The sequence below is a fragment of the Thermobia domestica genome, chromosome 18 (genome assembly GCF_964235325.1).
Source record: "Thermobia domestica chromosome 18, izTheDome1.hap1.1, whole genome shotgun sequence".
NCBI classification, from domain to species: domain Eukaryota; kingdom Metazoa; phylum Arthropoda; class Insecta; order Zygentoma; family Lepismatidae; genus Thermobia; species Thermobia domestica.
The window spans coordinates 1-117,071 of NC_137471.1; the positions used below are offsets into that span (position 1 = coordinate 1).

Consider the following 117,071-nt stretch of genomic DNA (forward strand, 5'->3'; position numbering starts at 1 on the left):
CTGGTGTTCCTTCACTCATGCACGCAAAGAAAGCCTTGTTGATATTCTACGATATAGAATCTATGCAAGACACGAATATTGGCGATAATACGTATGTACACATTCCAAATTTATTGGTTGCACAACAAGTATGTTATGCATGTGTTGAAAACAATAATATCCAGCAGTCTTGCAGTACGTGTGGTCAGCGCCAGCATATTTTCCAAGGAGAGGATCCAGTTTATAATTTTCTCCAGTACTTGCGGGAACGTCGTCCCAATATAAATAGGATTTTCTGTGTCGCGCACAACTCGAAGGGCTACGATGGACATTTCATCCTAAAGACCATGGTAGAACAATGTCAATGGAGACCTGACGTCATATTAAATGGGACCAAGATACTGAGTTTAACGTTGAATAATCTGACGTTCATTGACTCGTTGAACTTCCTACCTATGGCATTAAGTAAATTGTCAAAAGCGTTCAATTTACCCGCAACCAAAGGCTACTTCCCGCATTTCTTCAACACCAAGGAGAATCAATCGTATATTGGACCACTTCCAGAAACAAAGTATTATGGTGCAGATGAAATGGCCGTCGAAGACAGGAACAAGTTCATGCAATGGTACAACGATCATCGTAATGATACGTTTGATTTTCAGAAAGAAATTCTCAAGTATTGTATTCAAGATGTCAATGTACTGCGACAAGCATGCGTTTCGTTTATGACGTCATTTGAAACAGAAACCAAAGTGAATCCCTTCTTGGAGACGATCACGATTGCCAGTGCTTCCAATTTAGTATTCCGCCGGAATTTCCTTAAACCCAACACCATAGGAATTCTACCGGCACATGGCTATCGATGGAGAAGTACCCAATCGATCGCTGCAATGCAATGGCTGGCCTACATTGAAAAAAGCGAAGAAAAACAAATCTTACATGCGGCCCGACAAAAGGAAGTGTTTATTGCGGGATTCCATGTTGATGGCTACTACCAAGATCCTGAGACGTTAGAGGAGCACGTCTACGAGCATGCCGGCTGCTTTTACCACGGGTGTAAAGTATGTTTTACTACAGGCCGTAATCAGCCCATCTACAGCAATCCAGAAGACACCATGGAATTCCGTTATGAACGAACGCAAAGAAAAAATGCAAGACTGCGTGAATTGGGCTACATTGTACATGAAATGTGGGAGTGCGAATTTAATCAGTTCTTAAAACAAAATCCTGCAATGGCGACGTATCTGAAGAATCACCCGTACATGAACCGCAGACCATTAAATCCAAGAGATAGTTTTTTTGGAGGAAGGACCAATTGCGTGAAATTGTACCACCAAGTCGACGAAAAAGCGGGGGAAGTAATAAAATATTTCGATATTGTCTCGCTTTATCCTTATGTAAATAAGTGTGCTAAATACCCTGTAGGCCATCCACGAATTTATCTACAGGGTGATGAAAATATACCACCAATAAATAAAGTCAATGGTCTAATCAAAATGACGATATTACCAAGTCGCCATCTTTATCATGGTCTCCTGCCTTACCGATGTAACAAGAAACTACTCTTTCCACTGTGTGCTGCGTGTGCCGAAGAAATGAACCCAGACCCTACAGCAACGTGTACGCACAACGACCAGGAGCGGTGCCTCACTGGAACATGGGTATCATATGAAATCCAGAAAGCAGTAGAATTAGGATATCAACCAGTGGAAATTTTTGAAATTTGGGATTATGACATTGAACAATATGATCCCATCACGAAAACAGGTGGCTTGTTCACGGAATATATCAATACGTTTTTGAAATCAAAAATGGAAGCGTCTGGCTGGCCTAGTTCCTGTGTCAGCGAAGAAGACAAATCAAAATTCATACAAACCGTCCTGGAGCGTGAAGGTATTGCATTGGATCCGTCCAAAATTGAAAATAATCCTGCACGAAGAAGTTTATCTAAGCTTTGTGTGAACTCTCTTTGGGGAAAGCTTTGCCAAAGATCAAACTTTAGCCAGACCACAATTATTGATCGGCCGGAAGAATTTTATGAAAAACTCACTTCCCCCGACATTAAACTCCATCAAATTGTACCCATCAATGATACGATGTTGTATGCGTTCTGGGAGTACAATGAACATGTGCCTGTTCAAAACCGAAACACCAATGTCGTGTTAGGTGCATTTACAACATGTCAGGCACGCCTGGAACTGTACAAGTACCTGGAAATGTTGCAGGAACGTGTTTTATATTTCGACACGGATTCTGTAATATTTACAGAGAAGCCCGGGGAGCCAACCATTGAACCTTCAACGTACTTGGGATGCTTATCGAATGAGATGGAGTCTTACGGACCACGAGCATACATCAAAACATTTGTCAGTGGAGGACCAAAAAATTACAGCCTAGAAATATACAATCCGGATACCAACGTCACCAGTTACATATGCAAAATTAGAGGATTTACATTAAATTACAATGCAGGACAACAATTAAATTTCAATACGCTAAAAGAAATGATTACAAATCAATGCCGTGGACAAGTCACCATCACTATCCCCCATAAGATATGCAGGACCAAAGACCATACCATCGTCACACGCAAAGAAGAAAAAATGTACAGTATCCAGTACACAAAACGTCGATTTAAAGAATTCAATTCCTACGATACGGTTCCGTACGGGTACGTTAAAAAACAGAAGATGGAACTGGAAAAAGAAGATGAAGAAGAAAAAACTGTAAATACCCAATAAGGCCGCCATTTCTTTTTTCCTTTTCCTTTTCTTCTCCTTAACCACAAAGCAGCAACACCAAGAAGAAAATGAAGTACCCACAAGAGTTCATAAATCATCAACATCACCATCAGTGGAAGAAATGCAGTCATCTCGTACCGAAGGAGGAACCTTGACCATAAAGCTGCAACACCAAGAAAAATGCAGTACCCAGAAAAAGTGCGTAAACATCCATCAGTGGATGAAATGTACCCGAGGAGGAAGATGAGCCTAAACAGATCCATCATTTACGAGTAAGTTTTATTTCTCTCTTATCAATATTGACTCATTTTTATTGTTTCAGAAAAAAGAAATTCTTAAAGTAATCCGTCGTTTCTTCTTTTTCTTTACAGGATACGTCTACAACATTCGAAGATGATGACACGTCCAACATATTCATTAAACTAGATCCTGTATTTATTATGTTAATAAACTTGTATGAGAAGAGCACATACCTTTCGTTAAAATACAACAAGTTGAAAAAAAAAATATGTTTTATTATTTCTTGAAACCCTGAACACTTGTTTTCAAATAAATGGTAATCTTGAAAATTTAAGGTGGAAAATATATCCAAGATTTGGTTTACATGATTTTGTTCGAAAAATAATTAAAGAATTTTTTAGTGTCCAAAATTTGGTTTTTAATTTAGTTCGAAAAAAATTTGGATTTGAAAACTTTCAAATGTGGTTTACAACTTTAGTACGAAACTTGTTTTTAAAAATTGGTTCGAAATTTTTTGTTTAAATTTTTAGTTCGAAAAATTTTGATTTGAAAATTTAGTTCGAAAGTTTTTAGTTTAAAATATTTTTCGAAAAATTTTTAATTTTTTTAGTTCGAATTTTTTTTGGGTTCGAAAATTTTTTAGTTCGAAAATTTTTTGATTTGAAAATTTAGTTCGAAAGTTTTTAGTTTAAATTTTTTAGTTCGAATTTTTTTTGAAATTTTTGTTTCAAAATTTTTAGTTCGAAAATTTTTTGTTTGAAAATTTTTGTTTAAAATTTTTTTAGTTCGAAAAAATTTTTAGTTTAAAATTTCTTGCACTCTGCGGAACCGTTTCGAAAAGAATCGGAGCAGTTTAGGTAAGAAAAATCTGGCAACACTGTTTCCATAATTGAAGCGCTTACTGAGCGTTTAAAAAATCGCTTAAACTCACAACAATGTGTTATAAGAAATCTACAAGCGACAACCCTCTTTCACCATTGTTACTTCCAGAGACATAGGCTACTAATTCAAGGACAGGATCTCCATCAAGGTAAGAATCATCTTATCTGCCAAAGAGAACGATAATATTTAATGTAAACTTCAGTACAATATCATGATACCAAAAAAGGGTTATTTAAGGAGGAGGTTGAACACTTCATGGGAACTTTACACATAACCATAAAAAGGGAACTAAATTCTAAGATCCCGGTCTAGGATGGATCGCCGTCATATCGCTCTGTATTTCCCTCATGAACTGGAGGGGCTAAGATCATGTGACTTCTATCCACCAATCAAAATTGAGGTACCAAAACACGCATCTTACACATAAACAAATAAGTAAGGGGTTTTCCCATGTAACCTGTTCACTGTGTGGCGGGTCTAAAATCATGTGACCTCTATCAACCAATCAGAATCGAGATACCAAAGTATACATCAGAAAGGATACCCTAATTTCAAAAATCCTAGGACCTAAAATCACGTGATCTCTATCATCCAATCAGAATCAAGGTACCAAAGCACTCATCTTACCCGTAAAAGGAAACGAATTAGTAATGGATTTCCCCGCAAGGGTAAAACATGACGTCATACCATGTGACCTGTTCACCGTGTAGCGGGTCTAAGATCATGTAACCTCTGTCGGCCAATCAGAATCGAGGTACCAAAGCACGCATCAAAGAGGATACCCAAATTTCAAAACCCAGGGTCTAAGATCATGTGACCGCTATCAACCAATCAAATTCAAGGTACCAAACCACTCATCTTACCCATAAAAGGGAACGAATTTTAAAAAATCCCTGAGCCTAAGATCACGTGACCTCTGTCAGCCAATCATAAACACTCATCTTACCCGTAAAAGGGAACGAATTTCAAATATCGCAGGGTCTAAGATCACGTGACAGCTGTCAACCAATCAGAATCACACATCTTACCCGTAAAAGGGAACAAATTTCAAAAATCCTAGTCATAAAAGAGAATGAGGGATTTCCCCGCGGGGTGACTCATGACGTCATACCACGTGACCTGAAAATTTGAATTTCCCGCGTGGGCGGGGCCTAACGTCACGTGACCTCTCTCAGCCAATCAGAATCGAGGAATTTTTGCTGACTCAGTTCGCCATACGTCGACCACTACTACTAAGCTATTATCAGGGTGATTTTCTTAGTGAAGACTGAGCAAAATGTATCAAAGTTGGAAGAAGTTGCTCATGAGGAATCTGTTACTATGTAATTGTGGGGCTGCTACTAGGGTCCGAGACTAGTATTCACGATATCAAGAAATATCTTGGTTTGGTTACAAAGACTAAGACTATGGCTATTCGAGGATGCGTTTCCAATGCGTTATTCCCCGCAACGAATGCGACCTAGGTGGCTACTCGGTAATTTTACTTTCGCCAGAGTTATAAAACATACTGTGAGCTAGTCAGGGTTTCCAGGCCTTACTGTCATATCCTTATTCTCACTCATGCGAATCACGAGAAATAACCCTATTGTGTTACATGGATTTTTCTGTGATTAGCTAATGTTCCGGAATTTCCTTGTATTTTTGTGAATTTTCTTTTGTTTTACACGCACATACTTTAGAATAGCAGAGTTCCAATATTGTACACAAAGCATAGTCCAAGCAGCTGTTTCTTGCTAAAATCCCCTTGCCTGGTAACACGTCTTTCCTTTTTTCCCTTCCTTTACACATCTTTTACTGATTCCGAAACAACGGGCGGTATATTGTACCGAAACACACCAAATACGCTCAAGCCGATGTATTTTGCGTATTTTTATTGCTATCGCGTGCGGAGCGCATTGTGATTAGCTATTCACATCTGAATACATGGTCAGCATATTCCAAGCATACGCATGAATCATAGAAACACGTTGCGAACGCATCGAATAGCCGTGTACTAAACAATCTGCCCCATTGTCTGAAAAGGTACAGACATAAAACGTCACCGCAAACGGACGGCTGCAAAGCAGGTAGCGAAATCATGTGGTCAAACATATATTGTAATAGATTGTGAAATTTTACGTGTCTGTGATTCTATCAGAACTCTATAAGAATATTCTGTATGAAACAAAAGTTCCTTGCCAGTGACAGGCCATTGCTCAGAATGGTTTCATCAACAACCCTTCATTACTAACAGATCTTTGAATGGCCAGATCTACTTGAAGAACCTTTTTTTAACATGTCACTTTTTAGCGGATAAAGGCAACTCCTATTTTGGACTGATCTTACAACGAACTTCTATGCGTCTGACGTTCAAACAATTTCTGGCGGTTCGTACCTAAAGAGAATAATTCACCGAATGACTCCTTTCTACACCGAACCGAAAAATTGTGGGCGCTGTGCAAGCGTGCACACTGGCACAATGGCAAGAATATTCCAGACCTAGCAGCGTTCAAACGTGTATCCAAAGACAGTGAGAGTCGAACATGGGAGAAATATGTTTTCAATCTTTCAAAGCGATTTTCACAATGTGGGTACCATGAGGTCGAAGCACTGGAAAATTGATGGTTTCCTTCAAACAAAATGTTGTTTGTTTACATGTGTATCAGTTTGCTCATATATTGTCATGGTCTGTCCTTATATTTATGTTCCCAGTGTGTGATAGGAATTCCTGCGTTCCTTTGTATATACTTGTAGATCTATACAGGGATAAAAATGATTCTGAAAAGGTAGGGGAACGCATGATGTCACGCCGTCCCCCGAGCCTATCTTTGCCCATTGTTTGTTTTTAGAAAGTGGGGGGACGCCACAGATATTTTCTAGAAGTGAGGTGACGGCGTCCCGTCCCGTTCCCTTTCACTTTTACCCCTGCTTGTATATGGATTTACAGGTACATTATATATGACACATTGAAACCTTCATATGGAATGATTCAAATCAGTGATAATGTGGAACAGGCCCACAACCAGAGAGGAGCTAGGGGGACTGGCCCCTCCAGACCTCAATACAAAAAACACAATTTAGATATTTGTAAGAGAATTTTTAATGACTTGGCCCCCCTAACATATTCATGCCCTCCCCCAAACATCTGTGGCTTATTTCGGTCCTGATTTGGGGGTCGCGTGGAGGCCATTTTTCGAAGAGCTACAAATTTTCTCCACGGGCAGAAAACAGATCGTGGTCAATATAGACTGAAGTATTTCCACGATACTACTATTACTCTATGTGTTCTCTTACTCCAGGTGAAATATGAGGTAATCACTGATTCTAAGCATAATCGTGGTACGTTAAACTCAAAAACGAAAAACAAATGATTTGAAAATATATGTATTTTAAAAACTGAAAAAAAAATGTAAAATCTTACCGTCATCAGCATACATATTGACTCTGTAATGGCACCGCAACACCCAAAGAATGAAGTTACTACGACGATGACTCCAAAGAATATAATGGCGTACACAGAGGCTGATCCTGTTACTCCATCAACTCTGTCAAACATCACTTTGGTCTCCAAATTCATAACTCCTACGATAATCAGTGCAATACCACATAGCTGAAAAAAGAACAAACAGTTTGTATTTTAATATTGAAGTAACGTACTATTTATTGACATGGAAAGACTGTATATAGGAAATAGGAATATCTTCTTTTCCACAAATTCCTTGGTGAGTCTTTTTTCTGACATTTGCAGGTTTACGAGAAATTTAATCTTCTCTCATACATAGTATGATTCAAAAGTCTCCAGACTCTGAATTGATTTCTTTAAATACATATAACCAGTAAATGATACAAGAAGTTTATTGTGATTGATATACAAGTACATCGTTTGGCTATTTTTCGACGTAATCACCATCAACATTGAGACATTTATTCTCTGTGTAAAAACCTGCGTCCTGAGGCAGGGGCGTCATTTCAGACTTCGCTTGGGGGGGGGGAGCAAGAGCACCACCGACGTAAGACTTTCACGTTTTGTACTAGTATATTAGTAGGCAATCTAGTAAAGTATATGTATTCCTCAAACTCTTTGGGGGGGGACAATTGCCCCCCTAAATGACGCCCCTGTCCTGAGGGTGCAGCAACTCCGGGTCTTGAGCACTGCACTGTCATTGAAATGCTTTTCCGCTTGAAGAAAAAGAAAGAAATCTCTGAGGGCAAAGTTGGGTGTGTAAGGGGGAAGATTGAGGAAATCTTTGAATTGTCTCAACAGTACGATGAGCTGTGTGTGGCCGGGTGTTATCATGGATCAGAAGAGTTCCAGGGCGTACGATTTCTCTGCGTCGATTTTGGATGACAAGTCCCAGATTATTCACTGTTCGGCAATAGTTCGTCCTGGTTCCAAGAATTTCACAAGAATCACAAACTTTTGGTACCAAAACACAGTTGCCACAGTTTTGTAAATTGAATGTTTTAATTTCTTCTTTTTAGGAGAACCAGATTGCGCCATTCCATTGATTGTTGCTTCGACTCTCATCGAGATTTCATCCCCCGTCACTGTTTGAAAAGAGAGGTCATCCCCTTCCTGCCCTCTGTGGGACAAAAAAAAAAAATACATGCAGCTGTCATTCTTTCCTTATTGTTAGCTTCTGCCAGCATTTTTGACATCCACCTCGCACACATTTTGTGATAACTCAGCTTGTCAGTCACAATTCGATCCACTGTTTTCGAAGACACTTCTGGAATCTCTTTGGCGAGTTCAGTTATTGTGAACCGATGATTGGATCGCACTTTCTCGTTAACGCGTTCCATCAGCGTGTATCTGAACACTAGGTCTTGCCTTATACTAATCGTCATGAACATATGAACTCCCTCTCGAAACTCTCTGCACTATTGCCTGACCTTCCAGGGGCGCCTGAAGAAAATTTTCTAGGGAGGGGCCCGTCTTCATAGTTGCTATATTACTTCTGGTATTTAGTATACGTAATTTGCTATATTACGTATATATTTTCGTGAGCCAGAGGGGTCCAGAGCCCCACCCTGCCCTCCCCTTCGAGCGCCCATGTGACCTTCCCTTCATTCATTACCGCGGGCCCGTAAATTGCCCATAATTCCTATGAATGTCAGCTGCATTCTGCTCTTTGACCATTAGAAGTCGTATGACATATCTCACTTCATTGTGGCAGCCATTTCACCTTACAGGTATTTGCACTTGCGGAACTCCACTCGATGATTCTATATCTGTTGCAATCATAGAATAACACGGTATGCTCAACTTGATCAATTTCGCCAACCTCGCGAAAAAATACCAGTTTTATTTACATTTGATGTGCATATTCAAGGGAAAAAAATGAAATGAAATCTTTAATTTTTACGTCCCACGGTTATGCCGGTTAGGCTAAAGGAGACGGTGATGATGAGTAATGAATGAAATGGTGGAATGAAGAAAGTGGGAGGAAACGGGAGAACCCCGAGAAAACCCACGCACACGGTGTTTGTCCACCACAAAGTTCACTTGGCGGGGGCTGGGATCGAACCCGGAACCCCAAGCACCAGAGGTGAACGCTCTACCACTGAGCCACCGCGGCCCCTTCCATATTCAAGGAGTGTAGTGATGCATAATGTAAATTACATTCAGTAAATTACTTACGTTTTACTTAAAATATAATACATTAATATAATATACTACAGAAGGTTTATATTATTTTTACAAAATGTTGAAAAAGGCCCCTTCTCCTTTTCAGTTCAAGACATAGCTCATCGATATACGTATGTTCGTTGCTACTTTCATCAATATGTTAGCTGAGACGTCCTCACGGCTATGAGTAATGACATACCGCAAATCTCGGATCAGTACATCTTTCCTCATCAGTCGATCTTCGAACCATTCACACACACATTTCCACACTTACGTTTCACATATGGTTATTTGCCCGTTCCGCTGGAGCCAGCAATAACGTTATCCTCTCCAAAGATAGCCTAGAACACAGTGAATTCCGAACTCCAAGCATAGTCAAGAACTCAATGAACTACGAAATCCAAACATAGCCTAGAACTCAGTAAACTACGAACACCTAGCATAACCTAGAACTCAGTAAACTACAAACAGCAAGCATAACCTAGAACTCAGTGAATTCCAAACTCCAAGCATGGTCTAGAACTCAGTGAATTACGAACTCCAAGTGTAGCCTAGAACTCAGTGAGCTCCGAACTCCTAGAATAGTCTAGAACTCAGTAAATTCCGAATTCCAAGCATATTCTAGAACTCAGTGAACTCGAAACTCCAAGCATAGCCTAGAACTCAGTAAACTACAAACTTCAAGCTTAGCCTAGAACTCAGTAAACTCTGAACTCCAAGCACGTCTAGAACTCAGTGAACTCCAAACTCCTAGCATACCCTAGAACTCAGTAAACTACGAACAGCAAGCATAATCTAGAACTCAGTGAGCTCCGAACTCCTAGCACAGTCTAAAATTCAGTGAACTCCAAACTTTCAGCATGATCTAGAACTCAGTGAATTATAAACTCCAAGCATAATCCAGAACTCAGTGAAATCTGAACTCCAAGCAAGTCTAGAACTCAGTGAACTCTTAACTGCTAGCATAGCCTAGAACTCAATGAACTCCGAACTCCTAGCACAGTCTAGATAGAACTCAGTGAATTCCAAATTCTAAGCATAGTCTAAAACTTAATGAACTCCAAACTCCAAGCATAGTCTAGAACTCAGTGAATTCTGAACTCCAAGCATGGTCTAGAATTCAGGGAATTACAAACTCCAAGCATAGCCTAGAATTCAGTGAACTCCGAAGAACACGCATGCCCTAGAAATTGTGCTGGGCGACAACGACCGTTTTGTGAAGCCCCCTGGTATAAAAATATCAGTCGACCGGCACTAAAAGACAACGCAGCAACATTTTCACAAGATTTTTTCGCATAATTCATTTCCACAAAATCAATTCTCTGTTTTTGCGTAAGATTCATGGTGGACTGGCTTCCCTTTCTTGCTGATTTTTTTGCGATCTCTAAGACTAGCCTTATATTAGTCAGAGCACAGTGCAACAAAGCCAAGGAAGAATGAGGGAGGTAAAAATGCGGAGGAAGAGAGGTCTGAGTGCATTAACCGTGTGCCTCAATCACAACGCATTGATGGTAACATGTGAAAAATTTGGAAAGCCCCCTGCATTTTCTGTTTTTTTTTTTTTTTTAACATTAACTTTTGGGAAAGAGATAAAAGTGATTCTTTGTCGAAATTATTAACACATCTGGAACTTCCATTTACATATCTAATAATACATGCAAACAAAGTTGCATTGGTGAAAAGTCGTAACTCGAAGTCTTCTCGCCGGGTGGGACACTTGGTCGAAAAGGTGTAAAAACTTCCTCATGCCAGCTATCTTGAGTAAGGTTTTTCTGGGTTTTCCACGTTCCCACCAGGCAAATGCCGGGACGGTGCCTGGCCGCTTCCTTCCTTTCCTTTCCTCGAATAGTGTGATCGTCAAGCGACGTCATCCCTCACCCTTGACGGATTCTGAAAGCCCAGAAATTTAATCGAAATCTTATCTTTGTTAGCGAGAAAGTCCGCGAACTCCGGAAATTGTTTGTGGAGTGATTTACACATGTTTGATTCTTTAAAAAAAAAAAAAAAATCAAGCGCACAGGATTAGAAATTGTGCTCTGTTATTTAAGAGGGAAAAGAAGAAAATAAACAGACAGAATGGAAGAAAGAAACAAAACAAAATTGTAAACAAAAAGTAATCAACTTTCGAATCGTTCTACAGGAAATGGGTGAGGAACGAAATTTGTAAAGTATTGTTACACTCAGTAGAAAAGAGAGGGCGCACCCACACAGCAAGTTCAATGGGTCCAAATCGACACACATTTGTACATTTTCTTAATAAACTGTACTTGTTTAGCATAAAAATGATTGATATTGCATAAAGATCTGATCTTACATTTCATCTGCATACATTCTTTTGTTACAAAAACAGGCTAATTCTGGATTTATTCTTACAATATCTTACAATCACTTATCATCTTTTCGGCTACAGTATAACACCAGCTGAATGCTACATAGCGGTTTAGAGGTGCACTTACACCCTCCATTCCAAAAGAAACCGAACGTTTTAAAAAAGCAAAAAAGCAATGTACATTTTGGAACAAATCATTTTTATTAATCAATGTATTCCCCTTCTGCATCGATACACATATTTGCACGCTCCAACAAGTTGTCAAACGACTTCTCCATGTCCATTATTGGAATGGTCTTTAGGACGGCGGTCGTCGCCTTCTCAATGGCATCAATCGATGCGTGCCACTTTCCTTTCATCGCCAAATGCAGTTTCGGGAACAGATAGAAATCGCAGGAGCGAGATCTGGTGAATAGGGCGGATGATGCAACCGAATAATGTGATTTTTGACCAAAAATTCAGTTACAAGTCGCGAACGATGTGATGGTGCATTATCGTCCAAAAGAGTCCAACTGCCGATTTCGCGATATTCGGGCCGAATACGACGAATTCTTGCCAGCAAACGTGAAAGAAAACAAAAAAAAAAACAAAATATGTAAACGAAGAAAATTCAGTGTAGAGAAGAGGAGTAGTCGCTAAATATTAACTTTCTTTTTATTGAGAACGATTTACGAAACATCATCTACTGATTGAAATCATGATTATTCTCCAATAAAGTAACTTCCAATAAATCTTTTGTTATTGTTAATTATTCCATATCGGACTCCCGAAGAAAACTCATCGAAACAACTTATTGACCGTGCCAATAGCGACTACTCTCAATCATGACTCCGTTTTCTTTCAATTAGAAATAGAAAAGAAAGAGAAGAAAGTAGAAGGGTAAAAGAAGGAGGTAGGTAAGGAAGAAAGAAAAGAAATAGGGTATTTTAATGAGAAACAGATTACTGGATAATTCCGGAAATATAGTAAAAGGTCGGGAAAGTCGTTGAAAGATGAATCATTCTAAATGTTATTAACAACTAATCAATTTTGGAATGCTTCGGAATAGACACATGTTCCCTCATACCACCCAGACCTAGCTCCAGGCACCACGACCGTGGGGTTGCCCAGACCTAGACCTGGAAACGAGAAAGGTGAAATCATTCTTTGTACTGTTGTTCCAACCGGTGATTGATAACCATCCAGCATCTGAACTCTGTTCTCTAGGATCGACCACACATATGAATTAGCCAAGGAAAGAAAAAAAAAATCAAACTTATAAACTCAATATAAATTTATGTATCGTATCAATCGAAGTCTCAACTTCCTGGAAGAAAGATGTCGTATTTAGGCTTATTCTTGCTATTTTTGCTTCACTCCTCGAGCCGATTTAAACCGTTAGTGACGGTTTCTCATGACCTAGGTTATTTACCTTAACACATATATTAAAACATGACACATATATTACAGATGTTAATATGACAAAGGATATCACTAAAATTACTTAAATTAAATCTATCATGCATTCACACGCTCACTCACTCAGGACAGTGTATATATGTTTAAAGGAAAATCAACTAGCTACAAGGGTACAAATAGTTTATTACATTCATAATGAAAAGAAAAGACAAAACAAATAATTATGAAAAAAAAATATTAAAAGCACAAATTCTTAGTTATATATTAATAGAGTACATAGTGTTATATTTTAGTAAATTTTTATATATTCAATCATATTGACAAAAGAAAAGAAAAAGGAATTATTACATATATCATATCTTAGGCATGCTAAAGCAAAATTATGATTTGCGACATACGCAAAGAAGACACTTATTTCACTTAAAAAAAATTGGACAAAGAGGAAAGAAAAAAAACTTTTAAGTGTATCAGAACTTATGAGTCTCTACCTCACATCGGGTAATAAAATATTAATGATTTTGAGCGTTCAAATCACAAATCACGCACTACTCATAGTGTCCAAAACATTTCGCTCCATTTAACTTAGTTTGTGGTCATTTATATATCTCTATATGTATATATATATATCTATTGGTTTACAAAACCATTCGTCGTCTATATTTGGTTTGTAACTGGTAACAGTTTATATCTGCAATCGCACACTGCTACGTCTATACCCATCTAGGGATTTCGAGAAAATAACTTTCACTAGAGGAAGTTTCTCCTCTTAGACGGTCTATTTCCAAATTTATTAATCGAATAATTTCAAGTTATTTATCCAACACTGGGACACTTCACGAGACCTTTCATTAGGATCACTTTCGTATATGTTTATACATGGTTCGGATTTAAAAAAAAAATTATCTTCCACAGGTGTACGGAGTATGATGGTTCAAATTGAGGATAAAAAAAAACTGGTCAAGTCACAGGATACATATGAAGGTGAGACGGATTCAAGGTACACTTTCCACAATGGTTTTAGGTTAATTGTTCAGGAATAATATTTGTTATGATGGGGGTTACGTTTAGACCTGCCGATATTTTTTCAATGCATGCCATTATATAATTACAGAGGTTATCACTTACATTGATTCAAAAGAAAAGGAAAATTACTTAAGTGCACGGCGGTATTCTTAACAAAATCTACATTTTTAAATTCGTCGGAAGACTTCTGGTAAACTATAGCAACCAATACACGTCTAGGGGGACAGACACGAGCGCTCTTACATATATTCATAATACATTTAATATCATACTTTTACTTTAACATCATATTCACATACTAGTTACACATACATTTCGAAGTATTTATTTCTCTATATATATATATATATTTATAATCAATGCGCACACATTTAAATTAATCACCCCTACAATAAATTCTAAGAAGGTTGCAACATTGTCCAAGAAAACAAATGACTTCCAACATTACATTTGGAAACAAATTAAATTTTATCTGATACCGCGCGTCTATAAATTTTTAACTTTTATATAATCAATTCGTGTTTAAATCATGAAGGAAAAAAAAAACTTTGTGAGGCAGGCACGTAACACAGAGCATTTCTAGATATAATTAGGTAAATCAAAATACAATTTCTGGGCCCAGATCAACTACAAGGTAATCGAAAACCAAAACAGAAAGGAAAGTGACCAACGGATTACAAAAAAAAAAAAACTTAAGAGGAACGACGGTGAAAGAACGTAATCGAAGTGTCGTCAAATACTAAGTCTTTATTCATTTCAGCGATAGGTCAAAATGTGATGGAGGACCCAATCATTATCTACTCCATTCATGAATCGTGTCTTGCAACGTCTCAGCTGGTAATTTCAGATCAGAGTTGTACGTTAAATAAATTGTAAGCAACAAGTTCAAAATCTTGGGGGGGGGGGGAAGGTTGAAAAAATTAAAAAAAACCTTGAAGAAATGAAGACAGAGAGAGAGATAGAGAAGAAGGAAGACGAAGAATAGGGGCGCCAAAGACTTAAGTGAGAAATAACTAACGCTACAAAGTTAGAAGTCGAATTTCGCTCTCAACAAAATCCATAGCCAAAATATTCTTAACATGCCAAAAAGGGTTCGGCTTACCAAATAAATAGCCGATAAAACTGTCTGCGAAGATGAGACAAGTCTGTGTCCACAATGGGATTTTCGGAAAGACAAAGGCTTTAGGGAAATCCCACCACTCACCGTATCCGGTCAACACCCTTGCAGACCCCGAAATCCTCCGGAAGGTTAGAGACGGCGTTAATTTAGGATTTCAAAAGGGAGAAAAAAAAATCATCCGACCTCTTGGAAACTAGAAGATTCCAGGATAGTAATGAAATTAGAGTAATAGTTAAGATATCCCTAATTAGTGATTTGCCAAAATAAAAAAAAAATTAAATAAACTGAATTTTGAATCGGTGATTTCTATGCCAAACCTCACCGATAGCTACCCTGCGCAGACACGCCACGGTCTGGGATGTCGTTAATTTCCCTCGTCTAATTAAACTAAGAAAAGAAATGAAAATACTTAAAGGGACTAGGGGTCGACATCCGGGTACGCGAATAAATTTCAATAACTAATTGTTTTGATACAGAGCTGTCGCCTCCATGAACATTGTAAGCTAGCCTGAGTAGGTAACGTGGAGAAAAAAAAAATCTCACGGAGCAGGATATTCTATTTAAAAAAAAACCGACCAGAAAATATAATTCACTACAGCCCTGTTGTATAACTGCTACTGTCTTTTCATAATTTATTATTCAATATGTCTAGTCTGCGATTATATGATGCTACCCATTCTATCAGATGGTATTACTATGGTTGATTATTATTATGACACATAAAACTACAAAGTACTACCATAGTCCGACTATATATCACCCTCCGGTCCGCGTGATACTATGGTGCAGGGGTCGGAACCTGAGATGTTTGTAGCTATACGTCTCTATTCAATCTCTATATATCAACACGCGGCGAAGTATTCACTGGGCTACTATATATTTTAAACTATATGGGTGTCCTATATTCTATATTCATTTACTACAATATTCATATACTTATTAATATTCATATTCACATTAATATTCATTTGCCACGACGCTATATTCTACAAACACCCTGTTTCCTCTATCTACGCCCAGCCTATTTACACATTTCATCATAATACTTTAAAATCTATAATCACTACAAACATTTCCCGCTCCGATCACCGCACGACAACCTCACTCGAACCCGAGACTCTTTCATCCCACACACAATACTATGTAATACCTGGTAGCTTTATTAAGAACGAAAAAAAAATCCTATGTATGTTCACTGAAAATAGAATTATCTGCGATAATGTCTAATGTTTATAAAATTCTGCATCAACAATGAAATTCTACAGCCACGAAGAAAAATGGACATTTAATATATTTTCAAAGCGAAGAACTAGCATCATATCGCCCAACTTCTGTTAAAAATTTACGTATTGTTTATTTACTTAAATATCTCAGGTTCTAGACTAAGCAGAATGTTGAAATTTTCAGAATATATTAATTTTGGGTCACTTGACCTAACTGTACATTCATATGGGCTGTGAATTATACCTTCTAGGTTTTATTTCGAAAAGAAAGGTCAATTTCACGGAAACTAAATCACTAAGCACCTCGACAGAAGAATGGCGGTTAGTACTGACTTTTGACACTAGGGCTAGCGACGATATAATGAACCCTTGAACAACGGAATGTGACCTTGTACACGGAATTATTATACTATATTACGTTCACTTAATGACGGAGTAATAAAAATTTATCGCATAGTAAATACTACACTGTCCGTATTTAATTATCTCACACACTCTTTCATCACTTAACTACCACTACCACTGATACTACATTACAAATATACACATACTACTCAAACTACAAGACACATCATGCCAATACACACCAATTATCACTATCATTAATACATGTTGTACTGATAAATACACACAGGAAACATTCATATTCGACCATTTTAAATCGGCTCGAAAGGAAAAGGAAAGAAAGGGACAGGGCCAACTGGCCCTTTTATTCACTGAATCACATTCTTAAGTGTTTAATCAACGCCCCCGAGGGGACGTATCGAAGTATTAGCTAACAATAGGACCCCTGCCCTGAAGGGGCAGGAACCCGGAAACAAACTAAATGTTTAACTCATCCCGCTGGAAGCCGTACTCCCAATTTGGGAGTCAGATAGGAGCCCTTACTGAAATTTACACGTGCATTGTGATTACTGGACTGACTACCACAAAATTAAATACCGCCATGTATGTTAAAAAGAAATCACTCGCTACCTACATAAACAAATCTATAATGGACAGGTCTTGTAACCCTCAATTAGTAGGAAAATTGGGAGGTAGAAATATGATGGGAAACACTGATCTTCTGAACCGGTTTTAGGAAAGAAAAACAGAAATCACACTACTTCTGAATCCTGTCCATATCGATCGGCAGATGAAATCATGGCGTCATTATCTTATGGTTCCTATCTTTGCTTTTTTGTCCAGTTTTGACTAGGAAATTTAACAGTTTATGGCTCCTCGGACTTCCAGTGATTTTCTATACGTTAATAACGTCACAATATTACCTTTATTTGTAGTTTCTCTCACTCCGTTGCGACCTTTTAAGCTCGACGATCAAATCCAGTGTCTTCAATGAGACGTTCCGGCATGGAATGGAATAATTGCGCCCTAATATCATCGCGTGGGTTTATCATCCAATCAAAACTAAGCATTTTGGCGGTGGGGCTTTGAAGCGAATAAAATCTGGTAAAATCTGGATTAAACTAGATTTTAGAAGGACCTAGGTATCTAAAAGAGAGGTGAAGGGTGGTCCTGAAAATTCTGTCGAATTTTAGATTGGTTATTTGATCTGGAAAGTTCCGTCCAATAGTGGATCTATATTTTCGGATAGCACTGACACCGTAAGAATTGTAATAATCCATTTACATATCCATATACAAAACTTATAACTAATTTAAAATATAAATAAAGGTATTGATTCCCAAAACTATAATTCCTAATGAATTTTTTACAGTTTTCCATGTTAATTTGAAATAGAACAATGAACAATATTACGAATTATATGAACAGCCAGAAATTTTTTGTTAAACGTCAGGTACAGTCGGTGCAAAAAATTTCGGGCACCCTCCTATTAAAAACATAATTTCACTAGACTGTAATGGTATATTACAAACGCTTCATGACGCCCAAGTAAAACTCTCCAGTGACTGTCTGGCCGGGCTGAACAAATTCTTTGTGGATAATTCCTTTTGAATCGTAAAAACAAATCAGCATCACCTTAACTTTTGACTTCACCAAGCGACTTTTTTTGGGTGTTCCTTCATCCGGCGCTCTCCATTCAGCACTTTGCCGCTTTGTTTCGGGCTCATATTCAAAACACCACGTCTCGTCACCAGTTACAATCGATTTCAAGAAGTTTCGATCCTGCCGAGCACTTTTAACGATGTCTTTGCAATGCGCAATTCGATCAACTTTTTGGTCTTCGGTGAGTTTGTGTGGTACAAACCGCGAATTAACCTTCTTAAGGCCCAAAACTTCGGTCAAAATGCGGTATGCGGTTGTTTGAGGAATGCCTAATTCCATTTCAATAACTTTCACCGACGAGTTTTTGTTATGTTTGATGAATTCACGCACTTTTTCGATGTTTTCTTCCGATAATCCGCTTCTGGGACGGCCTGATCTTTCGTCATCATCCAGCGTCTCTCTACCCGATTTGAATCGCCTGAACCACTCGTAAACTTGCGTACGGGATAGACACTCATCACCATATGCATTTTGTAGCATTTGGTGCGTTTCACTAAAAGTTTTACCCAGTTTAACACAAAACTCAATTGCAGCTCGTTGTTTGAAACTCATTTTCTGACCGATGTACACAACACATTGACAGTTGAAACGCAATAACTTTGTTGCCGTGCATCCAAATGTCATGACATTTATACCAGTTGTCAATGAGGGACTACGCCATCTACCGGTAAAATGTTACAACAGACGGCACTAGTGGTACTATTTGTTTTCAAAAGTTCGGTTTCTTTTGGAATGGAGGGTGTATATTGATAATTGCGCATGGATTATATTCTTCGGGGCTATTTTGTCTTGCAAATATTTCTCTAATACAATTCTATTGTAAATGTGAACCCCTCCCAACAAAAATTTCTGAGTACATGCCTGGTAACAGGAGAAAGGAATGATGGCAACACTGCATTACTGACAAATAAGGAAAGCACTTATTCATAAACTTATTTATGAAAATGAAAGATCAAAATGTAGAGATAATTTACTCAGGTAATGAAAAATTTTAGTAACAAAAAGTAGTTTGTTTTTCCATATTTTATAATTATTGTAATTAGTGTAGCATGGGATGTTCAAAAGTAAAATGGACTTCTTCCTTCTAGAGATTGGACTTTATGATGTTTCAGGTTGGCATCAATATCATAACGTGGCACGGGCCTTTATCTAGCACGTGCGGGGCGGAACAAGGCTTTGTTCCGTTGTTTACAGTTTCCTGTGTGTACAAACATCTCCTCGTCTTCTCCTTGTCAATATGCGACCACCCTAACGTATGTGCTGTCCCTTGCGCTACTATCTATCGATCACACATTATTACAATTTTCGCATTACATTTTAAACTCAGAGTTTACTGAACTCCGAATCGCACTAATGTAATAAGATGAAGTTCTACAAAACCAATTAATTATTGAAATTTGAATTAACAACAGTAAATTGATTTGGGTTGAGGAAAATAAGGAAGATTTAGAACAGTTTTTTTAATCATTAAACTATGTATTCCATTGGATTGGTTTGTTTCGAATTGAATCTAATGTCCCTTTCAGCAGCAAGGCTATATGAGACAAGGGCCTAGTTTAACGTAGGATCCGAACCAGATGAGCTCCTCTCGAATCTCCCGCACCACAGAAAACATTCAAATACCAAGAAATAACCATTGAAATCAAATTTATCCTAATACGTGTATATACAATTGAAAGTAACTATGTTGTGACTTCATAAGTGTTGAACAACCCAACCGATCTCGATCAAATTTTCAATATAGATAAGGTTCCAGCCTGCGATGGTTTTCATCAGTTCACTTTGACATTAGAACTTTGGAGAAGGGAAGGGGGATATTTAATAGTCGCTTATGTTAGTGTCGAACCCATAGTTTCCGGATTGGTGACATGAACAGTGACACTTCCGATGCCATATAAATAAAAATTCAGCCCCCATTGCTCTTTATGTCCAAAATGAAATTATCCTCCCCGTACGAAGAACGGGTAATCTGCTAGTAGCAGGTAAAACAAAATTCTCAGACACAATACACTTCATCAGTCCAAATATTGAATAGAACACGCTTCACCTGAAATTCCATATGTACTGCATCCCTTTCCAACTTTCCGACATATTGTCTGAGGTTGTACTCGATTAAAATCAATAGGCCAAATGAAGGTCAAATCCCCGATCACGCAAGTTTCAACATACATATACAAAACAATTCTGCACCATGAACTACGAGAAACTCGTTCAATTTTAGTAGAGTATAGTATCTTCTTGTTCTTCTCAACCATAGGGTGGTGGGCAATAAAGAAATTTTAGAACCTCTGTCTTCCTTGGGAGAGCTGTTTTATACCTTGATAAGGTCTTTTCTTCGTAGCTGCATCTAAATATTCTATCCTTGGTCTTCCTCTTCCTGGGTTCCCTTCTGCCTTTCCCACTATCAGCACGGTGATGAAATCGGAATGCCGAATAAGATGGCGAATCATGCTGTTTCTTCTTTTTCCTATTATTTCCATGATCTGTCGTCCTTCATTAGCTTCCTTTAGTACGTCTTCATTCCTTTTCGTTTCGATCCATGATATGCGCAGCATCCTGCGCCAACACCACATTTCAAATGCTTCCAACTTGGATATTTCACCTTTTCTCAATGTCCAGGTCTCTGATCCGTAAAGCGCCACGCTCCATGCCAGGATCTTAATAAATCGTTTTCGAACGTCGAACGACACATTTCCTGATGTTAGCGGTCCTCTTTTTCTATTGAATGCTTGTTCAGTCTGCGCTTTTCTGGAACTTACGTCTTTTTCACTTCTTCCATCCGAGGATATTAGACTTCCTATATAGGAAAACGTCTTCGATTTTCTCTCCACTTAGCCATATGTTTGCCCCTTCTTGTCCTGCTCTTGTGCACTTTATCACTTTGGTTTTCTTCTTATTTATCTTCATTTTGCATGTTTTTTCCAGTTAGTCGTTCAGGTTTGAAAGTGCTTCCTGCAAGTCCTTTTCGTTCTCAGCTATATCATTAGCAAATCTTATTGTGATGAAAACCTGGCCATTTATTTTTACGCCTTTCTCGTTTTTATCAAAAAATTCTTTCATAGCCTCTTCTATTGTATATAGACGTTGAGCAGGAGAGATGAAAGTCCACATCCTTGCCTCACTCCTTTACTTATTGTTGTTTCCTTCTGATCTCTTTCTATAACAGCTGTCTGGTTACTGTAAACTGGTAGATTATTCTTCTGTCTCTGTAATCCACTTTCAGATTCTTCAACGCTTTGAACATGATATTCCAATCTACGTTGTCAAAAGCTTTTTCTATATCTGCAAATACTATCACAATTGGTTTGTTTATTAGTTCCTTTGTGGCATTCTGATTATCTTCAAAACTTGGGGTTAAAATTTGAGAAAAGAAAATGGTTAATCACACTACCTCCCAATTAAAAAAAAAAAAAGTGATCCACAATAAATTCCGTTCTAAAAAAAAGTTTGATTTTAATGCTATATACTCTATTTTTCCTCGGGGTACCGAATCATCCCCGTCGATGGAGAAACATCATTAAAAACATAAGGAGATTGATGAACTCCTTTTCCCTTAATTTTTAATCCTTTTATGGTCTTTTAAAACAGTGGCAGATCTGTCTTGGGGCCCGGTCTAGAATCCCCAGTTTTTCAGTGACGAAAATAATTTAAGCCATTATTTATATATTTTGAAACTTTATAGTAGACTCGTGATATACCTATCATAGTCTAGGTTGTGACTCACCCATCCCGTTTTTACCTTTACTATCTGCCACTACTTTAAAATTTCCCGACTTTGTTTGATTTGGTTTGAATGAATTTAGCACATGACAGCATTTCATATGTAATGATAGGCTTTCAAAGTTAAAACCAACTACATTAATGCCATCTATTGAGACAGGGTGAAAGTCATGACTTAAAGATTGTCTACCAGTTGTAGTATAATATCAAATAATCAGGCTACTAACATTCGCATTAGGCGAAATTAAGAGTATGTCGAACGTAGCTCGACATCGGTCTAGTATGGACAAAATTAAAGCGAAACCTACTCGACAAAAGATCGCAAAAGGCTAAAAGAAATATTTGGTATTTAAAAAAATCGATTCCAATACAGTATTATGCATATTTTCTTTGTGGCTGAAATCAGAAACAGTCAAAAATGAACTGTAATTTTAGCTCCGTGACAACTCCTTGACTACCATTACCTCCCGATAGAAAGATACGTTTCACGATAACTTTCATATAAGAAATTTTTAGATTTTGAAGATTTTCTTTCTTGTTTTTAGCTCTGCATTTATTCACACTCATTGAATTTAAAATAATTTCAGAACAAAGAAGTTAAACGTCTCCTCAGACGCGGTTTTAAAAATATCTGCAATAATAATAATAAATTTATTTCATTTCGACGAAATGTTTGTTTATCAAGATTTTCAAAAAAAAAAAAAAATTCAATATTTAGAGTTGAAGTCGGTTAGATTTAAGGTAATACTTTAACTCGTATGAACGAAAGAAAAGTTTCATGAAAGCATCCCTAAAAGAAAAGAGATTCAATTTAGATGTTTTTTTCTGAGGATTCCTTAACTGATCCTACTAATTGATGTTGAAATAAGTTAATAATAAGTCTGAAATCTCCCCAGTTGTAAATAAGACTTAATGTGTGTTTTGTTCGAGTTTAGAGACTTATTCGGACAGTTTGACGTTGAAAATAGTGCTAACGAAGGAAATACACGATACATATCATAATCGAAAAAAAAAGAACAATGCTGTTATATTTCCGTATTCCGTTCAGATATGAGCGGCTTGGGGCAAGAGAATGGTATGTCACATTTATTTTTTTCTAAAATGGAAAAGCAAATTCAACATTCCCATGCAATGCTATGTAATGGCACGTACTACACAAGTTTCCACTCCCAAATGCAGGAATATTTCGAAATTAAACTACCTACATACTATTCTGTGATCCGATTCCAACTCGTTCCACCAAATAACTCAATATCAGCAGGAGTGGCGTTTGCCGTTGTCTTCCTCCGAGCCTCTCATACACATTCTCGACTGTGCACACATACCGAACAATATGTTATTGACATATGCAAATTATTCTAGTGTTTAAAAGTAAGACGTGGAAAATTTACGGGAAAAAATCTAAGTATGGAATTGCATTGTGAACAACGTACAAAAGACTTTGCTTCAAATTAACGTGGCTTTCCGTTCGAAAACAGAAAATGAAATTTGTACCGTTAAGTTCCACGGTATAGTGCTTAAGGCTTTAAAGGAAACAGGTGATAAAAGAAAGCAAATGATTATTAAATAATTTGGTGGAATGAGAATCTGGGAGATAAAAAGAAAGAACTCCGAGAAAACCCACGGACCCGAACGATAATGATAATCACAAACTCATGTCACCTGGGATCGAATCTGGAACCCCTTGAACCAGGTGTAAGTAGTCTAGCAGTGAAGTACCGTGTCCCCTTTAGCTTCTGCTACCGCATTATACACTATTTGTTTTATACAGATTTAATTGTCTATACATGTATAAATATATTATGCCGTTACTGAATATCTTGATCGAATTGGGAAGATTTCAGATTACTTTGTTCTGTACCTTTTTTTTTGTCGTTGTTGTTGTTGTTCGGTGCCAATTTGACACCTTTTTATTTACTACACTATATGTCTAGGCTTTTTTCTTTCTTTCTTTTTTTAGGATTATTCTGTTTCATCTCTCTTTCTTCATTATACCGTTTTCATTCATTTTTTCTCTCTCCCTTAGAGTTGAGGCGTAATCACGGAACGTTAAAGTAATAATAATAATAATAAAAAAAGCAGAACGTAACGGAACAGAAATTTGGGAGGACAGTTTTCTTTAAATATCGAAAACATTTTTACTGCTGTATTAGTTCACTATATTACATGTGTGAGGAATATATCGAGGGCTGAGTGTGTTCGCTCGTCCGTTGTAACGCTATCTCTGATGTAAAGTCCACTAATCGACTCCAAAAGGGGAAATTTCTCCGCAATCATGCATTGCCTCCTCCCTTAAAAAGAACAATTGAAGGATACCTACTGGCGATGCTTGTTTGTCTCCCAAAGTATATACGTAGTAAAATTTCATTCTCGTTTGTACTTTTATGTAATTTGATCTCCTGTCTATATTCTGAAATGAAAAATATCTCCATATTTCGTATCCTGTAGTCTTACACATATTGCTACTACCAGTCTCGGACTGGGGAGTATAGGGCCCCCGCAGGAGCCTCACTTGAGGGACCCATTTTCTCTTCCCATGTAGTGTGTAGGAGTCTCACAAAGTGAAGTAAGTTTATCCTTCTTTATTTTTATGGCTACCGGATACCGTATACTGGCTTTTTCAAATGAATACCGGCTTATTATTATTATTATTATTATTATTATCATTATTATTATTATTATTATTATTATTAGTAGTAGTAGTAGTAGTAGTAGTAGTAGTAGTAGTAGTAGTAGTAGTAGTAGTAGTAGTTGCAATAGGGAAATGGCTTTTCTTCACAAAGCTTTCAGCTTCATTTTCGCATGGTAACGGGGCCCCTGGGTAGGGACCTGTTCTGTTTCTTTATGGTGTTGCAATAACTTGTCAGACGACTAACAGAGGGCCCCAGCAGGACTTTATAAAAGTATGTCTCATTTCGACATTCATGGGGCCCCATTCTTCGTATTGTTGAAATATATTCTTACTAGGCCACAAACAAAGAACCCCAAACAGGACTTTATAATATTATTAGTTTCGTTCTAATAATGGGACCACGAGACTACATTCAATGCTGGGGGCCACCAAACTCTGGGAACGGAAGAAACTACAACGAGTAACTATGCTCCAACACAGCAATGTTTTATCTTATTTTCCACGTTATTTAATATTCATTATATGTATTTAGAGAGGGCCCTGGCAGGGATCTTTGCCCTCCTGTCCTGGCCAGTCCGAGCCTGGCTACCACCAGAGATGCACGCAGAAATATATTTTGGGGGGATCCAAAGCTTTTCGGTGGGTTCGAATTCAATGAGGGTAAATCATATTGAAATTGGTAAAATTACACCTATAACTAGGCTAAATCGAGATTTAGGAGGATCCGAACCTACCCTCTGCATACATCCCTGACTACCACAATGCACAAACGCACTCTGTGGTTCTTTCGTCTAGTTTAGTGACTAGAGCGTTTGTTTTTAGTGCAAGTGGTCCTAGCTTCGATTCCGGTTCGGAAGGCACAAACGATTTAAGTCCTCAAACATTCGATTTTATTAATCCTCCTTTACCTAGAGGGCTTAAACGTGAAACGTGAATCGTATTAATTTTTCGTGTTGTCACCGTTGCCCAGTTTATTTTATTATGCTTGTAGTTGTCGCTTGCAAAATCATATTCTCACGCCCTTCAATTCGTAGTCCGAAGTGAATTTGGATAAATATATAAGTTATTAAGTCGGTCATTTTGAGTCATTGCACCCTCCTTCCTCTGTGTTTCTGTTCGATCTCATTTCACCCTTCGGAATATCAATAACGTAATTCACTGGTTATAAAATATGGACATAAAAACTTACCGTAAATATGAAATTGAATATAAAGAGAAGATATTTCGTGCACTGAATACCACAGGAATCCATTTTTGTTCTTTGTGCTACACACTCACACACTCCACAGAATGAGTTTAGGAATTAAAGAACTAGAGCTTAACAGGAACTTTCAATATGACTGTTGTGACGCAGTTGAGACGCAGGAAATCCGTCATCCGATTGTTTCCGTCAACATATTCCATCTTCACAAAACAAAACCCTTAAAGATAAAAGAATAGCAAATTATGGAATTGTATTTTAAATAGAGGGAGAGGTACCCTACACCTTGAGTCATTTTCTCTAAGAATAACATCAGCATTTCCTGTACAGTCAACTACAAAGCATAGACTCTATTATTTTTATGAATTAATAAAATAGGGTAGGGAATTAATAAAATCCTAAGAGTACACTTTGTACACGGGAAGAAAAATGGAGCGCATTTAGAAATAAAACTCATAGATTTTGGCTACAGACGACTTCCTTGGCGTTGCTCTTGGATCGATAGGAGAACTGCAATCTGTGTCGTAGTGTAGATTTCTCATACTGCGTTGAAAGAAGTAGAGCTACGTCAGCATAGATTGTGTACTCGTTATCTTTGCATGGACGTTTCATACATATTTTTTAGATTTTCCTAAATTCCTTTCCTCGTAAGTTACGTACATATTTTCTGGATGAAGTTCGTTGATGGATCAGTTCGTTATTCAAGGAAAATCTAAACCGTGCACAACAATGGGATTAAATAATGTTTGTACACAATCAGATAATATTTATAAAAGTACATAACTGGAAAATTAATTTCATTTCATTTCAAACTTCCCGGATTTGTTCTGCTAAATAACAAACCTACACAATAGGTAGCCTGGTACAAAACAGAATCTTGCTGAATTTTACCTCCGGATTTTCTAGATTGAAAATCAGTTTTTTTTTTTTCTGGGAAAATGGAATTTTATGGGAAAAGTCTGCTGAAAAGATTTTAAAATTACGCACCAGTTTTAAATGCTTAAGAAGAACTCGTTAATTTTAATAAAACAAAAGTTACCTATTCCCCTAGGGGACGAAACGTTTAACATATCTGGATCAAGTTCTACTTACTTGTTTTTGTCTTTTGGAATTTTCTTGCTACCACTTAACATAAGAGTAGTTGACTCAATGACTTTGTTTATTTTTCATTAACAATCAAGGAGTATACGCCATTACTCCTTGAAATCTTTGAGTTTAACGTCTGATCATTATTCTCTTTATTCTGAAAGACACGGATGATTAAGCCAACTAAATGATGATGATGGGAGCTCTGGTGAAGTAGGAATATAGGAAGAAGTGGGAGTACCCCGACACGATGTTGTGCACCACAATCTTATTTGGGCGTGGATCGAGTCAGTTACCACTGCAAAGTCCAATATGGATAGTTTATTGTTGAAGTTCTCGACATTTCTTCTCAAAAATGACTCAAACAATTTTATTCATATTAGTAACCATAAACTATAGGATAAGTCATTTTTCATGGGAAAATTCACAAGAATAGTTTACTCTCGAAAGTGACTTTTATTTGGAGAGCTTCCTAAATCACCATCACTTACGGCAGCTGAGAAGGTTCTATGCTCCACGGTCTCCCTTCCCTCTAACCTCTTCGTCTTTACACACGATTTTTTGCCTTTTCAAATCATCCATCAATTGTAGTCTTCTTCGTCCCCTTCTTCTCGTTCCTGCTACCATACCCTCTTCCACGTCCCTCCTGATACAATTTCTTCTTAACCCATGTCTCAACGAGTTTCTCTTTTCTTTCCCACCTCTCTCATTCCTTTTGTGCTAATTCTCTCTATTATTCTCCAGTCCCACACTTCGAAAACTTCCAGCGCTTTTTCAGTACTTTTGCGTAATGTTCGCGTTTGTTGCCCCATGCGATACAATACACCAAACATTGTTAGAGTATTTTCCTCTACTCTTTACTCAAGATCCCTCAAGTTTCTCAAAAGCTGTTGATAAATTTGTTTATATTTTGTAAATAAATAATTTCGTAATAACTGAAATGGTTTAATTTAAGAACTAATAGAAGTAGACAGTGGCGTATTAACGATTTTGTTTCGGGAGGGGCTTTGCTAACTTTCGGGGGGGGGGGCTTTGCCTGGAAATGTGAAAATTCTGCAAGATATTTCATTTACTTTACTATACTAAGTAAGATTTCGGGGGGGGCTTAAGCCCGGAAGCCACCCCCCCCTTAAAAAAGCCACTGGAAGTAGAGTAGCATAATGGCGTGTGTCATTTATTTTTATTTTATTTTTTAACAGGACTTTGGATTACTAAAACTCCTTTATATAGTTATCCTGTCTGTTTGACCACCCAGTAGACAAAAAAATCTCAAGAACCAGTCAATACATCAGCGTCAACTTTTACCAGAATACACTGAGGAATAAAATTGTAGGTGGCGTGCTTAAAAAAGTAGGTTACATGCGTAATTCCTGTAGTTTTTGGCCTTAACGTACAGCAGACGCATGACTGAAAATGCATGTTTTATGATACTTTCCGTATAAGTCTTCCATTTACCACGTACTTTCCCTATGAAAGAATATAGACGGTCAGGATTTCACATACAAATGGACGTATATAACATATAGCTGACGAAGGTAACATTCATATATGTACGTAATATAAGGAAGACTGTTAGATATCAGACATCCTACAACGGCATGATGTAACATCTAAGGGCAGTGCCTATGTAGCATACGGATAACCTATGCTCTGTAGTGATTTCTATAGTAAGCAAGAGGATACCGTATATTTGTACAGTATATCGCTCAGGAGAACGCATTTTTCTCAGTGTAGATGGTCGAAAGCTAGGAATTGAGTTCGTCGATAGAGGTGGTCCATCCACCGGAAATAGTAGAAATGAACTATTTCCGGTTTTAAACGTTCATCACTATAGAATAAAAACGGTAATAGATAGCGGGAGGCAGACTCCTACAAATACTCTTCTGCTGCCCCGTCAACTAAGTTTGTGGTGGACCAACACCGTGTTCGTGGGTTTTCTCGTTTCTTCCCACATTCTCATTCCACCAATTCAGTTGCCCTAAAGGATATTAAATTCAAAGATTTCATTTCATTCTCTACTCAAAGCGGAAATAATAAAAATCCAGTGAAACTTCCGCTGTGAATAGAGGAACAACGATAAGAAAATGTTATCTTTTAGAATCGATTCAGCGTCTTAAGAATAGGCCTCATCTTGCTTCTTAGTCGTTTGTTCTAACCGGAAACGGCAGAAATCAACCATATCCGGTTTTGACGCTGATCGTTATAGAGTAAAAATGGGCAATAGACAGCGAGAAGCGGTTTTCCCACAAATATATTCCATATTCACTCCAAAACCGGAAATGGCAAAAATGTATTGTAGTACTACTTCCGATTTCAATATTAATTGGGAAAATATCAAACTTCTTCACTTGGTGTAGTGTACTGCTAATTGTTTTTATAGTAAGACTTACTTGAAGTGTTTCAATACTAGTCGCAATGTCAATAAGAATAATTAAATGAAATCTTCAGTTCAACGATACATTTAAGAGCTCCTCCGTGGCTAAGCCTTTGGCGTGGGAAACCTGGGTTCGATTCCCGGCGGGAGCTCATGTGGTTCGGATTCCACGTTAATCAGTACGTCCCGTCTCATATAGCCTCGCTGCTGAAAGGGACGTTAAACTCAAAATCAACTCAACTCAACGATCCATTTCTATGTAATGTTTGAATTGTTTTGAGATTAACGTCCCGTTCAGCAGCCAGGCTGTATAAGACGTGGACCTACTGATTAACGTGGAATCCAAATCACATGAGTTGCCGCTGGGAGTCGAACCCGAGTATCCCACGATAAAGTCGTGTACGATAACCGCTTAGCCACGAAGGAACTCAAGGAAAATGTTTGTTAATGGGTGTGACAGATCATAAATTCACTTGAGTCTGGATGGAACCAAGGACCCCTCACACTAGATATAAACGTTCTATCACTTGTTTTAAACTCTTTTCTTTGTCATGGGACCCGGATTCGATTCCGGGCAGAGCTCATGTGGTTCGGAACCCGCGTTAACCTATAGGTCCATGTTTCTTACAGTCTCGCTGGTGAAAGAAACGCTGAACTAAAAAATCAATTCAAACTCTTCTCTTACTCTTCGTAAGAGTTTAACTTTCTTGCGCTTTTTTGTGACTACGATACCCGATAGGAAAACGAATGGGGACACAAAGGGCCTCACTTCTGGTGCGAGAGTTCGATCCCAGGCCATGGGACTATCTGGTTGACAATATAATGTAAGAGGATTTTTTCGGGCTTCTCCCGCATTCTAATTGTGCCAATTCTTTCATGTGCATTCACTTTCCTTTACCCATTTGTTTCCTTTAGCTTACAGGGCAAAATCGTGGGATGTAAAACTGAAAATGTTTTCGACAGGGACATAAACACAATCAAGAACAATTAACAACGTCCAAGCTCTTCAGAGAGGCTCAAATGCTGATAGAATGATTGCGCCTTGAAATTCGAAGAAACACGCTCGAGACTCTGGCAAACATCACCAGCTAGCACTGAGCCATCATGGCCCTTAAGAGAATATGATAGGATAACTTTCTAACGTAATTTGTAGTAAGAAGGGGTACTACGATATTATTATTATTATTATTATTATTATTATTATTATTATTATTATTATTATTATTATTATTATTATTATTATTATTATTATTATTATTATTATTATTATTATTATTATTATTATTTCTGCTGAGAACAGCTTTTACTGTGCGTGATAACTTCGCAATTGGTTTTCTTATAACATTTATCTTCAAGTAAGTCGCTTTAGTGCGCAAGGAAATTTTACAGATTATCACAAAAAAAAAAAAAAAAAAGATTAAGCGGATGTGGTAAATTTTTCCTTCCTCCTTAGCACTGAGAAAAGTTTTATTTTGTGATGTAATCATTAAAGAAAACAAAGAAAGGAAGGTGTGGTTGCTCTGATTTCCTTCTTACTTGATTAAGAGAACGTGGCTTATGAAGATTTTTTTCCTTTTCCATTTCTAAATAACTATTTAATTTACTTAGGACTCTTTTTCAAGGAAGTCACATCAATAAATATTAATCTTTTATCGCTGCAAATAAGGAAGAAACATTTACCTAATCTTTTAATTTATTTATACACGGGGGGGGACACTGAGGCCTGAGGCCCGATTCCCGACTTGAGAGATGGAGCACTGCGCTATTTCTTTGGACCGAACCGGGCCAGTTAATTGCAATTCATTAAGAATTGAATCGTTTTTTTCTGAAACGACACATGTCAAGTTTTGTCAGACACGAAATTAACAATATCGTGTTTGCTACGCGTAGATACACATTTTGTAAGATATCTGCACCTGTCAAGCTGTTGCCTACACTTGGTATACATTATAAATAAATATACGTTTTTGGAGAAACTGCATTGTGTAGTACAGTTTTTTTATTATTTTTCTCAAAACAGTTTTTCTGACATGAGTCGTTTTACAAAAAAAAAAAAAAAAAAAAAAAAATCAATTATTGATTTCAGTTAAACGATAATCGAAATAAAGCCAAACTTTGAAGTATGTGTACACACAAGTGGAGTTAAAAGTATTATAAACTATGTAGTATTTACATTAGGTATTGCTTAGCGGCAGACCGAGCTCAGATCAAAGTCTTCAAAAATTTTCCGGTCCATGACTGAATTAAACTTGGGCAGAGAATTCGATCTGTGCATATCTCTAACGCCGAGTCTAAGCCGCTTAAGCTAGAAACTTCAAATTTCAACAGTGCATAGGATTTGTAACGTAAGATACCGCTAAGGAAGGATTTTTGAAAATTCGACGACGAAGATGGGAAATAGGTGTGGAAATTATTGTATTATGTCTCGGAATCTTTAAATATAAGAGACATGAAATTTTGTACATGGACCTCTCACTACAATAATGAGACTCATACTTTATTTAAGCGCTTTTTAAAAATATATATTTGACGTAGAAGGAAAGAAAAGAGGTGAGAAAGAAAAGGAGTGGAGTTGCAATTATTACAATAAAATGTTCATATCTTGGAACCCCATAAGAGGTCTGGAACCTCAGAAGACTTTTCGCCTAAACACACACGGTTCAGCGTTCGAGGTCTGTGACCAAGAGTGAAAGGAAAAGGGGTGGGGATGCCACCTATATGAGGCCTTCTAATTGTGTGCAAGATGTTGAATTCAGACGAATTCTATATGAAAGATGTAGAAGGAAGAACCCAAAATACTTCCCCAGTAACACATCGGGGCAGAGACGCCTGCAGGATTTTTCCAAGGGTGCACAGACCACTAACACACAAACGAAATCGCAAATATACCGTGTACACCATGATGCACATAATAATTACTTGATGTAAAACAATTAACATCTTATTATTATTATTATTAACGCAAACTGCATAACTTTATTAACTACAGCAAATAGACTACACTAAATTCCCTACTTGGTGAGTAAACAAATCCAATATATTTTGACATGTACTTTGAAGAACCAGACGCCTTTCGAAAAGATAGGCGGTATATATATACCGCTAAGGATATATATATGGTCGAAAATTTCCTGAAAATTCGATTTTTTATGAAATATTGTCATATTGGTAAAGAATGAAACCAAGTGAATCTGGTATTAAACAAACATAATAATGATAATAATATTAAATAAATAAACTTTTGCTTGCTTTAATGATAATAGCAATAATAATAATAGAAAAATAAGATATTACAAAAAGTGACCATTCCAATAAAATATACGTAAAACCAGGTTTACGTGAAGTTCAATCGTTGGTTGTACACGTAAATAAATTGATGGAAAAGCTAACATATCGAGCGATTTGCAGAATCAAATAATGCGAGGTCACGTGATAACCTTAATATTAACTGAAGCTCTTGAGTAAGAATTATACATAAAACGCACCACTACATAATCATCATCGGATTGATATGCACTAAAGAACGGCAAAATATACATGCAAACATGCGCTAAAAATCACAAAAGTATGCACTGAAAATATGCAAATATGCACTAAACAGGGTAAATATGCACCAATCAAAATCTAAAGTTAAATGAGGAATTTGATTACCTTTAGAGAAAAAAGTTGTATTATTTGAACTACATATAGACCTACTTGGTGCATAACTATGATGCATTTATGCTACAATACACAACTGTAGTTTTTCGGTGTTTTCTCTCAAAGAATTGCATTTATTAATCAAAACATTACTGTACATCGAAAATGTTCTTCCGTGTCACGGCTAGTTAAGGGACAGTATTTCAAAGAAGCAATGTTACTTGCCGATAAATCTGAAATTCGTGCAACGTTGTTCCTAGGAACACTATTTAAATTAGACAAGAATTTTATGCCAGGATTTTCCGCGTCTGTTGACTGTGCGTTTCGAAGAAATGTTTCTCCGAATGGTCTTGGTGACGTCTGTTCTGTTATTGAATCAAACAGCTCACATGCACTACACAATCCTAGTCACTGCTCTTCTAATCTCGTTAGCATCTTTGAAATTCAACTGAAATGAATATTGATAAACGCAAGGTCGCTTTTAATGTTTTCAGCTCCGCAAGTGTCCAAGGCTTCTTGAATACATTTGGTTTCTTCGGGTTCAAACAGCTCCAAGTCAGTAAGTGAAATTAAAATACATCTACTTGTATAACATATATATAAAAGAATGCGCCAAGTATCTGTGAATAAAGAATAAATATACTAAGAGAAGTAAATATACATTTCTGGCATAAGCATATAATGAAATCTGCCTGGCGAAATTGAACAGGGTTCGTAAAAATTTCCGTTCAAGTTTTAAAGTTAACGAAGACAGGTGTATGCTTAAAAAAATAAATAAGGTACATACATATAATTGGCATAGTGAGATAAAATAAAATATTGTACATAGGCCTACCGTTTTCAATTACAGTATTTATTTATGCTATGAATTAATACACATCAAGCTTACAGTGAAGGCCTTATATGGCGGTGGATAAAAGGTTAAATGTGTAGGGTAACAAGTAAACGAACACCTTTACAGACAACGTAACTCATATACCTAACTTCTCACAGAATGTCTAAAAATTTCTCTAAACGCTGCATTCCGGAACTTTGAAAATTTCCGTTAGAAAGTATATTTTAACATCCGTTGTTCGCAACACAGGTTCCTCCTAATCAAGAGAATTTACTTTTTTTTTTTTTTTAATTCATGGAATCGTGAAATATTTCCGTTTAATAAGGGGCCTGTTAAAGGCAGTTTTTACTGTATTAAAAGCCTGTATTCAAAAACCTTTTGTTCTGGAATATGCTATAAGGAAAATCAAAGATAGCAACCAGGGCCTAGAGTTGAACGGTAATCACCAGGTTATGGCATATGCTGATGTAAATTTAACAGGGGATGATAAGAGAACAATAGAAAGAAATGCAGAGATTTTATTAAACGCTTGCAGAGACATGGGTTTAGAAGTAAATGCAGAGAAAACTAAATACATGGAAGTGCGTCGGGACCGTAATACAGCAAGTTATAAAAGCTTTAAAATATTGTATAATACTTTTGATAAAGTGGATACTTTCAAATATCTAGGATCAGTATTAACAGATGAAAACCATATTCACGAAGAAATTAAATGTCGACTAAAACCAGGGAATTAGTGTTACTATTTGGTTCAAAATCTCTTGTCGCGAATTCTGTTGAGGAATTTGAAACTTAAAATATATAAAACAAAAATCATGCCCGTTGTCCTCAATATATATAGTGGGAAAAACTTGCTCCCTAGTAAATAGTTTAATTGCATCGGCAAAAAGCTCAGCTAAACCTATGTATTAGGGCCGGATTTAGGGGAGTGCAATCATGTACGTGGACCCCCTCTTCGTTATAAATGTACACTATCTAAAATAAGAAAGTAGCAATGAAAATAGCAACACTTTCCAAAACTTTCTGCCAACGGCTTAAAACAAAGCAAAAGTTGGTCAATTTTCGAAAGTTTGAAGGAAAGGATTCACCAAACAAAACAACATAGTATATATATATATATATATATATATATATATATATATATATATATATATATATATATATATATATACCGCGCTGTAAGCGACAGTGGACTACTGATGAGCAACTAGCGACATCTACCCCAAAATTGGCGGCTCCGCAGCGACGATCCTCAGTGACCCCACTTCCGTTTTGAAAATTATACCACCAGTGGTAGAGACGCGACGAAACGGCAATGAACAACAAAATTACTTCCCCAAAATATATTAAATCGCCTATATGCGTAATTAGTTTGCATTAAGGTGAGATTGAAAAACACTTTTAAAAAAATTAAAGAAAAGTACACCGGGGTTGGTGCGAACCACAAACCTTTTGATTGCTAGGCTCACGCTCTTCTGACCTGGCAACGGAGGCGATGAAGGAAACGTCGCTTGTAGAGGGATAAACCGTTGAGATCTTTTTAATTTCGCTAATCAGAGTGCTCCTGTAACCGTGTATATTCGACGACAACTGTTTGGGATCAGATAAAAACCGCTCGTCATGTAATGCTCTTTGATGTACCGGACTACTCAGTGTTATAATTAGAAAAAAGTATGCAAACTTCTTCGTAACTATTAACTGCTATCGTGTTCCTATACAGATAGACGTCTCTAGATGTTACTTTGAATCCAATTTACTTTGCAATACACTGACACCTAGACAGCTGACTGGTTCTTCCAGCTAGATTATTTCTTCAGTTATGTGCACAGTCCTGCGATGAGATCTCGCGAGAACTGAGCCAAGGTTTCCCCCTGGCAACGGCCGTCACTCTCGCGCATAATGGCTTGGGAAAATGTATATCAGAAGGAAACGAAATTCCTCGTGAGAGAAGAGATAACATAAGGGGAGTATATAAACATTAGCTTAAGGTGAGAATCAAGTAGGACTCGGGGGTCACCAGTTTTGATCGCTAATCGATGACCAACTTCATTAATGAAATTAAATCCTTCGTGAGCCCAAGACTCACTGGTTTCTATCGCTACTGTTACAAACCAATATTTGTCCAATAAGTTTGTGTATTTTAGTCTGTCTGATTCTCTGTGAGCGCCGACGAGACCTGCCTGAATTCAAGAATAGGGTATGTTAAAAGGAGCAAATGTATCGGAACATGTGAAATCCCAGACTAGTGCTTTTCCGTTTTCTCACGGTACCAAGGTCATGCCTCAGGCCTTTTACCATCAGAGCGGCAACAACCATTTGGTTCTTTTATTGAAAGAACTCCCGCTGATAAGAGGGCTGTACAAATGATGTCGTTCACATTATGGTGTCGAGATTATCTTCCTGCACTTTTTTTTTTTTTTACATGAAAGACCATGTAATCCTTTATTATCAACATATGCGTTGCAAGCAGACAGTGGTGAGGCTCACAAATATTAGCACCTAAACGCAGAGTTCTAGCAATACGAAAGCTCTCATTGGAAAGGTGTAGGCCGAGTGAGTGAGAAGGTAGGGCTTGAAGCTATGCACCGTTTTTGGAGTAAGAGACAGCTAACAGCCTGGCTTTGTCATCTGGACTATTAGTTGATGATAGGAGTGAAGATAAACGAATCTTAACTATGGGTTCATTCCAAGCAGACTGGATATGTCTTTTATCGCTAGGTAGGGGATCCATTTCAACCAGACTAGTCCATTTATCGATACAGTCTTGTATATCTCGAATCAAGTCTAAGTCAACCTCCTGTTGAAGAAGAAATCCAATTAGTTCTCGTGAGCCATACAATGATGCAAGGAAAGAAGGTATGGCGATATCCATGGCTCGACGAATCCCAAGGCCTCCATTCTCCAGTGGTAAGAAAGCTTGTAACCATGAACTGTCTTTCAAAGAACAGTTTAGAATGGATTCCAGTCCTGTTCTAAGAGTGTGGTCAAACTAGTCAAATAATTTATCATCCTGCCAGGAAGGGGAGCAACGGAGGAAATACAGTAATCTTGGAATTGAAAGTGAAGCTCATAGTAAATAATAAGCGAGGTGTGCAGAAGTTTTTGATCATTGACAAAAGAAGAATTCTAATTTTGATATCTTGTCCAATAAAATTTTGCTTCTTGATTCGGCAGGGATGGCAGCGCCTAAAAGTTCCGCATTGGTAGATGATAAAAGTTTGATAGCAGGTGCTACTTCGTTAAACCTTTTATAAAGGTCATGAACTTCATCATCTCTGGCGTTCAGAAAACTTACTTCACATTTGGAAGAGTTAAGAAACAATCCAATAGATAAAGCTTCTAGACGAATTTTATTGAAAGCGCGTAGTATTACGTCGATATTTCCAGCTATTGTACCGTCGTCCAAGTACCAGATATTTAAATCTGTTTTAATATCCTTAACAATATAATGGACGGTTAGGGCGAACAGTGCTGGTTCAAGTGGGTCGCCTTGTTATACTCCACGTTGTGAGTGAATTATGTTATCACTTATAAAAAGATTGCTTGGTTCAGAGTAGCATTGGTAGATATGAGGATAGTAAGTTGGAAAGTTAATTTTAACAGATTTTAACATTTTATCTATACTATTTATTTTTGATTCGAAAACATTCGCTTTTCTAAATTTGTATCATATGGTGCAGACAAGAATCCTTATCACCACTTTCTAAATACTATGCGCTGTAGTGTAGATTCGGAATAGCGGAGCATTACAGCATTATAAGAAAATGACACGCGTCTGTTTACTTTAGTTCATTCTCCCATATCCACTTTCAAATGATCGGCTACAGTTGCCATCTAAATTCATGCAATTATACGCACTCGTCTCAAGACTTTTCACTTCATGATGTAGAGACTCTTGACCCCTCGAGGTCATTTTAGGAACAATTCGTCAAGAAAAAGTAATATATAATAATAACCGCATTCACATGACTGGCGATAGTTCGTGTTGATTCCTTCGCGATTCTCCGCGACGAATCAAAAGAGCGCGCACCAAAATGAACTCCTCGCTGGTATGCGGTAGTAACTTCAACGGGTGACACAAAAGTCTTCTGACATTGAGTAACTCTGTTATTACAACAGTTACAACAAAATGTAAGAGGGTAAACTGTCTCCACATATGATGTTTTCAATCTAAAGTGAAGTAATTTCTTAAATTGGACGAGCCATTTGGGCTGTACACTCTTTATGCGCCCAGTGTTAAATGAAAATGCAACGTTCCCATTTACCTGGGCCCACGACTTAAGTGAATGAAGTTATTGTCTTTTAGGCTAACGCGTCGATGGCCACTCCCTTTTCAAACATCCCACCATTCACTTTATGTTGTGGTCCAGAGAAATGGCAACGTTGCATTTTCATTTAACATTGGGCGCATAGAGAGTGTACAGTCCGAACGGCTCCCCCGATTTTAAAAATTCCTTAACTTTAAATTGAAACCATCATATTTGGAGACGGTTTTCCCTCTTACGTTTTGTTCTTGTAACTAGTGTTGTAAAGGTCTGGGAAATTTTGGGTAAAAGAACAATTTTTTTTACCGTTTTTTCCTGAGCTTGGAAAAAAACGGAAAAATTAGGAAAAATTGAAATTTTCGAATATTTTACTACATTATGCTTTTAAAATGAAAACTATTTTATATTTACTAGTTTACAGTTAAGATCATTGAGTATTGAGGGATCATTTATGTTTCTTGTATTAGAATAGGTTAATTTTGTGGCAACAAATATATTTGCACCACTCCTTTAAAGTAAGCACCATGGTAGAATGGAGTTATGGCTACAAAAGATACTAAAATATAATCCTAGTTACATTAATTAATATAAACGCATTTAAATGATCTTAAGTAATTTAATAAAGTTACCATTTTATAACAGGAAAATGTTAAAATAACAGGATCAGAATAATTTTAGTTAATACCAGTATGTTAAAATCAAATATATATACTGTGTAATATATTATGCTGTGTAAAATTTCCGGAAATTTTGAACCCATTAGAAAAAACTTTTGTTCGGAAATATTGGCAAAACCTGTAAAATATAATTTAAAAATTATTTCTTCGCCTGATGCAAATCTTATTTGCTGTAATGTGTCTGCAGCATATATACAACGTATTTCGCTATCAGGAAAAATACTTAAAGCAACAGCTTTTGATTTTACTTTATAGTTTTCTGATATCTGATAAAAATCCCTCTTTATTATGTATATTTTTCGAACAACTCAAAAAGAGAGATGGACTTATTTACATATATAAACATACACCGCACAAGTGCGTAAATTTGAGCAGGACAAATATATTAAAGAATTTAACATGTGAAATTTCCATTCCTTATTATTAAGGACTAACGGAATGCCCGTTCTTCGCACGGGGAGAATATGTTTCATTTTGGGTATAAGGGGCACCAAGACTGTCACCAATGAACTTAGGAACCACAAAAACTATGAATTCGACACTAATGTCAGTCATTTTTATTCCTTCCCTCTTGCCCGCCCCCAAGTTGCGAGGATGAGTTTTGTTTTAAACGGCAGCGGAAGTATTACTGTTCATTTCAGCGACCCCAAAAACCATGGATTCAACACTAATATCGGTCATTTTGCATCTTTTTTATATATCTCCCCCTCCCTCAATTTGTGGGGATGAATTTTTATTTAAACAGCATCGGAAGTGTTATTGTTCACCTCAGGAACCAATGTTTATCACTGCAACCCGAAAAACTATGAATTTAACAATAACATCGGTCATTTCCGATCATTTTATATATATCTAACTCTCCTTCCTCCTCCCCTAAGTTGCAGGCCTGAATTTTTATTTAAACAGTATCGAAAGTGGCAACCACGAAAACTATAGATTTGACACTAATATCGGTCATTTTCGATAATTCTATATATCTCTCCTCTCCTTAACCCAAGTTGCAGTGCTCAGTTTGAATTTAAGCTTAATCAGAAATGTGACTGTTCATCTCAGCAACCCCGAAAACTATGGGTTCGACACTAAGATCGGTAATTTTCAATATATATCAGCACTTCCTTCCTTGAAGTTGAACCTTCAAAGTGAAATGGTAAAATCCATCCCAGGGCCGAACCCCATCTATGTTGAAATTTTTTATGGAGATCAGTCTGGTTGTTCAAGAGTTGTTAAGTTACAAATATAGTCACTTTCAATTTTGATATATATAGATAATTTTTCGCACTAGAAAACAGATGTTTGTTTGCGTACAAAATTTTGTACATAAAGTTTATATTAAAGTCTGTATTTGAATATTAAATAATAGTAACTATATGACTTAATACGTGAGTATTAGTGACATTTGCCTACTGCTCTTTCTTTTAAGAAGTAATCTGTTTAAAATTAACAAAATTTCACCAGATCGAAGAGTATATTAAGAACTCAGTTCTATTTGTTGCAACAGAAACGCTTCATGATGGTAGATGTGTATGCAGTTGCAAAAGTTCTGTAATTAATGCATAACCAGAAGTAAACGACTAAAAGACGCATAAAGGAAATGAGTGCAGACTATTAATTTTCAAGAATAATTGCAAGTTTTATTTTCGAATGCTTCTTTTTTAATTATTCACAATATTGAAATTTCTTACCTTACATTTTTCTCGCGTTCGAAAAAAAAACTTCCATTACTAGTAAAACTAACCTAATACAAAGGTTTTTGCTATTTTTTCGGAAAGAAACCGGAAAAAAGTTTTTTTTTTTTTTTTACCAGCAGGTTCAAAATTTCCGGAAATTTTACAACACTAGTTCTAACTCTGATAATAACAGTTACCCTATATCAGAGGACTTTTGAGACACCCGGTGTTAATGAACTATACCGACAAATTGTAAGAGGTGATTCCTCACGTCAAAATAAGATAAAACGTTTATACGGACCTATGGAGGGAAAGTGCATAGTTTCAGGGCTTAGGCTGTCGAAAATCGTGAAAAAAGAACAAATTTCAACAGGCCCTATTTCGAATTCGAGAAACTATGGATTGTGGTAGTTATCAGCATAAAGGAAGTCACGCATATGCAATCCAAAAATGCATAATGTGTAATGAGTGTACAGAGGTAGGTTGTAATTCCCAGACATGCCGTCAACCGAATTTGCAAAAGTTCCCTAGCTTTATGCTTGGTCCAAAGTAGGTAAACGATAAGCTTCGACAGTAGTGAACACGGGGTCTTTTGCGGAATGTCGGAAATGATAAGGACCGTCAGCAGCACGGTCTCTTGTATTTGCGAAAAGACGTGCTAGCATGTTTTCTTTCACACTTATAAATGCAAAAAAGTATGAAATATACCATGACGAATTGCATCCCAGCACACGTTATTCTGAACACTAAAACCCGTAGAGCTGCCGGTTCCTTAAATTTCCGACTTCCCTCCGAAGTATTGAGTGTCCATTGTTGTCAATTCTTACATTTTGCCTATTTGGATCCACCTTGTAATCAGGGCATACCTAAATACACTGTTGAGAGCATATCTCAGAATAGCGCCCTTTGGAGAATACCCTGCACCCAATGAACATTGATGAAATATGCATTTTCGGATTGCATATGCGTGGCTCCCCTTACGCTGTTAAGGACCAACATTCACATTTTTCGAATTAAAAATAGCGCCTGTTGAAATTTGTCATTTTAGAGATTTTGGATAGCCTTAGCTCTGAAACTATGCACTTTTCCCCATTGGTCCATATGAACTCTTTCTCTTTATTTGACGTGAGGAATCTCTTACAGTTTGTCCGTATAATTCATTAACACCCTGTATATATATATATAGAACCATTTGTTAAAGAATTAAAATAACACAAGGTGTGTTGCCACGCAAGTTGTGTTTGCGAAAGTATGATAGAAGTTACTCAAAAACCAAGGGAAATGATGTCTCTATTCGATCCGAACAAATGCATAAATTATTAGGAAAAGATATCATCATGTTTATTTCCGACATCTCCACATACAGTAATTATATTAATGTTTATATCATGCAACAAAATCCACAAGTAATAAACCTTCAGGGATATCATTATACCGCAAGCAGCAATTATAAACCAACATAGAAATGCCTTCATATTCCTCATCGTTAAGTACTTTGATAATTAATAAACCATAATTATAGAAATCATAATTTGCGTGATCTTGATAATATTTATAATGATACCACCACATTCAGTAAGTTTTACTTTCTTTGTTGGAGTGTTAAGCATTTGGTAGACGTAGATTTGGGAACATAGTAGCGAAATACTAATGTTAGTTGCGCCAGTTGCTCCTTGTTCGAACCACGGCATGAAAGTTTGTGGTGGACAACATTGTACCTATGTTTTTTTTTTGGATGTTCTCTTGTTGCCTCACGCATTACTATTCCATCAGTTTATTTCGTAATCATTAAGTTTCATTAGTTATCCGCTTCTTTAATCTTTAATAGTCTATCAATAGCCCATATCCCATGCATAAAAGCGAATTTATGATTTCAGTTTTTGCCAATACATAGGTAGAACCATTATTTTGGCTGAGTTCTTTAATGAAGTCAGTCCGATTACATCTTAACGGGTAAAGGTGATTCTAATAGTGGCTATGGATAACCGATACATATAGTTCACGCAATCCTCTCTATTGTCTTTACCATATAGTATATTTTATCTAATAGTTTATGTAAAACTTGTTTCGTATACTTTATTAAACTTATTTAGGTAATATGTATATTGTAATGTAGCACGTGCTTGTGTTTATAAACATCACACGTGCTCCTGTTTCTAAACAACAACCACATCTATTGTCGATAGAATACATCTGACGTTGGAGGAACACCAGCACCACTACAGTCACATGACAATAATGGAGCAGCATCGCCACTGCCTATTTAACGGATATGCACCAGTCTATGATTGGTTATCCCTTCTCTAGCTTGCTTGGAGCTCTGTCGGGATCCCAACCTCAGTTGCTGAGCCTGCTTCGGGGCTCTGTGACTCTTAACCCCCTCACTGCTTGCTTCGGAGCATTGAGGTTTCCTACTCCACTCTACTTAGCTTGCCCGGAGCTTTGTAGAGATCCTGTCCTAAGGCTGCAAAGTTTTGGACTACCTTTTCTCTACCTCGCATTAGAGAAAGTTATATTGCAATATTTCTGTAAATACTGTTGTATTTTTAGAAAAAAAAATTATAATAATATAAAGTGATAGTTGACTTTGGACTATGATTTACTCAACCAAGCTTTTTACCTTCCCTATAAAAGGAAGAACTTTACAACATTTACATACGTATAAATTTTATATTTGTATATACTTACATATTTGTGTATATTTATACATTTGTCCATATTTATTTATTGTATATTTATAGATTTGTGTATTATAATATTTCAGGTCATAATGAAAGTACTTCCGGAATCAGTTGCTCTTCTAATCACAACACTCTGGAGCACGAACGGTGATATATTTCCTTTTGAAGTCATTCCAACGCAACTGAAGGATAGTACAACAATCTACCTTGAGAATATATTAATTCAATTGTCAAAGACTGAAGATAAGTGTATGACACTATTATTTGACAAATCTTTTAGGAACTTTGAACTTCTGGAGCTAATATTACAACAACGAAACACGAAATTACCCAATGTAGTTATCGATATATCAAATACTGAAAATTACAAGCATATCAAGACTTATTGTATTAATATTGTAGCAATAAGTGGTGTGCAAAATTTTATGTCTTTTCTAACTGAAGCAGAAGAAGACAATAAACTAACAAATGGTGGTAATATATTCCAAATAATAGTTAATAATACTTGTGATGTTAATTTTGATAAACTACAAGTCGCTCAAAGAATGAGATTTGCTTGTGTATCCTTGACTTATACAGATAAAGAACTGGAAGTTGGAAATAGTAAATTGCCAAACTTTAAACAGAAATTTTCCATTGACAGGCCTCTAAAAATTAGTTGTTTCAACTTCCCACCGTTTACTATATTTTTAGAAGACAAAGGGAAACAAAGCATATCTTTCGAAGGCATTGATTTCCGTTTACTGAAGGAATTATCCAAAACTTTGAATTTTACTTGGGAGGTGAGAGTACCGCGTGAAAATCACTGGGGACGAATTATGTCTAATGGTACCATCACTGGAATCAAAGGTGATCTAGCCCACAAAAGAGCGGATCTTGGATTATCCGCTCTGTTCGTTAACTACGATCTAATCCATTATATGGACTTTACACTTCCTTATGATAGAATGTGTATGACATTCCTTGTCCCAAAACCTTCACCATGGCCTCAGTGGACATCTGTTTATGCGCCTTTGAAAACAAAAACTTGGGTATTTGTAGGGGTAACACTAATCTTGAATTCACTGATATTGTTTCTGTTCTCCAGGATAAAATTTTACTTCCGAAATTCGCACGATCACAGATTACTGACCCTCCAAGATAGTTTCTTCTGTACGTTAAGAATGATGACTCAAGTGGCTTTCGAAAGCCCTTCGGACAACGTTACTCAATGCATTGTTGTAAACATGTGGTTCTTTTACTTACTTTTAATGGTAGCATATTGTTGTAGTCTGAACACATATTTAACTGTACCATACGTTCCACCACCTTTGCATTTCATTGAGGACCTTGTTGATAGTGAACTGCAATGGGGAGCTCCTGATATGTTCCTCCCAAGTTTGCTACGAAACATTGACGACCATGGAATGAAAGGGTTCTTCAATCGCTTCCAGTACACAGCCGACAAAGTATTGATGAATTATCGTCTTAAGAAAGGCGAATACGCAGTGGTAGTGGAATCTTTAGGCTCAAAATACGTGGCAGATGCAGAATATATTATTGAAGATGTGTGGAAGAAACTCTTCCTTTTACGGGACTGTGTAATGCAATTCAGCATTGGTATTGGTCTTCAAAAACATTCTCCCTTTAAGGAAAAATTTGATGCGATAATAAGTGCTATCTTCGAAGCGAACCTTTTTCAAATTTGGAAAGAAGAAGTCGTTCGTGAGTTCACTGAGCAAGAAATGCACTATGTTCTGTCTCCTAAACTTACTCATGAGTATACAGTTACAAAATTGACAGTTCATCATCTCGTATCAGCATTTAGAATTTTATTGTGTGGTTATGTCATAGCTTTTCTGGCGTTTTTGTTCTCTTTTATAGTGTTTTTTGTGAAGAAAGTAAAATCAGTTTGTTACAGCAATTTCATAAATAAGAAGAAAAAATGATTTAGTGATTGTAGCATGACGTGAGGTATCAAGTAATCAGTGACAAATAGTGCTGGGTGTGTCATTAAGCACACAAATAAAAATTCTATAATTTTATTAGTGTTTGACAGCAAAGAAGTTGTCCAGAGATGAGTCATAGCCCCTATACCAATTGATAAAATATATTAAGCTAAATAAAATAATATAAACCTTCCAAAAATGATGCTGTATGAGAAATATGCCACTTAGTAAGAGGAATATAAAGCGTATCCTTCAAAGAACGCAACTTTGGAAATGCCTGCCCTTTCTGTTCTAGTAAGTTGGCAGCGCTGAACGCTAAACGATTTTTCATTTGTTGCTTTTATAGTTAGCAGTCACCGAACGCCGAATATTGCATGAGTTCCAGGGAGCTCGCGAACAGTCTTTGCATCACATTCACCACATTTAATACGTTGTTCCGTCGTGTGAAGCGCTCTTTTACAGAAAACAGATGACAATCATATGATATTAGGCTCTCCGTCACTAGTAATCACAAAGACAAAGAGATGAGTTCAGTGCTGCCAACTTACTAGAACAGAAATGGCGGGCATTTCAAAAGTTGTGTTCTTTATGAGACACTATGCCTTCATTAAGTCCTTCACTATGACACTAGAATGACGTCAGTGCATAATAGAATTAATGAGATATAGCCTTAAAGTGTAATAAACTCTTAAGTTTTAATTTCTGTTAATTAGTTGATGGATCACATCGAGGTGAACAAATTCATATGCGTAGTTTTCGAAAAAGTCGGAAAAACGAACTTTCGTGGGGTGTTAGGGGGTGTAGATAAGTCACTGGATGTAACTTACGCAGATAGAGGCAATCAAGCACTCCAAGAAGATGATGACTATGATGAGATCGCTGATCTCTTTGAGGTGGATTCTGCGGTACCAGATTCAGAACGAGAGAAAGTTCAAAGAGATCAAACATGTGACAAGAAGAAATTCTGTACTAAATGTTTATTGTGCTTTTCTTGTCATCTTCAAGTATAGGCTGTTTGATGCACAATTCGATGCTATGTTCAGAGTGTACAAATTCATTTTAACCATTCCTGTTACACAGGTTTGTTGCGAAAGCACCTTTTCGAAACTAAAAATAATAAAGAACTGTTTAAGGAGTTCATTGAGTCAGGTCCATTTGTTAATAATGAGATATTAATGAGTTTCGAGAGAGAATTCACCAGTAAAATCGAACCACAGAAAGTGATAAGACTATTTGTGTTCTACAAGTAAAGAGATTGCTATATATCTTAACCTGTGACTATTTCCTGTGTAAAGTAAGAATATATATATTTAGAAACCTTTTACTTGTTATTTGTATTCTACCAAGTAATTACAAATGTAAAACTATATGTTTTGTAATGTATTTAGTTATATTCTAATACGTAATAAAGCGTATAAAAATACTGGTTCTGTATAAGTTTGTATCAGTTCTCTATCAGATGTAGATTGCGTGTTTGTTATGTGATAGTTTGTGCGTAGAAACTATTATTTCTCAGGCTTTTGCCACACTATTCTATAAGTATGAAAGTACTCGGATACATTGTTTGCTAAAAGTTTCTAAGTACGTAATGTGTAACTTTTTGTAATGTCTAATAAACATTTTTGTAATTTGATCATATTTTCTGAAGAACAGTAAAGTAGAAGAGAGTTAAAATTAGTTGAAGTTTCACAGTACTCTCGAAACATTTGTTATTTACGAAAATTGTGCCTTTTTAAATACATTTCTAGTGCTACGCCCCCTTCAATGCAATTTGCCCGATTACAAATTTGGAGCCAGTACGGGCCTCTGGGATCTCTTAACTTTCTCACACTTCTATACTTGCGTGTCATGAGTTAGGACATTGACTTCAGATATTTCACTTCACTTGTCTTCGTATATTGTGATTAATAATTTTGTTATGATCGAATCTGTGCTTAATAGGTTAGACTTTCATTAATGTATTTCTACGTAGATACACATCTTACAGGTAAGATTACAACATATCTCGATTATCTACACACTGGCCAATTTTTTTTTAAAAAAAATGTAAATTTGTCCAATAAATTTTACAAATATGAGGATCCGTATACTAAATCTGTACCAAAATCTTTTTTCTCGAAATCTACACATGAGGATTTACTCACTGTATCATTCTGTTGAGCTGCATGAGTTTTATCGATTGATATAATATTCCCTTGTAAGCATTTTTCTTCGTTAAACACTAATCATAGACGGTGGTGCCTAAGGAAAATTTTCTAGGGGGAGGCCCATCTGCATGGTTGCTATATTACGTCTGGCATTTAATATAAGTGGTTTGCTATATTAGGTATACATTTTCTTAAGCCAGGGGGGCCCATGATCATAGAATAAATATCTGTTAAAGGATATACATGTGTTGTTGTCCGAAATTAAATAAGTGCACAATATATCAATTTTATTTATGTATGAATACATTTCAAAAGTCAGTTGTTATCACAAATGTTTACGTGAGTTACAAAGCAACATATCTACAAAACGTTAACAATCATTTCTCCTTCGTCTCCCGCGCCACTGTTAGAACTCCCAGTAGAGCTATCGATCGGTTGTCTCCGTAATTTGTGTTTCAAAATGAGTAGATTCCACAAAACACAGCCAAATATAATCATTACAATCTACAAGAAACAAATTGACATTTTGTTACTTCATGCAAACTTAACTTTGTAGTTTTCATTAGATATGATTATAGTTTCTTTTTTGTTTATTTCATTATACTTTTTACAGTGGGACATCGATAACTTCGAGTAAAGGGAATAGACAAAACTTCGAGTATCGACTTTTTCGAGTAATCAAGGTTCGAGTAATCGAGGTGGCCACAATAAAAATTCGAGATATGGAGATTCCGCGACTATAAAACCTCTATAATTCAAAGTTTTATTCATTCAAGCTCTATAACTCGAAGTTTTATTCATTCAACCTCTATAAATCGAAGTTTTATTTATTCAACCTCTATAACTCGAAGTTTTATTCATTCAACCTCTATAAATCGAAGTTTTATTTATTCAACCTCTATAACTCGAAGTTTTATTTATTCAACCTCTATAACTCGAAGTTTTATTCATTCAATCTCTAGTACTCGAAGTTGTGCAAGTTTCTAGAATTAAATAATATGACTAGTAAAAATAAACTGTCGGATGTTCCTTGTATTTGGTTTTTAATTGTCTGTCTAGGCACATTTTTTGTGTAGTTTGTTCGGGAATCACAACATTTAGCACTATTTGGTTGTTCTCCATTTGTATCATGATGATGATTCGGATTTCATGTGGTTTTGTTATGTTCAATTTTGTTTTTGTGTTCCTTCACCATTTCACTCCAGCTGCTGCATTGTTACGACATTGCACTAACAGGCTGCAATTCCACACACCTTGTATCACTACACCGATTTATCTTAAGGTATGACACTTCCTCATTTAGAATTGCAATGATTGTACGAAGGATTGCAATTTCTTCGTAAATCTTCATTATTTCCTGGGAAAAGTTTTTTTTTATGATTTGAGCGGTTTTTTTTTCGATCGTCATTTGTTTGAACTTCACTCACAATACTTTCAGTAGTTTTTTGGCTGTTGATAAGAATATAGTTACCTACGCTACTCATGTTATTTTCTTGACCACTAACCACATGCCTATACCATTGTCTAGTTCAATTATTACTTGTGCTCAGTTTTATCATCATTACATCTACCAGATAAATCTCCTCTTCTACTGTCGGACGCCATCTTGGCTCGTTATTTTCCCTAGATCAGGGAAATATCCCTCAAACTATGAAGATTGATTTTTATCGAAAAAGAGACTAGTGCATATCGTATTTCTGTCATCCTTCCTTCGTGGCACAAACAGGGAAACAGTAAAAACTCTCCAAATTGTCCTCTTTGCAGAGTTCAATTCATAGGCTTAGAGACCAAAGTAATTTAGGCGAAAATAGATTTCAGGTTTCGATTAAGAATAATTATTGAATTATTGCTAGTGTTTCAAAATATACAATCAGGTCATGATAAATTGACCTGGAAGTTACGTTATTTATATATATGATATAGATATATCTATCAGAACATTGGCTTGAGTTAAACGGACAAATTATTCGTGGCCATAGTTTAGTGTATAAATACTTATAAATAAAATTAAATGTGAGGTGTTTGCATATTAAGAAAAACACACTAAGAAACTCACGTCCCAAACTAATCCACAAAATAGAACGCGTTATTATAGTACTCGCGCAGAGTCGTGAAGCTTGACCTAGATCTACCGATTTCAGCACCCAATAGAACGCGAGGGTGTGTTTCGGTCGTCAACCCCTACCCATCAAATTTGGTCAGTGTCTTCTCTCGCGCAACACGGAAAACATCTCCCGAAAGTACAGTGTTGTCGGATTGGCGTCAAGTTCCGTTTTGTTAATTCTTTTTTGTTGCGTTATGTTTTCGTTGTTACTATTTGTGCTATTGTTACCATTTTAGAATAGTAGTTACAGTAGTTATTGTTGTGCAGTGTTGTTATTGGTAATTTTTAAATGCTTTTTTATATACTCGTTCACTATGTCTTCAAAGTTTGGCAACATTGTTCATGAATTTCAGCTGTTTGACGTACAACTATAATACTTATTAGTTAGCTGAAATCTTATGTAGAGCTGAAGATAGAGTTTCGGGAATGTAAAATTTCTTATGACAATTGACAATATTATTTGATAAACTATAAAGAGCCTCGAAATACTGGGAAACACAAATGAAACGGGCAATATGTAAGCTAAGCAGAATATAGTTTTGATATCATTGTATTAAGAGGGACTTGCCACCAATAGATCTTGCTTGATAATTAAGAATTACGATTCCCGGCGGGAGTTTATGTGGTTCGGATTCCACGTTAATCAGTAGGTTCCGTCTCATGTAGCCTTGCTGTTAAAAGAGACGTTAAACTCAAAATCAACTCAATATTAAGAATTACGCTGTTGCTTGGGACAGAAGTGAATCATTGAATTCACTCCATTTTTGCGCTTAACGCTATCCTTCCTAAATTTATTAAATTTTATGACACGTTCCTTGAGTACATGAATGCTTTCGTGGTATGCGCTTTCTTTAACCCCTTGAATCCCAGCCCTGTGGATAGAGTACAAACCCTCACGACCATGCTAAGCGGAGAGCATTAGGCACTGGCGTCTCTGGCATCAAGGGGGGCAAATTTAGGGGGGCATTAGAGAAAGTGATTTAAATGGTACTACCTAACCCAGCCTACACTACATGAAATATAGTATCAAATGTGTTCATTCCTTCCTTTCGTCGCCGTTTTCTTTCTTCGATTCCGTTTGTTACGTTTCTGCTTACCTCCACGGACCTCGTGAGAACTCTGAACTCTGTTATAATCGTTTCGCAGAATGAATATTGTATTCCAAATAAGTACAATTATTATCATTTATACGTTATTCTGTCGTTAGTAAATAAATTAAGTTAGAATAAAATATTGAATAGTTTCTATTTCAAAATATTGAGGGGACGCGTCCTCTCGTCCTCCCGCCAGAGACGCCCGTGGCATTAGGCAACAAACAGTGCAAACAAATCGTAAACCACATTGGTTGTTAATATCATAATTGTTTTAAAATTATTGCAATTAACATTTGGGTCTCCTGTAGTCGGTTAGAGTGTTTGTCTCACTGGAGCCTAATCTGATTTACTATAACCCTCTTATTTCTCCATATTCTATTGCTTTTGTGATACAAAGTTCACAAGTACAAAAGCGCACGTCTCATAATAGCAGGGATTCGTACTCTCAGCAATAGATAGGCATAATGATCGCACTTTGCTCATTGCTTGCGAAGGTCACGTATTCTAATGAAGTCACAGAGACACATGTAGATTTGAGTCCTTCCCGACCAGAGTCATTCGTACGTTTTTGCGGCCAAAAGCAAGAATATTTTCTCTTCTGCCGTTGGAACCAGCTATGTACGGGCCGTGCGTAGTGGTAGGGAAGAATTCAGGCTCGACTACGTATGGGCCGTACATAGTGGTATTCAAACGGTTAATGCTCCCAATGAACTCTAATAATTGATGTTAAAATCAGTGGATGGTAAGTTGAAATCTTTTAACATAAATGATAATAATTTTCGCTCGTTTCAACAGTAAACGCGTTACAATTATCGTTATTATTAGTTAAATTTCAATTTTAAGCTTATCTTACCTCAATTGGGAAACACGTTAGAACAAAATAGAACAGAGTATTTGCTTCATTGACAATTGATTCATGTAACAACTTTAGACAGCCAGTGGAAGTCCAGGCTTCAACACAGGGACTCAGACATGAACTTTCGACTTCACGAGTTCCATTATAAATGCCACAGCATTTACCCTGTAAAATCGAAAATCAATATAACGAATTGAATATTGAAAGAATGGATTGGCATGGATAGTTCGAACGTGTACTTCTGCTAACACTTCTGTAATAACTTGTTTGCGAGGGGTGTAAAAAAATTAGATTCATACTGAATTTATAGATCTTTTCGCACTGGGACCTCAGCCCGGGATCAGCAGGCTTTCGTGAGTGCTAAATCACCAGTGCTGATTCGAGCAAAATCAGACCAATGCATTTCGAACCGAACTGTGCTTGACCCAGATATATATGCGTTCTAATCCGTACCGTAAATATCACAGCAATTCTGTGTTGAATTTTATCTGTTTGTTGTTCAAGAACTGATTAGTTATTGCTGTAATGATTTGTTGTGGTGGGTGGCTTTCATTCATTATGCAGATAAACCGCATAGCGAAGTTGTTTGATTGCTAAATGACAAACATATAATGACACTTCAATAGTGTGATACAGTGTTACATTATACCTAAGTATAAGGTATCATGGTCCGTGATTTTTTGAACCACCTGTATATTTATTTTCATACTTAGTTTCAGAAAGACAATTGAAAATTATTTTAAATTATTATATTTTAGGGTTCAGTTTCAAATTGTGATATTTCGTCAAAATAATATAGTTGTAGTGTCCATAAAATTTACATATAACAATATTTTATTATTATTGAATATTTTGTCCTTATTATTAAGTTATGTGGGTTCAAAAGTGTATATTTTGTAGTTTTTTATAGCTTTTGTACTATTTTCAAGGGAATTTACATGTAGGGAATCTTCGCAAGGAAACTTAAAATTTAATTGTGTAATTTATTCAAAATTTCATTCTGAAATTCGGCCTTGATTTTTTTTTTTTTTTTTTTTTGCACATCCCTTTATTTAGGTAGAATTTATTTCTCATTGAAGCAAAGAAATCTGAGTTTGGTTTGAGGCTCATTCCAGATTTTATCATTGGTTCGGTTTCCTTTGATGTGTCGAGATTCAGGTATCATCATTTTGTTGCGTCATCAAAGAAAAAAAATAGCTCTCTTGTCCTTGGTATTCTGTCTTTACCAACAAGCGTGTTGGAGATCGGACGTACAATCTAGTTCTTCGTCCATAAATTGTGCAGAAAGTGGGAAAATTACCTCAGAGTTTCCTGAATTTAATGTGAACTGTGTTTTAGTGTTCGTCTAAATTGGACTAAGTAGTTGGATTTGGTGTTGAAACGCTCAATGGGCGGTGGAGTAGAATACCAAAGCAAATTTCCTTGGGGAAGCCGATTGGCGGAGAACAGCCAGGACTGTTTGGCCTACAAGTAGTCATAGTTGGGAATTATTTTGAAAGCACTACTTAAGATTTTCAGGAAGAAAATCGGTGCAAATTGCAAAGTAAATAAGAAAGCATATTTATTATGATTCAGTAAGACTGAAAAAAATGCAACAAAAATCTGTGGTTTAGTGTGCTTTTAACCTCAAAATTTTGTTTGGACTAGAGTGGTGGCTTGTATGTCCATAGGCCTAGTGTTCGTGTATGATATTATCATGCAATTCTAAAACGAAAATTCTGTTTCCGTAGAGACTGCGATCAAATCCATGTATCATGTGAACACAGGTCCTACGTGGATAAGCAGGGGAAAAGGGTTAGAGGTGCTGGCATGACACAAAAAGTTTGTAGTAATACGCCTGTGCCTAGAACTTGAAAGAACGTTTTGCTCAATGGTGAAAACAAGAAGGAACTCTTTGATCTACTTGCAACTAAATTCGTATCTCGAGTCGGGAAAGAAGTGGTGACTACAAAAGAAGCGATATTGTGCAATACACTATTATGTACTCATGAAGATCTTCAAAGTGGATACAAGAATTTTGCTTTATGCTAAGGAGACGTATCAAGCTGGACAAAAATCTATTATCATTCGGACAATGGACACTGATGGTATAGTGCTTTCTTTGTCTAAATTTAATCAATTACAAGCAGACTTCTTACGGATTCCATTTGGCGCTGGAAAGAATTCAGAGGACATCCCAATTGATCTACTATTTACCAAGCTTGGAGTCGAAAACTCTATTTCCCTTCTATTTCTTCATGCATTGTCGGCTTGCGACACAACTTGCTCGTTTACTGGTTATGGAAAAAAAAACGCTTGGGAAACACAGAAATTTCCCGAAAATCACACAGACATTCTAGATTTTGTCCTAGCAACATACAGAAATTGAGATGCTTATGGACGAAGTTGACAAATTTGTTGTTTTGATGTATGATTAATCACCATGTCATAGATGGCTGATGTGTGTAGGAAAGAACTCTCTACAAAGAAAGGACATGCCATGGAAAGAATATCACCAACAAATCAGCTTTATTTTAACATGTCTTGAGGAGTGCTTATCAAGCTGGCTATTGTTGGGGACAATGTTTGGTTAAACAATCTACCCTACCTGATCCAGGCCTTTGCGGTTGGCACAGAAATGAAACTGGGAGCCAACATGGACAATTCCTGAAGCAGCTCGTGGATGCAGGGAATTATTCAGTTATTCTTGCAAAACGTGCAACACTTCTCGTTGCATGTACCAAATGCAGTGTACAACGCTCACGAATACAGTGTACAATGCTTTGCAAATGTACTGAGAAAATGAAAGTTAACAATTCGAACTTCCTACTTGTGTTGACACTAGCGATTATGATTTTGACGAACTTGAGACTGACATTTAATGTGGTTTGTTACATTACATTAGTTTTACCTTTATTTTAAGAGCTGTTTAATCTCTAATACTTCTTCCCGTTTTGTTTCTAACGTGTCAGGACCAAAGGTGTTTGTTGTGTCAAAGTAAGAAAATGAACGATGAAGTCCAATAATGCAAAATTAAATGAAATAAACAAATTTAAATGTTATAAACAGGGACCGGATCTTGTTGACAAGTCAACTTTTTTCTGTTACGCATAGGACAAGGCAAGTTCAAATAAAAACGTTATCCGTCAACTCTAGGGTCTAAAAATATTTCTTTTTAGGTTCAACTTTTGGTCACTTTTTGCCATTTTGAAGTTTTTGCTCACTTTTTAATATTTTAAGGTAACTTTTAGGTCACTCGTGGTCTTTTTATTCTTTTTCTTCTACATAAGAAAATCTTAAAATGAACACTGTTTACGGATTTGAAAAACACGAAGGTAAATAATCTCTTTTCTTATTTCCTGATGATTGGGGTTGAAAAACTGCATTGGTTGACGAGAGGTGGGGGTTGGTAGGTGGCCAAAGCAGATGTGATCACATAAATGATTAAAAGACGTATAGATTTTAAACGGGGCTTTTATTTATTGTTCTCGTGTATACAGTCTACACTTGCGAACTTTTATTCTTTAAGTGTGCTTCCTAGTTTCAACTCACAAGTGAATTGACTCTTTCAGTACGTACAATGCCGAGGCCTAAACCATCTAAAGCTTCTTATGTAAAACAGATTGTTTCTAAATTTGGTGAGGATTTTTTTAGTACTGACGGTTCAATATTGTTTTGCAAGGTATGTGAAGTAAAAGTGACAGCAGAGAAAATATACATTTTGCAAAAGCATATCAGCCGCAAGAAACATTTACGCGCAGTAGAAAACAAATATACAAAGAAGTGCTCACAGTTGTTACTTGTGGAGAATGCTTCGAATAGTAAAGGCAAATCCTCAGAGTTTTCAAAAGAGTTGTGTGAAATTTTCGTGTCTTCAAACATTCCTCTTTGGAAACTCAACAATGTGAAGTTGATGGGTTTCCTGGAATGTCATACAGGTCGTTCCATTCCAGACGAATCTACTCTTAGGAAAAATTACATGCCAAAGTGTTACGAGGACACAATAAGAAAAATAAGAGAGGAACTTCGGAATCAGAAAACTTTTGTTTCTATAGACGAGACTAGTGATGTGGAGGGACGGTATACAGCCAATGTTATTGTTGGATCAGTGAGTCGTCAAACCTAGCAAAATAATTTTGCTAAGTAGTGAAGTGTTGAAATCTGTCAACTATTTTACAATATGTAGATTTTTCTATAAATCTATGTCCCTACTTTGGCCTAAAGGTGTCCAACATGACCATGTTCTTCTTTCTGCAACAGATGCTGCTCCGTATATAATTAAGACTGGTAATTCAATAAAATCGTCTTATCCAAAAATGATCCATGTAACGTGCTTAGCTCATGGTTTACACCGAGTGGCAGAAGAAGTACGGGCATATTTTCCTAAAATCGATTCCTTGGTTTCGAATGTCAAAAAAGATTTCTCCATTTCACAGAAGACCCCATCCCGCAGAAGGGCATTCAAATCTGCCGCTCCAAACATTCCTTTGCCACCACAACCTGTTGTTACCAAATGGGGAACGTGGATCGACGCTTGTGTGTATTACTGCGATAATTTTGACGTAGTACAATGTGTCGTTAACTCATTTGAATTACAAGATGCAAAGGCCCAGGATTTGTTTTCCGACAGTGAAGTAGAGTGTCAATTGGCATATATAAAATCGAATTTCGGTTTTCTGCTTACATCTATCATGCGTCTTTAGGAAAAAGGTGCTTCTCTTGCTGGAATCCTTACTTGTAGTTCAAGAAACAAAAGCGGCGTTGAAAAAGTGTCAGGTGATGTTGGCAACAGTGTTCTGTGTAAATTGAAACATGTTTGGAAAGATACAATGGATACAATACTTTGTGTGCAATTTGAAGTGTACTGCAAGGTGAAGTGTTATCCTCCGAAGTTGAAGATTTAAGCCCCAATGACATAGTTCATTTCAAGTATGCGCCTATAGCTTCTGTTGACGTTGAAATGAGCTTTTCCAAATATAAAAGTGTGTTAGAGAACAACAGGCGCTCATTCACTCAAGAGAACTTGCGCATGTTTACAATTATCTACTGCAATGCTGAATAAGGTATGAGCTAAATTTTGTGACGATTACAAAGTAAGTTCCAGAGTTAGTTTGTTGTGTCACAGCTTACAAAATGTTTATATGTTGCTTAACTGGATACAGCCCTATATATCTGTAATGCAAAGAAATGCTTAAGTATTTACTAAATTGTGCAAAGTTTAATTTTAATATTATTGCTTTTTTTTAATACCAAAGACACAAATGTTCAATGGACTGCAACTAACTGAAACAAAATTTTTGAAAATGAGTGAGAAATGGTAATTAAAATCCAATAGATATTCAGAAAATGCCAATGTTTTACTAAATAAGCGTTTCAAAAAACTCAAGTTTTAAGGTCAGTTTTTGTGAATTTTAGGGTCATTTTAGAGGAATTTTAGTGTCATTTAGAAAATTTTAGGTCAAAAAGACCCGGGCCCTGGTTATAAATAATTTCTCTTTATATCTCAATTTTTCAAAATAAAGGGTGTCAAAAAAACACCCTAATGTATAATTAAAAGGATGGAGAAATAATTTTTCGCAACGTTACTATGTATAGTATCGGAATGATATTTGGCAGAAATATTATCAATACTCCAACGTATTTTTCAGGGTACATTAAGGTCATATGCTTTCACCCGGGATTATTTTACGAGCAGAAAACCTATCTTCAAAAAGGTTTTCAGATATATTTCCCGATTTCCCACAAATTTCCCTTTTCCTGTACCTCACAACGGCATGGATAATATTACAATTGAGAAATTGTATCATTTTAAAGAAAATGAAGTAGCCATGAAATTCGTTGTAATATTAATTTATCCAGAAATTTTTGATCACAATTTTCCCTGTTAGTGTAAATTTCCTACTTACAAGCAGGATTAGGTAATAATTTTTCTCATGCCATTATATAGGATATTATAATGTTATTTGGCAAAGAGATACCATAACTCCTTTGTATTATTTCAGGGTATATTATGTTCGCGTACTCTCCCCTGGGGCGGGTCTAGGGGGGCTCAAACTTCCAAAAACGAAAATTCTTAAAGAAAAATTCCCGATTTCCTCCACATTTCCCTTTTCTTGTACATCATACGCACATGTGCCATGTTGCATTTAAAATCCTGTTTTATTCTCAAGAGAATGACGTATCAACCATGAAATTCGGATGAATAGTAGTAGCTACTTAAAATGAATATTATGAAAAATAGCCCTATTTTTCAAGATGGCGGCCATTTTCCAATATGGCGGCCAAAAACTTTGGGCCCTACTTCTAGATTTCTTCTGCCGGGTGTAAACAAGTATTCCTGAAAGTTTCGCCTTTTTCCCCAGAAGTGCACAATTTTTATGTTAACGTCCCTACTATCTGGTTGTGACAGTTATTGTGCTGCCAATATGTCTTGAGCCGTGGCAAAAATGCGAACTAAAGCTCATACCGTCGCACACCTACGCGTTGAGCCAATAAGGTTTCAGCTGTTGCTAAGCGAGAGAATCTCAGCGAAAGGGAGTGAATTCCTTCAGCCGATAGCAGCGCCTGGAACAGAAGACTAGGTGTCAAGTCAATGTTGTATATTTATACTTATGTGTATGCAAGTTTGATATTTTAAAGAGCATAATAAAGCATAATGTTTCAAAATAAAGCATAAAGTATAATGCATGATTCCTTTATTTGAGAACTGTGTTCTCAATTACTTTCTACAAAAGAAAAGTTTATTTAAAATGGCTTATTGAAAAGAATACTTCAAAGATAGTAACCACCTGACAGTTGCTTTCATACTTGAATTTATGAAGTATAATATATATAAAGTATATGTAATTTAGAAAGTATAATGCTTACATACTAGAGTCCACACTACATTTTTCTTCTGAAAGCAACAGCTGAATAAGACGGTAATTTTGAGAGAAGGTTATTCTGGTAGTATTCTCAAAAAGTTGCCATAATCTTATTTAAGTATTTTCTGAAGTATACAGGGTTTGTCCGGAAAGTAATAGGACTGAGTCGATTTAAAAAAAAAAAATTATTGAGCCAATCGTTACAATTCTTTAAAAACTTTCAAAATAGGCTCCTTCTGCGTCGATGCAGCACTGCCAGCGCGATTTCCAAGCATTGAAGGCGTCACGGAAGTCATTCTCCAGAATAGCCTTGAGAGCCGCGGTGCAAGCTGCTTGGATCCCCTCTGTCGTCTCAAAATACTTGCCTTTCATCGGGCGTTTCAGGCGAGGAAACAAAAAGAAGTCCGGGGGGGAGCACATCTGGGCTGTAGGGCGGCTGCGGAAGCGTTGGGATGCCGGCCTTGGTCAGGTAGCTGTTCACAAGAAAGGCGGTGTGAGCCGGGGCGTTGTCGTGGTGCAGCTTCCAGTCGGCTCCGATGTTTGGTCAGACTCGATTGACCCTTCGTTTGAGTCTCTTGAGCACTTCCACGTAAAACTTGGCGTTGACGGTTTGTCCAGGAGGAACAAATTCATGGTAGACGATGCCTTTGATGTCAAAAAAGACAATGAGCATCGTTTTCACTTTGGATTTGCTCATTCTTCCCTTTTTTGGGCGAGAAGACGCCGGCGTGTGCCACTCGGAAGATTGCCTCTTTGTCTCGGCATCAGACTCAAAGATCCATGATTCGTCACCTGTGATTACGTTATTCAAAAATTGGGGTCACTTTCACACATGTTCAAATTTTCTTGGCACAATTCCACTCGCCGCAAATTCTGGTCGTCAGTGAGCACTTTTGGGACAATCTTCGCGCACAGCTTGCGCATGTTCAAATGCTCCGTCACAATTTCATGAACCACAGTTTTTGGTAAATTTAACATCTGGGCAATTAAACGAATACTTAGTCGACGGTCTGAGTTCAAAACTTCGCGCACACGAGTCACATTGTCGGTGTTTGTCGAAGTCGAAGGTCTTCCAGCACGGTCTTCATCGGCGACCTCTTCCCGGCCCTCCGAAAAGGCCTTGTGCCACCGAAACACACCATTTCTTGCTAAAGCATCATCTGGGTAAGCCTGCTTGATCATATCAAACGTCTCTGTCGCAGATTTACCGAGTTTAACACAGAATTTAATCGCGTACCTCTGCTCTAACGAACGCTGCATTTTGGGCTTGCACCACTCACAGAAACACGTCGCGCGAAAAAGCCTGTCCTGACTCTCCGTGTGCTCGGAGACAACTGACCAGCCGCTTGTTCGTTAGCTAGGAACGCCCTCTACCGGATCCAGTCGGTGCGCGCACGCTCCGAAATACAGTCATGGCGGAATAAAATCAGTCCTATTACTTCCCGGACAAACCCTGTAAGGGTCTAAGTGTTACCCGCATTATAAAAATTTGCCAAAGCTCAAGCAAGAAATATATAAGATCGGCCATGTAAGGATTGCTTCTCAATTGAATGCGTTACTGTACTTCTGCGACTTTACGTTAGGTAATGTTACATTAGTTTGCATTAGAAAGGATTACTTATGATACCAGTAATGTCTTTGGGCCTTTTAATTTAAAAAAATGCTATAGTGAAGTCATAACATTTCTTCAAACATACTTGCACTTGGCAATGCTCTGGTCTCGGTTAATTTTTTGTTACATATCGATGTTGTACTGAGGAATATGGTTAAGAAAATTCGGTAACCAATAGGATGCTTTATTCTATTAAGAGGGATGGAGTTCTAGGAATTCCTAGAATCTCCAATATTGTATCTCTAGCAATGCTAAAAATGGGCCATAGATGGCAGAATAATTCTGACTCTATTCTTAGATCTTTATTTCATTCAAATCGAATGGATGTTTTCCTACAGAGGAGAGCCTCCAGTTTCCAAATTAAATGGCCGGGTAATATAAAGAAAATAAACCTAACGAAAGTTTAATTGAAGAAGAAAGAATTTGATGGTAGGGGAAAAAAATAGATTTTCAGGGTAAGGGAATCGATCCATTTGGAGATGACAAAATTTCTAACCAGAGCTTATTTGATAATAGGCTAATGTCGGAGTCCAGGTTCATCGATTTCCTTAAGTTAGCATTAGGACAAATATGTTTGGTACAAAAGTTGCTATAGCTCAAGCAAAACCAAATAAAAATGGGATGTGCTGTCGCTGCAATATTAAAAATGAGACTCTTGCTCATGTATTATGCGAGTATATAGGCAACAAACAATAAATCATAATAAATTAGTATAAATTATTAAGAATGAATTACTATCAAATCAGTACAATTTTTTTCTTGAATCTATAATTTCTTGCGACAGTGAAAATCTTAAACCAGACTTAGTTGCAACAAATGACGACGACACAAAGATAATTGAAGTTACAGTACGATTCGTACAAAATGTGTTTGAGAATATTGCATTTAGGGAAAAGGTGAATTAATATAATAGGATTAGAGAAAAAGTAAAGACAAAATTAAAAGTGAAGAAAATTAAACCATCTTTGTGTTGTTATGGAAATACAAAGTTCAAGAAACAGTAGGGGGAAAGTAGAAACAGAATTTCACAAATTAAGTCAAGGTTTCATAGATAATTGTGGATTAAATTGGCCAAGGTTTTAATACCATGAAATCTACCATAATTTCCCGAACATACTGACTGTACCATTTTTCGAAAATACAAGTATGGTTTCCTCTCAAATTCACCACGCAGCTTTTTCTAATATATAATATGTGCAGTGGCGTATTTAGGGGGGCCTTCCGGGCTTAAGCCCCCCCCCGAAATCTTACTTACTATAGTAAAGTATATGAAATATCTTGCAGAATTTTCACATTTTCAGGCAAAGCCCCTCCTGAAAGTTATCAAAGCCCCTCCCGAAACAAAATCGTAAATATTCCACTGAATATTTGTGTCTGTGTGTAACAAGGGCTGGAGCGTATACCCACCTAAGAAGTTAGCATTACATCACTGATTACAAGTGAATTACTGTAAATGATTTGCAAATTTCTGACAAAAGTGTCATTTTACTCATTCCCCAGTAAATAATTCCTGGTGGAGGAATTTTCTTTCGAAATTATTAAATGGAAGAATTCTTCCCAATCTCCGTCTCTCTAAAATTTCTCATCCTGGTACTATGTCATATTTACAGTGGTGGCTCTTGAGGATGGCAATCGTTTAAAATTTAAATTCTATTCCTACAGCTAAAAAGAAAAAAAGCTTCATACTTTTTCAGAAAACCGTACACAACCATTAGCTTATTACGTGATTTGAATCTTTTGTTTCCGGTTTTGAGAACATATCTGTTCTTCTAGATTCGTTACCGGTATCGAGTCACGTCACTCACGTGATTACTTACTGTTGATGATATGGTTAGGTTAGGTGAGTAACTAGTTCCTAGTGATATTTAATGAATTGTTCCAAGGAACTGGTTCCCTATGAATCGTTTCATTGAATGAAGTGACAAAAGTACAAACTTATCATTTTTAGAACAAACGTATTATTTTGTTCACTGACTAGTTTAAATCACATTTAAGTCTATTAAAAGCAAAGTTTGTACAATATGAAATAATTCAAGAATGTTCATTGGATGCCTAAAAGTAGGCAATAGTCTCCTAAATCATAATAACGTATCTTACCCATTGCTCGAGATAAGTCCAATACTGAACTGAAGACTCGTTACAGTCGTTTAACTTTACATATAACACTGAAGCAAGATGTTTTTCCGATATTTTTTCCAGATCAACTAAAGTGCGAATTAATGCGATTCCCAACGATGCGCATATAAAGCAGATTAACACAAACTGGGGAAGAAAAAGAAGAAAACATCTTAATATCATAAATAATGACAATATTTAAGGTGTGACATAATATAGTTTCCGAAATTTCTGTAGCGTAACACTATGGTGGTGGATCACACAGATATTTGCCTTTCGGTTTGTTATGGGTGTGGGACATTTTTGAACATGTGCTCGACTGGGTCGCGAACTGGCAGTGACGGTAAATTCCCACGGCGTGCGGGTATTTTGTAACAAAAATCTTAAAGCCGGATACAGGCCCGTATCCAGAGGGGGTCTAAATTTTTGCTGACCCCCCTAAAATTTTCACGGTAGGCTTGCAAATGAACTATATGGTGATGAATTATAATAAGGTTAGATCGGGCCCCCCTAACTTCAGCTGGGCCCCACCTACATTTTTGGGCTGGCTATGGGCCTGGCCGGATAAGAGGATGAAAAGTGCCCTTACACGGATTGCTGTTATATTTATACCAAAGGTACCTCATTCGAAAGATAACTTTGAGGAGAAAATCAACTTCAGATTCCATAGAATTTCAAAGTTAAAATTCGAAAATCAATAATTCTTCATATTTCGGAATAGAAGATGGTCATTCAAACATACAGCGAAAAAAATTGAATTCAAATCTTTTTGGCGCGCTTTTCGCTAGAAATTTGAAGGGGAAAATACATTTTCTTGTTTCCTGTTTGCTGTTTCCTGTTTCTTGTTACTTGTAAGGTCCTTCGAGCAAAGTGTATTCGTATATTGTGTGAATATTGCTCGAAGGACTTTACAAGTAATAAGAAACAATGTATTTCGCCCTTCAAATTTCTAGCGAAAAGCGCGTCGAATATATTCGAATTCGATTTTTTTTTTTTTTTTTTTTTTTTTTGCTTTATGTCTGAGTGATCAGCTTTTACTGTATTTACCAGCATAGAAGCATCACCAATCCAACTAAAATATATTTTGACCATGGTTTGATGCTTGGTGTAAAATGAGAAGAAAAAACAGTGAGGACACTGTACTTTCGCCTGCAAGATACGCCCCTCTAACCACCAATTAGATTTTTCTTTCGTTTTAACAGGAATAACTAGAGGTGACATGTATATACCACTTGGTCTGTATTTCGTCAGTTTTTTTAAATTAATGTTGAAACCGGAAGTGCTTATATATCTCCTGAGATGCTTAATTGATTGCAGAAAACTGCTTCTCTCTATCCGTTTCCGTTTTTAGACTATAGCGATCACTGTTAAAACCGAAAGTGCTTGATTTTGTGCCATTTTCTGTTTTAATAGAGAGATTAGATTGAAGATAGAATAGATATATATTTTTGCAACGCTTAATTGGTTGTAAAATACCGTTTGTCTTCGTGTATTGTTTTTTTATTATATGCCAATTAACACTAAAACCGGAAGTGGTCTATTTCTACTGCTTCCGGTTTGAACATCGGCTTTACCATTGAACTCAATTTCTAATGTCTTCCGGACAGACATAGGCGGAGCTAGGAATTGTTTGCTGGGGGCATTGGGGGACAGACCTTTTGGTCGGTCTCGGAGGTCTTGGTAGGTGGCCATCTTATAGGTGGCATTTTTATTTTTTGTCGAAAATTTGGGGGGCAAATGCCCCCATGCCCCCCATAACTCCGCCCATGCGGACAGACAAGGTAAATATATAAAGGAGGCTTTATAAATGAATTTCCTTAAGTCATCATCATCATTATCATTGTAGGTATTCTGCCATTATTGACAGGTCACTTACTGCATCTGAGAAGCTTCCATTCTCCACGGTCTTCCGCTAACCTCTTCGTCCTCAAGTGCGATTTCTCTGCTTTGATCCTTCATTCTCCTCCGCCCTCTCCCTCTTTTCTGCCACAATACCATTTAGCACATCCCTCATGATACAGTTCCTTCATAGAAAATGACCCAATCAGTTTCTCTTCCTCTTCTTAATAATATCTAAAATTCTTCCTTTTCCCCCACCATTTCTAACAACCTCTCATTCGTTTTCCGCTCGACTCAATTCTTCACCACACTCATAGTTCGAAAGCTTCCAATTGTTTTGCAGTACTTTTGCGTAATGTCCATGTTTCTGACCCATATAGCACAATACTCCACACGAAGCATTTTATGAGTCTTTTTCTCAACTCTTTGTTCAAGGTCCCACAAAATAGCATTTTCTTCCTCTTAAAGGCTTTTTTCGCCACTTCTATACTTGCTTTTATTTCACGTTCACACTTCATAACATGACTAATAAGAATACCTAAGTATCAAAAACTAATCATCAGTTCTTTCACCCCTCCTATTTCTATATGTGATACCGACCACTTCATTCCAATCACCATGGCTTTGGTGCTTCTAACATTTATTTTCCTCCCATATTCTTCACAGTCCTTCCTCAAGTTTTCTAACATCTTATTGATTTTCTCTTCAGATTCTGCAACAAGCGTCATATCATCTGCAAACGTTATACATCTAACTTCCTTTAAAAATGAATTTTTTATAATAGTAAAATTGAAATAAAGGTTCTTATTGGTTGTTAGAGTTGACCACAAAAATTATTCCTATTACTTTGACTGTTCTTACTTTTTAATTGGGTTAAGACCGCATTTGTAGAATTTACTGAAATTAGAAATTTAAAAAAATGTACCTAGATATAACCGTAAAAATGAAAGAAAGAATTTTATTACTTGTTGGAAATGTAGAATGTTCCTTTCGTTTTCACAGTTCTTAATTTTTAAAATAGGAGGTCTCAACTCTACAGAATGACCCATAATTATATATATATATGATGTTTCAAAGAGTAGCAACATAATTTGAACATAAACACATTACTTTCCTACCTTTCCTTACAAGATTTTTATCTCTGTTCTTCATGGTATGGTCCACCAATATACCATCCAAATCAATACATGCCTGGAGACGAAGAGCCAACGTTGTAGCAAGTAGCTTGACAGACCCGGACTTTTATCCTGTGGAACTCTTCTGTGATAGCTTGCAGGAAGTTCGGCCAAATTGCATGTAATATTGATACACTTTATCCTCTTAACAAAAAAAAAAAAAAAAAAAAAAACCTGCAAACTGAACTGCTATCCTCGGTCTCACCTCCGCTTAATTGTTTGTTGCAGAATACAAACGCAGACATCCTTGAGTTGAGTTGATTTTGAGTTTAACGTCCCTTTTCAGCAGCGAGGCTATATGAGACGTGGACCTACTGATTAACGTGGAATCCGAACCACATGAGCTCCACCGGGAATCGAACCCAGGTCTCCTGCGCCAAAGACGCGTACGCTAACCGCTTAGCCACGGAGGAGCTCTAAACGCAGACATCCTGTCTAGCATGCACATAGCATAACAGTTCTAAGTCCAGTGACCGTTATCCCCACTTTCAGGCTACACAGTGTTGCCATATCAGAACTTTTTGTTTAGAATTACAATACTACAGTCACTCAAACATCATATATATAACTATGGGACACCATGTAGAAATGAACAATGAAAGAAACTTTGAACTGTAAAAATGAAACAAAAAATCGTATTGGTTTTTAGAAGTGATTTCATCTCATTTCCCAGTATTTCTAATTTTTTTCTTTTCATTCTATCTTCCTGAAGAAGATAGTCATATCTTGCCGAAACAGTAACTCATGCTATTAATAGTGCTGGGTAAATTCCCGGGAATATTCCTGGGAAGATTCCCAAAATGGGAATTTTTCCGGGAATTTATGTACAATCGCAAAGAAAATTGCATTCGATTACTATATTATGATTTCAAAGTTAAATTCATTTTTATTACAGTATATTATTACAGTTGTCTCCAGAGGATTCTTTAAAATGTATATTATTTTATTTATTTATTTATTTATTTAATTTTCCGCCGTAAGAACTTAGCGTTCATGGCTTCGTCAAGAGATACAGTTACTATTACAATTAATAATAATAATAATTACACGAGAAACGCTACAAAATACAATATATATAATAATAATACAAAATATATATGTAACAATAAAACTTAAACTAAAAGTGTATTTTTAGAGAAAATATAAATTGTACCTTATTTTATATATTTCAAAATTCAAATAAATTTTAATATTTACATTACAAAGAAAGATCACACTGAAGATATTCATCTAAACCGTAGAAAAGATGTTTAAGTAACAGTAACTTGAGGTGCCTTTTAAACTGCAAGTTTGGCATTCGTTTGACACGATCTGGTAATTTATTATAAAGTTTTATTCCTATGTGGTGTAACGAATTTTGAGTTCTTGTCAGACGGAAATTTTCTGAACGGTACTATGTTACTTTATTAATATTTTATTATATTTAGAGAGTACGCATAAATGTATATTTACTTACAATATGTTCTATACAAGTAAATATGTGGAAAAAATCGTATAGTAAGTCCACATATTTTTAAACCGCTAACAGTTTAAATTATGAAATGAAATTTTTGAAAAATGAAATGAAATCTTTGAGTTTTACGTCCCACGGTTATGCCGGTTAGGCTAAAGGAGACGGTGAAGATGAGAAATGAATGAAATGGTGGAATGAAGAAAGTGGGAGGAAACGGGAGAACCCCGAGAAAACCCACGCACACGGTGTTTGTCCACCACAAAGTTCACTTGGCGGGGCCTGGGATCGAACCCGGGAACCCAAGCACCAGAGGTGAACGCTCTACCACTGAACCACCGTGGCCCCAAATGAAATCTTTGAGTTTTACGTCCCACGGTTATGCCGGTTTAGGCTAAAGGAGACGGTGATTATGAGAAATGAATGAAATAGTGAATGAAGAAAGTGGGAGGAAACGGGAGAACCCCGAGAAAACCCACGCACACGGTGTTTGTCCACCACAAAGTTCACTTGGTGGGAGCAGGGTTTGAACCCGGAACCCCATGCACCAGAGGTAAACGCTCTACCACTGAGCCACCGCGGTCCCCAGTTTAAATTATAAGTAAGTGGATTTTCTAAACTTCACTCTACTACTGATATTATAAACATATTAAATTTTTAAATGTTATAATCAAATTAGATTGGGTAACTACCAGAAGATACATGTCTCACCAATTTATCAACATTTGCGCATACATTTATGTTCACAAAATTTGCAAGATACTGACTTATCTTTTTCATTTAGCACGTAACATTGCCACACACGACCTCATGCGTTAATTCGAAGTTTCATGCGTTAATTTACATGTAAGAAAGGTCCGAGTATCTCTTCAAAAATTCGAGTCAGAGACAGGAGACAGGCCGACGTCTATTACTAACGATGGTTTGGGGTGTATTAATTAGACCTCATCTCTACTTCTACATAATTTCTACATTACTTTACAAACTGGTTCCTTTTCATAATTTGTAAATTAATACTTTGCTACTTTTTAGTGCAAATGGAAATGGAACTAATAAATCATATGATTAGTTATAGCTACAAAGTACAGTCAACGACTTTATTTTTTTTAACCTCCAAATTATTTAAAGCCCAGAAGTAAATCATAATGAATGAAAATAAAGTAATTAGTCATGCGGTTCTTATAATTTGGGAGATAAAATAAAGTAATGGAAATAAATTCCTTGCCGGGAATTTATATGCCAGGGGGAAAAACCGGGAATATTCCCATTTTTTATTTTTCTTCCCACCGGGAATATTCCCACTGCCCATCACTGGCTATTAATATATGTTTGGTCTGTTCAGATTTTATTTCTATTTTTTTAATCATTATTTTCTTTTATTTGCATTATATGTTTCAATTTAAGGCACCGAGACTAAGAGAGGCGATGATAATGCAACAAATTATAAAAGTGGAATATTGAAAGTAGGAGGAAGTGGAAAACTCCCGAGAAAACCTACGTGCATGGTGTTTGTCCACCATAAAGCACGCTTGGTGGAGTTTGGATCGAACCAGGGAGCTCATGCACTAGATATGTGCATTCTACTTCTCAACCACTACAGCCTTATTGTTTGTTTAGTTGATACGTTAAAATATAGAATTTTCAATAAATATATGCCTTTTAAATATGAGCCTTAATATTGGACTAAGGAAGAACTTGCTCAATTGTTACTTATGGAATACTAGCAGCGTTCACCCCGCTTCGCTGCGGTCACCCCGGAACGCAATAAACTTTGTTACTTAGATAATTTTTACTTTTTCGCTTTCAAGTGATATGATAAAAACCATAGAAGATTGCAGTAAATGTTAACATTATATCGCCTGTCATTTATGTTAACCCGCCCCGCTTCGCTGCGGTCACCCCCGAACGCAATAAACTTTGTTACTTAGATAATTTTTACTTTTTCGCTTTCAAGTGATATGATAAAAACCATTATAACGCCTGTCATTTATGTTAACCCGCCGAGTGACACGGTCATGCGGGTTGCATATACATACGTTTATTTTTATACCTATGATGAACTAACAAAGGATTTGTACGTAATGGACACCTGAATGGTCAATTATCTCAAGACACTGGTAATTGAAAATTAAAGTGATATGATAAAAACCATCTAGGGTCCAAATCCTAATAACCCCCCAAAAATAAAAGAAATTGGTTCAGCCGTATTAGCGTGATGAGCGGACAAAGGATTTGTACGTTCTCTTTTATATATATAGATTGGAATGTATGGGACATTACGGAAGTTAGAGAAGAAATGTTTAGAAAGCTTCAAAATGTGACATTAAGAGAAAGTAACAAACGACGACGTTTTAAAAGGGATAGGAGAGAAGAGGATGCTTTTAACCAGCATCCATTGTGGGAAGACCAATTGGATTGGACACATCTTGCGGGGAAATTGTCTTTTTCATACCGCCATAGAAGGAAAGATGGAAGGAAACCGAGGAATAGGAAGAACACAACTAATCGTTGATTTGAAGAATATTAAAAAAAAATATATATATATATTGAAAGTTAAAAGACATTGGCAAACATGGCAAACATATTATAATTGGCAAATATTGGCAAACAAGGAAGAAATATTTCCACACCCAAACTTAATAAAAGAAAAAAGAAACTTGTTAGTTCCAGGACCTGCAAAAAGGCGGAATACTTAATAATAATTATAATATTAATTTAAATATTATGTTACTATTCAGAGCTACAAAATTCCCGTACGCCATGGCAACTGGAAATATGAGGATTGTGCCTAGGCTAATTTAAGATAAAGCACATACACCGATGCATCAAATTGGATGTGTATTATTGTAGCCCCTATGTCAGATTTTTTTCGAACACTACTATTAATGATGTCTGTAGCTCAACAGATGAACAGATTATGATAATTTTACAAAATGTTTCCATATTGAAAAAATTGTGTTATTTCCTTCTATTATTTTGTACTGAATCTCTATCAAATACAAAAATAACTCCGTTTTCATTCTTAGGTTCAGTAGTTAAAGAACTTACCAACAGCATCAAACATTTGCGTTCTGCTAAAGCACCCCAACATCCAGAAAATGCTGACACCGCCAGAAACGCCCCAATAGTAGTAAAGAGGGCAGATAAGTTTAATGTTCCCAGTTCGCAATACAGATCATTATTGTGTTGTAAATCAGCTAACTTTAAGTAAATACCAGCTCCAAGGTTCAGAAGTCCAATGCCCTGCAAGACAGAATGCATAGAAATTTAGAATATAGCAGAAGCAATGACACATAAACAGCTCTTTCTAAATTATAGATATCAAATACTATTGGTCAGGGCCGCATTTCCACTTAGGCACGCTAAGCATGTGCCTAGGGCGCAAAAGATTTTGGGCGTACAAAATTGGAGGACGAACAAAGAAGAAAAATTAAAATACGCGGATGCAGAAAACGTTATTTCCGTTCCGGGTGAGCTATCTTGTTACAAACAAACTAGATCTCTGCGGCTGATGTAAATGTGATACGTATAATTTTACTTTTGTTAATTGAAAATAGATTCCATAGGTGACGGATGATGGAAAGACTCTCCGAAGAGCAAAAACAAATAAAAGAAAAAGAGTAAGAGAGTTAAGGGAAAATCCCTCCCGAAACAAAACTGGCAAGGTAATGGTTCTGGAAGGAGAGGGGTGTTCTGGAAATACTGGGAGACGTAACAATTTCAAGTGCCTAGGGCGCCGGGGAGGTTAACAACTGCCCTGCTATTGATATTACTTTGAGATTACAGCAGTAATGGCTCAAGTTCGTAACATTTCAGTAAAGATTCACAGACAGAAATTTTTTTGACGAAACGCTTTTAGTCAGATGATATGGCACTCAGATGTTGAGATTTTTGTAGCCAACTTCATACAGATGGTTTAATAACACTGCTTGGTGATGGATATTTCGGTTACTGCCGATGTCATGACCGCTTACATGCTATTCTTGCTCGACTTTTGCCATAATTGGTCACCCCTGCGAGGAACATTTTGGACATTGAAATTTCCAAAACGAAAGCGACTGACGAGGAAAGGACGCAATATCACTCAGAGATATTTTCTCCAAGTTTGATGTAGGAGTAGGTAATAGAAAAGAACGTGTGAAAGCATTCGTTCCGCAGACGTTCGAAATCAGAAATAATAGGCCCTACAGTTCTGAAGAAGTATGCTCTGTCAATCAGATATTGATGGGACTGAACCTTTTCTCGCTGTGAAATAAAGTAGAATGAAAACAGAAAACATGAGCTGAACAGAAAATGCGCCAATGTCCGACCTCAGTCCCACCAGGCGAATGCTGGGATATTGAATCACCAACTGTCCTTGCCATTACCCACCTTATCTCTATAAAAAGGAATTGAAATAAATTTTTAAAAACGCAATCTCATCTGTTTCAGAGTGAACGTGTGTTTGTGTGTGTGTTTTTTTAGTATATTTATTTTTTGAATACAGTTACTGGTACAATGTGTAATTGTTATATTTTTAATGCTTCCGTTAACAACTACTTCGTTGTCAAAAAAAGAAGAAAAAAGGAAAAAACAGTATATAACTCACTGTACACTATACTGATTAACTACGGTATTTTCTAATCTTGTTGAGACCAATTTGAAAGATAACTTTACGAACATGGCATATGTGTAGACCTTGAAGAAGTTCTGTCTCATGTGTGGTAGGCAACAAAAGTGAAACGCTCATGTTCAGTTTGTGTTCCCACTATTAAAGTGCAGTGTTTGTGAAATATGCGTAAGTTATATTTGAAGTCTTGAACGCAGTTCTTTCTGTCCAATATATTTGCTGCTTTGAATTTGCTAGTGGTGAGTAGACCAAATTCAAATATTTCCTTTATCCAATGCGTTACCATAGTTGTGTTAATAAACAGTCTTGTATGTATTCAAACGGTTATTTTGTTATGGCCGTTCACAGTCGTTTCCATTTTAAACATCACTAATCCCGAAATATATATTTAAATTCGCCTCAAAAACACACAATACTTTAATTTTGGCCACGTCGTAGATACCAAACACCCGTAAAAATGAAATCAGTTAATAATGGTGGGTTCACACTTTTAATACTTGCGCTCTGACAGCATCTTATAGTGTAAAGAAATACAACAATTTCATTTCGACCCCATTCTTAGAAAACTTTTGGCGACGCCCATGATTAATTTCTGTATATATTTTCTTTATTTTTTAATATAATTTCATTAAGGTAATTAGTGATGCACACCCAATTGGTAAAGGCAAAAGCAGGGCAGTTTATAGATTTAGTATCCCGGCATTCGCCTGGTGGGACTGAGGGCGGACACTGGCGCATTTTCTGTTCAGCTCATGTTTTCTGTTTTCATTCTACTTTATTTCACAGCGAGAAAAGGTTCAGTCCCATCAATATCTGATTGACAGACCATACTTCTTCAGAACTGTAGGGCCTATTATTTCTGATTCTGAACCAGGGGCGGATCCAGGGCGCCCCGATCGCCCCCCCCCCCAGAAGAGGAAAATTTCTTATTTTATATATATAAGTAAAGCACATCCCAAAGTTTGGAGCCCTTAAAAGTAGCAGTATGACAACCTACCGCTCCCCCTGAGAAGTCGGTCCTGGATCCGCCCCTGTTCCGAACGTCTGCGGAACGAATGCTTTCACATGTTCTTTTCTATTTCCATTACCTACTCCTACATCAAATTTGGAGGAAATATCTCTGAGTGACATCGTTCCCCTGTAAGCCATCTTTCTGCTGTTTCCTTTGACGGTTTATGTTTGGATGAAGGTAAGTGCTAATTGAAAATGCCAAACCTAACCTAATATTAACAGAAATTAGCGCGATTGTTACACTTAAAAAAAAAAAAAAAAAAAAAAAATTGGCCTGTCAACTAAACAGTGACCGGAAAAAGTTATAAAACGTAGCCCAGTTTTGCCGAAAGTTCACTGATTTTCATGCTGCAATACTTTACGTCTGATTCTTACAATTCCAACAACACTTTTTGCACATCTCTACGTTCAAGTGAGTACGCCTGACCTGCTACAACTCATATACCCTGAGATTTGGAATATTAACGCCATCTCGTGCGCAAAAGGATCAATACTTTTTAAACTATTGGGTTAATTCTAATTGCGGGGGGCCAAAAGTAGGTTAAAAAAATACAGGAGAAATGAGTTGTTTGTAGTGAAACGTACAGCTCACAGATGATGAGAAGAACCCTAAAACAGGGATAGCGGGGAAAGGTCAATGACACGGTCAAGTCCATTTTCGGTTTTTGAGGTGTGGTCAATACTTAGATGTCGTCTACTACTCCAGGTAGTTATCTGTGTTCTATTCCGTGGTGTCATTTGAAACCCCCGTGCGAAAAGTGGGTGAGCCCATACCTACGTCACACTACTTCTGCTAGGGTTCTTCTCGTCATCTGTGAGCTGTAATTAATGTGGGAGTAATATGTGAAGTAAATGGAATAGAAATGCAGTGTGTGCAATGGAGAAACAACAGTGAAACAAAATAATATACTGAGTGCTCATCTTTTTGAAAGCCATTGCCAATCTATACAAACCACGAAAATTAAGTAGAACGTAATGTAACCTAACCTAACCAAAATTAGGCTATAGCTAGTTATGAAAAAGTGTGAATTTTTAGGAAAAAAAAATTCTGGCCCCTGTAATTAGAATTGTCAGGTAGTCCTACTTGATACCAAAACAATGCAGGGGATAGTTTTGGAATTGGGGGACCAAAATCAGGTAAAATCACCATGTTTACAGAAGAAATGAGTTGATGTTACGTAAGGGCAATTACTAAGTACTAACATCACATAATCTAACACCTACCGTATCCTAATCTAATCTAGCCTACCCTAAACCACCAAAAAAAGAAAGTATAGGAAGAAAGTACAAATTTTAAAAAAAAATTCGGCCCAACAAATCCAAAATTCCTAATGTAACGTAAACTGACCTAACCTGATCTAAACCATAAAAAAAGTACAGAAAATACAGCAAGAAAGCACTAAATTTAAGCAAAATATTCTACCCCCCCCCCCCCCTTCATCGACCAAAACCCAAAAATATGCCAGTACAGTTTCTGTTTAATGAATTCTGTGCAAAAAGATGCATTGGAAAGCTAATGAAAGTTTCATACTATGAGTCTCCGACTATAGGACGAAAAATGAAATAATTTCGGAATTAATTATTAGTGATTGCAAGTAAGTTTACCAAAATGTAAAAAAGTAGCGAAAGTACTCACAATAAATATAAGGCTAATGAGAAATATGCAACAACGAAGATAACGTAATGCGGTCCACATGCTCTCCCAAGATGCTCCACTTCTACTACACCTATCGATAGATGTTAAAAATTGAAGAGTGCAGACTTAAGTCTGTTTCACCCACATCCTTAGTATGAAAAGCTATGTAAAATTATGATTGTTATGGGGCGTTTACACTTAGTCGATTTGCGTTCGATTCAGTTGAATTGACGTCACTTTCAACTTAATCGACCGTGTAAACAGGACTTCAACTTAATCGCTTGTTGATCGAAAGCGACTAATCGACTAGCAACTGAATTGAAAGACGTTCTATTTTCTTCTGCTATAACCCCGCAAATTGTACCAATTACTTTTTGCTTGGACATCTTTAAAATTGCTAGTCGATTTCGAATCGACCAGAGGAGAGCGAGTCGACAAGGAGCATTTAATTTCGGTTGAAACAATTGAACACATCCATCGATCTCATTCGGTCTAGTTGCTTCGATTTAGTCGCAAATGCATCGAGTCGATTTAGCCGTGCGACTAAATCGACCAAGTGTAAACGCCCCATTAGTTGAAAGGTGTGCTATTAGGCCTTTTCCTGTGAAATTGAAAAAGTGAATTTGAATTACAGTTCAGTTTGGTAATAAAATCTGATATTATAATTATCAGAATATAGGTCTCTGTAAAGTGTAATTAGGCAATTAGATAGATAGATAGATAGATAGATGTGTGTGTGTGTGTGTGTGTTAAAGTATAATAATCAATATTAGATTCCAGATAAGAATGCTATGCTTCTTCAGAGTGCAAGACCATTATCTTGAAAAAAGATAATGATGTACTGCAAAATGTCTATTGTCAAAAGTTGTTTAATTGAGAATGGACCGTAGCCAAGCTTTAATGTAAAACTTTCATAACTATTGTCCTATGTTTAGACCAGAGAGAACAGTGAAAGAGAAGATGATTCAAAGTGCCTACCTGTTCATTACAACAACATAAGGGTGAAGTAGTTCTGCGAATTTTGTACAGGAGGTAAGATGTGATTGCTGTGTTGAACCCAAGTCTATAATATAGGATAATTTTGGATCTACACCAAGAGCGCAGGGCATTCCAGGTGGTAGAACGAGCGGGATTAATTTCCCAATAATAAGTTCCAGGACCTGTTCGGTTTTTGTTTTTCCATATGACAGATTGCTCAGAAATCATCTGATCAATGTAATATTTAAAATTTACTGGTAGAGGGGGAAGTTTTATATTGGCGAGAAGTCCTGTGTCTCTTGCTGTTTTAGATAGGTTATCAGCGATTTTGTTTGATTTTATATTGATATGGCTGAGGGCGTGAATGAAATCTGTTGTGTGACCCATGGCGAGTAATTTGCGATAAAGAGATTTGATGCTAAGTAAGGTTCAAGTATTTTTGATATTCCAATGAATAGAAGAAAGTGCATTCAAGACACTATAGGAACCCGTACATATACATGCGTGCTGGATATTGTGACGTTGTATTAATAATAATGCATGCCGAATACCGAAGGCTTCGACCTCAAAGATAGTTGTAAAAACTGGAAGTTTCAATTGTTGAATAATTTTGAGTTGTGGAATAAAAACTGCAATACCAACTGCCAGGTTTATGTTCGACCTTTGATGCATCAGTGTAGAGAAAGATAATGTTTGAGGGAAAACGATCAATAAAACTATACCAAATATTTTTATTTAAATTTTGTGAGAGTTTTTTTTTTAAGTATCAACATAAGGCGGAAGAATGGATTTGATAGTACAAGATGCTCTGTTTGCATTAATTCAATATGAAATAAAGTACTATTTCTTTTCCCTATATGTTACACCAGGGATTTATTTGTAGCCAGGGAAGCCTGGGAATTTCCCCCTTTCTAAATTTTGACTTCCCTGTCTCTAGGTTTAATTCAGCCTTCCCAGCCTGGGAAGATATTTTCTCCGTTTCTTAAGCTATAAACTATTTTGAAGTGCAATGATTCAACTTCATGTTTTAGTAGCGATTCTTTATTTTTTTTTCAGTATGCTTATTGTCGCGAGCTATGTTGTTTTTTTTTTGTTTTTTTTATAAAATTGCTTTCTGAAGAATTGTTCATAGAATTGCTTTCAGTTTCTTCTGCAGAGTGTAAGAGAGGCTTTCCAACTTAAACTTACAGCATACTGACGCTAGAAACCATTTATTTCTAAAAACCCTCAAATCTCTTCTTTCCATAAACGTTAATGGGCCAGACATTACTTCTTTCAATGCAGGAAAGTATGCCTTCAGCTCGATAAAAAATGGACATCATATTGCTACCGACAAACCAACTGAAAAAGACGGTATCCGATGTAACCAACCTCGTATTGCTTCACTATTCTAAAGTGGGGTATGCTGTGAAAATATTGTTAATTTCTAAAGACAGTGTTAGATAAGTCGTGCTTCAGCTTAACTCAAGGTGAAATCGGCAGTCAGTCCTTTCTCGTTATTTTGTTGTAAAAACTGTAAATATTGTAGGCTACAATGGCTGTTTCAATTTCGAGAGTAAAAGTGAAAGAAAAGGTATTTTTTTCCTAGATAGCATCATATTGGTGTTTGTTTAATACATGCTCATGATTCTTCGGAGACCAGATTACAGTCTTTGTTCAATTCTAGATTCATTTTAATACCAGTGTGTTTTGTTGACCAGAAGTTCAGCAGAACAATGCTAGGGTCACACACCCCTGAATCTAATTTTATTAAATAGAGGAGCAAGTGCAAAAACTCATTTATGATATGACGAATGACATTTAATACCGTCTTTCCCCTTCTATTTAATAAAATCAGGTTCAAGTGTATGTGCACCTATCACTGTTCTGCCCAAAGTAAACTCTTACCTTTTATCATATTTATTGTTCGGGTGAGGAATTTGGTTTTCAAAGACCAAATTAGAACGGACTAAAGAATTATTAGTCATAACAAAACTGTTTTACGTAGGAGTGTGACACTTGTTACGACAAGTTGTGCAGATTGCAATGTAACTATAGGGCTTTTACTGGATGCTGCACACTTGTCTTCAGCAGTAGGACGAAAAGTAGCAAGGTAACACATGTAAACTAATTTACCTAACCAAATCTTATCTAACGCACCTACCCATGTTTATCATAAAATTGTTTTTAAAAAGGTAAAAAAGGTAAAGAACTTGGGGACCGCCTATTAAACTAGTACCATAATTTTAAAGTAGATGGGTTTAAAAATAACGTTGTCCCAACCCAACTGTAAAGTTGTTCTGTTATACGGAACACAATCTTGCATAAACATTCCCCCCTTCTACAAAATCCACAAATAAATCACTGTGTTACACTAGTTTCTTCCATGTCTTGTCTTTGGAGTTTAAGTATTTGGTGCACCAACAACTAAGGTCAAGTGCGCTAAAAATGCAGAATTATTAAATTATTTGTGTAGAAAATGAATTATTTATATAAAATTGTATAAAAAAATTACAAATGTCGGACGCCGCCATTTGCAATTATTGGTCGAATTGAAAGTCGAAGTGCCTGAATTATATTGTTAAGAAATTGATAAAAGTTAAAAATCGAATTCAGTATAGTTATGAAAGAAGTAAATAAAATGTCAAAATCAGGAAAAGTATAAAATTGTAATAGTAAGGAAATATTAAAATCAAAATCGGGATGGAAGTCCAACGGGGCGAAGAGGGCCTGTTACCCAGAGGTCAGGGTGTAAAAGTAGGGAAAAGTGAAAATAAATTAAATATAGATGAATAGGGTTGTAGTGGATGAGTGTAAATGTATTTGTGACTAAATATAAATGTGTTAGTTTCTTCCTTGCTTTCATTTATTATTCGATGTTAGTGTTTTTCATGCATCTTTAACTTTCACTTCTTTGTTTTTTCTTTCATTTTCACCTTTTATTAAGATGTCAATTTCTTCTTAAGGGTGCCGACTTATATATTTTCAATCATCCAAGTCCTACTTTTGTAAACGTAACATTTTTGTTGTAAATTTTTAATATCTCCATCTTTATTCCCACAAAAATGATTCGTATCGAACTATGCCAGTATACATATTGAGGATTTCTTGATAAGGATCAGACCTGTACTGCTGTTTCTAAGGATACTTCAGTCTTTTCCATCAGAAAATATTTTATTTTATTTCATTCTTATTAGTCAGGTAAATTGACTGTAAAATAAATCTTGAATATATATGTTTTACTATTTACAAATGCTTGGCCCCGTTTCTTCTCCCTAGTTACATTAAAAAGTGTGGAAAATAAATCTACTTATAACATGCTAATAGTCCATATAGGATCGGGCCATTTTCTATAACAAGTTTTAAATTAATAACAATTTTTAGTGATATAGCCGACTTGGCTGCATGAGCCGCGGCGTATAATCATAATATTCCTCGCAAGAGAATTCAAAACTTTATAAGATAAAGAAAGAATAAGAATCATTTCTCGTGAAATCTGGAGAAAAGGAAGAAAACAGTTTAGAAGAAACATGTGCGAGGCGAAAACATTAAAATATGGTTTAATAATCTTTATAATTATATATTTGGTACATTACTAACAATATTAATATTATATTTCCTCTTAACTAGTTACTAATAATTATCAAAGTTAGCTCACTATATTTCGAATCGAAAGCACAAAATTCTTAAGTACAAGGACTTATAATAATATAAGGTGTGATCCAATGAAACCTGTATGAAGATAATAGGGTAAACCTAAAAGATTTGCATGAACTCTGGGAGGTGATTCGTGACATCAAAAGAAGACAAAAAGTCCTTTTGCATGTTGTCGAATTCCACGTCGTGTACGAGTGACAGGAGTGTTAACTTGGAATCGAAACTCGAATCCTGACAATTGGAATGAAATAGAAAGATATGCACAAACTGCATGAAGTGATATGTGACATCAAAACTAGTTAAATGTGGCTATGAACATCAGCAAAGTGGTACATTAGGCAGACAAAGATAGTTTGCGCACATTTTTCTGTTCCGTTTCAATTGTCGATTCTTGTATATGTTTAGCTTCTTGTACATGTCTTGTATAGTTCTGTTAATATTCACATTTTTTTTTCAGCTCATTGGTGTATCAACGGTTTCAATTGGTATATATATGATGACGCAAAATTTAGATTTGGCTGCAATGTATCCAACTGGCATAGTTGTCATTTGTTTTGGAGCTGTAGTCTGTTTAGAGGCTTGCTATGGTCTTTGGGCTGTTTTGTTTGAAGATACTGAGTTGCTGAATGTTGTAAGTTTATAATTTCTTTCTTCACGAGCAGCTAAATGTTGTTAGCTTAATATTTGTTCCTTCACGAGCAGCTAAATGCTGTAAGTTTATAATTTGTTTCTTCATGAGCATACAGCATTCTACTTTGGAAGTTTTATAAGAAAAGTTTTATAAAGTTGATTAGAATGGAAAAGAAACCATATATATCAGTTCTAATAAGGAAGTCAATTTTAAAGATCTATTGAATCTATAGTAAGTACTATTAACTGAAACGGACAACGACAAAACTGTATAAAAATAATAAAGACTAAAAAGAAAATTTCAAAGAAGACATTAACAAATATTTAAGAATACTTTTAATAATGTAACACATTTTTGACTGCGCACTTCATGCACCATTCTGAATTATGAATACTTAAGAAACAAGTGAGTGTCGTTTCAAATTGTAATATTATAGCTGCAGGGCTCCAACTATTAATATGCTCCTCTGCTTGATGATCCTCTGAATTTTTGTGGAGGTGCTCAGCACCCACACACAAGAAAAGAAAAACAAAAAAAATAAAAAAGGAAAAGAGAGCATAAAGGCAATGATTCATGTTCAAAATATAGAAGCGGAAAATAAATTGAAAGTCGAAACGTTTGGTATAAGAAAATTAATATGGTAACTGAAAGTGGCATTAAGTTTCTGCAACTTGCAGTTGCAACAGGGTAATATAGTCGAAGATAAAACATATTCTTCAAACGTTTAATTGGTTGCCGAAAACTGCTTTTCGTTTCTCAGAACTACTTTTCTTGTATGGAGGTTAATATTGAAACCGGAAGTAGTAGTAAATTTCTACACATTCCGGTTTTATAAAGATTCTGTCGCTTTTTCACCCACAACCTTCGAACATCGAAATGTCATCTAAGACGTACCTGGAGGATAAAAAATAGTCTCCATCAGCATCGACGACCTTCTACCAACGTTCTGGAAGGCCATGGATTACATCCGGGTACAACTTGGTGATCCGTGAAGAGAAGAGGGTATCAAGTTCATTTTGCACCTCTACAAGGGATTTGAACTGGCGTCCTCTAAGGTGATTGTCCAAGGAATGATGATGATCAAACAGTGCAATGTTTGGAGAGTATGGCGGATGCAATAGTGTTTCCTGTCCAAGGCGTAGAATGGTGTCCCGGGTCATCCTAGCCACGTGGAGCTTAGCGATATCCTGTAACAGGAGGATCCCTTTGCGATTCAGAAGTACTGACTCCACAGCTTTGAGTTTTTCTTAAACACGACAGGACACAGTTGCATTGATACTCTGACCAGCTGGTAGCAGTTCCCGATGCACGATGCCGCAAGCAGTCCACCAAACACACAGGAGGACCTTCTTCTGGTGCAGCGCTGGTTTCGGCTGTTTTGGGACCGGTTCATGGGATGCTAACCAACTATGACGGCGCCGTGGAGCTTCGTACAGGATCCACTCATCACATGTCAACACACGGTCAAGAAATGACTCTTTCCTCAGACGAGACAATAAAGAAACTCAGGTGTCTGCTCGCGTTGCTTTCCGGCCCAGAGTCAAACAGGTAGGACATTCGACCCAACTTGTAGTGCTTCCCAAGTTGATGGAGGTGCTGCCGAATGGTTTCTCCACTTACATTAAATTATCGTCTCAATTCCTCTCATGTCTGGCCATCAATTCCTCCCTGAAGATCTTCATTTTGGACATATGTTGGTCTACCGGCATGTAGTGTTTCGTCACCTTCCTTAAACTTGTTACACCACCACTACACTGTCCACGTAGTCACATCATCTCCAAAGACCTGGCATATGTTTCGCCCTGCTGCACCGGCATTTGACCCCAGTTTGAACTCGTACAGCATACACGCCTTTATAACGCTCTGTGGAGATCTCATGTTCACTCTGTCCTTACAGTCACGGTGTAACTGAACTGCTACAACCAGCTACTATGTTGGCTATACCCACGCCAACAACTGACCTTCACCTTATCTCCATTCGCATTCAACTCATGATGTGATTGTCAATTGAACACAGACCTCCACAATAAGCGACAGAACTTTCTTGGTTAACTTTATATTTATTTACTATTAACACAGAAGAGATACGAGCATGAAACTTGCTTCATTCCTTCAACTAATGCAATAGCGTTCTCAATAGCTTGTTGCAAATGATGTGGAAGTCGTAGTACATGTTCTGTTGATAGTTCCAGCGATGCAACTATGCTAGTCGTCTTCCGGGACAAAAACTCGCCTTAGACCTCCTCTCCTCGTGACTAACCAAACGAAAACAAATGATATTGGCATCACACAGTAATTCTCCTATTCCATTTGTAATTCAAGTGGTAAAACTTGATTTAAAAATTGCAGTACAAGGTAAAACCATGGGCAGCGATTAGGGGGGGGCAAGAGGGGGTAGTTGCCCTCACTTTTTTGAAGTGACAACTTAATTTATATAATTTCATTTGGAAATGTAAACAGGGTGTAAACACAATTTGGAGAAAAGATCTCTGACTTTTCCCTGACTTTCCATGACGAAAGTTCCAGATTTCCCTGACCCCTGAATAACTAAAATATAGAGAAAAAGAAAGAAACTCCAGCCTCCACACTCCCCATAGTTGGCCTTGTTCTCTTCCGCTTCTGTTTCTTTCTTTTTTCAAAGGAATGTAATTTTACAAACATATGCATTAGGCCGATATTGATTAGGCCTACATATTACACAAAATGTAAAGTTACAAAGGAAAGTGTGCAGCATACAGAGTACTTAAGATAGGAAAAAAATACACAATATATGCTTGCACATTATAATACCAATTACACAGCATCATAATATTGCCTATAGTAATACATGATTTTACTGATTATTAAAAAAAACACACACACACATTATGTAACGCATACTTTTGCTGGTGCAGTTGTTAAATGCAACCCATTTAGAAATTTATTTTCATCCTTTCTCGCATAATTTTCTTCTCATTGATCTGAATATCCTTCTTGCTGTCTCCGCAGTTTAATTTTCTTCTCTTCTTCCTCCAGCTCCTTTAGCTGTTGCTGAATCTTCCGTTTCTCCCTCCTCTTCTCGTCTCCAGCATTTATTTCTCTTTTCTTTTCCAAATACACCTGATATTGTCTCATTGAACTTCTCACTGAATTTGTCATACCTCTTATAATTATTAATCCTGATGGTCCACCTATTCTCATCACAGAATCATATATGATCCGTTGAGCCACCAGAGATTCTTCTTGTAAGTTGTCAACAATGAGAATTTTATTTATGGCGAAACCACTTTAAAAAAATGCGTTTCTGTGAAAAAAGATAAAACACAATTTCATAACTGACCATAAGTCAACGAAGTTCTTCCCATTTCCTAAGACTAAGTAAAAAAAAACTCATCATACCATCTCTGTCATTGGCTATGAATTCATTCAAGTGTTCCTTAAATTCTTCAGTCTGAGCTTTCACTGTGATCTGGAGATACTATTTCTTCGTGTTCTCAGCCACTTGTCCAGATATCCTCTTGGCACCATGCGTCTACCGTTTTGAGCAAATATGCCAGGATGCAGTTAGATACCGGTATGTGTTTTTCGCAGAAAATTAGTTTCAACAACTATAACAGAGAACACTGCCTCCCTGAATATCATTTATTGAGAACGCCACATTTTGCATCCAGTAACAGTAAAGAAATCAACCCTATTTCATAAATTCAGTAATTGAACAATGGACCTAATTGATTTTTCCCTGACTTTCCCTGACCAATCTGCCATTTCCCTGACTTCACCTGACACATTTTTACTTCCCTGACCTTTCCCTTACTTTCACTTATTTTCCAGAATGTGGACACCCTGGTAAAGGTTTTGTATGTACTACTGTTTTATAGAAAAAATGGTGCCACATGATATTTGCCGTTGCGGGAGTACGTATTGGTTATTTGTCTTTTCGTGGAGTTAACAAAGCTACAGGAATTGCGTTTCAATTGCAATTCAAAGCAATTAATATTGTAATTACATATTTGTTTAAATGTCATAGCATATGCTTGCAGTACTTACTGTATTTTATTTTCTAAGAGTAAAAACATTCATTTAATGGCATGTGGGAATTAAAAGTATAAGTTGTTCAGTAATTTCCAGTTTCAATATAACTTCTGCAAAACAAGCGTCATTATTCATTACTATGATTAATATTATCCCTTCTATTTATTTGTTTTGCAAATTTATTAAATAATCTGATCACAATTTTCCAGACAAAAATTTTAGATGTTCATGAGCAAAAACTCAAATCTCTTCTTACACTTTCGTTGTTTAAGAGTATAAAGGGCTAGTACCTACCTGTATTGCTCTTATGAATTTACTTAATAAAATAGAAATACGATATACGGCATTTTAAATGAAAAAAGATAGTACCCTATTAGTTACACAATCTTTCATCAAACAGTGTTAGAAACAACCAGAAAATCTAACATTGATATACAATTGTTCAGATCATGTCTTGCCCCCCCACTTTTAACGTCCAACCGCCGCCACTGGGTAAAACACTAAACTAATTACCCAACGAGAGCTCGTTGGTTCGGATTCCTCGTTAATCAGTAGGTCCCATTTCATACAACCTCGCTGCTGAAAAGGATGTTAAACTCAAAGTCAACTCAGCTAACTCAACCAAACCAATTAGTACTTGATTGTCATACAAACTGAGTACATACTTGACACATTCTGATAGTCTTATGCAAATCACTATGTTTTTGGAATTATATCAGGATGTGCATATGTTCTAGAATGAATCAGCAGGGTGTTGCTTTAGAATAAAATATTTAATTACGACAGTCAAGCTATTGTCTCGAGTATTATACTAAAACATTTTACAAATATCTTAAACAGATGCAAGTTAAATGAAATTAAACTGAAATTAAAATTTAACTTTGTGGATTCTTTTTGCCTGCAAAGGTTTTTATAATTACCTCTAAAGATAGCTTTGAAGCTAACTTATGCTGCATGGATAAGATCCTAAGGTTGGTGAGTCATTGTTGTCCTGTTAAGTTTCTGAGGTTTTTTTTTTTTTTTTTTTTTTTATGGTCTTTAATTTGCTAAAACCCCTTTTACTTGAATTATAGTGAAAATAAATACTTTCCTAGTTTTGTGCCCTCTCAATCCGGCGTCCGAAACACAAGGCCCTTTTTCCCCTTAGTTACGTCACTGGATAGTTCTGATGGAGTAATCTATTCATGCAGAATTTCGGAAATAATCCAGAAGTAAGTGACACAAAGTGATTCCTTTATATTTGTAATTAAATCATAATTACAGATGTTTAAGTCTAGTAACTGTGATCAATGGAGAAGCATTTTCCAACCCTAGAGATCAAACGGATCAGCTACGGACTACTCACGAGATTCGGCAGGCAGAGCAATCAACTGAACAGGCGCTGCTACAAGGATCTATGACTTTACGTTACTGGCAACGAAATGTTGAGAATGCTGACGATTTGATTGAAAAGTTTCATGCTAGTATCTTTCTTGTATTAATAGTAATTACATAGTTGCTACTACTCATGTATTTCAGGTTCACAGTAGGAGCTTTTCATTTATTGATATCTAACTAAACAACTGATTAGATACTTCTGACTATACAGGAAACATATAACAGTACGTTATTCGGGGTAAGTTTTACAGGAAGGTCCAGAAGCAATTTAACATACATAATCTAATCTAACCTAAACAAATTGATATTTTATGCAATTAGAGTTGCAACCAACATAATATACCTAATCTAACCTTTCCTGAACTAACTGAAACTTGACATTTTATGACATCATTAATATCTAGACACCTTCTGTAAAATAAAAATAAAAAAATCGTTTTTCATTTTTCATTACAGCAATCCTCTATGTAACTCACAAGGAGGTCTTAAAGAAATTCTAATCATTTATAATTCATTGTTCCGTTCCAGTTTGCAATAGTGGTTACCATAATCTTCTTAGAATGTGTTATAATAGGAAAGGAGTCAATAGAAACTGCAGTGGAGAATGAAGTTCTTGTTTGGGTAGATGACATCCTTCACGATATGTTCGATAGTAGAGAGATGGAAGATTGGAACCGCATTCAATCAGAAGTAAAATTTCTTTTCAATTAATTACTTTCAGTGGCGAAGCGTACTATGAGACTCTGAGTCCGGGCCTACCCTGTTTTCTAGTGCATATTTTCTTTATCTTTGGTTTCTAATAAAATAAAGTCAATAATTCAACATTTCGGTTTCTTTGGTAACAAAATAATAGGTTGGAAACACTTGGAGACCCTTCCGTCTGAGCCTCAACAGCTCGCTAGACAGGATTACGGGCTATGCTGCTCAGGTAACGAAGCTATTGCACGCATTGTTGGGAAGGTGCGAAGGCTCGCCTCTGGGAGTTTAGTTTTACTGTTGAAGGCATCTTTCAACGCTAATATGTTATAAAATGATTTCCTTAACACAGAGTGAGAAGTTTTTGTGTACAATTATGTGTTTCTATTAGTGATAATTTGTTTAATTTAGATATATACTCTCAAGAGTTATTCAGAGTGACTTTTTTTTCCTATATGGGGCCTGGTCCGTAATAGCTTGTAGAATATGTCTGATACATTAAACCCATGTTTAAATTTACCAGACTCTATCGTACAGAATAAGATAATAATATTTGTGTGCAATTTTAGTTGAGGTTTCCATTTTATAGAATCAGTGGGGTATTTACGATTTTGTTTCGGGGGGACCTTGCTAACTTTATTCCTGGAAATGTGAAAATTCTACATATATATTGCTGAATTTTCACATTTCCGTATATATATAAAATTACGATAAAGTTTCGGTGAGTGCTTAAGCCCGGAAGTCATCCCCTTAAATATGTCACTGTTTAGAATACAATATTAAAATATTACATATTTTGCGTTGATTGAAAAGAAGTTCCTTCTGAGCACTAACATTTCTAGTGAAGTCATTATCACGTGATGCATTAATTAAATGCAGTATTATACTTACTTTAAAGGGGGAGATTCAAGTGACAAACGCTTAGGAAAGAAACTTGACAGTTAACTGTAAGAATTTACTTTCTTTTCCATTTTCAAATATGTAGGAAATGAAAACAGCATGTGAGAAGGAAATTTCCCTCATCCCCCAGACAGACCTGACAGAAGAAAATATGAACTGCACTTCAGAATATTTGTAGTGGAGCTAAATAGGAATATTCCATTAATACACATTGCGTCTTTCCCTCTATGTAAATATTTGTTGAATAATAATAATAATAATAATAATAATAATAATAATAATAATAATAATAATAATAATAATAATAATAATAGACTACTTTCCGTCTATTTTTATTCTATAAATATTCATTCTTTCTTGTTAAATTGAACAACAAATAAACCTACCTTGTATACATGCGCATAAATTTAACTCTAAATAGTATTAAAAATACAGCTAAGAAAGTTCTTTAAAATAAATAGATTTGGTAGTTTCTTTTGTTTAACACAATAAGGAAAATAGAATTCTGACCTTAATTTTAAACATTTTATGATACATTAAACGTTATTTGTGTTATTAGTTTATCAGGCCTACAATATTTGTGGGATTACGCTTCGCCACTGATTACTTTAGATATTTGCGCATAGTAAATTTGATTTTGGCTATATATATCAAATATGGCTCAAAAAATGTATACTGTGAATAATGCTCAAGCGAATTGACGGAAATGTCTCATATTTGGAAGTGCTATAGTTTGATCTTTATTACATTGTATCCCGATAATGGTTTGTTTATTGTTTTGTGTAGGCAGCGTGAGTGAAACAACGTGGAAGCAAGGTTAACATTTGAAAAAAGAAAGGCGGTCTTGAGATGATACATGAAGTACAAAACCACCATAGGTAGAATGATATTGAAGGAATGAATTTGGAACACAACCATCGACACGTTTATCAATTACCTGAATTCGTGATAAATTTCAAGCCTACCGTTGTGTTATAGATGTGCACAAAAAACATTCTGGACGACATGTCATAGCAACATGTCCTGCTAACTCCGCTATTGTACTCACTCACTCACCAGAGAAGTCTGTAAGACAATGTGTCCGTGAAACCAGCATGAGTATTGCAAGTTCCTATGGGAACGAAAGGTTTTATCTACAATAAGATGATGCCCCACCATATTACCATTATCTTGTTCGCAAATTTCTCTTTGGAAATTTACCCTAACGTTGGATAGGTTGAGGAGAGTTTATTGAGTATCCCCACGTTCCCCTCACTCTTTAGACTTTTGCTTATGAGAAATTGATAAGTCTCGTACATTGCATAACATACAAGTAGCCATCAAATGGTTCTGTGCAGATCTCGAACTTGGCACGTTGCAGTCTGTAGTTCATGAAACAGTTCGGCGGGATCACCAGTATATTGGTGCTAATGACCAACAGTTCGAACACATAATCTCAGTTCTTCATCACGCATTACAATATAATTATAGAACGTTAAAGTATAACACTACACTACCAAAAATGAAACATTTCCGTCAATCAGTTTCAGAGTTATTCACATTTAAACAGTGTACATTTTTCTTGAACCATTAGATAGATATTAGTTTTCAACAATATAAATTAATCATTTATATTTCGTCTATAGAATTTAAGCATATTGTTAGATTTAGTGTTAAAAGAAATAATATTTTCAGAACAGTGTATATGTTTTTAGTTTAATGTCCCAGAAATATGCTCTGAGTGTAAGGCAAACAGGATAATGATAATGAAGTAAATGATGGGATAAAGAAAATGAGAGAACGGAAGAACCCTGTAAAACACCCATGCACTCGGTGTTTGTCCACCACAAAGCCCATTTTGTTCAAGCTAGGAAAGAATCAAGAATCCTCACGAGTCGAAAATGAAATGATCTACCACTGAGCCATTATACCGCCATTAGCACACAATTATTATGATACCAGTACATGAGCTATTGGGGATGAGAATAATTCGAAAACAGAACAAGTGCATTTGTCAAGTTTATTAACTTTTTTACTGAGACTTTCATTTAGTTTAAAAATAAAATTATTGACTATAGATATATACAGAGCGAAAGAGGCAGAAAAATGGTTTTAAAGAAAGAAGAAAAAAGTGAATGTGAATTTTTCCAGGCCCTTCCACCACAAAAAAAAAAAAAAAAAAAAAAAAAAAAAAATCTTAATAAGGTAGTAGGGGAGCACTTCGGTTTTCTCCTAGAACTTTTTTAATACAAAATTCCTGTTATAACCCACAAAGTCACTATAAGTGTGGTCGTAAGACTAATACAAAGTTCTCTATGTAATTTGGATAAAAGTCCAGGCAGCCAAGGGAAGGGTACCACAGAGTTACAAGCAAGCTAAGTGACAGTGGTTTAGGAATTCTCAGTACTGCAGCCAGGCAAAGAGAAGTTAAGGTCCTGCAGAGCTCCAGGCAAGATAAGCGGGCAGAGAAACCAGAGAGCTCTAAGCAAGCTAAAAGGTTTGGGTTAGGTTAGAACTCTCAGAGCTCCAAGCAAGCTAAGAAAGCAAGGGTGACCAGTCGATTTAAATATTACATTTTTATTTTATACTCTCTTCTGGACGCTAGTGCTTCTTTTCTGTCACATGACCTGATGATGACAAGGATTCTGTCGTCTGCTAATTTGTAGTACTTGTGATAAGAGAGCAATTGGTTTCATTTACAAAGAAAAAACACGTGTTGGTGTCTACAAATATAAACCACGTGTAGAAAATAACAATATATACAAGGCGAAAGAGGTAAGAAAATGGTTTTAAAATAATAAAAAAAGTGGGTGTGAATTTAATAATTAACATATAATAATATTAGAATGCTCTTCATTCTAGCTTTGAAATTTCGCTGTGTATAACTTAAATAAAAATAAAATCTGTCCAAAGCACTTACTTATTATTTCTAATCTATGTGAAATAATGTTGCTGATGAAGAGAATAATATGTTACCGAAATTATAATACTGATTAGTAGCGATAAGTGTTGCTTTGGCCAGATTTGATTTTTATTTAAAATAGTAATGTTTTTCCTTGTTCTAAAGAAATTTTGTTTGTGTTATTATTATTGTTATTAAAAACAAGTTAAGAGACTTATTTTAGATGATATTGACTTCTGGCCTTTAGTTTTCCACTTTATCCCCTTTTTAATGGTCTTTATAGACTTCAGTTTTCTTTTCTGTAAAGGTTGTTAATATTAGCATGGCTTTGTTAGCAGCCTATTTGGTTCTTAAGAACAGTTTAAGAGATTTATTTTAGATAATTTTGACTTACGGCTTTCAGTTTTCCATTTTCTTCTCTTTTTAACGGTTTAGACTTTAGTTTTCTTTAGTTCAGACTTTAGTTTAATGGTTTAGACTCTATAAGTTGTTAACATTAGTGGGGCTTTGTTAACATCTTATTTGTTTTTTAAATTTGATTATGTACACAGTAACTATTAAGATCTTTTATACAGTTAAGATTGATTGCTGGTGCTGAAGAGTTTTGCTAAATTACAAATTTTTTACTTTTATAATTATGGATATGTAAATGAGAAAAAAATTTTGAGTTGCTGTAGAGAGTGACAACTAAATATCAAACAAAATATTTGTTTTTCAAGCAATAGCTCTTGTAAACTATTAATTTTCAAGTTTTCTGTTATCGATTTTTATTGTTAACTAGCTGGACGGGGGAAATATTTTAAAGGTATATATGAACCCCCTTTCCCTCTTTAGGATGCTGTTTCAATCGAAATAGAATGGTGGAAACCCAGCTCAATCCAAGTGCTAAATATGTTCACTCATATTCCTCGTTGTATACCGCTCCCATGTGATTTCCTCTTCCTCTGGTGTGCTAAGTCTGTCTTTGGACATAGTAAGCGAGGTTTTCCTTCCTAACAAGGGACGTATGCGAATCGTGACAGCTAGATATTTATGAAAATTAATACACTGACTAATTATGGATCGCTAATTATCGTGGTGATAGTCACTCGATGCAAAAATGCCTTGTTTTCCCGATACGTACATAACATATACCAACCATTGACCGGGTAAGGCTGTGCCGAATTATACCCCCAAAACTCCAGAAAAAGATAGAAAATAAAATATGTGTGCAAGTAATCTGATATCTACAGGAGGGGGACACTTGATCAAGAACACAGCAGCAGTGTCACACAAGCAGTGTTGCTATCTCAATACAAACTAATAGGTTTTTTTTAATAGAGCGTATGCTATTTTATGGCATTAAAACAATTCACATAAAACGTAAAAGAAAATGAGAAAATGTTAGGTTATCAGTGTTGCTAAATAAGGGAAATATGAGGCTCTAAATTTGAGAAATTATGGGGTCCGTGCAGAGAAACGAACAAATGTACTACAACAACAAGACTGCAGAAGAAACAAATGTACAGTAGGGAGTAAACTACAGCATCCAGTGACTAACGGCCTGATACAGGGTTCATCCAAAGAGAGTACATGTTAAGAGTAGTCCCATGTGAACAGCAAGTCTTCCTGTAGCGCAACAATTCCAGTGGCGTTTGTGTGTAATTGATATCTCGAACCGTTCCCAAGAGCTACAACATGAACTGTCTAACTAACTAACTAACTAACTCTATGGCCTATGGAACCCGGAGGTTCAATACCGTGTTCACAAAAGCTCTTCCCTGACTTCTATCCTTAGCTAACAGCATCCAGTTTCTACTTTGTATTCGAATCTCTGCAAGATCCATCTTAATATTGTCCTCCCATTTGCGCCTAGGTCTTCCTAATGGTCGTTTTCCGATTGGTCTTCCAGTCAAGCGGTTCTACTTTCTTCCATTCTGGCTACATGACTCGCCCACCTAAGCCTCCTAGACTTGACGACCCTAACAATGTTGGGTAAACCATATAAATTATGTAGTTCTTCGTTATGAAGTTTCCGCCATTCCCCATTCCCGTTCCTCTTAGGTCCGAATATTCGTCTCAGGATCTGTCTTGGGGTTGCAACACTGCATAAAATCCTGCATGCCTTCCAAACCACAGAAATGACGGCGTAGCACCTGTAAAAGGTGCAGAAAAGCTGTGGCACGAAAGGTGACAAATCTGTGACAAGAAAGTCCGTCAGAATCAATTCGCAAAGATTAATGAGCTGTGATAGGTGTCAGTCGAGAGTATAGGAAACGTTACCATGCGAGACAACGATGAAGATAAAACACACTGCATTCAGGTTTCCAATAAAATACAGACGGAAAATATTTTAACATAATACACCAATACATACAACAGAAAAGCCATAGACAGTATGGCAAAATACGTACATTTCTAGCCCTAGCCGCACACACTCGATATGACGTATCAAGCCCGTTAATCACTGAATGCTGTGGTTTAGTCCTTACTGTACGTTTGTTCCTTCTGCAGTTTTGTTGTTGTTGAATATTTGTTCGTTTCATTGTACGGACCCCATAATTTATCAACTTTAGAGCCTCATATCTCCCTTATTTGGCAACACTAATAACCCACCTTTTACTTATTTTCTTTCATGTTTTATGCCAATTGTTTTAATACCATAAAATGGTATACGTTCTATTAAAAAAAAAACTTAGTTTGTGTTGGGATGGCAACACTTCTTGGTGACACTGCTGCAGTGTTCTTGCTTACGTGTTCCCCTCCTGAAGGTATGTTACCTGCACACATATTTCATTTTCTGCCTTTTTCTGGAGTTTTGGGGGTATAATTCGGCATAGCTTCACCCGGTCACTGGTTGGTATATATATATTATACGTAGCGGGAAAACAAGGTATTTCCGCAACGAGTGAGTATCACCACAATAATTAGCGATCCACAATTAGCCAGTGTACCAATTTTCATAAATATCTAGCTGTCACGGTTCGCATACGTCCCTTGTAAGTTTGTTCACTTTCTCGTTGACATTGTGTGGTTTATGTAAAAAGTTTGCATTAGAAAAATAGAAAATATTTCACGAAGTGTAACAACAGAAAATAATTTATAATGTGTAACAATGGAAACTATTTTATAATGTGTAACAATGAATAGCATATAATATTCAAACTTAATAATTAATGAATTCATTTTTGTAGAATGAAATTACGCTAATCCCCTTACTGTATGCATTTTAATGAAAATGACATGATACAAAAAAGCCCAATTCAAGGTAGGTATTAATGCATATTAGTAAAAATTCGTGTAAATTGGATGAACCGTTCGGCCATCATATAATCACAAACAAGATTAACTTTTATCAATATAGATGAACTATTTGTTCTGTAATAAATGTGTACAAGAATTTCTAGCTGCCGGCATAAACATATGGAAGCTAATAATTTCAATCCAGATATATGTGTTTGGTACTTTATTTCTTGGTAATTACTCGCCAGATGTGAACGAAGTTTCGTGGATAAGTAGCCCATCGTATAAGGAGCAAAGATTACTATAATTGGTGGCTGAGGTTGGCCAGGATAATGCTCGGTTCGACAATTTTGGCTTCGTTCCATGACTTTGCACGCTGGGAGCTTCTGAGTTCGGTTCAATGACTGTCTATTTTTCTTGTTTCTCTAAAATTTGGTAGACAGATGCTTTTCAACGAAGATAACATATTCATCTTTTTAAAAAAGAAAATTGCGTATGATAGAATTAAACACTGAAATATGTAATAAGTAATCTTCTGTATTATTAAAAAAATGTTTAAAAATAATAATTTCACATGTCTTGGAAATAATTGAGATGCTTCTTACATGGTTTTATCCTATGTAGTGGAAAAAGATTTATGTTTTTGTTAAAGTGAAATCGTGTTGATGGATATGATAGATTGGTGTTGTTCGGTGTTAATCAGGATTTCGTTTATTCGTATGGTAGAATATATTTTGAGAATATATAAATGCAGTGAATTGCTTTTGGAACACATAAATCTATAACAATACTAGTCAGATAGAAAAACTTTAACAGAAATTCAGGCACAAATTAAACTACAAAAGTACTTTCGTTTATGCTTCATCAGATAGCGGAAAGAAATAGGAAGTGAAACACAAAGAAAAGAATGGTAACTAGCAGCGGAGAGTAGAAAGAAACTGGAAGAAAAAATACAAAGAACGATAACTAGCAGCGTTTCGTTTATGCTTCATAGGATAATAAGAAGAAAAAATAGAAAGAAAAGAACAATAACCTGGTACTATATTGACTTCATCGCCGTGTTTGTCCATCAAAATGTTGTAGAATACACGAAATAGTACTAATATAATCGACTGAAATTAAAGATTTTGTACTTTCAGTTAGTAGTATGGCGTGTATTGATTGCTGATTGTTACTTAACTCATAGCGATAACAAAAAATATGACCGTAGTACAACATTTCTTTGTTCGTAAGATATTCCTTAACTGTCCAGTTATTTCCAATATTTATGGTTTCTATTGTGAGTCTACAAAATTAAGACGGAAATAGAAGGATACGGTTTTGGAGATGATATAGTGCTTGTTGCAAAATCTGAAGAGAAAATCAATAAAATGTTAGAAAACTTGAGGAAGGGCTGTGAAGAATATGGGATGAAAATAAATGTTAGACAGACAAAAGCTATGTTTTTTGGAACAAAGTGGCCGGTGTTAAATATAGCGAAGAGAATAGAACAGATAACTAGTTTTTCGATACCTGAGTAGTATTATTAGTGATGATATGAAGTGTGATAGTAAAATAAAAACAAGAATAGGCATGGCAAAAGATGCCTTTAGGAGGAAGAATAAAGAGTTGAGAAAAAGACTCATAAAATACTATAATAATATAAAATGCTTCATGTAGAGTATTGTGCTGTATGGTTCAGAAATATGGACATTACGCAAAAGTGATAAAAAAACGACTGGAAGCTTTCGAAATGTAGGTGTGGAGAAGAATGGAAAGGATTAGCTAGGTCGAGTGGAAAGCGAATGAGAGGTGTTAGAAATGGTGGAGAAGAAAGAAAAAGAATTTCCCATTATATATTAAGGAGAAGAAGAGAAAGTGGTTGTGCAGTGGGTAAGAAAGAACTGTATCATGGGGTACGTGCTAGAGGGTACGGTGGTAGGAAAGAAGGACAAAGGTCACGGAGACTACAAGTGATGGGAGATATCTAAATAGAGAAATGTGAAGACGAAGAAGTTAGCGGAAGACCGTGGTGCATAGAAGCTTCTCAGTTGCAGCAAGTGACCAGCCAATAATGGCAGAATACCTATGGTGATGGTGATATAAACATCTGTTAACGTAGGATTCCTGACTCAGTTTGAGCTTCGCCGAGTGAGCTTTGTAGTGAACAAATATCGTATGTGTATGTTTTCTCGGGGTTCTCCTGTTTCGCACACTTTCTTCAATCTAGAATTTCGTTCATTATCACCACCGTTTCTCCTAGTTTTGAAGCATAATCATGGGACACTAATCATTATGACCACCATAATTTAAGATAGTATGTTTTCATATTACCACAGATCATTTGTTCTAATGAAGTTCACTTCTTTCATTTATTTATTTATTTATGTGTTTTATATTTTCCCTGATTTTCTAGCATGAGTGTTGCGGAATACATGATCCAAAAGATTGGATAAACGGGGGAGAAGATATTCCATGGTCATGTTGTATAGTAAGACATGGTACCACTTGTGTGGACAAATCTTCCAATAATATTTATATGGAAGGCTGTACGAAAAAAATCGCCAAAATATTCAACACAGTTTTGTTATTTATCGGATCACTTTCACTATTATATTCAGCAATAGAGGTGAGAAAATTTATTTGTTATTTATTATTATTATTATTATTAGTTTAATCTTCTACGTTTATGCTCTGAGGAGAAGGAAGACGGTGATGATAATAATCAATGATAGTGGAGGAACGATGAAAGCAGCAGGAAATGAAAGAAACCCTAGGAAACTCACACGTATGGCGTTTATCCACTACAAAGTTAGATGCTATAGGTAAAAGCTTTAGTATTAGAATTAGTATCAACTAGGTAGTAATGATCAACGCACTGCCAGCTAGTTCTTCGTTTCTACATTGTTTACCAGCTGTTCTTTATTTATTTATTTATTTATTATTTTTTATTTTTTGGGGAGGGATTCAAGTACATTCCCTATTATTTCATGATGCTAGTAGAACACCGAATGCATGATGCTAGTAGAATAGAAACCAATTCTATTTGCAATAATTATTCAACTTCCATCTTGCAAGCGCAGACGAAAGTTTAGCATTATCACTTCGCAGTAGAGAGATTCTGGGATCGAATCCTGCAGCTATGCCAGCCATTCTGACATTTTTTCGTCTTTTTCCTTAGTTCCGCCAAGCGAATTCTAGTGGAAAGGTTAGTTGCAGGTTTTTCGGGTAGAGGCAGGGCCGACCCTAGGTAAGGAAAATCGCACTCACACTAAGAAACGCCTAAACACTACAAATACAATCTCGTTGTGTACATTTTTTCTTTAAATAATAGTTTATTCTGTTGGTGAAAGATAAAATAAACACATGCAAAGGAAAAATGTTAATCCTTTTTATAGAATTCAATATCGAGCAGTTTCCAATTCCAGTGCAAGTAGCTCCTTTATCTTCATTTCTTGACTTTCTTTCAACACCTGTTAAAGAATTAAAAATAAACATGTTTGTACCTTCAATGATAAGGAACTTGTTAGTGACAAAGATAAAGACAAGACTAGTTTTCATATCAAAACTGTGATAACTAAGTAAATGGAACAGATGTTCGTTACTGTTCGAGAATTAAGTTCTTGTATTTGATAACAATCAAGCAATTGATGCTGAGATTTGTTTGACCATTTGCTTTAGTACTGTCCATGTGACAAACTAATGCGACCTAGACATTATTTATGAATATTATTCAAATAGAAGATCAGCTTTGTAAAACTGCCATAAAGTCTGTTTCCAACAAGAAGTGTTTATTTTAAATAATATAGTTACAATAGATCTTGATGTTCCTCGAAACTTCCCATCCCGTGCATATGCGCGTGTTGCACATATGGTAGAGCAGGTCGTATGTAGGGCGCAAAAGGGATATAAATTATTGCCCTTTTAGTTATCTGTGTCCTCATTTTACCCCTCCCCAATATCAATAGCCTAATTAGCACAGTGGTGAAACCAGGGGTAAAACTGGATCTGAAAGGGTAAGGGGACGCATGAAGTCACGCTGTCCCCCGTGCCTATCTTTGTTCATTGAATTTTTTTTAGAAAGTGCGGGACGCGACAGATATTTTGTGGAAGTGAGGGGACAACATCCCCGCGTTCCCCTCCCCTCTACCCCTGGGTAAAACTGATAGTGAGGTATACAAATCCAGATCTTGATTACGACATTATATTAGTAAGGTGATAGAAGCGTTGTATGGTTAATAAGTTATGGTTAACTCTCAAACTTAATTAAAATAATATCTAGAAGTTGATACATACAGTATATTAGGCGATAGATGAGATCAAGCTGAACAAAATGATTTCATTGAAAGAATTTCCCGGCCACGGAAAGGCGCTGAAAAGTATGTCTTCCTTTGCTAATAATGATGAATAAACAGATCATTTATTTATTTATTTATTTATTTATTTATTTATTTTTTATGTAAAGTATATAAAGGGTGTCCCAGAAAGAACGCAACTTTTGAAATGCCCGCCATTTCTGTTGTAGTAAGTTTGCAACACTGACGTTACAGGATTTCCATCTGTTGTCTTTGTAGTTAGTTGTCACGGAGAGCTGAATATCACATGATCGTCATCTGTTTTTTTTTCTTCGGAGTAGGAATGGAGCGCTCGGTTTGTACAAAACAAATGACAATCATATGTGTGTTAACTAATAGATTGAATTTATTGTTGTTTGCCTTTTCGAGTGGTGATACAATACTAATAATGACACACGAACTCTTACGAGGGATACACACATTACTTGTAATACTGTAGAGTTCAGTATTTAGAAAATAATACTTGTGAAATACGTGTCCACCGTTAAGGAATACATTTCGAAATAAATTGTGACGTTATAAGACTCAGATGACCAACTGAGCTAGAAATAATATCTCAAAAGCACTTAATACCTTCGTGAGTAACACTTTTTAATTACTAGAAAATTACACAGATAAAAGGAAAAAGAATACAATTAGAAGGAATTAATCAGATTAGCAGATATGTAATTAATATTATATTAAGACTCAATTTGTGCAATATCTTGAAAAGAAAAGTACAATGGGAACTACCTATATAATTCAGAGCTTGTGAACCTGTTCATATTAATTCTTTTCCTTTCCTTCGGTTTATGAGGAAGTGAACCCTATTGGCAGCAGGTGGTACGAGTGGTACTTAACATGCAGGTCGCAGGTCGCTCCCTTCCTCCTCCAATCCTTTCTTCCTTCCCTTTCATCGGATAGTATGATCGCCGAGGCACGTCTTCCCTCATATACGTGAAGAGTTAAATGGCCTTAAATGCCGAAAGCCCAGAAATCTCAATTCCTAATTCTATTGGCAACAGATCAACGTACTAATGTCAGTGATTTATTTGTGGATTTTGTAGAAGGAGGGGATGTTTATGCAAGATTGTCTTCCGTATAACAGAACTACTTTACAGTCGGGTTGGGACAACGTTATTTTTAAACCTATCTACTTTAAAATTATGGTACTAGTTTGATAGGCGGTCCCCAAGTTCTTCATTTTTTACCTTGCTAAAAACAATTTTATGATAAATAGGGGTAGGTACGTTAGATAAGATTTGGTTAGGTAAATTAGTTTACATGTGTTACCTTCCTACTTTTCGTCCTACTGCCAAAGACAAATGTGCAGCATCCAGTAAAAGCCCTATAGTTACATTGCAATCTGCACAACTTGTCGTAACAAGTGTCACACTCCTACGTAAAACAGTTTTGTTATGACAAATAATTCTTTAGTCCGTTCTAATTTGGTCTTTGAAAACCAAATTCCTCGCCCGAACAATAAATATGATAAAAGGTAAGAGTTTACTTTGAACAGAACAGTGATAGGTGCACATACACTTGAACCTGATTTTATTAAATAGAAGAGGAAAGACGGTATTAAATGTATTCGTCATATCATAAATGAGTTTTTGCACTTGCTCCTTCTACTTAATAAAATTAGATTCAGGGGTGTGTGACCCTTGCATTGTTCTGCTGAAAGTAAAGTTGTGGTCAACAAAACATACTAGTATTAAAACGAATCCAGAATTCAACAAAGACTGTAATCTGGTCTCCGAAGAATCATGAGCATGTATTAAACAATTACCAATATGATGCTACCTAGAAAAAAAAAACCTTTTCTTTCACTTTTACTCTCGAAATTGAAACAGCCATTGTAGCCTACAATATTTACAATTTTTACAACAAAATCACAAGAAAGGATTGACTGCCGATTTCACCTTGAGTTAAGCTGAAGCATGACTTATGGCGTGTTATTTAACACTGTCTTTAGAAATTAACAATATTTTCACAGCGTACCTCACTTTAGAATAGTGAAGCAATAGGAGATTGGTTTACATCGGATACCGTCTTTCCCAGTTGGTTTGTCGGTGGCAATATGATGTCCATTTTTTATCCAGCTGAAGGCATACTTTTCTGCATTGAAAGAAGTAATGTCTGGCCCATTAACGTTTATGGAAAGAAGAGATTTGAGGGTTTCTAGCGTCAGTATGCTGTAAGTTTAAGTTGGAAAAGCCTCTCTTACACTCTGCAGAAGAAACTGAAAGCAATTCTATGAACAATTCTTCAGAAAGCAATTTTATAAACAAGACCAACATAGCTCGCGACAATAAACATACTGGAAAAAATAAAGAATCGCTACTAAAACATAAAGTTGAATCATTGCACTTCAAAAGAGTTTATAGCTTAAGAAACGGAGAAAATATCTTCCCAGGCTGGGAAGGCTTAATTAAACCTAGAGACAGGGAAGTCAAAATTTAGAAGGGGGTAAATTTCCAGGCTTCCCTGGCTACAAATAAATCCCTGACCAATGTCTAAGTCTTATAGACTGGTCTTTCATTATTACCACAGTTTTCATTCTTGTACGTTATATTCATGACGTAAAATATACCTAAGCTTAATTGGTGCACTTTTTAAAAATAAATAAATAATTAAAAAGAAATTCATAAAATTCTAAAACGTTACATGCTTCACTGCAAATTCTTGACGTTTTAAAAATGTTCTTTGAAATAAACATACTAATAGTTAAGAATGAAAAGTGGCTTACGTATTTTTTTAATGGTTTGCACGGTGACTCAGTGTTAAAGTACTTAGCTCTGGTGCGTGTGATCCCTAGTTCGGTCGTCGGACAATTAATTTTGAGATGGCCAACATTGTGTCCGTTTCCTCCCACTTTCTCATTCCACCAATTCTTTCATCGTCATTCACTTGCATTAATCATCTTCTCCTTTAGCCTAAAACGGCATAATCGTGACATTAAACTGAAATATTTCATTTCAATTTTTTCACTTTAAAAAAATAAAATAAAAGGAAGACATCTTTATTAGCAGAGGCGAAATCCGGAGATCAAAATCTGGTGTGGTGCATACATTGTTCAAGGAATACATTGCAAGGTGCTGCAAGTGCTCCCAACATCTTGTGCTGGCTTTAAATAAAATTCATACCACAATCACGAAAAGATGTCGTCAGTCACTGTCAACAATCGGCAAGTGACAAAGACTAATGCAGTCAACATCATTTCTGGGTAAAAGGAGCCACAACACCACAGAAGGCATCAATCTCCATTGATTGACTATCACCTCCACTCTCTAGGACATCTGGTCTCTGAGTTTTATCCTCCGCTCTAGAACGCCTGGTCTCTGCAAACACTTCACCACTCCCTAGGATGCCTGATCTCTAAGAGGTACCTACCTACACCTCGGTTCCTGTCTCCCTAAAACGCTTGGTCCTTAGAGTCCTACAAATTCACCAACAAACCACCAAGATATCTTAGAGGAACTTATATTTTATCTGCCGTATCATTTTTTTTTAACTCTACCTTAAAAAGACATTGATTTAGAGTGCTGGATATATTGACAAGTAATGTATTTGAAGATTCTGGTGGATGCTAAATTAATGGATTACTGTGGCATTGTAATAAAGGATTTATTAGCGAAGAAGTTTATTGATTATAACTCGTGTAACTTTACACATGAGAATCATATACATACATGAGTATTCCGAGGAGCCTATATTAGTTACGCTTTTGAAACAACGGATCTGATGCTTACATATTCATGCCATTTCTAAATACTAGAAGACTATTTGGAGTCTTTATCTCTCTTTAATTGGAAAGCTTTAGAATTCTAATTTCAGCCTATATTTTAGGAGATAACGAGCTAAAGCTACGTAGTTCGCTTAACACTATCGATCTTGGCTTTACGTGGCTACTCAAATTCCAGCTTCTTGTCAGTTTTGTTTTTTTAAAGATGTATTTCAGGAAGTAAAAGAGGGTAGACATGCGAAATACATGGTTAATAAATCTTTAAATAGTCGATTTTAGGATGAATACAACAGTTACTGTTATTATTGTGTGGAATTGAACAGTATGACACCAAAAAGGAAAATTGATGTTTCACTTACATGATATATATATATATAAGGTAAACGCGCCGGATTTCGACAGGTTAAGGACCTTTTTCAAAATCAATTGCCTATTGTGGCCATAATATTGGTCGGTGTTGGCCCATTTTTTTCCTTGAAATGTACAGTCTCTACTAATACTAAAAGTCACTTCAAGGCTCAAATGCTAATGTTAAAATTTTTTATGAAACTGGAACTCGCCAATGGAACCCGAATTCGACACACTTCAACTGGTTTCGACAGTTGCGGTACCTGAATTCGACACCTTCAATTATATCCATGTAAAACATTAAGTCGGCATTATTATTAGTAGTAATCTCTTCTCAGCTTCAAATATTGTTTTATTATTATGCAGAAATTATCAGATGGGCAAAAGAACACAACTTAAATTTTCTGAACTGAGTAGTTACTTCAATGATCCTCAATTCGACATGCAGGAACCTGATTTCGATATTCCACATCGAACTGAGGTTGAAACTGTCGGAGAATTATGCAACAAATAACTTTATGAAAGACTTTAAACATACTTGTACGTTTAGATATTCAGTTAAAATTATATTTGCACTACTGAGCATGAATTCGACAACCTTGTCGAAATCCGGTTCACGTTACAAATAAAGGCTCGTGTTTTCGACAACCCCCCGTTCATCTTACATCACAACCTTTGTCCCCACAGAAGAAAACAAAACGCACTGATTGAAACTCCTTTACAACATTAAAGTACCACTATTTGCTTGAAGCAAACCTAGCTTTAATAAAAGTCTTACGAAAATAACTTGCCGTCTTATGATTTTCTTAAGATTATGTGTTTTTTTTTTTTCGAAGAGTGTATCACACACACAACAATGTCCTTCTTTTCTCCATGCGTATGACTCATCTACTATAACCGTGCTTTTGACACGAGAAAAGACACTCCCATAATGTTGCCACTTCTATTCACGATCGCAGGGATGACATCTTACGCTTATTTCACAACATTTAAGCACAGTTATATGCCTGCCTTTCGGGTGCCTGTCGAATTCAGGCGCGTTTACCTTATATATATGATATCTTTAAGTTTTACGTCCCACGTTTATGTCGGCGACGGTGACGGTGATGTTGAGAAATGAATGAAATGGTGGAATGAAGAAAACGCGAGGAAACGGGAGTACTCCGAGGAAACCCACGCGCACGGTCTTTGTCCACCACAAAGCTCACTTGACATGAGCTGGGATTGAACCAAGGACCCCATACACCAGAGGTGAACGCTCCACCACTGAGCCACCACGGGCCTCATTATATATATGCTTTCATGCTATTTTTGTCATTGATTGAAACTGATACAAAATTTCTTATTTCGTCTTCATTTAATTGGATTCCTTCATATATTATTACAGAAGAAAAAGTTTTTAGAACGAGGCATTCATCTATGTTCGTCAGCGAAGTACTATAAAACATGAAAACTGACAATGGTTTTCAGCATATTTACAATTTCATCGCTAGATGTCAAGCAAATAATTGAAGCGCTTGGAGGATAAAGGTGTTATGTTACATTTTTCGAAATGTTGCATTCTGGCTGATCATGCACGTGTTATATGCTATTCATGCTACCTAACACATTATTTGGTGAGTCCTCGTCCTAGTGCTGATATTTAGAAACGATGAAGGTGGTATGTTAACGGACAAAGTTGTGAAAGTCAATTTTCCCATCATTTGTTACATACCACCTTTATCCTCCAAGCGCTTCAATTGCTTCTCTTAGGTGCGAGACCGAACAAGTTTTCTACACAGCTGAGAACCGACCACTACGCGCGGTACTAAAATACCAAACCTAGATTTGAACTCCATCCTGTTGGATTAATAAGGAACTTCGAATCTTACTAAAGAGTACGATCGAAAATCTTAAGAAAACAACACTAATAGAATTTCTCTCTCTTTCTTTATAGGCTGTGGGTATCGTGTTAACATTACGTTTTGTTAACAAGCTTGATTGGAGAGAAATGGAGACTTCAAGGTTAAGTATTTGGTAGCCTACCGTAAGAAATGCTCAAGAGAATCAACTATATTTTTCAAAACAAGTGCCTTCAAATCTAAATAAGCAACTTTAGAACTAAACCATTATAACTACTCTCAACTCAATAGATATCGGACTGCGAAAGTGCAATTGTAAGGAAAATAATTGTATAAAATTTTTAAATTATTATTATTATTATTATTATTATTATGAACCTTTTAATTGTAAACGAACGTATTCCGAGTAAAAGATTTTCAATATTCTTTATTCATGTACTATTTATTTTGTACCCCTTTTGTTTTCTTTGCCCAAGACTGGTGGTGTAGTCCTGTAATCTAGCTGTCTTCGAGGCGACATAAAATGGTGGGGAACGGTTTACACTGAAAGGATTGATCTTACCTAATACTCTTTGTCCTCTGCAAACTCCAACGGATTGAATTCTCGGTCGTGGTTCCGAACTCACTTTAATAGTAGATTCTATCCTTCATAACCTACTTGCTGCATAAGACCTAACACAAAACTCACAATTAAACTTTATTTTTTCAATTTTTTTATAGTTCAAGTAGCTTAAACTGAGTATTTTCATGAAAAAGCCTGTGTGTTGGTATGGATATAATGAGAGATCATTTTGCTCACTCTATGATATATATAATGATTTATTAAAATTAAAATAAATCGTAACAGTTTCAATAACTTAACGTTATCTTCATCAGACATTAACTAGCAGAAATATCTTCATTACATTAAATTAATATTGTTGTATAATTTTAAATTTTTGATATGTAACAATCAGGTATTGTTATAATTTACTGTTTCATTTTAAATTTTTAGTATAACTGTGTTTTTATATATGCAAAAATTGTAATATGCTATACATTGAAGAAACAGGGGAAGAAGCTTGAAGAAAGAATAAAACAACATAGGGACGATGTAAGACTTAAAAGAGAGAATAACGCTATATACAAACATGTAAAAGAAACAGGATTGAGAAGGAGTGAAGGAAAAGAGAATAGAACAATAGTAAGAAAATGGAAAGAAGTGCAAAGGATTAAGAGAGAAAGAAGAGAAAGATGGACAAATAGACTTCAAATACATGAATTATGGGATAGAAGGATAAAAGTCACGGATATGAAAAATTATTAAGAGAAGCAATAAAAATAAAATTATATGATAGAACATTAAATTGAGATGAAATTTCAAAATTAACTGATATTTCAGTTTCAGTTATCTCCCTTTCGGAAGATTTATAAAGCAATTCCCAGCCTTAGATCCTTGCGGACTGCTTCACTAAATTTGTTTTAAATATAAATTGTTTGAAGTAAGCGTACGTGCTAAAATGTCAAATGCCAAAATAACCGAATTTGCCTATTTTAAATATAATTGTTTATCACACTGTTAACGTAATAAGGAAGGAAAAGCGGCACATGAATATATTAAAATTGAAAAACAGTGTATTAAGGTTGTAACAAACAATAAAATTGTCAAAAGTAATAAATTATAAAATAGTATAAATAATAAAATACATAGTAAAAATTGAATAAAAAATTAGAGCGAAGCTCCCCTCGATGGCGCTTAGTGTTTACAGAGCCATCTCTTATCCAAGTGATATTTATAATAATTTATTAAAATAATAATGATAATAAAAGAGAAAAGTGAAAATAATAATGATTATATATATAAAAAAATAATTATACTAAAAATTTCAAATGAAACAGTAAATTATAACAATACCTGATTGTTACATATTAAAAATTTAAAATTGTAAAATGAAACAATTAAAAATTATACAACAATATTAACTTAATGTTCTGAAGATATTTCTGCTAGTTAATGTCTGATGAAGATATCGTTAAATTATTGAAACTGTTACAATTTATTTTAATTTAAATAAATAAGTATATACTCTGGTCAGAAAGTATTAATTATTTAAATAATAGTTCCAGAGTCAATATATATATCGGGTTTAGATCTATTGTTTTATCGGGATTAGATAACCCTGTGGTCATTTGACAGTTACAGATCATGAGCTAAACCAGACTTTCTCATGAAAGCAAGTAATAATGAGTTTCTTTCCTTTTTAAAAAATTTAGGAACTCGATTTGTTGATTTAAATATTTATATGTGCATTTTCCCTCCATATTACCTAGCTATTTTTAACGGGAAATGTTTCCATTAAAATAATACTAACAATAATAAAAAACACAAAAAAAATATGAAAAAGAGTTACATTGGTTAGAAGTTTGTCAAACACGTTGAGCCGAACATCCGTTTTTCCGATCTAAAATTTCGTTTCGGTCCGCCTTTTTGTTTCGTTATCAATGTTTCGGCGTAATGCGACATGCGTTTCCATTCCGATCAAACTGCAACTTTCAAACTAACATTAAGTACTGGACAATTATTAAAAAAGAGGGGATAAGCAAGAAAAGGCATGACAAAGTCTTTAATTCTTAAACTATTTCGAGATATGTACGAGTTTCTGTCAGCAGTGCAAGCTTCACATGTCTTGAGTACGGTTGATGATGATATAAATGGCTGCAAATGAAGAATGAAGTGTGTTTCGAAAGAGCATATCTTTATCACTGTTGTATGTATCTTATTGATTGTAGATCCTCCCAAAACGTATCAAATCATCTATTATGAATCAATAAGATATACTTAAAGTTAGAATGAAACAGTAAATTATAACAATACCTGATTGTTACATATTAAAAATTTGAAATATACCACGTCTTGCTTGAACAAAACACTATTCCTAATTATCTAATCTATGTATGCACTAATGAACTAATCTATGTATGCATTTTCTAAGAATTTGTTAAAATAATACATACAAGGTGAACCGTGAAAACTGAGACATTTGAAAGTGGCAACACTGCCAAACTGAACCGCATGGTGACGCTAGTTGCCATGCCGTCAACATCACAGAAATCTGCCATTTAATTTATCATTTGTCGTTGACCAATGTATGTGCGTGTTCAAGCGATGGACGCCTTTGGTCACGAGAAGAGTATAGTTACTGTTCAGCGGGAGTTGCGACATAGGCAGGAGCGCCATTTTAGTGTACAAAACGGGAAAGCAATTACCGGGTGAAACAGTGCCACATCAACACTGATGCTACCTAAACAACAATCTTATGGCTGTACTGAGGAGCCTTATGCAGAATTTGAGGATTAGTGTCCGACCAAGAACAAAAATTTTGTTTATTGACACATCCATTCGGATGGAAATTCACCTATAAGATTCTCCAGCAGCTATCAAACACACAAGGTTATTTTCTGATGTACGGAGTGTCCTCAAAGGTTCTTCATACTCCTTGTCGACGATAGAACCAATTTCTTTCCATTGTTTCATCCACCTGGTAATTGCTTTCCTCTTTGGCACACTAAAATGTCAGTCCTCTCCACAACGCAACTCCCGCTGAACCTTCTCGTGAACAAGCTTCAACCGCTTGAACACGTGCGTGCACTGGTCAACGACTCATGATAAACTAAATGGCAGATCTCTGTGATGTAAACGGCCACTATGCGCTTCAGCTTGGCAGTGTTGCCATTTTCAAGTGTCCCATTTCCCGTAGCTAACCCTCTATAAAAAAAATCAGTTGAGAAGGTACAATACAACGTTGTCGAGTCTTTATTTTTTAAATAAACACTTGCCTGCACAAGTGTATCTGCAAAGAAAGAAAGAATATTAAAAATCGCATATTTAATGTCCTGACCTTATTTCAAAACTATCAAATTCATTTATTGCCAACTGTCATGTTACCATAAATATGTTCTTCAATTATATTAGTATGTTTGTAAAAGGTATATCTGGAGGAAAGATAAAAAGTGTGTGTCAACTATAAATCCGTTTCTTTACAGCAAAAAATGGTGTGGGGTGAAAAACAAAAAACAGATACCAAGTGAGAGCTAAGGAGACTGCATTAAACATATTTTTTGAACTGGCAATGAACTAAATTGATAACGAATATGTTGATATATAAATGTAAGCTTAAGATATAAATTTTCCTCCTCTTCTATTCCCATACATACCACACTCGATCGGAATAAGAGTTCCTCCATGGCTAAGCGGTTAGGGTACGCGCCTGTGGCGCAGGAGACCCGGCTTTGATTCCCGGCGGGAGCTCATGTGGTTCGGATTCCGCGTTAATCAGTAGTTCCACGCCTCATATAGCCTCGCTGCTGAAAGGGATGTTCAACTCAAAATCAACTCAATCAACTGAACTCGATCAAAATCATTGCTTACTCCAGTAATAATGTCTGTCTATAAAATTATTTCTTAGGAATAGTTAAACCAATTTGGACAAAAATTGGCGTAAAAATCATTGACAGCCAATGCAGATGGATAACCAAATTTTACTAAGAATAACAAGAAAACTCATCAAATTTGGCCGCAGATTGAAATCAAATACTCTCATATTTGAATCAAAATTGGCCTATTGAAACTATTCCTTAAAATCTATTTGAAGTATATAAAGATCAAATTCGATCATAACCAAAAACCAGAGATCGAAGTGAACTTTTATTTCTTAGAAACAACTTGACCAATTTGGATAAAAATTAGTTTTAAAAGTAATATGGCCTGCAAAATTTTGCTCAGATTAGTTAACAAAATTTTACGGATTATCTTCCTTGATTTCCTCATTCTCTCTGACAGGAAAATTGATCTAAATTTGGCCTTTAACATTTAATGCACAAATTCCACTAAAATATTATCAATCTTTATAACAAAATCATAGATTATTACTTTACAAACTGTTCTATGAAAAAATACATAATGAGTAGACGAGAGTAAATCGTATACTAAAAGGAAGTAAATCTTTGCAAAACAGAAAACATTATACATGTACACACAATAGTTATAATAAATAATTCTAAACTGAGCAGTTCAGGCACTTAGTTTCTGCAATAATTTTCTCCTTTTTATGATTGTTGCTTCATGACCTGTTCTTGTAATTGTTTTATCCGTAATTGAACTTCTCTTCTCTCAATTGTTGCAGTTTTTCCAGAGGGAGGAGTAATGCTCTCTTGCTTTCTTACGAGATTATTCTAAGAACTGTTTATAATGTCCTCTCGAGAAGGCGAAAATTCCATCATTTTTTAGTCAATTTGAACACTGTTTATCCTCACCAAAATTAACAAAAGCACTATGTACGACAAAGTGGTACAATGAAACAAAAATGTTATATTTACGACAATATGCTAACATCTTCAGGAACAATTATTATACTTACTTGCAATTGTAATTCCTGAAAATGTCTGTACTTCTACCCCCAGAAAACTGCAATTTATGGTTTACATATATAAGTATGGTATAAAAGAAACACGGGTCAAGTAACATTTCAGAAATGCTAAAGCAGAATATATCGTTTCAGACTTGTCGAGATATTTGGAGAAAACACAACACAATATTGTTGATTCAAAAATTTTATTTGGGTCTAAGAATGAAACAGAAAGCTTCTTTTTGAAAATTTCTTTATTTTCTTAAAAATTCCGAAACTTAAAACAGATATGGGTAGCTTAACTAAAGAATGGGTTAACTAAAGAAAGTTCTGTCACTTTTTGTGGAGGTCTGCGTTCAATTGACCCTAACACCGTGAGTTGAATGCGAATGGAGATAAGGCTAAGGTCAGTTGTTGGTGTGAGATATACAACATACTACCTGGTTGTGGCAGTTCTGTTACACCGTCAACTTGCGTAATGACAGAGTAAACATGGGACCTCCACAGAGCGTCATAAGGGCGTGTATGCTGTACGAGTTAAAACTGGAGTCAAACACCACTGTAGGGGGTCGGAAGATTTGCCAAGCAATTGATGAGGATGTCGTGGCTACGCAGACAATGCAGCGGTAGTTTAACAAGTTTAAGGACGGTGACGAAACACTAGAAAACACACCACGTGCCGGAAGAAAAACACATGCCCGAAATGAAGATCTTTAGTGAGCACTTGAGTCTAACAGTGGCCAGACACGTGAGGGACTGGAACTACAATTCAGTGTGAGTGGACAAACCATTCGGCAGCATCTCCATCAAGTTGGCAAGTGTTGGGGATTGAAATTGTTGACAACGAGGAATTTTAGTATAATGCCAATAATGTAAACTTTAGAAGAAGTAGTATTTTATGCTAGCATGTTGTTGATGGATAATTAAAACTAAAATGGATAATAAGTTAAGATGTTAGAAGCTGAGGAATTTATGATAAGATGATGGAATAAGTGACCCTCGATTTAAGAGAGTCTTGTGCTTATAGAGGTATTATTTGGTAATAATTAAATGTGTGATATGATAAAATATTGAGTTGTAATTACAGGTATACAATTTAGTAATTGTCCATTGTACAAGTTAAGGCTAACCATTTACTATAGTTTTGATGACTAGCAGGAAGCACTACAAGTTTTGTCGATGGATCTCACATAATTTGATTCCAGGTCAGAAGCAACGCGAGCAGACACCTGGGTTTCTTTACCGCTTTCGTCTGAGGAAGGAACCATTTGTGAACAGGGTGTTGAGATGTGATGAGAAGTCGATCCTGTACGAAGCTCCACGGCACCAGCAACATTGGTTAGCATCTCATGAACCGGTTCCAAAACAGCCGAAACCAGCACTGGATCAAAAAAAGGTCTTTCTGTGTTTTTGGTGGACTGCTTGAGGCATCGTACATCGGGAACTGCTACCAGGGATAAGAGCATTAATGCAACTGTGTACTGTCAGCAGTTGATCCGTGTTCAAGAAAAACACAAAACTCTGGAGCCAGAACTGCTGAATCGCAAAGCGGTCCTCCCGTTACAGAACAACGCTAAACCCCATGCGGCTAGGATGACCCGAGACATCATTTTACGCCTTAGATGGGAAACACTATTGCATCCGCCATACTCTTCGGACGTTGCACCGTCCGATTATCACCTCTTCTACTCCTTGGACAATCACCTTAGAGGACGCTAGTTCAAATCCCTAGTAGAAGTGCAAAATGCACTTCATACCTTCTTCGCTTCACGGCCCACGAAGTTTACCGCGATGTAATCCATGGCCTTAAAGAATGTTGGCAGAAGGTCATCGATGCTGATGGGGACTATTTTTCATCTTTCGGGTACGTCTTAGGTGATATCGATGTTCAAAGGTGGTGGGTGAAAAAGCGACAGAACTTTCTTGGTTACCTTTATACATACAACATTGTTACCAAAAGAAAAACGTCGACATACGTTGGCAACCTCCCGTACGTGAACAAAAGAAAGTACAAATTGAGCCCACCATTCCTTAATGTACCGACGTTCGACGTGTAACAGGTAAGACAAGCTGTTCTTCACACTGCTCTACCCCAATAAGTGCATTCCTTTTTTTATTTTTCTATTGTTTTTCTTGTTTTCCTTCCTGTTTTTATTTTCCGTGAACAAGGCTCTAGGAGAGAGCCAATTGTTAGGAAGTACAAAGTATTTTCACGAAGCACCATTACAAGTAAGCAATATATATACAGAGAGCAATATATATACACAGCAAGTTACATAAATATGTCATAATATTTTGAGAACAGATTCCTCACATCAAAATAAGAAAAAAAGTTCATATCGACCTGCTCAAAAGTGTATAGTTTCAGAGTTATAGGGAGCCAAAGACGTGAAGTAAGTGAACTTTCAGAGAGAGAGAGAGAGAGAGATGCATTCGAAAAGCATGTTTGGAAAGAACTATATATATATGGATCATACACAGTGGGCTTAATCCCTCCCCGAAATAAATTTGTTATATGCAAAACTTCTTAAAATTTGTCAGTACCCAAAAGGAAAGATATAAATGCTTATTCATGTGTTGTGCATAGCCCTCCCCCGAAACAAAATCGTAAATACGCCACTGGCCATACACATTTGTTGATAGATCTCAACATATGAAGTTAGGATAAACGATTTTTAAATGACTTGTGATTGTTTCGTAGTATTCTATTAGTGGAGCACAATCAAATAGTAGATGGAATACCGTACAATTATAATTATTATGCTGTTGCTAAAAGTAACTCTATACTATGATTAAAATAAACAAGTAAAAGCTTCGTTTTCCCTATCGAAATGTCTCAGCGAATATTGTTATGTAAGAAATCAAGAATAAAAGACTGACAACTTTTTTTTTTTTTTTTTTTTGTGCGACTCCATAGTCATGTTTTAATCTTTCATATTGTAGCAAAACTACGTAATGGTCCTTGCTGACGTCTCTCTTAAAGTTTAATCAATCAGCAAATTAATAAAGCACAGCGAAACACTTCACTGTAATCATTGTGATTAGAATCAGCTCCATCTTATGTGCAACACATGAGTTTGCATGGGGCGGTAAAAACTTATATAAATATACAAAAATGAAATATATATTTAAAAATATGTGATTTAAAATAAATATCTCATCCTGTTTATTAAATACCTCTTGTTATTAACTCATGTTTATGTTGCATTAATTTATGATCGCATCAAACTATGGATTCAACACTAATATCTATCATTTTCGATCATTTTTGTGCATCTTCTCCTACTTCTCCCCCTGCCCTACGTTGAACCACAAAGTGAAATGGTAAAAACTATTCCAGGCCCCAACTTCATATACGTTGAAAATTTGATGCAGATCAGTCGGGTGGTTCAAGTCACAAACACAGGCACTTTTAATTCTATACATTAGATAAATGATATACGTATATACTCCCTCGGCTATGTATTGTATTCAGTATGTTTTGTTTCTTTAATGTTGTATTGTTTTCTTTAATTTCTTTTAAGTGTATTCTTAGACGTAATCAACTGTAACGATGCATCAAAACTATAATAAATTATTATATCACATATTATTTTAATACTTATTTTAGACTTTTCAGTTGGGACCAAAAGAAATAAAGAATCAAGTGAATACATATTATCAAACGCAAAAAAAAAAAAAAAAAAAAAAAAAAAAAAGTTACTCCTCTCTGCTGGTCAAGTGGCTAGTGCTCGCGGTCCCGGGTTCGATTTCCGGTGAGAGAGTGTTCAAATTTGAATTCACTAATGTAGTTCGGATTTTACCTTAAATTGCAGATTCGCATATTGTATAGCCTCAGCTCTGAAACGTACGCTAAATTCAAATCAATTCAAGTTTAAAATGTTAATTTAAAATGCACTTTCACTAAATGATTCGTAAGGTAGATCGAGAGGAAAGGGGGAGGAAGAAAGTGAAAGAAAACTGGAAAGAACAAAAGTATTATGAAACTTCCAGGCTACAACGTCATAGATCTATTCTTCCTAAAATACCTCATATAGTTCTAGTTACTTCTGGTCATTAACTACTAGAAGCAATAATTGCTCATGAAATTTATTTTCCAGAATCATTTTACTATTTTTCATTAATTCTGTAAGTTATAATAAAGACGGATTCCTATAACCGAATCATACATATTTCCTTCCTGGATCAATTAATTCAGAATGTTTTATTGAGTTCTAGCTTTTAATATGTTGAGTTCTGGTAGCATTATTACCATGAATGGCGAAATACTTGATGGTAATGGTATCGTTGTACACTCGACAACGGAATTCGAATTTTATTGTTTAAACACAAATCACGTAGAAAAACTGTTTTGTTTTATGCATAGCATATTCTTTTAGTTCCTTGATAAAAAAAAGCAATAAATTACATCTAAATTTAACGTATCACACTTATTTTCTGTTATGTGGAAAAGAAAATCTAATGAATAGAAGTAAATTGTAATGGTAGATAGGTAAAAGTGGGAAAACAAGTACCAGGGCTGGGGGATTGAACCAGGTCAGCCTCTTTCCTTACATCACTACTATAATAATATAATAAACTTGTTACAGTAGAATACCCGAGAGATTCTTTAAGTATATCACACTTGAAATTTCTTCCATTTCTCATTTTTAAGTTACTCTGTATTTGCTGGAAATACATCTCTACAAAATAAATCCATCAAAAATAGTCTCCTAAGATAACACACACTTCTTTCAACATAATATATCATCTATGCACTTCACACCATTCCTTGCAGCCGCTATCTTCATTATCTAATACATCTCGTAAATGTATTGGAGCTCAAGCCCTCATAACTCCAGTAAAATTTCTAACCTCAACACCGATATTTAAAAGAAAAGGCTTCGCGAGGAGACAAGCCTTAAGACATATATAAGGCAATTTAAAATCAATAATGCTTGCATATGTTCAGATGCACTAAATGTTTCACAGTCTCAAATAGTCACCGTAGATATACAAATCATCTTGGAATTTACTTTTAATCAAAAAGATTTATCATACTTTGTACAATAATAAATGTATCATAGTTTAACTCTGTACGACGGCTTATGTGAGCACAAAATTTAATGAAAAAACTGATTTATTATCCAAAATTGTTGCGGATATGGGACAAAACACCAATATAAAGCTACCATGTTACATTTACAAGTATTATGTTAATGATAACCTAAAAAGGTTAACTCTCTAATTAAAACACAAAAATAGGCCTGATCCAAGCAAACAGCAGTAAATATAATAAAAATTAGTGACGTAAGTACATGGAACTGTACTAAAATGTGTTCTATTTTAATTCTATCTCACGTCTCTCAAATTAAATTTAGTACAAAAAAAAAAAAAAATGCTTCACATAGAAATTATGAACTCTCTTCTGGTATGTGTAATTCTGGTCTCAACATCAAAACAACATGGTCTTAAAAAGTATACTTCAATTTATCCAAGAAAACATCTTACTATATGAACATTTATACAAACAATCCTACTAAACATATATACAAAAAACTCATCCACTTAGTGAGTCTAAATGGATGAATGAGCAGAAATAAAAATAAACAAATAAATAAAAACTATTATCGAAAAGCAATCATAGATACAACTAAACAAATAACAACAAAGAAGACTTCTTGATCCTAAAATCAAACAAATAAAAATAACAAATTCTAATGGAACCATTGTAATTTTGGATAAAGGCAACTAAAATCTAGGATCCGTGCCTATGAAGAATCTTCCTTTCAAGCGATCAAAATGAAATGAAGTGAAATGAAATCAATTATCATTAGATATTAAATTATATTATATTCGCAGGAAATTAGATACATATATACTATCAATTAGGCAGTGCCTAAATGGATGTTACAAATACGGACATTTAAAAAGCAATTGTCGATTAAGTAAAACATTGTGTAAAAATTGTGGCGCCATTCGTCCATACGAAACTTGTACAAACCCTAGTAAATGTATTAAATACCAAATCAACTGCACATGGCAGATAACACTGGCTGTCCTGAAAAACTTCGACAAAGAAAGGTAGTAGAATTAGTGGCAATCAATAAAATTTCGTTTAATGAAGCAAACACTTTAGTAAATTAAATGCAAAATAAATCTAATACTACATATCGACTTTCCCAGGGAACCTTTTTAAATCCCATGGAAACTAAAGAATATCCCAATCAACGGCAGTGAAAGCAAATACAACATATGCCAGTCGGTTATATGATACATATTCTGCTCAAGTTTTACATTAAAAAACTAATGTTATAGATTCACTCCTAGAGAAAAAAAGACAAAACATTACTGATTTACCCAAACTAACCCTCCTTCCCTCCCTCTTCGGAACCAAGCGAATACTGGTAATGATTTTATTAGTAAACGATTTAAAGATAGCGTTTCACAATCCGAGGATCCGAAACATAATGAGCTAGGAACAACCAGTGTACACGAGGAAAATCGCTCCATTAAGAAGAAAAACAACTGTTGTATGACAAATTCAAATCAGAAATCCTTTATAAGAACTCCTTATATCAATAAAAGTGAGAAAATATTTTCAGATCCAAGTAGTGTGATTCCTTCAACATCTTTTCATGTCTCACACAAAACGGAAAGTTTGGATACAGTTATTAACATTAATAACAAATATAAAGTCGCAATTAGGAAGTGTTTATTCACCTTCTTCGGTGAGCCCTTGCAAACAAATTTGATACTCATTTAGAAACTCTATCATCCTTATATGCTTCTCTAAATTTAAATTAGCATGAAACAGAATAAACTTTGTAGATTTACAATAATCCAATGGAATTATCAGAGTGCTATTGGTAAAATTCATCATATTCATCATTTAATTCAAACTTACCATCCTGATATAATCTTACTTCAAGAAATTTGGTGCAATCTCAAGTTCAATTGAAAAATAAAAAAATATACAGTTGTTAATCATTACAGATCAGATTATTTCGGAGGCATTGCTATTTGAATTAAAAATAACTACTCATATGCCACCTTTACACTTTCAAATACTGCTGATTTCCCACACACTCAAATGCTAGGAGTTATTCTAAACAACATAAAATTTCTTAATATTTATATTCCACCTAATATTCATATAGATTATATTTTTTGGGGGGATCAACTTTAAATAACAACTTAAATATAGATTTTATAGGAGACGATACGAACATATATTATATCACATGGGGCTCAAATAGCACAGCTACATTCGAGAAATTATTCCTATCGAAACTAGCAGGCTCTCAGTACCTCTACTTAAACAATGGAGCTCCCACAACAATTTCTTCAACAAGCTCTACTGCACCAGATTTAACATTGACAAGGACTAACAACTGTATCAAGACCGAATGAAGGACATATTTTACACCATGCGATAGTGATCATTTCCCAATTATTTTCACAATTCATTTATTTTCCTATTCAGATATTAACAGTTCCGCAATACAATTAGGTTTTAGGTCGAAATTACAAAACATACATACAAATATAAATTGAGCTGATTACAATCATATAAAGGATGAAAAAATTCCAATTCCTGATCTGAATATATAAATAACCATCCTTCACAAATATTCAATTTCATGAAATCGACTTGTTTTCACTATTACCAAATCTACTGCAACTACATATGTTCATCAATCCAAGCCAAAAGATAAAATTAAGCAAAAATCCGTATGGTGGAATCAGATGTGCCAACAAAGCATAAACATTTCACAAAAAGCTTTTCGCAGTTTCATTAATGATTCAACCAGGGCCAACTTTCTCTATTATTGTTCACAAAAGGCTAAATCAAAAAAAGTAATACAAAGCATAAGACGACCTTGGCAAGAATTTTGTAACAAAGTTTCTAATAGGACTCCGCTTCAACAACTCTGCAATTTTTGGAGAAAGTACACAAAGAATATGTCTAATACGGATACATCTTTATATCTTCGCAAGTTAAATTGGGTAGACGAATTTCATCAAAACTTATCATCACCTTTTGTTAATAATTCACGCCTTCTATTACAGAAACAACTTTTCCGCAATCAAAACCCTAATTAAGATAAAGGCTTTACGATGGAAGAATTAGAGATCATGCTTAAAAATATAACAAAATCAACTTCGACTGGGATACATGGTCTAACATATTCCCACTTCAAACATTTATCAATAACAGGTCTTAAAATACTTTAATAACATATGGAATAACAGCTTTTCAGTGCATAGCATCAAAGAAATATGGCATTAATGCTTTCAGTTTATTAACTATCCTAAAGCAAACTGTAGTGGCTAAGTTTATATATGAAGGAGAGTTATATTCTAACAATAGCAGACAATTTTATAAAAGATTAGAAAATATCACTTAAAATCATTTCCTCACAGAAGAAGTCAAGTCATCTTATTGTTGTCGGCAGTAAGATTCATTTTATCAAAATTTAGTCGTATTTCTTTATTAATAATTAATAAGATACAATATAAAGAAAACTTATTTAATTAAAAAAAAGATACCATGTTTCAATAATCGTCTGTGGATCTATCTAGCATATAGTGCTCTAAAATAATTAAAGCCTTTCATTCATAAGGTACCACTTCTTCCTTGCTTTATCTGGCAATCTAGTAAATATTAAAGCCAATATTCCAAATTACATCCAAATAGATATTTCAGTATGACGTACTAAACTATATAAAAACATTTGGGCAGAACAAATTCAAAAATTACGTTTAGACACTATTTTGATTTATTCAGACGCATCCAAATATCCAGATTCTTCAATGAGAGCCGCAATATTTATTCCATCCAAAATATTAACTCTGAAATATAAATAAGCATCATCATTATCGATCTTCGAAGCAGAAGCTTTTGCAGACCTTATTGCATATCAAAAAGTATAACATATTTGTTTCATGCATTTGTACCGATTCCCTCAGTGTTCTCCAAACATTGCAAAATATTCACTGGAATGCAAAAGTTACTTGGACAATTTTAAACATAAAACATCTCTTTCGAATACTCCATGATAAGAATTACATCATACAGTTTTATTTTATGTGTTCTCATATTGGCTTAGAATATGGGGACCTTATTGATAACGCTGCAAAGTCTGCAAGTAAAAATGGGAAACCATATTATATAAAAATTCCTTTTCGAAGTTATTACTATATCATAGAGAGACATTTTTCAATGGCAATATCACGATGACAACAAAATAACAAATTCCTTCCTGGACATTCCTACTACGAAACACTCGAAAATCATTCCCATATACCCAGAGAATTTATAAATCATTGGTCAAGAAAAGAAATAATTACATATTATAGAATTCTTTTAGGTACACTATT

At 35.8% G+C, this 117,071-nt stretch overlaps 4 protein-coding genes across 4 annotated transcripts; 2 read left to right on the top strand and 2 right to left on the bottom strand.

Moving 5' to 3' along the window:
- The first annotated feature begins 236 nt into the window (after positions 1–236).
- On the top strand, positions 237–3,220 carry LOC145676108 (uncharacterized). Its single transcript, XM_081746998.1, has 2 exons — positions 237–2,992; positions 3,092–3,220. Exon 1 carries the CDS (start codon positions 327–329, stop codon positions 2,718–2,720), a length of 2,394 nt encoding a protein of 797 aa, XP_081603124.1. The 5' UTR covers positions 237–326; the 3' UTR covers positions 2,721–2,992; positions 3,092–3,220.
- A 3,161-nt stretch (positions 3,221–6,381) lies between these two features.
- LOC145675890 (CD9 antigen-like) lies at positions 6,382–26,292 on the bottom strand. Its single transcript, XM_081746684.1, has 3 exons — positions 26,092–26,292; positions 7,243–7,431; positions 6,382–6,450 (listed from the first exon to the last, which is right to left on the bottom strand). Exons 1-3 carry the CDS (start codon positions 26,152–26,154, stop codon positions 6,382–6,384), a joined length of 321 nt encoding a protein of 106 aa, XP_081602810.1. The 5' UTR covers positions 26,155–26,292.
- A 21,380-nt stretch (positions 26,293–47,672) lies between these two features.
- LOC145675025 (leukocyte surface antigen CD53-like) lies at positions 47,673–73,835 on the bottom strand. The gene is made up of 5 exons (XM_081745391.1): positions 73,746–73,835; positions 69,538–69,732; positions 62,008–62,172; positions 51,454–51,621; positions 47,673–47,906 (listed from the first exon to the last, which is right to left on the bottom strand). The coding sequence occupies exons 1-5, from the start codon at positions 73,803–73,805 to the stop codon at positions 47,763–47,765; spliced, it is 732 nt and encodes a 243-aa protein (XP_081601517.1). The 5' UTR covers positions 73,806–73,835; the 3' UTR covers positions 47,673–47,762.
- Positions 73,836–78,175: 4,340 nt separating this feature from the next.
- LOC145674984 (leukocyte surface antigen CD53-like) lies at positions 78,176–102,754 on the top strand. The gene is made up of 5 exons (XM_081745315.1): positions 78,176–78,289; positions 78,817–78,990; positions 84,907–85,068; positions 94,473–94,685; positions 102,420–102,754. The coding sequence occupies exons 1-5, from the start codon at positions 78,233–78,235 to the stop codon at positions 102,501–102,503; spliced, it is 690 nt and encodes a 229-aa protein (XP_081601441.1). The 5' UTR covers positions 78,176–78,232; the 3' UTR covers positions 102,504–102,754.
- The last annotated feature ends 14,317 nt before the right edge of the window (positions 102,755–117,071 follow it).

Excerpts from the sequence above, each read along its gene's own strand:
- LOC145676108 (XM_081746998.1), top strand. The coding sequence starts at position 327 with ATGGTAGAACAATGTCAATGGAGACCTGACGTCATATTAAATGGGACC.
- LOC145675890 (XM_081746684.1), bottom strand. The coding sequence starts at position 26,154 with ATGGATTCCTGTGGTATTCAGTGCACGAAATATCTTCTCTTTATATTC. Across the intron at positions 7,432-26,091 it reads TATTCAATTTCATATTTACG|CTATGTGGTATTGCACTGAT; the intron begins GTAAGTTTTTAT and ends TTCTTTTTTCAG. Across the intron at positions 6,451-7,242 it reads CAATATGTATGCTGATGACG|GAAACCATCAATTTTCCAGT; the intron begins GTAAGATTTTAC and ends TTTTGTTTGAAG.
- LOC145675025 (XM_081745391.1), bottom strand. The coding sequence starts at position 73,805 with ATGTGGACCGCATTACGTTATCTTCGTTGTTGCATATTTCTCATTAGC. Across the intron at positions 69,733-73,745 it reads TCATTAGCCTTATATTTATT|GGCATTGGACTTCTGAACCT; the intron begins GTGAGTACTTTC and ends TCTGTCTTGCAG. Across the intron at positions 47,907-51,453 it reads TAACGTGTTTCCCAATTGAG|ATTGTAATGATTATATTTGG; the intron begins GTAAGATAAGCT and ends TGTTTCTTGTAG.
- LOC145674984 (XM_081745315.1), top strand. The coding sequence starts at position 78,233 with ATGTGCGAGGCGAAAACATTAAAATATGGTTTAATAATCTTTATAATT. Across the intron at positions 78,991-84,906 it reads ATACTGAGTTGCTGAATGTT|TTTGCAATAGTGGTTACCAT; the intron begins GTAAGTTTATAA and ends GTTCCGTTCCAG. Across the intron at positions 85,069-94,472 it reads GGAACCGCATTCAATCAGAA|CATGAGTGTTGCGGAATACA; the intron begins GTAAAATTTCTT and ends CTGATTTTCTAG.